The following is a 141,475-nucleotide window of genomic DNA, read 5'->3' as shown; positions in this document are numbered from 1 at the left end:
TACTGTACTGAGTATCCTTAATTTCTTGTGAGGAAGTAAGGAATCACTGTACTAAGAGAGTTTAGAAGCCAGTTAATACATATTCAAATAGAAAACACGGGCAATGCTGGAAATTTGAGTAATGCTTGATATAGTTATAGAAAGGATGTTTTAGCTCTCATCTGCCTTTACTTAAAGATTTTGCACAAGAATAGGACAGGAAGTGCCGAGTTTTAAGGATACTAACATGTGCTTATTTGCTCCTATTTCTGTTTTCACAGCATGAAGAGAACACTTTCAAGATACAACAAGTGTCTCGAATCCTCAGAGCCTTCCAAAGAAGAATCCAAGGCAGAGGTAGCTCTTTGATCTATGTTTAGTCTAGCAAAGTCCTTTCTTTTGTGAGCTTGTGTATGCAAATGTCCTGCATTCTCTTTTACTTAATTTAAAAGTTTCCTTTTAACTCTCTTTATTATTTCTTGATGTTATCTACGTTAAGGATTTCTTCATAGAGAATTTGGAATAATATTTGTCCTTTAACATCAATAGTAGCTCTGTTTTAACTTTGCTTTTGATACATTGTTCCCCTTCTCCCTTCCTAAGTTTCTTCAATGCAGTTTGATGTTATCCACTAAATTGTTAAGGATTTCTGCAAAAAGAAATTTGGTAGATCAAAATTTCCCTAGAAACATCAATTGTAGTTCTTCATCCTGTTACTTGTGCCGATTTTGCTCTCTGCATAGCCCCTTTGGTTTTTAGCTAAGTTTGTAAAACACCATAAGAAAAAAGAAAGGTAAACCTTCATAACAAAAACATTTTGTTTGCCCACTTATGCATTTTGGGATGTCCTCAAGTATTTTTCTCACTTCAATGAAATTTGGAATTCTGGGGGGCCCCATGTGTGGAGAGATGGGGGAGTTAGGGGTTTGATTATTTAGAATAAGTAACATCATCACTCGGATGTGCTGACATTTGGGTGTCAGGACAACAGAGAAAGGAAAGCCAGAGCATCTTCCATAAGGACCTTTGGTGTTCTTGATCATTTGTACTCCTTGACTTTGTGGACAGTGATGAGGAAAGTAATAAAACAATTCCAAATTTTGGATGATGTGAGGATTTCTTTCCTTCCAAATAAAAAGATGTTGATATGGAGAATTAGAGGGAGCTCTTTTCAAATTGCAAAGCACTAAATTCATATAGTTCAGTCTAATGTCCTAATGAGGAGACTCAAAAGGAGAAAATTTATAAAATTATGATTTGCTTGCTTAGTCCTTTTCAACCCCTAGCACTTTTGAGAACTATCCATCATTTTTATTGCATGGTTTGTTGACAACTACTCTCAAAATTCAAAATTTTCAAACTGTATGTTTCCTCTTCAGAAACAAGAGCTGAAGGAGGTGGATGTTCTTAAAGAGGAAATTGCTAAGCTACAAGCAAAAGAGCTGTATGTGTTCTCTGCACTATGCTGTTGCACATTTAACAAAAAAATTTTGATAATGCTAGACCTTATTTTTATGTGCAACCATGATTCTGTTTTCTACAGGCAGCTTTTGGGCCAGGACCTGACTGGATTGAGTTTGAAAGAGTTGCAACATCTAGAGCAGAAATTAAATGAAGGGTTATTGTGCGTGAAACAGAAAAAGGTTTCGCCATTGTTTTTGTTAATTTATGTTATTCTTGTCCAAGTTTCATCATTAGAAGCAAAAGCAGCATATTAAATCATTATGCGGTTAAGTAATTTTGCATATGAAGAACCTCAATGGAAGTCCTATTCTTTCAGGAGCATTTACTGATGGAACAACTAGAGCAATCCAGACTGCAGGTAATTCAGAACCTAACTCTTATGTGTATTCTATTGGAAACTAGTCTCTTTAGCAATCAACATCACAATAAACCTTATTTGAAATAATGGAACATTGTAGTGAAACGAACGAGAACAGTTGAACTGTGTTAAATTTGGGTCAGGCCTACCTCACCCCTAAAAGCCAGTTCAAGGGGAGGAGTGCCTATGCCCCATGCCCCATATAAGGGGCACATTACCCCTTTTCACAAGCGATATGGGATTATGAAAGGGCCAACATCGGATCGGAGGCTCTGATACCCTGTTAAATTTGGATCAGGCCTAACTCACCTAAAAGCTAGCTCAAGCTTATATGGGCACGTTATCCCTTTTCACATCCGATGCGGGATTCAACAAACTGTGTTAATTTTGGTCGTGAAAGTGAAATTATGTTGTAGTTGAGACAGACACCTTTCCCACAAGGAAGAGGTTTCAATTCTAAATATCCAAATAATAGTAACAGAAATTGTTATATTTGTGCAGCAAATATTGAAAGTTATTTATTAGCTGAGATTATGATCCTTTTATATGATTATGTTGATAAAATTTATCAGTTTACAGGAAATTAGAACAATTCTTTGACTGGTTATTAACTTATTGTTATCAGGAACAAAAGGCGATGCTGGAGAATGAAACTTTGCGCAGACAGGTCAGCAACACTTGTCCGATGCAGATATTGACTCTTGCATTTTCTTTAAGCAATGTGTCATTCTTTCTCTTCTTGTATGTTAAAGGTCGAGGAGCTTCGAGGCTTCTTCCCATCAACGGATCACCCAGTCCCAACTTATCTGGAATACTATTCTATAGACAGGAAGCATTCTTTCACAAACAATGGTTCTGCTAGTCTGGACACAGCATGCAATTGCTCAATGGAGAAAGGAGACTCGGATACAACCTTGCATTTAGGGTATGCCATTGTTCTTATCTTACCCACAGCCTATTGTTTATTGTACTTTTGGGAGATTTTGAATTTTGCAAATACTTCATTGAAGTATTTATATCAATAATGCTTAACTAGGCTTTCCAAGTAAAAGTTTGTGTTCATGTGTTGCATAATTTCCCCCCAGATTGTCAGTGTTAAAAAGTTGTTATATATATCATGAGAATCTTCTAACTTGGCGTACAGCTTCAGTCTGTACCATTGCTAATTCTTCAATGTCGACTCAATCTTGAAGTTTCTAATGCGAGTATGAGAATGTCAACATTTTTCAACAATAAATTGTGCATCAAATTCTTGAAAACGAGTTGTTTCTAAGTTCCACATCAGTTTCATTTCAAGCTCCTATGAAATCTTTTTCTACTCCTTGTTATGCTAGAATGTCAAATGATTTGAAACTCATTACTCTAATCAAAGTCAACTTCTCTCATGACACAGCATTACTTTGTCTCTCTCTCTCTCTCACATATAGCCTCTGTATCCCAGGTTGCCAACTGATGCATACCGCAAGCGGAAGGCACCAGAAGGAGAAAGCCATTCAAATGATTCAGGAAGCCAACTAGTGTTGCTTTGACCCTTCAATAGAACCGGTAGAGTTGTTTGTAGCAGTTTTCAAAGGGTTGGTTCAGACAAACAAAAGACAATCCTTCAAAGTAGCAGTTAGTGTTCCTTCAGTTTCAGATGTTTCTATTTGTAGGAGATAAACTGAAAGTTCAGGAGACAGATGGAAACTAGCAGTAGCAGCAGTAGTTAGTGTGTTACCCATTATGAGTAATGGGTTTACAGATCTTTTTGTGTATTTTTCATTTCTCAACTGTATCAGAATAGAATGCACCTGAGACAAAAATCTGGTTCTTTTGAAGCATCTTTAACTTGTTTTCTGTGAATGAAACATTACGCAGGCAAATTTTCACAAATATTTATATTCTTAAGGTGAGCTTTTCAGCTCTTACAAATGATCCTATCTTGAAAAAACTATACAATTTAAGTATATAAATCTATACAGAGAGTCTAAAAGCAAATAAAAAGTAGAAATCTAGAATCTTGATCTTATGTTTTCTGAAATCTAATACCATCAAGCAATTCATTTCTCCCAGCCAGCAACTCAGAAAAGAGACAATCCACTTCCTTGCCTAAGTTATCCAGCAGCTTCTCAAACTCTTCCAATTTTTTTTGCATCTCTTCTGCTGCATCGCTGCTTTTTTCGCCTGCTATGGCTTCTGCAACACAATCAGCTGAATCTTTCAGCTCTCTATTCTCCTTCAGCACACATCCTTTCTCCATTATAACCCTACTGATAATTGAATCCAAATTTATCAAAGCAGGGTTAGAAAATGCCCCAGCAGATTTTTTCATCTCCAAGTACGCCCTATCATCTCCAGATAAACCAACCGACACAATACTACAGACCCAGAATCCTATGCTCCTTAATTCCATCAAAGCTTGAAGAACAACCCATTCTTTGTCTGAGCAAGATCTTTCTTTCGGCTCATCTTCCTTGTTTTCTTGATCTTTGATATCTTTTATAATACTTTTGAACTCAATCGTCTTCAGCCGCTCCACCGCCTTAGACGGTGAACTCTCAACGAGACTGAGAGCATGAGATAAAGAAAGACGAGCTTGACCCAGATGAGAAAGAGCAGAGCTAAACGAGATGAGAAGATCCAGCAAGTGTAAACTATAGTTAAGATACACTTCCATGGTTTTTACCTTCCATTTGCTGACATGGTAGTCGATCTCCACAACTAGCTTTGCAAAAGCTTTGTTGATCATGGGTAGGATCTGAAAACACTTGTGAATCCATTCCAGGGAGAGGGTTTCAAATCCAGAGTTCGAATTCAATAACAACTGGGTTATAGAACTCGAAACATCAGATCGAAAAGCCTGTAAAGCAGCTGATAAGGCTTCAGGCTGATGGTGGTTGTGGTGATTCTCCAGCTTAGAGTATAATTTGCTAAGCCTTTGAACTAAGAGTACCATTGAGAACTCAATACAAAAACAGAGATTTGAAAGTTAGGTTGTCGATGAAGATTTCTTGATGGGTTTGATGCAAGATTGGATTTTTATACACAAGTCAGAGAATCCAAAACCAAAACCGAAACAAAAACCATGTTTTGCAGGTGGCAAATGGCGGCACATACGGTCAAATGTGCTTATCCTCTTAACTTTTATTTATTTAAACACGTTATGTCAGTCAAGTGGTTCAAATGAAAAGGTCCGCAGGATGGATGAAGCCACACGTTTTAGGACAACCTTGTTTACTTGGGTACTTTGCAAGCAAGATAGGAAGGGGAAGGAAGACACAAGGAAGGAGAATCTTTCATATAAATCTAATAAATAATTCTACGTAATCAATAAATTTTAACTCATTAGTATCGAAATTATTTACAAGATTAGAATATATATAATTTTATTTAATAGGGAGATTTATAATTTAGTTTCTGAGTATTATTATTATTAACAAGTTAAATTCAGTATTTCGTTGACGGGGAGAAAAAATAAGAACCTTTTAATAGATTTCTAAAAATATAGGGATTGATTTGTTAATAATGGCAATAAATCTCCTTATTTAATAATATTTATCAATTATAATTTTAAAAAATGAACACATGTGGGAATGTATTAAAATTAAATATAATATTTTAATGATTTTTTTAAATTAGATAAAATAAAAAGTTTTTTTTGAATTTATTTGAGGAGTCCATTTCTTGGATTTTTATTTATTTTCAAAAGTCAAATAGTATAAAATAGGGAAAAATCAATTATTTGAGGGTTTAGGAAACTTCAAGAAGCTTCAAATTGGGGACTCAGAACACAATCTATAATTGCCCATAACCGACTTTTTAAGCTTTTTTTTGGTTCTGGTCCTTTCTGCCCACTGATTTCTGGTCCACAGTTTGCATTGGAATGGAAGCAATTAATTTACATAATATAATTAGGGATTTTTTTGAAAATGAACTTTCTAGATAACCATTTTCTAAATAGGTTTTTAGAAATTCAGTCAACAAGTACTTTCCAAAATTTAATTAATTATGTGGACTTTGAAGTTAAAAATTCAAATTTATTATTATTATATATTATTTGTAAAATTAATATTCTACATAAAATAGGGTGATGTTAATTTGTTGAAAGTTATTCTGAGGTGATTAGAATTTAGTTTAAATTGAAAAATCAATTGAATTGAATTAATTTAAAATTTTAATTTAATTTTTTTTTATTTTGATTTGATATAATTTTTAATTTTAAAATTTATGATTATTTCAGTTTAATTTAATTTTAATTAAAAAAATTAAAAATTCAAATCGAATCGATTAGTAATAATAATATATTATTTTTAATAATATTAAGAGTATAGATCATATTAAAGTTAAAATATTTTAATTAAATTTTAAAATATTAAAAATAAAGTATAAAAATTAAAAAATTTAAATCGAATTAAATTAAATCAAATCAGATCGATTCAATTCGATTTAATTTTTAACTAAAATTGATTCCTTTTGATTTTTAACTAAAATTGATTCCTTTCGATTTTCATAAATATCAAAATTTAATTTTCAGTTTATTTAATTTGGTTTGATTTTGATAATATGAGATATGCTTCTCCTTTTTTTTTTTTTTTGTCTGTCAATGACGTGTAACGGCCTCACTGTCATGGCCACCTATATCTGCCATACGGATACGGACGTATGAGAATATCAGATATCTGTTTCATATGTAACGGCCATTTAATTCTCCCTAGCACGCATGCGGATGGACCCACTAGGAGGTTGGCTACCTCTTTTCCTCTGGACTGGGCTGGAAGGTGAGATTAGGACTGAAACCCAAGGGAGGTCTGATCTTAGGACCGAATGGACTGGGCCGACCTAATTGAAAGGCTTAGAGGGAGTCCGATCTTAAGGCTGAGCGGGCTGGACCTGTTTCATTCGGAGGCTTAAAGGCTTTCAGGTAAGGTAAAGGACTGTCGTCATGGGCCAGATCTCAAATCTGGATGGTGAAATCCAACGGTTATCAAATTTTAAATTGAACCGATCAAATGCTTACTTTTTTTGTCCTTTCACGAATCGGGTGAATTCAATAATAGAAATTTGTTGGCATTCCAGCCTTCCACTATATATATACATAAACGCAATGTATTATTTATATGTAAGCTATTTTCGATTTTGATTAACTTTAATTCATTTTTTTAATAAATCAAGTAGCTTATTGAAGTTTTTATTTTAAAAAGCAAAAGTTTATTTGGATGAAAATTAAATTAAATTGAACTTAGTTTAGTAATAATCTAAAATATTTTATAAATTAAAATTTAATCAATTTTAAAATTTACTTTTGATCGGCCCGATTCTGATTCAAAATAATTTGTAGGTAAATATTGTTCTGCTTTTTTAGAGACGACTAATACAGTGATCATTTTCTAGAATTCTCCTTGCCAATTACCAGATTTACTCTCGTTTTTCTACAATAAATAATTAATTCAAAAATTAAATTTAAATTGAACTATTTTTTGAACTTATATTTTTAAAACATTATGGTTGTAAAAGGAAAGAATCATATGGACATTGTTTCAATGTTAATCTTTCATCATCAACCATTTTTATTTATGAAATAACTGTAACATGTAGCATATGAATATAAGACATTTTCTTTCATTACAATTCAATCAAAGGCTGCTTTAGATAAGCCAACTAAACATTGGAATAAAATCAGACAGATGTCTCAAGAGCCTTCCAATTACTTGAGTTTTGAGAATGGTGCAACACATTTATCAACATAAAAAGCTTATAATAGGCTAAATGAGACTTTTTGATAGAAACACTTGCTCAGACTCAATTTTTAAAAAATTGAATTTCTGTTATTGAAATATTTCTCAGGCCATGTTATATGCGAGATTGTTGAGATAATCAAATGTCAGAACAATTCTCTCCTATCTGTGGGGTTCGTTAAGGGATCCTTATCACCTTATTTATTTGTTTTAGCTATGGAGTTGTTGAGCCACTTGATTAATAGAGTTATTGATTCCGGCAAATGGTGTCCGATCAAAATAAGCCAACATGGTCCCGCTCTCTTTTTTAATTCTTTGCTAACAATCTTTTATTGTTTGAAGAGGTCTCTGTTCAACAAATGGTGATAATTAAGGACTATTTGAAAGTTTTTGGACTTGCTTCAAGACAAAGTAAATCTTCAAAAATCAAAAAAAAATTTTAAGCTAATGTGGATGATGTTAAAAAACAAGCTATTTGCTCTGTTGGTGAATATCAGAAGCTGAATTTGTTGGCAAATATCTAGGAGTTTGCAAATATTTAGGAGTTTCAATAGTACAGGGATGGGAAAATAGGCATCATTTTGATGATCTATATATTAGCAAAAATGGACAATCATTGAGCAGGCTAGAAAATAAGAATGTTTTCTTTTGTTAGTCAGGTAACATTAGCCAAATCTATCCTTTTGGTGCTTCCTAACCATTTGATACAATCAATTTATATTCTAAAAGCTGTGTGTGATGAATTAAAACGATTAGGAGTTTTATTTCGGGAGATATACATGATGGCCAAAAAGTGCATCTTGTGAATTGGAGTCAGCTTTGCTTACCAATAAACCGGGATGGTTTAGGGTTAAAATCATATCGATTAATGAATTCGGCATTTCTAGCTAAATTGGGATGGAGGATTTCGAAAAAAGATTGTGCATTATGCGTACAAGTGCTAAAAGGTAAGTATTTTCACTCACGTCAAATTTGGAGGTGTTTGTCTCTAAGCCTACTAGCTCTTTTGTTTGGAAGGGTATTGTTAATAGCTCTCCATTATTGCAAAAAGGTCTATGTACGGCTGTAGGTAATGGCACGAGTACATCCTTCTGGAGCGATACCTATATTGGGAATGGGCCTCTTCGGGACTTTTTTAATTAAGTCATTTCCAAGTTCTTATGAACAAGCTGTTATCTATCTGATGAGGGATGTAAATTGGTGATGTCTGTGCTATGGATCAAACTATATAGAAGCTCACGCGTAATGGTCAATTTACCGTATAGCATATGACTTGTTGTTTGATGCTTCCTCCTCCAATTTCAATTCGGTGTCGAAAATGATTTGGAGAGTCGGCTTCTCAAGGTATTTGGTGTTTCGTTTGGATTTTAATTTATGGGAAACTTATGACCAATATAGAAAGATGGAAGCAGGATTTTTTACAAGATGGGAGTTATACCTTCTATGGGCTAATAGTAGAAGATATTTTCCACATTTATCGAGATTGTTCGAGGGCTTAACAACTTTGGTCTCGCATTTGGAGGCTTGACTCTCTTTGTCTTTTCTTATCTATGGATATTATTATTTGGTTCTCTCGATTACATGATTTTGAATGTGGAGTATATTCTGACTCATCTTCTGTGCAAGTTCTATTTTTAGGTTTGTGGTGGATATGAAAATGGAGGAATGAAGCTGTATTTTGTGGCATTCACCATTTATTAAGCCAACAAATCGATTGTTTGAAGTTGCAATTAGCATAGATCTCTGAGCTTGGTGTTCACATAGTAATAGGGCTCTAAACCCTACTCAATGGTGGTAAACATTGCTTGGCAACCTCTCTTACTTGATTGGGTTAAACTAAATATAGATGGGGCGGCTAAAGAGAACCTACGAAGGGGAGGTAAGGGGTCCTGCGCAACTGTTGTGGAGTATGGTTGAAGGGTATTACATTCGTATGGGTGTTTATTCTTCAATGAATGCGGAGCTGCATGCTATTTTATTCGGTCACCAGATAGCATGGAATATGAGGATCAAATGGTTAATAGTAGAAATAGATTCTAAAACTAGTATTGATCTAATGGAAGCTAATATAGATAAAAACTTGCGCCATACTAATATTTTGTATTAATATCGTCGGCTGTTATGCCTCAATTGAGAGGTGAAGTTTAGTCATGTTTATAGACAAGTAAATTGCGTTGCGGATGGGCTAGGTAATCTAACGGTGACGTAAACCTTTGGTGGATTGAGATAATTTTTGAGTCCACTTAAGACTGTTGCAAAATTAATACAGACTGATTTGCAGGATCTTTCTTATTCTCGTTAAATTACGTCTATGGTTAAGGGGTCATCCCTCCCCTCTCTCTCTATATATATAAACTTATGTTTTTAAAAGGTAAACTAATACCATAATCTTAAATGGGCTCACTTTGCCTATCTTTAGGCGGTTGCAGCAACTCAACAGTTGTGTTTCTCCAACATCTTGCAACCTAACCCGTTGTTGTGGATCGAAGTGTGGATGTTATTTTTATGGCTGTTTGTGTTTATATATTAAGATTTTTTTACTTTCTTATGTGTTGATGTTACTTCTCTGTTGATTTCATCGTTAGCTACTTATATAGTTCTTTGTTATCTGATGGAGGGAGCTGTATTGGAAATGGATCTATAAGCTCACGATGTGTTTGGTAGTATTTATTTGTATTTTGATTTTTTTTTTAAAGTTTTTTCATTTCGTTGGATTTAATTTTAATCTGATTTGATTTAATTTAATTTAATTTAATTTAATTTAATTTTTTAAAATAATTTTTATACCTTTCTATATAATCAAATGGATATTATTAAATGTAATACATCCTATATTAATAAAAAAAAAATTTTTAAATAATTTTTTTAAAAAATAAAATGTGAAATTAGAATATTGAATCTAAAATTTTTTAACTGTATATATTTACTATCGAATTAAAGCCGTGAATGCTCTAAAATGATTATTGAATGCAATAATCTGATTGTGATACACATATTGCAGGGCAAATATCCCCATCCTCAACCCCCTGCTTTTGCTCGAATCTGATCGGCAGCTTCTTTTAGATCCGGAGGAATACATGATCAAGCACACATAAACTCACTCTGTAAGAGCATGATTTGTCTAGAATTTCAAATCCCTCAATTCGGAGATATTTGATATTTTTCTTAAGATTAAGAATTTATCCCTCTTATTCTCATAAATAAATAAATAAAAATAAAAATAATAATAATGATTAAGCCAGCTTACATGCATAAAGTCCTATGAGGTTTGATGTTGAAGTTTGTGTGTTATAATGAATAATGATTATTAATAAGGAAATATTATGTTAGGGTCACTTTTATTTAAAATTAAGAAAAGAAAATTCTGAAGAATTCATTGAATTTGAAGTGCTGGTCGGCCATGGACAGCAGCTTTGTCTAACAAATGAAAAAAGAAGTTACATCATTCTGACAACTGACAGCATAAAGTAATTAACATTATTATCTTAAGCAAAGGAAAATGATTTAAATAATAATTTGACAGCTTAGTATTTTAATGAAAAAAATTATTAATATAAAATACATCATAACTTTACTGTTAAAAGATATTCTTAAAAACAGGAATACATAATTTTCTATTTTGTGACATTTTGAAGGTGAAAAAAAATAAATTAAATTAGTTTTTAATTAATTAAAATATATAAATTTCTAAAATGAACATCATATTAAATATAAATGATATGAAATTATTTATGAATTACATGATATAATTACGAGGAAAATGTGATGCTTCAAATGAATGAAGATAATTTCATTTCTTTTTTTCCCTCTTGAATAGAACACTTGAGAAAATTATTCAGTTAACTGCAAATTAGAAAATTTTATAAATTTAATCAGTTTAATTAAAAAAGAAAAAGAGAAATAGTTAAAACTCTAGACTGGAAGATTTGATACGTAAAGGAACTTTCATCTGAATTCTCCATTTAGGAAGAAGGAAGGTACGAAGATCCCTCGAATCATTCATTTTTGAAGTTAGAATTTGAAGCTGAAGCCCATGGACTGGAGAGATTTTGAATGTTGACAAGTTCTAACGACTTCGTGCTTGATTTCTCCTGGGCCTAAAGCTTTGCTCTCCCCTCATGAGTAAAAATATCCCCTTTTCTTTTTATTTATATGAAAGTCCAGTTTGATGAGTGAATTTATTTCCAAAACCATATTGAGCATCAACATGTGTTTTTCTATAAAATAAATAAATTTGGATACAAATTAATAACATATGTGACATAAAATATTAGGAAGAATCCTACTATTTTTATATCAACATTAAACTTGAGGGAAATTTTATTTTTAGTTACGTGCAAAAAAAGATAGGTGTCAAGTAATTCGATAATTTGGTTCCCAAGGTCACGAACAGCTTGTTTAGTAAGAAATTTACACTTTGATTAAGATAATTTTCTAGAAGGGAAGGAAAATAGAAGAGGGAAAATAAAGATTATTTTCCTTTCGTTATTTTCCATCCTCAGATTAGTGAAAAATAAAATGGAAGGAAAGGAAAATATATTTATTTTTTTTGTTTGGGAGGTGATAAGACAAAAGGAAAATAATGTTATGAGTATAAATTTACCATTACACCCTTTTTTTATTCTTTTTATTATTTATATATATAGGAATATAAATGTAAATTTAAAACAAAAAGCACACTCATTTATTTTGTCCTCTCCTCTCCTCTCTTTCCAAATAAAGAAAAGGGAAAATATTCATTGTTTTCCATAGTTATTTTCCATCCCTCCTATTTTCTACATATCCAAACATAGATTTAGTGTCATTGTGCCAGCGGGGTCCAGTGACATTGCGTCTTGATATATTTAAAAAAAAAAAAAAAAAAAAAAAACACTACTCTTAGGTAATGAACCCTTTGCTAATTATTTTTTTCACCAACACCCCTTAAAAGAGCAATCATGATGGCCAGTACTTCAAACATACACAGATGAGCTAGTAAAACATTCTCATGCGATGGATTGTGTGTCGTGCCCTGGTTAGTTCTTTTGAATTCTTGGACCACCTGGCCAAGCTAGCAAGATATGTAGCTAAACAATGAAGGTCCAGGTGGTTCGGACCTTCATTTGTGATGCCAGTCCATCCTAGGTATCACTGTCCACAAGCATAATAACAGCAGATTTAACAACTAACAAGATTACTCCATTACCAGATACTGAAGCCAAGTTTGATCTACTATTCTCCTTCATTCACTCATCTTACAGGTTTGGAATCACAGTAAACACATTCATCTACTCGGTGTTTTTCCACACCTGAACCGCAACATTTATGCCACAAACCAAATGTTTCAGGACAAGCTCCAAGTCCAAAACAATAGTAGTAGTGAATTTTCTGACCTGACAGAGATTAATGACATAAATGGAGACAGTTTGAGGTTTCTCATCAATCATCAGATCCACTGGAATGCAGAAAAAGAAATTACTGTAGATAACATATTTTCTTCAAAAGAACTTGAAGTATGAGGTGGAGCTTTTGAGAATAGTCCATCACATGGATTTGCCTGTCAGATATAAGACAATATGTCAATTCATGGCTCTTTCAGATAGAGACTTGAGCAATGAAAAATAAGAAGGTTTATTACACTTGCAATAATATAGTAGTCTTTTAACAATGGCTCGACCTGTGGTAAAAAAAATTTCATTCACCCACTTGCACATGGAGACTGTTCTATTTGACCAAATTGTCTTTTCTCACACAAGCCCAACCCCAACTCTAGCCATACAAAGCAAGGAAAAGACTTCTGCTGGGACCACAGTGTAGTGGGATACAAGATTGATGGCTCCTCTATATTTGTGCATAACAGTGACACTGTCCAGCTGTCACTTTAACAAATACCGTATAAAACAAATGTTGTTTGCAAGCCATGCTCCACTTTCCACCCTGGTGTTAGGTGCTTCCCATTTTCTCCACAAATCCTATCAGAAGTGGAAAAATTAAAAAAGAGAGCAATAAGGATTGGTATACAGATAGAAGACAAATTTAAATCGAGAATACTGTTGATGGCATTAAACAATCAGATGAAACACCCTACTTATGTGACATTCATATCGTGGTTTTACATCGCGGTCGCGGCCACGTTCACAGTCGTGGTTGCGGGTTGCGGTAACGGCCTGGCGCTACGCAAATTTTTTAAAAAAATTTGCAAAGTTCATAAATAAAATGATATTAATTAGATTTAATTTAGAACAATATATACAAATGCATAATAAACATAAATATATAAAATATAGATTATTTAACTTAAGTTAAACATCATATAGTTTAAAATAAGAAAAATCAACATAATTTTTATAGATCGAGTAAACTAATAGCTCAAAGTACAATTTTAACTTAAAACTAACACTTTAATCCGCAAAAACTTATAAAAAAAAAAAAATCAAAAACAACAATTAAAAACTAAAATAGATAAAATTTAACTAACTTTTTAGAAGAAATAAGTTTGGAAATAGAATAGTTTATAATATATCTAAGTTTATATGAGAAATATGTAGGGAAAATTGAAATTTGAAAGAGAAAGGAAGAGAAAACTTAAAAAATAGTCTTTGAAGCTGCTGAAAAGTGTAGTGAAAATGAGAATAGGGAGCAAAAGATAAAGGATATAAAAAAATTTTAATTATTGGTAACGGCCGCTACCATTATGTAACGGTCGGTAACGTAATGGCCGTAACGGCCGTTACGCCTGCAAATCAGGAGGGACCGTTATATAACGGGATAACGGGTAACGGTCCCCCAAAACCCGTTACATAACGGCCGTTACGTTATATAACGGCCGTTATTTAAAACCATGATTCATATGCTAAACGAAGGAATAAACCATATAAAAACCCCCAAACATTCAGAAAAAATGGAGCCTGTTAAGCCTTAATACTTCTATATTGCCCTATTAAGTCCCCTGACTTTTTTACTTTCAATCCAATTCAATTCTGTTTTAACATGTCAGCATGCGTGCATGACATGTACACTAACTAATGCATAATAAAAAAAATTAGCTGGAATAAACTGCAGATGAGGCATTATTTCTTTCTCTCCAAGCTAAAGGGTAAAATAGTCTTCTTGTAAGCTGACTACAGGTCAACCCAGCTGACTACAAGTCTTCTTGCAATCCTTTTATAACATTTTCTCTTCAATCCATTTCAAATTAACATGTTATCAATGAAAAAAATCATCATTCTCATTTAAACCAATGAACCAAACACCTAAAACTAATTCAAATCGCACTCTCAGAGGATCTGATTGCCTTGTGCATCTATAGATTTCCATCTGCTTGTTGGCCCCCTTCCCTCTCTGTCTCCTCTCTTGCCCTCAGCAACAAGAAAAGAAGATATCAGAAAAATAATCAGGAAAAAAAAGGATCTGGAGTATTATTGTAATTGTGATTGCGTTGCAGGAGGCCAGCATCCTCCTTTGGTGTGTTTTCCCCTGCTAACTGTAAGGTAAGATGCCATGTTACTTCATTGTTCAGTACAACAGCTAACTAATATGGCAGTTAAATTTACAATTTTGGGGCTAACATTATCGCCAGCAAACATCAAATCTTTTTTTGGCTTGAATAACAAAAAGTAGCAGCCATATTACCATATAAATTACAAGCAATAGGAGGCAGCAGCAGCAGCTGTTTTCTTTTCTACCCCCAGCTTCCTATTCACCCACAGCTGAATCCTTCCTCCCCTTTATCGGTTTATTTCTTCTCCAATAACTGTCATGCAGACGAAAACTTTCACTTTTCTGGTTTCTACTTCTCAAAGACCCATATACTTAGATCGCCTTTGAAACGAAGAACCAAAATCGTCGTTTAGTTCCTCTGTCCTTGCAGTGCTTCATCCTCTGTCATGGCACCATGACCCAAGTCGTGGAGAGAAAGACAACTTCTCCTTGTCTAATTCTCATGCTCCATTGTTATGGGCTAGTCTGTTTGTTGTTTTGGGTCCATGATTCTCTATTAAGGCATCAACAATATCAGTAACTTCTCCTCTAAGGCTTGGCGTTGTGTTGTTTTGGGTCTCCGATTCTTACTTCTTACATCTTCTGGAAAAGCCAAACCATCTTGCCTCACTGACTTCTTGTATATTGATAGTGTTGATGAAATTAAGACCTTTAATATATAGGTATATGAATTTGTTGATTTTTCTAATATTTGTTGTTGTAGTACACTGATATTGTTAATGATCAAGGACTGGACATTGAACTAGTCTTGGCTAATCTGAGTGTTTGAACTCTATAATTGTGGCTTCGTAAAAATGACAAACTGAACTAAAGATTTTCATTTCAGTTTTTCAGTTATTTTGGTTAGACTTGGACCCAAACTAACCAATTGCATACCCCTAATCAACATCAATGACGGTAGATCAATGGGAAAACAGTAAGGGAGAGAGATTGACTGAGAAACAAACCTACAGAAAACTACTCCCACCGATTGCCAAAATCCCTAGAAGGCTAGAACCAGCCACACATAGCCTTCCACCTTTGGGCACGCCTACCAGCTTCAACAACTAGCTGATTGGTGCTGATTGAGGGTGCCAAAATTTGACCCATGAACCCAACCTACCTTCTCTTTATTTTTTTATTCATTTTATTTCAAGATGGAACCATATTTATTATTAAAAGTTATTTTTAATTAAAGCAACCAATTTTACTTACTCTTTTCATCATTACATCCTCCATTCATATTGTTCCATTAAAAAAAAAATTCATGTTGGAACTAATGAATTTACTTTTTCGATATACATTAAATAGAGGCCATGTTACTTGGACTTAGATATGGGTGAACACCTATGTGTGACTTGTCAACTTTCTGAATAGAAAATACGGGTATATAGATCTAAGTTTAGACATGAGTGCTTGGATATTTGTGTTGTATAAAATAAACTAGAACAAAAAATATAAAATTATTTAGTAATAATGATAGTCTAAATAGATGATCAACTACGACCAAAAACATCATCCAAAATTCAACTAAATGACTACTTTTATCTAAATACATGTCTTCATCTTGAGGGAAAAGAATGAGCTATTAATTATGCATGAATATGTCACTCAAGTGTCTGAATGCATGAATATGTGTTGGACACATATTCCATACTGTTTCCTATGAAGTGTCTTGTTGACACATGTACGACATGGCAAAATAAAGAGTAGGAGTATCAAAGAATAGAAGTTTCCATTACACAACCATGACCGCTTTTGCAGCCATGACAATAATTCATGCTTTCAACTTAAAAATTTGTTGCCTTTTCACTTTTGAGAGTGTGATGATTAAAATGGTTTGGTAGCATTCATCAACTTGTAAGTCAATAGCGAAAGAAGTGAGAAGTAAAAGGGTGACATCCAAAATGACATGAACAAAGTGCTAAAAGAATTTCAACTTGTAAAATACAATGCTGAATTGTCCAAACAAAGCTAAATAGAAAAAAAAAGGAATCTGTATAACCTCCCCAATTAGTTTGGAATTAATACTTAGTTGCTATTATTGTCATTACTTTTGAAGAGGCATTGAAGAAACAGGTAAAGGATGATATTTTATGGTGAAGGTTTCTGTTTATTAGTATTATGTTTATTTCATTGATGACATCACTTACTTTGCTTCTTTTTTCTTTTTTGTCGAAACTGCCTTTCCTTTAGTTATTTGTCATTTGTTGTTTTTTTTTTTCTTTTTTTGAATAATAATTTTTTTCAATAGTATGATTTTTCATTTAATTTCTTTATAGATAATGAAAACACGAAATGGAAGATGGGGAATATAGTAGGGATTGAGTATATTGATATATAGTTTTTTTTTTTTTTTTCAAACGTGGAGGTTAATTGCTTCAAGTTCATTCTCTTCAATTTGATTCTTTTCTTTTATTTTCCTTTTAACACTGGATGGAGTCAGCAATAATAAGGTAAGGATAGGACGAGTACTCTTTCTACCTTATCATTTTCCTTTTTTTTCTCTTGGCATGTATTTGGACGTGCATTGTTGACATGTCCTAACTGAAATGCTTAATAAAAGTCAAGGGACTCGATAGGTCAATATAAGATAGAGAGGTCAATGGAAAGTTCAAGGGCTTCCATATAGATTATTCCATAAACAGGATATGGAAAGGACACTAGTTCAAAAGTAAAATAGTTCCAATGGACCAGTTAATATTAATCCAAGTATGTATACTGAATAAATAAAATACTCTTGCAAAACTTTCCAGGACAAGCATACTAGAACTATGGTATTGACACCTTGTTCCATTTCCATAAAACGAAAATAAAAAGCAACAGAACATACTCACGTTAGTTTGTTGCACTGACAGCTGCAATAATTCAGATCTTTTCCGTTTCTTGTTTTCTTCAATCCTCTGTTACACCAGGAAATTTAAACAAATGACAAAAATATAAGAAGACAAAGTATTCAGTTATTGAGAATTGTTCTCATCAAGATTAGTCGTACCCAAATGGAAAGACAGATCTCAACTTGCACTTATCCCAAAAATTGCATAAAGTGACCTGCTAAAATCAGCTCATATGTCTTCGCCATCCATCTCCATGCATGGGATGTGTACTATCATGGGCCAGCATATGCCTGACTTTGGTATGCACTTCTGTTTTAGAAGTGGACAGTCCCTAATGCTGAATCTTCCAAGTGTGGAAGGCATGCCTTCCCTTGGTAATGACTGAAGCTTAGGACAATCAACAATCTCTAGCTCTTCTATACATGTGAGACTTTGAAGCTGCGTGGATAAGGATTCCAGATTTGGGAGTCCCCCAATATAAATAGATATTAAAGATGTAGGAAGCAGAAACTTCTCATTTGGAAAGGTAACTATTCTTTTAAAGCATCCAGTAGCAATGCTTAAATCTCTAAGACAGGATAGACTGTGGAAGTTCCACTCTGACATTAACAGTTCAAAACTTCCACAATCCCAAATTTCAAGGGACGTTATGTTTGGAAGCAAATCCCCTTGGGGAAAGGACACAAGACATGGACAGTTGCATACTGCTAGTTCTTGAAGTGATATTAGACTTTGCATCTCACCAGGAAGAGTTTTCAGATTAAAACAGTCATAGATATTCAATGACCTGAGGTTGGGGAGGGACAGGCCCACTTCAGGAAATGACCTAAGACCAGAGCAATTACTTATGTATAATTCAGTAAGAAAGAAGAGGCTGTTAAGGCACTCTGGCAAGTTTTTCAGAATGGTACAAATATTATTGTATTCAATTAATGCATTGTCGTGCAGCATCCTCTTTGGAAGTGGTTCCAATGGTGAGCAGTCCGAAATCTTAATTGTTTTAAGTCGAAAAGGTAACTTTCCTGATGGAGAGCATGTTAAAGATGGACAACCAATGATCTCCAAGTGTTCCAGATGAGACATGTTATCCCCGTGTATTAATCCCTCAGGCAGAGACTGGAGTTTTGCACAGTATCTGATTTTCAACACTTTCAGCGTCATGGGTAACTCACCTATTGGGAAGCGTTCAAGCAAAGGACACTCTTCAATCTCCAATTCTTCAAGAAGACACATATTAGTTCTGCAACTAAACCTCATCATACCATCAGGCAGGGACATCAGAGATTGACAATTCTTTATCACAAGACATCTTAGTGTGGACAAGACTCCTGCTTCTTGAAAAGATGCAAGTTTCGGACAAGATTCCACATACAAATCCTTGAGAGACTGGAGGCGATGCAGCCCACATGGAAGTTGCTCCTGATTGTTGCAGAATGATAATTCCAACTGTGAACAACTATACGACCCATCAAGGGCATTCTCAGTTAATGACAAAAGTTGAGGACAATCCTTAACTATAATGCATTCAAGACCGAACAAATTTTCTAATCCAGTTGTCTGATTCCACAGAAACGTTAGTTTTGTGCAATTAGAAATCACCAGAACTTTAAGTACCCCCATTGACTGCACAAATATGTCCTGCAAACAAGAAATATCTGCCATGCTTCTGATCCTCAGTGTTGTCAAGGAAGCATAGTCAACAATGTGTTTTAGTACCACCTGACTGCACTCTTCTAACTTCAGCTCATTAAGGGATGGAAGGCTAATGAGTGAATTTTCCAATATTGGGCAGTTGCATATTGTGAGCTTTACAAGTGAACAAATGCGTTTAGGTAGTTTCCCAGTTAACTTGGGACAATTCAATAAAGTAAGTTCTAAGAGATGAGGAAATACATTGTCTGCCTCTTCATTATTTCCATTAGAGGACAACCACAATTCCCATTCCCACATATCTTCAAATTTCAATGTCTCTAAAAATGGAAAAGGTTTAGCCAAAGGGGAACCATCTCCATAAAAGTCAAAATCAACAGTTGTTACTGCATCCATGCCTTCTATACACAGATTCCTAAGTAAAGGTAGTTTACCAAGAGATGGTAATGAAGTGCAATGCCTACAACAAGACAGTTTTAGTTGAACTAATTTAGTAAATGAAGGATCCCCTATCCACAAGGGGAATTTTGTACCTCCATAGAACAAAATGCTGAGCTCCCTAAGACTTGTGCAAGGTTTTAGCAAATTAAGAACTTGCATTTCACATTCCTTATTCCGAAGATCATGAAAGTTGCAGCTCCATTCCAACCCTAACTCAAAAAGTTTGTGCTTTTTTCCTAAATTAGCATCAAATGCATGTTGAACATCTGCCACATTATCCAATCCCATAATGTGAAGTTTCCCCTGAAGAAGCTTTAGTTCTTTTAATTCACTAATCCTGTAGCCACACTCTTCCCCCAAAATAAACTTAGACAATGTCTGAAGATTAGTCAAATTACCTATCTGCAAAGGCACCTCAATTAAATTGGGAGTATTGGTAATATCTAGATGACAAAGGTTGATCAAATTTCCAATGCCTTGTGGCAACTTAATAAGTTCTCTGCAGCCATGCAATAAAAGTGTTTCTAGGTACAAGAGAGTGCACAGAGATTCAGGTAACCATTTAATTCCGGTGCAAGACATATTGAGATACCGTAAATGCTTTAAGCTAGAGATCGAATCTGGCAGCTTGCTTATGTGATAACCACTCATTGATAGAACTCTTAAGCATCTTAATTTTGGCAGCAAGTCATCTAAGACTTTCTTGCTCAGGTAGCAACATGCCCAAGGGAATGTATGAATTGGGAAGGCAACGAAAGTTCTTAAATGGTTAACTTCACCTAAGACTTCAAATCTGTTCCACACTTCATATGCACGACGAGTGAATGAGAAGTGGCGAGCATTGTCAACAATTTGATGTAGCTTGTTACCTTCAAACTTATCATTTAAATTTATACATATTTCTCCAGCAACTGTTTGAGCCAGATCATTGACAAGGTCATGCATCATAAACTGCGAGTTCTCAATGCTTGACCTTTGAAAAAGTGACCTTGATACTAGTTCATTAAAATAAGAGTCTAACTCTTCCATCTGCTTCTTTCCTCTTACTTCAGGCAGAAAACCCTCAGCCATCCATAACAAAACCAAGTCATCCTGATAGAACTCATAGTTCTTCGGAAATATTGAGCAAAATGCAAATAACGGCTTCAAATAGGAAGGAAGATAATAGTAGCTCAATCTCAAGGCTGGAAGAATGCCACTCTTGTCTTCTGACAAACACCAAATCTTGCTATTCAATACACTTTCCCATTCATCCTGATCAGGGTTCATGTGCAACAAACTCCCAAGTGTTTTTACAGCCAATGGCAGCCCTCCACACTTCCGAACTATCTTCTCACCGATGTCTTTTAGATTTAAGTGACCGTCAAAGTTTCTTCTTCCTAATGCATGCAATGCAAACAAAGACATACAATTGTCAAATGATAACTCCTCCAAAAATTGACCTTCAACGGTACCCATAATTGCTGCAACACGATGATTACGAGTAGTAACAATAATTTTACTCCCTGGAGATCCCACTTGGAAAGGCTGACGAAGTACAATCCAATCCTCATACTTCTCACTCCAAACATCGTCTAAAACAATCAGATACCTCTTCCCCATCAATTGTTCCCTCAATGCCACTTGAAGCAAATTTAAATCCTTTAGATTGAAATCCTTCATGGTTATTGCCTCCAGAATCGTTTTTGTCACCCTAACAACATCAAAATCCTCAGAAACGCAACACCAAACTTTTAAATCAAACCAATCAACTACTTTGCTATCATTGTAGACAATCTGAGCAAGAGTGGTCTTGCCAACTCCGCCCATGCCAACTATAGGAATCACACATACCCTATCATCACAACCTTCCCCGCTCAGTACCAATTCAATAATCTTCTCCTTTTCCTCTGCCCTACCACACACTACACGTTCATCTACTAAAGAACTAGTGGGTAATCTTTTCAACGGTTCACTACTTGTATAATCGCCACCATTCTCTCTCAGTTGTAAACTATTCTTTTTCTCAATAACTTCTTGAAATTTAGCGTTCATAGTCTCAATCTCAGACTTCATTTTCATATTAAAAACGACACGATGAGGATTCAAATGATCCAAAAATTTGAGCATAACACTCCACACCTTACTTGAGCTCCCCTCCTCCCGTCGCTGCTCAACTTGTTGTTTCCGGTGCAAAACCTCGAAATAAAACTCGTCGAGGATATCTTCCGCATCGTAAGCCAAATCTCGAAGCTCTCTAAGCCAAATCTTAACGAGACGGTTACTAATTTGCTTTTCTTCAGCATCTGCAAGCACCGCCTTTACTTTCGTAAGCGTTTTCTCCATTTTCTCCAGTTCCGGTTGGAGCTTGGCTGCACCGGCGGACTGTACAAGGTCCGAAGAGGTCAATTTGTTGATCACACAGTCGATTGCGGCGGAGACGATCATATCCGCCATCAAGTGGTTTCTTCGCGTCGCTTCTACGATATTGTCCTTTTCGGGAAACCAATCGACAATGTAAAGGAAGCTCATGCTTTTTAATGTTGTGTGGCTATTATATATTAACAAATCAAAATTTATTAAAACGTGTTAATTTTTTTTTTGTCATCGTATTTAAAATTTAATTTTATTCACAAATAAAATTTTTTATTTAATTTTTAAATATTATTATTATTAATAAATCAGTTTTTATATTTTTAAAAATTTATTAAAATATTTTTATTTTTTTAATATTTATTAAAATATTTTTATATTTTCTTATATCTATTAAAATATTTTTTTATTTTTTTCATCAATAAAATAATTTTTCTTTCTCCACCTTAATAAAGAAGAAAAAACAAAAGAAAATGACAATGAAAAAGGAGTAGAAGAAGAAAAAAAAAAGAAAAAAGAGAAGAAAGGATGATGGTGAAGAAAAAGAATTTCTTCCTTTTTCTCTTCAAAAAATAAGAATAACAAGAAAAATTGAAAAGGAATTAAAGAAGAAAAAGAAAAAAAAAGAACTATAGAAGAAAAAAAAGAAAAACCATAGAAGAAGAAGAGAAAGATGAAGAATCAATGAAGAAAAAGAAGAAAAAGGAAGAGGAAGCATCAATGAAGAAAAAGAAGAAAAAGGAAGAGGAAGCATCAATGAAAAAGAAAAAAAAAATAAGAAGAAGAAGAAAAAAAAGAACCATAGAAGAAGAGGAGGAGGGAAAATCAACGAAGAAAAAGAAGAAGGAAAAAAGAAAGAAGAAGGAGGAGAAAGTATTAATTAAGAAGAAGGAGGAGGAAAATAAAGGAATAATTTGATCTTTTATTATATTTTTAACGGTAAAAATAGATGAAAAGACTATTTTATTGGCGGAGATAAAAGATAAGAATGTTTTAATAAATTTTTAAAAAATGTAGAGGTTAACTTATTAATAATGTCAATATCTAAAAACTAAATTGTAAATTCCCCTTATATTATATATTTCATTATTTAAATTAGGTTACATCAATAAAAATAAGAAAAATTTACAATTTAGTCTTTAAATATTATCATTATTAACAAGTCAGTCCCTATATTTTTAGAAACCTATTAAAACGTCCTTATCTTTTCTCTCTGTCAACGATATAGTCCTTTCCGTCTTTTTTTACCGTTAAAAATATAGTAAAAGACTAAATTACCCTCATTATTTTCCTCCTCCTCCTCCTCCTTCCTTTTCTTCTTCATCAATTCCTCCTCCTGCTTCTGCTTCTGCTTCTGCTTCTGCTTCTGCTTCTGCTTCTGCTTCTGCTTCTGCTTCTTCTCCTTCTTCTTCTTCTTCTTATTTTGCTTCTTTTTCTTCTTTCTCTTCTTCTTCTTCTCCTTCTTCTTCTCCTTCTTCTTCTTCTTCTTCTTTTTCTTCTTTTTCTTCTTCTTTATCGGAGGAGGAGGAAAGAAAAGATAGGGACTATTTCGTTGATAAAAAGAAATGATAAGGATGTTTTAATAAATGTGAGAAAAGATATGGAGTATTTTGTTGACAAAAAGAAAAAAGAATGACGTTTTAATAGATTTCTAAAAATATAGGGAGGGACAATTTCGTTGATAGAAAGAAATGATGAGGAGGGACTATTTCGTGGACGAAAAAAAACGATAAGAACGTTTTAATAGATATGAGAAAAGATAGGGATTATTTCATTGATAAAAAAAAAACGATAAGAACATTTTAATATATATGAAAAAAGATAAAAATGTTTTAAACTAACTTGTTAATGATAGCAATATCGAAAGACTAAATAAATGGTTTTATTTAAGGGTAAAATTAAATTTTAAAAATTTTCTCTCTCCTCCTGTATCTAATTTTAACGGAAAATAGAACGGAATGACTATTTCGTTGACGGAAAGAAAACATAAGAACGTTTTAATAGACTTTTAAAAATACAGAAACTGACTTGTTAATAATAGCAATATCCAGAAACTAAATTGTAAATTTCTCTAAAAATAAAGGTAAAAGTCTTATTTTGATTTTTAGGCTATGTTTGGATGGCGTAAAATAAGAGAGAGGAAAAAAGATTTGGCAGGAAAATAATAATATTTTTATTTTATTTTATTTGAATTGAAGGAAAATATGGAAAAAAAATAAATAATAAATAAAATTATTTTTTTCAATTTAAAGAGAAAAGAAATGGAAAATGAATTACAATTATTTATTTTTATTATAAATATGAAGACTAAAATAGCTAGTTTACTATTTAAAAAGTTATTTTTCTCTTTTGTTTTTCTTTTTAATATCTAAATAATGGAAAAGAAAATAACTTTTCCTTCATTTTTATTTTACTTTCTTATTTTTCACCATTTTTTTCCTTCCTTCCTATAAGATTATCCAAACAAAAGGCTTAAAATATTTACAATATTTATATTAATCTTTCCGTTTTTTATTTAAATAAGTATTTAAATTATTAAAATAAACAAATAAACCTTTTTACTTTTTTAAAATAGCTTAAATATGTTCTATTCACATGTGTGTCTTTCACTTTTAAAATGGCATAAACGAGTCCTTCTTGTCCTCAGCATGGTAATTTTTATTTATTTAATATTAAAATAATATTTTCTGAAAAACATTTTTCTTTTTATTTTTTAACTAAAATTACTTTAATTTTAGAAAAAAAAATCCTTATATCTTTTAAGACCCCATCAGATGATGTGATATTACAGTTGCATTAGGTAGGCAGTGTCCGCTTGGAATAAGCGAAGTTGCAAACTCAGTCATTTTTCATGGGCATAAATTAAAAATAAATAAATTAATTAATTAAAAGTTTTTATTTAAATTAAAATCCTTTACAATGTCAAATGGTTCGCTTTTCATTAAAAAAAATAATAATAATCTTATCTCAGTATTATAGAAAATTCATTCATTCCTTATTTTCAAAAAAATTACCTGCAATTACTTTAGAGAAGAGAATATCCTGTTAAATAATGTCTAACGTTTTCTCTCATCAAAAAATAAAAATTTTTTTATTTTTTCAAGTGTCCAACTGGTATAGTTGAGAGAAAAGGGCCACACTCGACTCAATATTGTTATTAAAACAAACAAACTAGAAAATCACCAAGATTCTCTAATTGTTGGAGTGCAGTTGGGCGACTGATAGCTTATAGAATCGGAGGACCTCAATAAAAAATGGTTCATGGGGAACCGAAAACCTGTCTTCAGCTACTCTTTGTAGACTATGATGATATCCTACACAGGAATCTGATCATCTACGTAAACGTTCGAAGATGGAGTGAAGATACAGAAGTTTTCTCGAGAGATGTGATATTGATCATGTAAGTGGTCTACATCCTTCTTAGTTAGTATGAAAGTGATGTCGTTAACTAGAATGCTTTCACGATTTTTATAAGATGACTTTGCCGAGAAGTTTTGAATGTGACTCAAAAAACAAGGTAATAATTATTTATGGGTAAAAGTAGAAAAAGCGACGCAAGTGTGAAAAGCCAATCTAAACAAGCTACGTGACCCAAATTGTGAAGACAGTTGTCATCTTCGAATCTGAAGAATCAAAGACTAGTGGGAGATCTTTGATATAATACAACAGTCGTCCAAAGTAAGCCATGAGCTGGCACTTAAAAACAGCACCATATGACAAGAGTCTGATAAGATGATCCGATGGAAAGAAGATCCAGACATTATAGGTCTCAGCACTCCGTTAAAGACTCGCCCTCTCAACCACAACAGGAGCGAGACTCCACGAGAAGTTACCATTAGAGACCGCAATCTAACAAATCTCTATTACACTTATAATCGCGGGATCCTTTACTTACTAACTGATGCTAGTCGGATTTGCAAGATATTTGATAACCAACTTATTCTCGATACAAAATTTAAATTAAGAGATTATATTTTATTATTATAAAATTTTAAAAATTACATTATAATTAATTATTAATTTTTTCAAATCTAATTTAATCTTTTTAACTATAATTATGACAAATTAAAACAGTATATTTTTATTATTTAAAATTTAAAAATTTGCTAAACTTAACCATATGGTATTGAAAAATACATGATATTAATATGTGCTTTTTTTATAATTTAATTTCTGTTTATTTGACGATAAATATTTTTTAGAACAATATTTTTCTTATTTTTTTACACTGGGAACATTTATGAAAATTAATTAAGGAAAAGTATTTTTTAAATCAAACTAAAAAATAAATTATTTTAAGAAAAATAATATTAGTTTTTAAGAAGAGAAAATCATTTTTAGTATTTTGAAAAGTTTATTAATATCTCTAAATATAAAATTGTTAATATAGTTATTTTTTAAATTAAAATTAAATAACAAAAAATAAATTATATTATCAAAAAATATTTCCATAAAAAAGCATTTTTCATCAAATAATTTCTATAAAAAATATTTTATAAATGCAAATTATTTTCTCCCAACAAACAAACGAAAAGCTTTACATATAGTGAATTGGGGTTACAAAATCATCACTTGGATTGAGACAATTTTTACATTTAGCTTCATGAGGAGTTAACTTTAACAATAAACAAATCAACAATAGTTAAAAAAAACTCTAGACGGATTGGACACTGCCGCTAGTTAGCATCAAGCCATCAACTCTGAGAGCCCAATCCTAATTCTCTTTTGCTGAAGCCGAAAGGTGACGTGTATTGCTCTTCGGGCCTCCCAAATATGACCAAAATCTAAAGAATTTTTTGTCATCATTCAAATCAAAGGTATATGTTATGAAAAAAGGCACACTGATAGAAAATACACTCATTTTTAATCGCAATAATAAAAAAAATACGAGAAATTTAACGTGATTTGACCGTAAAAAAATATATTCCGTATGATTGAAAAACAAATAATATAATTTTTTGAAAATTTCAAAATCCTAATTCAGTGTGTTTACTGAAATCTCTTAATATATATGAAAAATAGAAAAATATAATTATTTATAACCTTATCAGCTTTCGTCCTCTGTTCCTAATATAGATTCTTATTTTTTTCATTCAGTTTTGGAGTAAAATAAATTTTAAATAACAGTATATAAGAATTTAAACCATGAATTTAAATAACATTTATTATAATCGTTACATAAAGACCATGATCGTTATTGGCTGTGACTTAATAGTCATTGATGATCTGAGATCCAGAAAATAGGATTTTACAAGGGTTTAGTAAACTTGGAAAAAATTTAGTCCTAGAGGAGGATGCTCTTCCCCTTTTTATTCTTTTCTTTTGTCTACTAGTGGCGTATAACAAACTCCTCGTAATTGGACCACCTGTCTCTGCTATATTGATTCGAACGTATGAGAATATCAGATATCTACTGCATGCGTAACGGCCATTTAATTCTCCCCTGGCACGCATGCGGACGGACCCATCAGACGGACGGGCTGGCTACCTTCCTTCTTCCGGGCTGGGCAGGAAGAGGAGATCAAGACTGAGCTCAGAGAAAATCTAATCATTAGGCTGAAAAAGGCTAGGTCGATCTGGTTGAGAAATCTAGGTGGAGCCCGGTCTTAAGACTAAGCGGGCCGGACCTGATTCATGCGGGAGGCTTAAAGGCCTCCAAATAATAGGCTGTCGACATGGACCTGGCCCCTAACCGAGATGGAGAAATCCAGCGGTCATCAGTCATAAAGACTATTGTCTTTGTTTGATGAGTAGAAATCTTTAGAATTGCTGCAAGTGACCACCGCAATGTAGTGCATGAAACTTTTTTTTTTTCACATTTGAAACCTTCAACTTTCCTTTCAAGCTAAAATTTATCTTTTTTTTTTTTTTTAATTTCTCTCGCATTTCTCTGAACTTTACTCTTCAAGTGCTGTTAATAAAAAATCATCCAAAATACTAAGTAGTTTTGAAGTGTTATGGAGCAAAAAGTTAATTTTTATTATTTCTCAATTATTTTTAAATATTTTTAATCACTTTTAGTGAATATATAAATAAAAATAATTAAAAATTAAAATATTAGATAACTTATATTAGAAATTCAGAATATAAGTTTTTATTATTTTTTCAATAAGTTTTTAGATATTTTTAAATAATTTTTTAATGAATGCATAATTAAAAATAATTAAAAGTTTGAATGTTATATTAGAAATGTAAAACTTTAAAAGTTTAGAATTATAACTTAATATTAATAATACTAATCATCAAATGAGTTTTATACTCTTATAAGTTATAATAAATGATAACTAAATATTAATTAAATACACTTTTAAGCTTAGTCTAATGGTAAGTGCATTTGACTAAATTTGAGAGATCTCAAATTCTACTCTTTCAATTCTTCATCCCTATTTTTTTTTTAAAATACTAAGTATTAATTAAGTATCAAATATAAATATAAAATTACAAGATTAAAATTTTATGAAAAAATAGATAATGACTTTTTTTTAAAAAAAATGACTTTAAATTAAAATATACTTTTTGTCAAATATTTAAATTATTTTGAAAGCTCGTTCCGATAATAATTGGGATTATTTATTATATATAATATTTAAAAATTATAAATTTTATATTTATTATTAAGTGTATAATTTTTTTTTTTAAATGGGAATCGGGGATTGAAGGAGTAAAATTCGAGATCTCTCAGATTTATCCAAATGCACTTGCCATCAGACTAGGTTTGTGAGTGCAAGTGTGTAACTTTCTGATCAAGCATAATTTAGCCACATTTTTATGATCTTTATTATTGTTTATTTACACATTATTTAGCTTAATTTATGGTTTTTACTTTGTTTTTACAGAAAAGGAAGAAATTGGAAAAATGGAGAAAAAGTACAGAAAATGACAGAAAAGTGATTGGGTCAGTGATTTGCCCAAATCACTGCCCAAATCAGGCTGAAGCAGAAACCTGAAGGCAACAGGCAGAAGTGATTGGGTCAGTGATTTGCCCAAATCACTCGTAGAAACTGGTCAAATCACTCGCAGAGACAGAGACAGAAACTGGACTGAATCCCGGAGAACGATTGGGGCAGATTGGGCAAGTGATTTGCCCAAATCACTCACAGAAATTGCCTAAATCACCTTGACAGCAGAAATTGACAGCAGAGGCGGGAAAACAGCAGGGAACCAAATTTCGAATTTTCAGAAGTCCAAATCCAACTCAATCACTACCAACACAATTCCAAGAGCCACGAAAGAGCTTCTCACCTAAGGAATTCCAGTTGCAATTAAATTCAACATTAAAAGAGGAATTACAAGCCAAATTAAAAAGAGATTTCAAAACCCTAGAATGATGGAATTCTTCAGCTATAAAAGACCAACCTCCAAACCAGCAAGGGGCATCTTCTGATCAGCTACTCAGCATCTTCTCCCCTCGCTAGAAACTCTGCAACTTCTTTCTTTCCTTTCTTTTCATCTTTTGTGTATTTAGTCCACCATGAGTGGCTAATTTCCTTCTTTTCTAGTTGAAGTTGGTGAATTTCAGATTTTGTGATGAATTGGGAGATTTAAATCTCCATTGTTAAACTTCTATTTATTTTCAATATTTATGCAATTTGATCTTTCCATAATTGTTGCTTTGCTTTTAGAATCAATAAGGGCCCATTGCTTTTAAATTGCTTAAGTAACAAATTGTTTGAATGATTTAAGTCCATAATTGCTTATATTATTTGAACACAAATTTAATCAAGTTGCATGATCTAAACTTGGCCACGCGGTTGGCAAGGTTATAATTAGGTTTCTCTAAGTCTTAATGCAGTTAACAGTTGTTCGATGCCAAAGGCCCCAAGGACGTTCCTTGGCAACTTGTTAACTAGTGTTTGATTAGCGAACGTTTCCTAATCAAACTAGAACTAAGGAGGAATTTGGATTGTGAGAAACGTATTCCACATCCTAAACTAATTTATTGAGATAAATAGGAGTATTAAAGAATCAATGATCAATTCTAAACAATCTGAAATAGATCCATACTTCAACTAGAAACTTTTCTCTTATTGATTTACTCAAACTTTAAATTATTGCTTTCTTTTACTATTTAATTTTAATCATCAAATCAAAACCCCCTCTTTTATTTATTTGCTATTCACCTAGTCATTATTAGGAAAATCTTTGGTGTCAATTCCCTGTGGTTCGACCATATTGCCACTATCTACAAATTAATTGTTGATTGTTTAATAGGTTTATTTTTGACGGCTTCGACAACCGCTATCAAAATTGGCGCCGTTGCCGAGGATTTGATTTAAACTAACGTATTTTCCCTTTATGACCAGGTATGGCCGTAAAGACACTCTTCTTTACGACCCTGAAATTGAAAAAACTGCCAAGAGCTTAAGGAAGCAAGCTAACTTGAGGAACCAAGCCTCAAAAGCATCTTCATCAGCAACGCAATCTCACAGATCACCTACTGCCCCTACTGCAGAAATTTCTGCACCAGCAGAAACTTCCACCACCGCACCAGCTACTGCTGTATTTACACCAGAAACTGAATTTCTGGCTATGGCAGAAAATCCAGCAATGGCACAACAACCTGCTGTCCGTGAAGAAGCTGAGATTCAAGCTAGGAACCTGCTTGTCCCTGTCCACGCACCACAGCCACAGCCACGGGAAAGAACTCTCGGAGAGCTAGCTGAACCAGCAGGAGACCTAGCACCCTTATGCATTGATTATCCCCCATTGACAGCACCTTTTGAGCTTAAGACGGGTCTGATCCATCTCCTTCCTAAGTTCAGAGGCCTAGAAAATGAGGATCCTCACAAGCACTTGAAGGAATTCCACATTGTGTGCTCCTCCATGAGACCTCAAGGTATTACTGAAGAGCATGTCAAGCTTAGAGCCTTCCCTTTTTCCCTTGATGACTATGCCAAGGAATGGCTATTCTACTTACCACCCGGATCCATCACATCATGGGCTGGTATGGTGAGAGCATTCTTGAGAAAATTCTTCCCTACCTCAAAAGCCATAGGCATCCGTCGAGAGATAAGTGGGATAAAGCAAAAGCACTCTGAAGGCTTGTATGAGTACTGGGAGAGGTTCAAAAAGTTGTGTACAAGCTGCCCTCAGCATGATATTTCTGACCAATCTCTCATTGAGTATTTCTATGGAGGTCTGATACCCGCAGAGAGAAAATTTATTGATGCAGCCTGTGGAGGATCCATTGAAAAAAAGTCACCTAGGGAGATGAGGGAATTAATTTCCACCATGGCTGCAGCTTCTCAACAATTTGGAGACCAAGAGCCACCATCAAGGAGTGTAAATGAGGTGAGTACATCCATTCTAGCATCCCAAATTTCTGATCTCACCAATGCTGTCCGTAGCCTTGTTGTGGGTCAAACCCAACAAGTCCAGCAGATTCAGCAGCCCAAGTCATGTGGAATATGCGCCAACAACCACCCAACTGATCTATGTCCATCCCTTCAAGAGGAAGACCAGCAAGTCAATGCTGTTGGAGGTTTCAATGGGCAAAGAAGGTATGATCCCTATGCAAATACTTATAATCCAGGTTGGAGGGACCATCCAAATTTCAGTTATGCAAGGGGAAATCAATATCCAAGCTACCAGCAAAGGAATCAAGCTCAAGCTGCACCTCAGAACTCCAAAGCTCCTCTTAAAGAGATTGTGCAGAATTTAGCAAATACTGTGCAAAGTCTTGAGAAACAAGTGAGTCAAATGGCCTCCTCAATGAGCAAATATGAGTCTCAAGGGAAGCTACCCTCCCAAACTGAGATAAATCCAAGACAAAATGTTAGTGCCATCACATTGAGGAGTGGAAAAGAGCTGCAAGACAGTAGGGCTGAAAAATTGCAAAAACAGGCCATTGAAAAAAAATCTGCCAGAAAGTGATCAGAGCAGTCGATTTGCCCAAATCACTGACCCAATCGCTAGGCAGACTGAGCTGCCTAGCAGTGATCTGCCCAAATCACCAGAGAAGGCAGAGATCGATTTGCCCAAATCAACAGATCAGGCAGAGTCCAGCCAAAAGCAGAAAATACAGCAACCAGCAGAAAAATTCAAGGTACCTTACCCTTTTCCCAAAAGATTTGCAAGATCTCAAAAAGAAAAAGAGGAGAAAGAGATACTTGAGACACTCCGCAAGGTGGAAATCAATGTACCTCTACTTGATGCTATCAAACAAATACCAAGGTATGCTAAATTTCTCAAAGAGCTATGCACCAATAGGATGAAACTTGCTGAACATGAAAAGGTAAGTGTGGGGGAGTGTGTCTCAGCTGTCATTCAAAGGAAACTTCCCACCAAATGCAAGGATAGAGGAATGTTCGCGGTTTCATGCAAAATAGGCAATGTGGGAATAAAGAAGGCCATGTGTGACCTTGGGGCTTCAATCAATGTCATGCCCCTTTCCATTTTTAACTTGTTGAATGCAGGTACACTCAAGGGCACTAGCATTATGATCCAATTGGCTGACCGATCCGTCGTCCATCCCAAGGGAGTACTAGAAGATGTGTTGGTACAAGTTGACCAACTAGTCTTCCCAGCAGATTTTTATGTGATTGACATGGAGGAGGATAAGGGCAAAATCACCTTTGACATCCTACTTGGGAGACCATTCTTGAGCACAGCCAGAACAAAAATTGATGTGCATGATGGCACACTAACCATGGAGTTTGAAGGGAAAATTATCAAATTTAATATTTATGATGCCATGAAATTTTCCAATGATGTTTCTCATGTTTATGGCCTTGATGTTATCGATGATTTAAGTCAAGAAATTTTTGATTATGATTAAGAAAACTTACTTTATGAAGGTCTTTGCAGGAGGGAAGAAGTGGACAGCAACACTGATACAGACCAGATGGAGTACTGTTCACAGCTGGTGACGGGTGATTTGCCCAAATCACCAAACGATCTGCCCAAATCACTGGGGCAGACAGACTTGACAGAGAGTGATTTGACCAGTGATTTGCCCAAATCACTGGCCAAATTAGACAGCAAACAGCAGAAATCAGAACAGACAGTAGATACACCAGATCTGAAACCCTTGCCCAGCCATCTCAAATATGCCTTTTTAGGGGCTGAAAATACACCTCCAGTAATTATTTCTAACCAGCTTAGCCAAGAAGAAGAGGAAAAGCTCCTTGATGTGTCGAGAAAGCACAAGAAAGCAATTGGGTGGACCTTGGAGGACATAAAAGGCACCTCAAGACCATTCGGTGGAGGCTCAAGACAGGATGCAGCACATGGAAAGCATGTTGCAGCTGCTGGTTCAACACTTTCTGCCCACAGACTATGACAGCCAGTGATTTGGCCGGGTGATTTGCCCAAATCACCTGCTCAAATCACCCACATCCCAGGCAGTCCCTTTCCTTCTCCTTATTAATTTTTTCATATTTATGTTTAAACATTGAGGACAATGTTTGGGATAGGTGTGGGGGTATTTACTGTTAGGTTTAAGTTATATTTTTTCCGTTTACATTATCTTTTTGCTTTCTTTTTGTTTCTTTTTGCATCTTTTTGCCCCATAAACACACACTAAAATTTTTTCACACATTTTTTCACTTTTTGCACACACACACACACAGAATTTTGACTTAGCTTTTACTCTACTCAGCATAGATAACAAGGTTAAAAGAGCTTCCTATCTCATGACCCCATTGATTTTCCACCCCTTTAAGCCTAAATTGAATCAATTATAGTGTGCTACCTTCACTTTGGAAGTTCTTTTCTTGAATTGAATCTCTAAATTTGCATTGGTCAAGGGAAATAAAAATATAAATACATGCAAATAAAAAGTTAGTGTAACTCCCTATGAGGTGATTTGCCCAAACTGTCATGAAAAGAAAAGAAAAAGAAAAACCAGCACAAAGCACAAATCATAAAACCTGTTCCTATGGCCAAATAAGCTATGAACAGAGCTAGTAGCCACTTGAACAAGTGACTAACTGAGTAACCGGGGGTGGGTATCACCAATATGCACCTTCGTGTAAAAAGGTTAGTGACTTTTTCAGGCAAGAATAAAAAAAGTGCTGCTGAATAAAATAAAATAAAATGCTCAAAGAAGGGCAAGTCACTCTTAGAGGTTGCATTGAGCTTATACAAAGAGAATAAGCATGAATGAATCAAAAACCTTTCCTTTGACCATGATAGGTAAGGGGAAACAAGGAAAAGAGAAGAACAACCTTGGTGCATGTATTCTATACTGTGATACTTCAATTTAGGAGTCTAGGGGGGGCTGATTAAGTGGTACTTAGGCTCAAAAGAAAAAGAAGCTTGATTGACTAAGTTATTTGTTGCTTGAGGGCAAGCGAAAAGCTAGGTGTGGGGGTATTTGATCAAGCATAATTTAGCCACATTTTTATGATCTTTATTATTGTTTATTTACACATTATTTAGCTTAATTTATGGTTTTTACCTTATTTTTACAGAAAAGGAAGAAATTGGAAAAATGGAGAAAAAGTGCAGAAAATGACAGAAAAGTGATTGGGTCAGTGATTTGCCCAAATCATTGCCCAAATCAAGCTGAAGCAGAAACCTGGAGGCAACAGGCAGAAGTGATTGGGTCAGTGATTTGCCCAAATCACTCGTAGAAACTAGTCAAATCACTCGCAGAGACAGAGACAGAAACTGGACTGAATCCCGGAGAACGATTGGGGCAGACTGGGCAAGTGATTTGCCCAAATCACTCGCAGAAACTGCCCAAATCACCTTGACAGCAGAGGCGGGAAAACAGCAGGGAACCAAATTTCGAATTTTCAGAAGTCCAAATCCAACTCAATCACTACCATCACAATTCCAAGAGCCACGAAAGAGCTTCTCACCTAAGGAATTCCAGTTGCAATTAAATTCAACATCAAAAGAGGAATCACAAGCCAAATTAAAAAGGGATTTCAAAACCCTAAAAGGATGGAATTCTTCAGCTATAAAAGAGCAACCTCCAAACCAGCAAGAGGCATCTTCTGATCAGCTACTCAGCATATTCTCCCCTCGCCAGAAACTCTGCAGCTTCTTTCTTTCCTTTCTTTTCATCTTTTGTGTATTTAGTTCACCATGAGAGGCTAATTTCCTTCTTTTCTAGTTGAAGTTGGTGAATTTCAGATTTTGTGATGAATTGGGAGATTTAAATCTCCATTGTTAAACTTCTATTTATTTTCAATATTTATGCAATTTGATCTTTCCATAATTGTTGCTTTGCTTTTAGAATCAATAAGGGCCCATTGCTTTTAAATTGCTTAAGTAACAAATTGTTTGAATGATTTAAGTCCGTAATTGCTTATATTATTTGAACACAAATTTAATCAAGTTGCATGATCTAAACTTGGCCACGCGGTTGGCAAGGTTAGAATTAGGTTTCTCTAAGTCTTAATGCAGTTAACAGTTGTTCGATGCCAAAGGCCCCAAGGACGTTCCTTGGTAACTTGTTAACTAGTGTTTGATTAGCGAACGTTTCCTAATCAAACTAGAACTAAGGAGGAATTTGGATTGTGAGAAGCGTCTTCCACATCCTAAACTAATTTATTGAGATAAATAGGAGTATTAAAGAATCAATGATCAATTCTAAACAATCTGAAATAGATTCATACTTCAACTAGAAGCTTTTCTCTTATTGATTTACTCAAACTTTAAATTATTACTTTCTTTTACTATTTAATTTTAATCATCAAATCAAAACCCCCTCTTTTATTTATTTGCTATTCACCTAGTCATTATTAGAAAAATTTTTGGTGTCAATTCCCTGTGGTTCGACCCTATTGCCACTATTTACAAATTAATTGTTGATTATTTAATAGGTTTATTTTTGACGGTTTCGACAACCGCTATCACTTTCTTTAATTATTTGTTAACTTTATGAACTGCATAAATTATTAAAAAATTACGTAATTACCGATTGTTATTGTTATTTTATGATCGTTACAAATTTATTTTCATTGTCCATAACTGCAATTGCGAACGCTGCTGCAACCGTTATTTGAAGCCACGGTTTAAACAGAAACATACTGATGATGAAGAACATAAATTATCACGATTAAACACCTGTGTATCAAGTTATTCTAAGATTCTTGGCAAACACCAACTGTCCAGATGAATAAAATATAATTATTATATTGTTCCAATAGTTTCTTGCTAAGTAATATAGAGCATGATAATAGTTGAAAGATTCTTGGCAACAGGGAAATTTTCACTATAGGGATAGTGAATTAACAGTTTAGCACCAGATGAATATAGTATAATGGATAGTCAACAACCAACTGTCAGCAACGGGTGAAATTGAAGAATGAAGATACATTCAAAACATTCTAAAAACTAGTACTTTGATCGTCAATCAGTATCAGAAATAAAAGCCAAAGATAGACTACAGCCAAGACTTAGAGGCTAGGAGAAATTCAAGCTTGACAGCAACATAACCAAGCAAAAACCTTTCAAAATAAGGACTTGGCATAAGAATTGGTTAACACAGTTCAATCAAAAGGGACCTTGAAGAATGGACACTCACATTACAGCTCTCATATTCATGACAAAGCAGTGCCCAGAAAATCACTGCTACTTCAACAAGTTTGGAATGCTCCTGCAAAAAATTACATTTCAAGTTTTCAGCATTATTTCATTGAAATTTCTGTATGTATTTGAAACATCATAAAACTCAATATAAGTGATTAACTAATTTCTTGTTAAGGACAAAACAGTGCTTCATATCAGATACAATAGATGCTGGAAGTCGTAGAAAGAAAAATAACTCGTTTGTGTAGTGCATTCATCTTACCAACATTGCTTCTTGAGCACATAATTCGATTTGATTAATAGATTTAAAGATAAGGAATATTAGCAATGAAGGGCCAACCTTTTCCTTTCTTTTCTATGCACCATTTTCTCAGAAGGGGGCACACTTCAACATGCAATGTTCCAAGTGTAGTGAGAAGGCTCTCTTTTGGCAAGGATCGAATTTTAGGATGACTGGTTCTAACTTTATCCTCCCTTGTTTATAGATTCTTCTTTTTCAGCACCTTTTTATCTGGAGAATCTACGACCTTCTTTCTGTAATCTCCTCCAACAGAATTGGATCCTCCAGACATATTCCCTGCAGCTTAGAATTTCCAGAAATTGTTGAACTCCCTTCTTGGGGTTACAAAGACATCTCCCAGGACAATATCTATATTTAGCTTAATAAGAAGCTTACCTACAAATGAAAATACATAAACTATTTCATTGTCAATGATCAGCTATGTGAGTTGGAGGATGAGTTATCCATATTTCTTAGAGCTATGGCTATTAGATATTTGTAACTGAATTCCAGGTAATTGTAACAAAAAGAAAATAATAATTTTATTATTTTCGAAGAACCATAAGACAGAATGCAAAAAATTATTAATTCCTTTTATAGGCTAAAAAATTGCTCTATATCATCAGATGCAATATAAGCTGGAAGTTAGTGAGTGTAAAGAGAAATACCTCATTTATGGAGTGCTTTCGTCCTTCGTCCTACCGTCACTGTTTCTTGTGCGCAGAATTCCATCTGGATCTTTATTTAATGGATTTCAAGCTGGGGAATGTTAGCAATGAAGGGCCAATATTTTCCTTTCTTTTTTGTGCATCGTTTTTGCAGAAGCGGGCAACCTATGATATACACTGTTCCAAGCTTGGCAAGAAGGCCCTCTTTTGGCAAGGATCGGAGTTTAGGGCAGTACAATATCTGTAACTTCTTAAGCGAAGTGAGTTTGTGAAGCCCCCTGGATATGGATTTCAAATTCTTAAGAGCATCAACAGAAAGAAAGGTGAGGGAAGAGGGAAGCAATTGGCCCTCCTCATCTGGAAAGGAAACCATATCTGTACTTGGACTTGTACCACTGATTGTTAAATTGGTAAGAGAGGTGAGTCTTTTGAGTCTCCACTCAAACATTGGTTGTGCCAGATTCTCGCAATACGAAATTTCAAGACGAATTAGGTTTGGGGGTAAACCTCCTTCTGGAAACGAAACTACACTTCCACAATTTCTGATCCCTAGATATGTAAGAGATTTCAGATTTTGGAATCGATTAGGTAGCGACTTCAAATTCCCACATTTTGCTATTTTGAAAAACCTAAGATTGGGGATGGCCAATCCACTTTCTGGGAAATTCTCTAACTTGGGGGAATCTCGTATTTCTAATTCAATGAGATGCGAGAACCGATCATCAAGCGACTCCAATGATTTTGTCGTCCAATGGCAAAATTTAATACTCTTAACTGAATGGGGAAATTCCCCACATGGAAGAGATGCAAGAAATGGACATTCCATTACGCTCAAATCCTCAAGATGAGTTGTCTGATTCCTAGCATCACTGGCTTGCATAATGCTCTCCGGCATGGACTCCAAAGAATTACAGCAAAAGATATAGAGACGTTTAAGGGCGTAAGGCAAACCTCTAGCTGGAAAGGACGCAAGTTTTGGGCAGTAACTGATCCTCAAATCACCGAGAGACGAGAGGCTGCACAGCCCATTAGGCAGATTCTCTAATTCATGACAACCGAATATGGACAAAACTTCAAGGTTACAAGGCAAAAGCCCTTCTTCTCCCTCTACCAATGACACAAGCTTCCTACATCCGTTGATCATTAAATGGTTCAGACAAGCAAGTTCGTCTAAGTTAGTCGAATCTTGCCATAGGCACATCAATTGATCGCAATAATCAATCACCAGGTATTTAAGTGCCACCAAGGCCTGTGTAACCACTTTATCTAAATTTGCTAGCCTAGAAATTCTCCTAATCTTTAAGTTTGTGAGTGAGGCTAGATCAGGCACGCTCAGGAGAAGCATCTCTTGGCATTCTTCAATATTCAGTTCCTTTAGGGAAGGAAGACAGCTAGGCAGTTTCCCTTCCAACTTAGGACAATTAATTATTCTCAGTTCACAAAGTTTGGGAAAATTTCCAGCTTCATTGAGACCATCAGAACAAGCCCATTGCTTCAACTCCAACATATTCTCAATTTGTAGAGTCTCTAGAGACGGAAATGGCTGTAAAGAAGAAGAATTGTCCCCATAAAACTCAACACCCACTTGTTTCACTCCACCCATGCCTTCTATTATCAGCTTACTAAGTTTGGGTAGTCCCCCAAGTGGTGGCAGTGTGGTTATATTTGGGCAACTGCAAAGCTCTACGTCCACCATGTTTGTGAATGAGGGATCTCCTATCCATGACGGGAATTTCTTACCACCATAAAATTTAATTAAAAGCTTTCCCAGCTTTTGATGAGGTTGTAGAAAGCTGAGTACCCATAATTCATCCTCAGCACTTCGTGTCTCATGCAAATTATCAGTCCATAACAATGCCAATTCATCAAGACCCTCCTTCTTCTTTAGATCTGCAAGCTCTGCTTCTTGAATGTCTACCACATTGTGTAGCCCCTCAATCTGAAGCTGCCCTTTTAGATTGGGAAATTTCATCAACTCTTTTATCCCAGGTCCATCTCCTTTTCCAACGATAAACTTGGATAATGTTTGGAGATTTGTCAAACTTGCAATCTCCCGTGGCATCTCTAGCAAATGATATGTGCCACTAAGATCAAGGTGCATCAAGTTGATCAAATTTCCAATGCCTGCATGCAACTCAATGAGATCCCTACACTCACATAACTTCAGCGTCTGTAAGTTCCAAAGGTTACTTAATGATTTAGGTAATCTTTCAATATTAGTGTAAGACAAGTTCAGATAGCGTAAATGTTTCAAGTCACCAACTGAATTTGGCAGCCCTTCAAACAAATAACCAGACAGTGATAGCACCCTTAAACGTTTCAATCTCGGCACCAAATCATGCACCACGTTACTAGCTAACCGGTAAACATACCCTTTTGGAAATTTTGGCAGCGCTGAGAAAGTTCGCAAATTGTTAGTTTCATTGAAGACTTCAAACCTTTGAAAGATATCTTGGAAATTTCGAGTGAATGCAGAATGGCGAACCTTTGAATATGACTTTATCCCCTTGGACTTATCATCCAAATTAAGGCAAAAGCATACTTCTCTGCTAATCGATAGAGCTAGATCATTGATTAGGTCATGCATTACATACAGTGATTTATTGCTAGTAGACTGTTGAAAAAAGGATCTTAACAATAAATCCTGGAAATATTCATGACCCAACTCTTCCATTTGCTTCATTTCCTTCTGTTGCTGGAGAAATCCCTCTGCCATCCATTGGAGAACCAGCTCATTCTCATCGAATTCATAATCTTTTGGAAAAATAGCACAGTAAGCAAAGCATCTTTTCAAATTAGAAGGAAGGTGGTGATAGCTCAACCTCAGTGCAGGAAGAACGTCAGTTTTGTCTTCCCAAATATCACTGCTTAACAGTTTCTCCCACACAGTAAGATTTCGTTCACCTCGTAGAACCCCCCCAATGGCCTGCGCTGCCAAAGGCAATCCTTGACATCTTTCCACGATTTTTTCACCTATCGCTTTCAGATCCAAGTGTTCATCAAAATTTGTTGCTCCCAAAGCATGTTGAACAAAAACAGAAAGACAATCATCATATGACAACTGCTTAAGAGGATACGACTGAACACTACCCATCATCTGGGAAACACGTTCGCTGCGAGTTGTAACTATAATTCTGCTTCCTCTTGCCCCATATTCAAAAGGACCACGAAAGAGATTCCAATCCTCATACTTCTCATTCCAAACGTCATCCAGGACAATAAAAAATTTCTTATCGGACAGCTTTTCCTTCAATCTTACTTGAAGCAAATTCAAATCTTTGCCATCAAAATCTCCACCAAACCACTGGAAAATCGTTTGGGAGATTCTGAAAACGTCAAAATCATCACCAACTAAAACCCAAGCCGTTAAATCAAAGTTCAGTTTGGCTTCATTAAAGAGAAGCTGAGCTAGAGTTGTCTTGCCAAGGCCTCCCATCCCAGTTATTGAAATCACAGAGACTCTTGCATCACTAGACTCATTATTCAAAAATTCAAGCATAGCCTTCTTATCTTCCTGCCTCCCATAGATCTCTTCTTTATTCACCACAGAGGTTGTTGGTCTTCTTTCCCTCACTTTACTGCTCCTCTCACCAGCAATCACCCTCAAATCCAGGCGATTTTTCTGTGACCTGATCTCTTCTAATCGGGCAGTAATTTCCTTTATCTTGGAAACCATCTCAGCCCTGAACGTCATGCCAACATAAGAAGGAATGAGTTTTCGTACCTTACTCTCACCAGCTTTCATCTTGCGTCTTCGAGCCTCGATGTCAAACTCATCAAGAATGTCCTCCACATCGTAAGCCAAGTCCCTGAGCTTGTCTGCCCATATCTTCACCAGCTTGTTGGTCATCTGCTGCTCCTCTGCATCATCAAGCACCACATAAATTTCCTCCAACATCTCCTTCCATTTGTTGAGTTCAGTCAGAACTTTTCCTTCGCGGGCATAATTGAGCAAGTTCTGTGAACCCAACTGATCAATCAACGCCGTAAACACAGGAGCAAGAATAGCACCTCCAATGGTAGTTGCAATTTCCATAGCACAGATCAGAAAATTATTTTCTTGTAGAAACTATGAGTTAAAGAAGTACATAAAAGGAAAGAAGGAACAATAGAAGCAAAGTGAGTCGGCTAGGGGTGAGCATTCGGTCGGTTCGGTTCAAAACCGAACCGAACCGAATAAATCGAAAACCGAAATTTTAGTGTTTATAAAAATCGAATCAAACCGATTTTAGTCAGAAACCGAATCGAACCGGTCTGGTTCGGTTCGGTTTGATCAGTTTCGATTTTTAATAATTTTTTTATTTTTTACCCATAATTTTAGTATTTTAAAATTTAATTAAAATATTTTAATTTTAATATGATTTAATTTCTTTATATTATTAAAAAAAATTATTATCACTAATCGGTTCGGTTTAATTTTTTCGATTTTTTTCTGATTAAAACCGAATCGAATTAAAATAATCAAAATCTTTAAAATTAAAAACTGAACCAAACTGAACCGAAATGTATAAAAAGCCAAATTAAATTTTTAAATCAATTCGATTCAATTAATTTTCTCAATTTGAACAAAATACTGCGCACCCTAACAGAAAAGGCATGAATAGAATGAACAATATCTTACCCTGTTCCACAGGAAATTGTTGAATGGTACTGGATTACCACCTTAGCATATCAAACTAACAATAATTTAAGGAATATTTAAATAATGAGAGAATTATTATTAGATACCTAAATTTTTAAAAAGTTCACTAATTTATTTTTAAGCTAAAATATTTCTATATTATGTAAAATTACTCTTTAATCATTCTATCAAATAAACTGTTAATCAATTTATTTTAATAATAACCAGATAACTAAATAGTAGTAGAGGCTAAATAATTTTTTTTTTTTTTTTTTTTGGAAATTGAATCTTCATCACATGTTAATAAATGGGCTAAAGTTCAATTTCATCTCTGAATTTCTAAGACATTTAAATAAGCTCTTTTTTTTTTACCTTTTAAACTTAAATTAAACCTTTTTGTTTAAGTCTATAAATTTTTTGTTAAAATCAAACTAATAATTGTCTATATTAATAAAATATTACATTTTATATTTTTTTTAACAATTATTTATTATATTATCAAACAATGATGTTCAGGATTGTATTCCCAGCTCCATTGGCAGGCTTTCTAACTTAAAATTTATTGACTCGTCCCATAAGAATCTGACAGTTGATTTACTCACTTGGGTTTGGTTTTGATTCCACAACTGATGACTATAAGTTGGTGAGAGTAGCGTATACAGGAGACGATCATTTTAATTTCGTTGATATTCCTCCTTTGGTTGAGATTTTCAGTTTGAGAGGGAGGTATTGGAAAATGGTTTGTAACAATCTGAATTATGTAATTTGTGGGTGTTCAACTTCTGCTTTTCTCAATGGAGCTTGTCATTGGGTCGGCTCTGCGCCAAGGAGTGGGGTTGGTGTAGGCGATGTGATTGTGTCGTTTTCTTTGGGAGATGAATTGTTCAGGGTAATGAAGATACCAAATTGTTTGGTTAACGAATCTCTTCCTGGATGTTGCAGCATTTGATGGATCAATTTTGCTGGTTCCTTCTGGGAAAAAAAAGGGGGAAGAGGATTGGTTTTCAGTTTGGATAATGAGAGAATATGGTGTTGCAAGATCTTGGACCAAACTTTTCAGTATTTCAAAGGAGGAAGGGGTAGAAAGGTTAGCTGCATTTAGGCAAAATGGTGAGATTCTGTTGGCAAAAGAAGATGGAAATCTAGATTCCTATGATCCAAACACAGAAAAAATCACTGCTACAGGAATTGTGGGAGATGCAGAGTCCTTTTATTTGGATACTTTAGTGGATAGTCTTGTTTTAATAGGTGAATCAAATGAATTTACAGAAATCGTGGAGGAGCATGCATCTAGTTGTGGTTCAGTTTCTAGTTCACTGATGGTAATTGATAAAGCAAGTAGAGAACCATTGAAGAAATATAGGGAGAGTCCATTTCTACACAATCAAGATTCTTCTGAAAAATTAAATGAGTTGATCATCTATGTAATTGAGAAGAAAAATGGAAGACCAACCCGTATGAAAATATGAAATTAGTGTACTTAATCAAGAGTCAAAAGCACAAACCTAAGAGCAAAAAACATTCTTCTAAAACAATGAATCTTAACAACACAACAAAAACATTCTTCTAGTTAAATGCTTCTCTAAACTCACTTACGCTGCTGCTGCTGCTGCTCCTGCTGGTCCATACTAGCAGAAGCATGCCATTGATTTTGCATCAGACACCATTTGCTACATTCTGTAGAAATTTCACTCTCCCCACTCTTCTTCAGTTGATTCTCCACTTGCTCTATCAATTGCCATCAGTGAACTAGAAACTGAACCACAACTAGATGCATACTCCATTTCTGTAAATTCATTTGATTCACCTATTAAAACAAGACTATCCACTAAAGTATCCAAATAAAAGGACTGTGCACTGCCCACAATTCCTGTAGCAGTGATTTTTTCTGTGTTTGGATCATAGGAAACTAGCCTTCCATCTTCGTTTGCCAACAGAACCTCGCCATTTTGCCTAAATGCAACTAACCTTTCTACCCCTTCCTCCTTTGAAATACTGAAAAGTTTGGTCCAAGATCTTGCAACACCATATTCTCTCATTATCCAAACTGAAAACCAATCTTCTTCCCCATTCTTTTTCATAAAAGGAACCAGCAAAAGTGATCCATCAAACGCTGCAACATCCAGGAAGAGATATTCGTTAACCAAACAATTTGGTATCTTCATTACCCTGAACAATTCATCTCCCAAAGAAAACGACACGATCACATCGCCTACACCAACCGCACTCCTTGGCGCAGAGCCGACCCAATGACAAGCTCCATTGAGAAAAGCAGAAGTTGAACACCCACAAATTACATAATTCAGATTATTATAAACCATTTTCCAATACATCCCTCTCAAACTGAAAATCTCAACCAAAGGAGGAATATCAACGAAATTAAAATGATCGTCCCCTGTATACGCTACTCTCACCAACTTATAGTCATCAGTTGTGGAATCAAAACCAAACCCAAGTGAGTAAAAAAAGGGTCCACGAGAATCAAACGTAACATTAGGACAAGGAATAGAAACAATCTTTCTGACACTAGGGTTCCATAAAGCAGCTCTCTCAGTGTACATGCGATTCAAATAATCAAATAGACAGATAACTCCATTACAAGAACCCACTATATTAACAAAAGTAGATAAGCCCCTTAATGGGCTATCGAGTTCTTCTACTGGGTTTTCAGGGAAACTCTCGTCTTTGTATAGCAAATAATGTTCATTTCCTTCGAACGGTGCTATGTTGATATAATACCTGAAGATAAGTAGTTCACTTTTTCTTGCAGCCGTTTTCTTGAGGTGCTCATCTATGAAAGAAGGATCGGTGATTAAAAAGTCCCAAGCTTTACAAACGCACCTGCATTTCACGAGTAATTTCACCGGAAAGCTTGAAAACATTCTTGCGAGCATCTGTATAGAAAGTTGATCAGGCATTTTTCTTTCTTGGTTCTTGGAAAAAATTATTTGCGTTCTTGGTTCTTGCTGGTCTGCTCTATTTTCTTGAGAAGAGGATATATTTACTCTGGAGGAAATACTGGGCCTAGGATATTTATACGTGTTATCATTAGAGGCGGCACTGGCAAATTTATTTTGGTTTAATAACCGACCGCTGGAAACCGAAAATATATTCCCAGAGCTCCCTTGTCAGTGGCTCTCTGGAAAGCTATGTATCTTATCTCATCCAGGAAATCCCCGAGGCCCACATGATTGATGAGTCCATCTTTGACAGTATTCAGGCGCTGGATGGCTTTATCAATGCACCTAAACTGAGCAACCTTTCCGGATGATATGGTCTTTATGCATTGGCAGAAATTGTTGGTGATGGCTTTGTGAATGTTAATATTCCAGGAAGGATTGAGATTGTGGATCTTGCTTGGACATTCTTTCAAACAGTATCTCTTCAAGTTATGTCCAGAAACAGATATAGACCACTTTTGAAAAGGAATTGGAGTAATTAAAGTCGTATGTTCGTCTCGTCTGGTTCACAAACAAGCATCTTTGATCTCGTTAGACAGAGAAAGTTGGCAAAGAGACTCAAAATTCAATTAGATGATCTTTCTCCTTCAGGCCTGGTGAATTTTTTACTGTCCAGTTAGAGAAAATGGCCATGAGGAAGCTGAAGGTGCTATCCTTGAAGTTGAAGATGCGAGAATCAATCAGTCCCTTGAAGATTTTGAATAACTTGTAAGCCTCTTGCACCACATGTTGATCGTCTAACTTTCTTGTAAGCCAGTAGCCTTTTCAGGTTCTGATGATCTATTTGCTGGGAGTTCCTCTGGTTTTCCTGAAGAAAATATCTCCACTATCTTGGCATAATTAACACTAGGATCTGGTTTTCCGAGAATGGAGTCTCTTAATTCATCCTTGTTTAAAATGGGACTTGGATGCTTTTCCAGTATCCTGACAAGTAATCTTTTTCTGAAAAATAATCCAAATCCTCTGCAACTAGTCCATTGAGATGTTTCCCTTTCCTTGGATTGCTCTTCTTCTCAACTGTTTGATAACAGGAGAATTCTTTTGTGGCGGACACGCTCATCTTGTCGACTGCAACACTTCTGACGGATAAGCTGTAACTCATTCACAAAACTCAAGTCCTTGACATATCTAGATTTGAGTTCTAACTCATTTACTGGCTCAATTCCCGATTTATTACCCTTCCTGGAGAATTTGCAATATCTGAATCTATCACATGCTGGGTTTAGTGGTGCATTTCCTCCAAATCTTGGAAACATCTCTAACTTGAAGTCTCTTGATGTCTCTTCTTCTAGTTCAAATGTTGATAATATTGAATGGGTGAGTGGTATTTTCTCATTAAAATAATTGGCAATGGATGGTGTAGACCTTTCAAAGATAGGAGTAGGATGGGTTGATACATTATACAAGCTTCCTTTCTTAACTGAGATCCATTTATCTTCTTGCCATTTTTCCTGTCTGAATCATTCTCTTCCTTTGGCCAATTTTAGTTCACTTGCTGTCCTGGATCTTATTAAGAATTGCATCAAATAAAAGTTTCCAGATTGGCTTGTGAATATATACATTTGAATCTACATCTTTTTCTTTAAAAAATTAAATGAGTTGATCATCTGTTTAATTAAGAAGAAAAATGGAAGACCTACCCCTATGAAAATATGAAATTAGTCAAAACCACAAACTTGAGAGCTAAAAACATTCTTCTTTAACATCAGAACAAAATGATAGATGTGCAGAAGCCTTCATCACAAAAATGAATCTTAACATCACAGCAAAAACTTTCTTCTATAACAATGAATCTTAACATCACAGCAATATCATAAATGTGCAGAAGCATTCATCACAACAATGAATCTTAACATCACAACAAAAACATTATTCTAGTTAAATGTTTCTCTAAACTCACGTACGCTGCTGCTGCTCTGCTACTTACTGGTCCATACTAGCAGAAGCATGCCATTGATTTTGCATCAGACACCATTTGCTTCATTCTGTAGAAATTTCACTCTCCCTATTCTTCTTCAGTTGATTCTCCACTTGCTTCATCAATTTCCATCAGTGAACTACAAGAACCACAACTAGATGCATCCTCCTCTGTAAATTCATTTGATTCACCTATTAAAACAAGACTATCCACTAAAGTATCCAAATAAAAGGACCGTGCATCGCCCACAATTCCTGTAGCAGTGGTTTTTTTTGTGTTTGGATCATAGGAAACTAGCTTCCCACCTCTTTTTGCCAACAGAATCTCACCATTTTGCCTAAATGCAACTAACCTTTCTACCCTTTCCTCCTTTGAAAAGCTGAAAAGTTTGGTCCAAGATCTTGCAACACCATATTCTCTCATTATCCAAACTGAAAACCAATCTTCTTTCCCATTCTTTTTCATAAAAGGAACCAGCAAAAGTGATCCATCAAACGCTGCAACATCCATGATGATATATTCTTCAACCAAACACTTTGGTAACTCCATTTCCCTAAACAATTCATCTCCCAAAGAAAACGACACAATCACTCGGCCTACACTAACTCCATTCTTTGTTACAGAGGCAACCCAATGACAAGCTCCATCGACAAAAGCAGAAGTTGAACACTCACAGATTACATAATTCAGATTATTATGAACCCTTTTCCAATACCTCTCTCTCAAACTGAAAATCTCAACCAAAGGAGGAATATCAACGAAGTCAAAATATTCGTCTCCTATATACGCTACTCTCACCAACTTATAGTCATCAGCTTTGGAATCAAAACCAAACCCAAGAGAGTGAAAAAAGGGTCCATGAGAATGAAACGTAACATTAGCACAAGGAATAGAAACAATCTTTCTGACACTAGGGTTCCATAAAGCAGCTCTATCAGTGTAAGTGCCACTAAAATCATCAGATAGACAGATAACTCCATTACAAGAACCCACTATATTAATAAAACGAGATAAGCACTTTAATGGGCAATCGAGTTCTTTAACTGGTTTTTCAGGAAAAGTCTCGTCTGTGTATAGCAAATAATGCTCCTTTCCTTTGAATAGCTCTACGTTGATATAATATCTAAAGAGAAGTAGTTCACTTTTTCTTGCAGCCGTTTTCTTGAGGTGCTCATCTATGAAAGAAGGATTGGTGATTAAAGAGTCCCAAGCTTTACAAACGCACCTGCATTTCAGGAGTAATTTCACCGGAAAGCTTGAAAACATTCTTGTGAGCATCTGTTCAGAAAGTTGATCAGGCATTTTTCTTTCTTGGTTCTTGAAAAAAATCATTTGCGTTCTTGGTTCTTGGCTGCGTCTGCTCTGTTTTCTTGAGAAGGAGATATATTTGGCCTGGAGGAAATACTGGGCTGGATATTTTCTTGACGTTGAGGTGGCAATGGCAAATTGACCATATGATACTTTCAATTTTTTTTTTTTTTTTTAATAAGCCAACAGCCAACTGACCATATTTTTGGTTAGCTGAATTAATTTATTAAATGCAATAATAAAATTTAATGTGCTAATTTTTATATAAACTTAAAATAAGGTCAAATATAAACAAGCATAATAGAGACAATAAAACTAAAATTAAAAAAAAAAATCAGATTTCAGTTTTGATATTATCATTATTATTTGTAAATGAAGGAGAAGAAGGCTGCAAATGATTTACCTGGCCGTTTCTGAATCATCTACCAACACAGATTTCATTTGCAGCTCAACGAAAATATATTCCCAGAGCTCCCTTGTCAGTGGCTCTCCAAAATCCCTGAGGCTCACACGATTGATGAGTCCATCTTTGACAGTATTCAGACTCTATTAATGCACCAAAACTGAGCGACCTTTCCGGATGATATGGTCTTTATGCATTGGCAGAAATTGTTGGTAATGGTTATGTGAATGTTAATATTTCAGGAAGGATTGAGATTGTGGATCTTGCTTGGACATTCTTTCAAACAGTATCTCTTCAAGTTATGCCCAGAAACAGATTCGGACCACTTTCGAAAAGGGATTGGAGTGTGAAGAAAGTTGGCAAAGAAAATACCTCCACTATCTTGGCATAATTAATACTAGGATCTGGTTTTCTGAGCATAGATTCTCTGAATTTATTCCTGCAAGAAATGCGTTCCAAATATTTGATTATCCCTGCAAGAAATGAAAGCAAAGTTGGGATCATAACCTTGTTTCCGGGAAAGAAAGTTGGCAAAGAAAATACCTCCACTATCTTGGCATAATTAATGTTTAAAGTAGTAATGGTATTAAAAAGTAACAAGAGTAAGAGGATAAAATAAAATCTGTGTACCTTGATGCTACCCATTTATATATGTACGATTTGGAGACTTCAAAAAACTTCTGTTGGATAGTATCGTTAAAACGGGATCGAGTTTGCGAATAGATCGAAATGTTTTATTTTTTTTGGATTTAAATAATAGATTTGAGACTCATTTTCAAAATGGACTTTTTTATAGTGCAAACCAGATTGTATGGATATCAAAAGACTTCTGTCGGATAATATTGTCAAAACGGGCTCGAGTTTATGAATAAACCGGGATATTTTATTTTTTTTTTGAATTTAAATAATAGATTTAAAAATCATTTTTAAAATGGACTTTTTTATAGTGCGTACCCAATTGGACAGGTCCGTAAAATATTCGTTTTAAAAATACGAAATAAAATATTTTATTCATCAATTTTATTTTTTATAAATAAAAATTAAGATGAGGATGATAATAAAAGGACAGATAGAGCAAATTATTGATATTCAAATAAGATCAAATATTGTTGATGCGGAAAAAATTATTGATTGATATTTTCTTATTTCGTATAGTTTTTAGTAAATTTATTTTGTTATTTAGATGATTTTAATAGAATTTATTTAGATTTTAGTTTAATTATATGTTAAATTATTTTTCTTTTAAATTGTGAAAGTTATTAATATTAAATTTTTTATTATTTTTTATATTAATTTTTATTAATATGTTATGTATTATAGATAATTATACTTTTTGGTTGGATTGAAAAAAAAAATAAAAATAAAATTTATTTATAGATTATAATGTTTTTTTCATTTGTTTATTATATTGAAATAACATGAAATTTTTGTAATTTTAGTTAGTAATGTGAATTTAATTAATTTTTCTTGTAATTCCAATTTAATTTTTTTAAAATAAAAAAAATAAATATATCTATTTTTGTCCATGAAATCACTATGAACTAGACCGAATTTAAATATTAAAATCTATTTTTTAATTAATTTTTTACCTCGATTCATTTTAAAATCGAATTTGTGCGGGTCAGACAATCCGTTTTCACAGCGCCATTGTTGAATTACTATCTTCTATTTTAAGTTGGAATTTGAAGATCACCGACCATATTACAATAATCTCAAAACCTTTTTGGATGCATGAGTTTTTGCAACCAATATCAAATCTCAGAAAAACAAACTTCATGCTAGAGCTATCAAATGTCTTTTTCTTGAGTATGCATATTTCAAATTCCCTTATAGGCTTATTGCTTATAAATAATTTTAAAAATTTAGATAGAACTAATGAATAATTATTTTAAAAACAAATTAAATATATTTAAATAAAAATACAAATATCAATGAAAATATTAGCAACGACACTGTTTTCACTTGACATAGCCATCATCCTGCCACACTTGCAAATTCTCTAGGCTTTCCAAAAGATCCAAAACTATCTTCCATGAGCTGGTTTCCATCAATTTCAGAGATGAGGAATTAGCAACAGGCACCTGCTTCCTCACATTATTGAGATCCCATTGAAGCTTCTTGAAGATGATGAATCTCATATCCAATTAGAGAGTTTTTTTTTTTTTTTTTCAAATCATGAAAAAAAAAATTAAAAATCATGGATAACCGAAATTTATTTTTTAATTTATGCAGTTTCAATACCAAACGGAGTCATAAAATGATTTGTAATTACAGATGCTACTGCTTCATACCATTGATTTTGACCACATGAGTTGTTTAATTCTGTAGAAATTGACTCTCCCTATGATTCTTCCCTTGATTCTTCACTTGCTTTATCATTTACCACCAGTGAACTAGAAACAGAACCAGAAGTAAATGCATCCTCCTCCTTGATTTCTGTAAATTCATTTGATTCACCCACTAAAACAAGACTATCCACTAAAATATCCAAATAAAAGGAGTTTTGTTCCCCAAAAATTCCTGTATCCAATATTTCTTCAGTGTTTGGATCATAGAAAACCAGCTTTCCATCTTCTTTTGCCAATAGAAACTTACCATTTGGCCTAACTGCAACTAACCTTTGTATCCCTTCCAAATGTGAAATATTGAAAAGTTTGATCCAGGATTCTACATCACCATATTTTTTCATCATCCAAACTGAAAACCAATCTTCTTCCCCAGTCATTTCGTGGAAAGGAACCAGCAAAAGTGATCCATCAAAAGCTGCAACATCCATGAAGAGATATTTGTCAACCAAACATTTTGGCACTAGCATTTCCCCAAAAGCCTCTTCTCCCAAAGCAAACGACACAATCACATTGCATACACCATTCCCATTCTTTGGCTTATAGGCAGCCCAATGACAAGCTCCATTCACAAAAGCAGACTGTGCGCTCGCAGTATTGAAATATTTCAGATCATGACGAATCAATCTCCAGCACCTCCTTCTCAAACTGTAAATCTCAACCAAAGGCGGAATATCAATGCCAAAGTTATTATCTTCCATATACACAACTCTCACCAACTTATAATCATCTAATTTGGAATCAAAACCAAACCCAAGTGAGTGAAAAAGCTGTCCACCTGAATCAAGAGTAATGTTAGGAGAAGGTATAGTAACAATCTTTCTAACACTAGGGTTCCATAAAGCAGCTCTGTTAGTGTACACGCCATTAACATCATCAGATAGACACAAAATCCCATTACAAGAACCCACTATATTAACAAAATGATTCAAGCTCTTTAATGGGCAATGGAGTTCCTCAACAGGATTTTCAGGGAAAGACTCATTTGTGTGTAGCAAATAACGTTCATTTCCACCGTCGATGTAATACCTAAAGAGAAGGAGTTCACTGTTTCTTGCAGCCGCTTTCTTGAGGTGCTTCGCTGTGAAAAAAGGATTGGTGATTAAACAGTCCCAAGCTTTACAAGCGCACCTGCATTTGAGAAGTAATTTCACTGGAAAGCTTGATAACATTTCTATAAGCAAGTCTTGAGGAATGTTATGGGACATTTTTCGTTCTTGGTTCTTGGAAAAAACAATTGCGTTCTTGGTTCTTGCTAGCTTCGTTTGCTCTGTTTTGTTGAGAAGTTGATATTACCGGCTGTGAAGGAAAGGCGGGCTCGCATATTTATACTTTTTATCGTTGGAGGCGGCAATGGCCAGCCAATTACAATTAGTTTAACGAATTGGTAATTTACGATCAAGTACCTGAATTTTTATAAATAGCATAAATTAGTCACTATTTTAAACTTAAATAACAATTAGATCACTAATTTCCATGGTTATCAAAATCAAACCAGCCCAACCTGTTTAACAAGAAATTAAACCTCAATTCGATTCAATTTTATTAAAAACCCTTATTTATAAAAAGAAAACTGCTAATTCAATCAATTTAAATCAAATTTTTTAAATTGAATGGATCACTTTTAACTAAAAAAATTATTATTATCAATGACGGGAGTATAATCCAAATTCATTACTTCTCTATCCATATTTTGTTGGCATCAACGGAGAGAGTGTTTTGATCTCGAAATCTCCTCTCCATCGAGTTGATGTACAATTTCTTTTATTTTCTCATAGATTAGTATTTATTTAGTGAGTTTTTGAATTTAAATATGTCTTTAATGATTATTTTTTTAATCCTTACTCATAAGAAGGCATATTGTAAGTTAACGATTGCATTTTGAAGACTGTGTCACTACGTTTGATAATTAGTATATTGTGAGTTAATGATTGCATCTAAAAAACTATGTATATATGATAATTATTACTTTCTCTCGTTAAATATTTAGAGATATACGATTAATTAACGATTGTATCTCAAAAACCTGAATTACTATGTCTGAAAGCTATTACTCTCGTTAAATATTGAGAGATGTGAACTATATCATATTCCCTTTCTCTAAATGGTGTTTGACTTACGTTTCAATTTGTGGTAGTTTTGTATGATAGTGTGTTGAGTTTAGCGTGAGTTGTTTTGGTGTCTTTTTTTTTATTTGAGGTAATGCATGTCTATATTTTATTTTATTTTAAAAAATTTTCGTACTTGTTTCGCTTTTTAAGCATGTGAATAGGATTCTTTTTGCTTCATCTTTGGTCTGCGGATGAGGTGGAGGTGGTAGTTTGCCTAGGCAATAGAGACTTCGAGTTGTTGGCCTATGCAGTAGACTGAGCTTTGGGGTTGAATATAGGGTTTTTGTTTATGGGAATTGAGTCTTTTCTGTACTATTAGCCCATACAACTTTTAATGCAATACACTTTACATGTAAATATATATATAACTTTTTATTTTTGTATTTGAATATATAAATATTATAACTTTAATAATATATAAATTATATTCAATTTTTTTGAAAATTGTATTCTAACATATAATTATTCTTTTTAATAAGTAATATTTTTTAAAAATAAATTAAAAATTTAAAAATATGCAAAGAAAGTGATCATGCTATGCCTTTTAGTGAAAAATTAAATCTTTACGATAATAAGTTTTGCTATGAGTGACGGTTATATAATATAAATAATAATTTGTAAATAGTTGTTGAATTTTCAAAGCTGCGATTCGTAGAGAGAGAAAAACAAGAAGTGAAATGTTTAAGTCAGACGTCGCCGTTTAGTAGCCACCAACAGTGCTCCATTGCGGTGGAGCACCGAGCAGGAAGGAAACATAAACGTCTTTTTCTCCCTCTCCCCCCCCCCTCCTCATCTGCCACACAGTTTCTTGCGCGTCACTGGGGCGCCAGAAAACCTCCTCGAAACGAGGCAATAATGGGCCCGACTCCGTCAGGCAACCGGTTGTCGGCGAAGAAGAGGAGCTGGAGAGGTCCTACTGCAATTCATTTATTGGACCATGATATCCTCTGCATCATCTTCTCATTTCTCGGCTTTTTTGATCTCGTCCGTTGTTCTGCCGTTTGCAAATCCTGGTAATTCTATTTGCTTTCTCTCTGTTCCCTGATATTCGTAAAGTAATTCGGTAATTCGATTTTTTTTTAATGACATATCAGTTCTTTTTTTTTTTTTTTTTTTCTCTCTTTAAAGGAATGCGATAATCAAAAGATCAAAGCTACTTCAAGTGCTTTATTTGAAGCAGATGAAGGAGAATTCTGTTGGATTTTCGAATAGTTCTAGTGGTTTAGAGGAATCATTGAGTAGGTATCTGGAGGAGCTAGCTATGGACCATCATAGGCGAGCTTTACTCAAAGCTTCTTCTATCCATATTGATCAATGGACAGCCCATTCCGCTAGGTAATTACTAAACTTCTCTTTTTTCTATTCAGTATCTTGTTTGCTTGCTTGTTAGCTAGCTGTGAGTTGGACAGAATTCATGTCATTAAGTTAATAGGATAGTATTTGCATCAATATTTTATAAACTTCTGACGTTTCTTTATGTGGATAGAACTATTATACCTGTTATGAAAGTATCATGAAAGCTTTTTTTTTTATCTTTTTAAATTATAAATTGTTATTTTATCTGGGTTTTCTTGTTGGGTTTTGGTGCACGCAGTAGTGTGCAGCTTTTATATGTTATTCTCTAACCTTGATTTCTATTAGGGTTGACCAGTGCCGTATGAGGATGGGCTTGATTCTTACTGGTGTAGGGGATAAGGTATTTTCCCTTTTAACAGAGTGTGGTGGTTTCTGATGCTCTGTGTTCCGAATTTGATTTCGCATTTGCTGTTTGTTCTTGAATTGAAATAGATTCTCTACCTGAAAATCTAGTCACCTGCTTCTCTTGGTTTTCTTGCTTTTTCATCTTTGTTGGTTTTTTCTGCTTTATTTTTCACTGAACTTTCTTTTCTTTTAACAGTGGTATTGAGCTACTTTTCTGATTTTTCAGGTTAATTATGAGAATGTCACAAATCCTCAAGTTTCATTTATCATGTTTTAGGTCATGAAAAATTTTCCTAAATACTTGCTGGCTAAATGGCTTGAGAAACTTTTCTTTTTTCATTTGATTTTTTCATGGCATATCTCTTATGTTATCCTCGATAAATTATATGATATCTGATGTATATTACAATCTTTCTAATGTTTGCATAGCAATTATGGTAGGTTATGCGTCTTTGGTCATTAGAAAGCTACAAATGTGTTGAGGAATACTCTCTCCCAGATGCATGCCCCTTAGTTGACTTTGATTTCGATGAGAGCAAGGTAACTACTAGAAGTATGTCATTACTATAAAGAATCCATGTCGAGAGGCCTTGACTTGATGTACTTCTTTTATCTTTTGCTTCTTGTAGATTGTTGGTTTGGTTGGCACACGGCTATGCTTATGGAGGCGCAACGGGCGGATGAGCACATTTCCTTCTCATCAAGGCACATTTATGAAGGGTCTATGCATGCGGTAAACATGCAGATTTTCTTATTATGTTAAACTTTCTTTCATTGTATATTAGTGGATGTGAAGTTCATTTATATCATTATTTTGTTGTGAGACTTCAATTTTGCACGAGGTTGTGTTGTTTTGACTCAAACTAATTTGATCTATATCTTGTATTCCAGTTACCTTGATCCGGAAGCTGTTGTTGGATGTGAGGATGGTACAGTTCGTGTTTTTGACATGTACAGTAGGAAATGTTCTAAAATTATTAGGTGGGTATGGCTAAAATTCTCTTCCTCTCGTTCTCTCTCGCTCTCCCTGTCTATATAATCCTTTCCACTGCCGTATGAAATTATGAATAATAAAGATATTTTCAAGAGTACATAAATGAAAATACAATGGAAAGTGGTTTGTAGTGGCATAGTCAGACTATTAAGTCTTTCTAATGATTGGAAACACATTAGTTTCTGGAGGTGCGCATGAATTGAATAGACACTGGCAAGTTAATAAATTTTTCTTTAAAAAGATTTCCCTGTAAAAGAGAACAGTATATCATTGGTTTTTGTTATGTTTGAACATGATTTCTTGCATTTATGCTGGGTTTTTTTTATGGATTCCATTTGGTTTTTGTTTTCTTCTCCTAATTGCAGGATGCATCCAGAGCCTGTAACTTGCTTATCTTTGGGTGATGATCAGTTAATTCTTAGTGGTTCCTCGCTGGGAAGGATCACAGTATCTGGTTATTCATCTGATCAGTGGAAAACTACACTAAGACCCACTGATTCCACAGGTTGTATTGGTTTCTCTCTACCAATATTTCTTCAAGTATAAAATGCATTCTGGTCATCTGCTTTTACAATTTCTGCAGATGTTTGGATCTTTTCTCTTCTAAGTAATCGCTTTCTTATCTCCGATACACGGATATAAGATATTCTTGAGAAAAAAAATGTGGCATTCTTATGGTTTCTTAGTGAGCCAGTTTGAGACATAATAAATGTCCCTTTCTGTTTAATTGATGAGGCAGCACGTGTTGTAAGTTACTTATTTCTAATTCAATGTCATGTTACAGGAATAAAGACACTGTGTTTCAACCCCCGGTCTCATCTAGTCTTTGCAGGAACAACAGCTGGATATACATCTTGCTGGGACCTCAGGTATACAATTCCTAGTTCATTCTTTGGCATGATCCAAATATTTTCTGTTAGCATCATTAGTTGTATGTTTCATTCCTCCACATATATTAGTTGCGGTAGCATTAGGCTTCAGCTAATATAGCACTTCTCCAGCTATTTGTACTGTGAGAAGGCAACTGATGTGGCAGCAGCAAAATATAGGTTGTACCCATCATTAAATTCCTAGATACCAAGCTTGGCACCTTAAAGGGATGTTTCTGCCAGAGTTGAGATGACGATTTTTGGATGGTTAGAACACCAACCATTCTGAACCTGGCTAGTTTTTTAGCAGTCTTTCTTTATAATGTTCAGTAGGACAAGTTCACTTCTTTTTTCAAATCTTTTTTTTCTTTCTCCGGCTTCATGGTACTGTTAATGCATTGGTTTTGGTGCACTGTTGCATCAATGCATGAACTGAGTAGGCTTCCAGCGATGCTGTGATTTAGGTTCTTGGACTTCTCCAGCATTATAACAAGTTTATAGCAGGACTGCAAGAGTGAATATCAAACTTTTCTTCTTTATGCTTTGATTATAAAAACTCAGGTGCTGTATAATTGATATTATGCTTGCATTATTGAGTTATTAATAAAAAAACTGAAGGATAATTACATGTACTGCAACAACTATGGCATATAGTATGTTCCTTGTATGGGATCCTGCCAGGGATTGCAATTAATAGTTTTCTTATTCTTTCCTTCCTTGCAGGATGATGAGACGATTATGGGAGACGCGAGTGAGTCCAAACGTTGTATATTCTTTACAGCATCTGAGCAATGACAAATCGACATTGGTAGTCGGAGGAATAGATGGCGTGCTACGAATACTGGATCAGGACTCTGGTGAGGTTCTCTCAAGCTATGTTATGGACCATGATGCCTCATCAAGCTCCTCTAATTATGCACATGGAGAAATCAAAAGAAGAAGAGGGAAAAAGCTCTCTGTTGATGCCAACATCGACCAAATTCCTCGAAGCGTTAGACCTTCCATCACATGCTTGGCTGTTGGGATGAAGAAGGTGGTCACTACACATAATAGCAAGGAAATCAGATTGTGGAAGTTCAAGAAATGAGAGAAATAGCATTTGATTAATAGACTAATGAGTAGAACAGTGTAATTTTCCTTTTCTTTTGCAATTATCTTTGATTAGCAATATTAAAATGCTATTAATTTATTTAGCATAACTTTAAATAATTGTGTAGTATAAATTTTAAACTTAAAACATGTGGTTTAAATAATAAAAATAATTAAACTAAATCTCCATGACTTTAATATTCTCAAAATCTATTGGCAAAATGGTGAAATTTTCTATTCCAATTTCAGTTTTATTTAGATTTAATTATAATTTAATGATAAAATTTTCTGTAAGTTTTTATTTTATTTCTTAAATAATAAATTTTAATTTAAAATCAAATTAATAATTCTAATAAATTATATATAAAAGTATTCTAAGTTCACGGTGGACCAAGCTCCTGTCTAACTACCATCACATACGCCCGCACCACACTGAATCATCCCTCGTTTTCTCGCAAAAAACCAGACTCCTCCAGTCCTCAAAGCGTAAAAACCTAACCCTAAGCCCGGAAAAGAGCTTGAGAAAACCAGTAATCCAAGCATGGTGTGCATAAGGAAGGCAACAATAGATGATCTGCTGGCTATGCAAGCCTGTAATCTGCTATGTTTACCGGAAAACTACCAGATGAAGTATTATTTCTACCACATCCTCTCCTGGCCGCAGCTTCTCTATGTCGCCGAAGACTACAACGGCCGCATCGTCGGCTACGTCTTAGCCAAGATGGAGGAAGAATCTAACGAGTGTCACGGTCATATCACCTCTCTCGCCGTCCTCCGCACCCATCGGAAGTTGGGCCTCGCCACTAAGCTTATGAGCGCTGCCCAGACCGCCATGGAACAGGTTGAGTATTATGCTTAGTTATTGTGAAAATATTGAATTAGGGATTTGATTTCACCCTTAATGCTCGAGAAATGCATGAAATTCTCTGCTTTTTTAAGCTTTTTAAGAAAATTACTGATTTTTTTTTATGGATGCTACAGTTTATGAGCCAGTTTGGAAGGATAACAGTCGTTAAAATCAACTTTTATGTTTCACAAATTTTGTGGAATTCAATTGGATTCGTTGTTTGATGTGTTTGGTTTAAATTATATTTGGGATTGAATAGATAGCTATATATTTTGATTGAGGAATTGATTTTGATTTGCTTCATTTACACATCTGCAGTTGAATTTTACTCGGTAATTATTCCTGAAGGAAAGAGCATCATTATGCAAAATATGTATCAGGCTACCTTTAGGTCCATAATGCACTATTAGGAGATTTGGATGTGACAAAAGTAGATGATATTAAGCTCTCATATGACTGGTTTTACTGAACTATCTTGTTTCTAAAAATAAGTTCTGAACCAATTCTTCACTTCAACAGGCAGAATGAGTAATTCCATATTGCCAATGTGCACTTAAGTAGTTGATTTTGTGTGGCACATAATCAGAATTTTGTTTGAAAAATGTCTGACAAGAGCAACTGTAAGAGAAAAAGGAATAAAGGATTAGTGTGAAAATGAGTTTTGGGTTTGTATCTCATCACCAATGTATTTGGAACAGGTGTTTGGTGCAGAGTATGTTTCACTGCATGTTAGGAAGAGCAATCGGGCAGCATTCAATCTTTACACAGAAACATTGGGCTATAAGATTCATGATGTGGAGGCAAAGTATTATGCAGATGGAGAGGATGCTTATGATATGCGGAAACAGCTTAAGGGGAAACAGATTCATCATCACGGACATCATCATCATCATCATGGTGGTGGGTGTTGTGGAGGTGACACCAAGTCTCTGGAAGCAAGACCAGACCCAAAATCAGAGGCAAAAGCTAGTGCAAAATCAGAATCAAAAGCAGGGTGATGCTGAAAAAACAGTGTATGAAGAACAAGCCAATGCCCTTTTGTTATGCGACTCAGATTGTAGCCAGTATTGTGGTTTGTTTATGCTGGTAATGCACTGAAAAACCTGGATTTGCATAGCTATTTCTGTCATCTCTTCTCCATATATTGTGATGAACATCGTTGTATAATGGTTGTTGCATCTTCTTCTTAGCTAGTACATTTTTTGTGCCAATATTTTCTTTGATTTTTTTTTTATTGATAGTTTTATTCAATGTCTATTGTTAGGCCATGCTACGTTTGATTTATTCTTATTCCCATCCTCCTGCGTTTTTGCCTTGATTTTGATTGACATGTCTCCTGCTTTTAATCCAAATCAAAATATTTTTTTTTAACTCTTTATTTATTTTTAAGTAAATCAAATAGTTTGGATTTGTGAGAGATCGACATGTTTGTGTCGGATTTTCTTGCTGTTTGATGCATCAATTTCAGCTAATTTGGGACTTGCATTCACAGGAAGTTTTTTGTCTCCTCCCTTTTCTTGTTGCTTATGTCATTTTTTTCTCTCCCCATTTAATCGAAGCCATATTGAAGTTTCCTTTCAAGAAACAAAAGGGCAATCAAATCTTTTGGTTTGCAAATAAGAGAACTTGAATTACTTAAAGAAATAGCTATATAGTAAAGTACATGCAAAATCGTTTGTTAAAAAAAATTTTGATAAGTGAAGTACAACTGTGAATAAATTATGAGATGTAAATTTTGTGAATGGAAATATAACATGGAAAATAAAATATATAAAATAAATATATATTTAAAAAATTTATAAAAAAATTAATAAAATATTATAATTAAATTATAATTTTTTATTAATTAAAATAATATTAATAATTTAGTTTTAATGTTTATTCATATACTTTTAATATAAGTCCATAATCAATTTCAATATAAGTCAATAATCAACTGGCTCCTATTCTGCCGCAGTTCGTTTTAGTTATTCACGACTTCTCCCTTTAATGGTATTGATAGGGGATCACCTTCCTCGAACTATCCATAGCTGGAGCTTACTAGAGAGCCGTCAAGAAGCATCCAACCAATAAGTCTACTAAGTACTCGTGTGCTTATGCGTTCGTTGCCTTTCCTTTCCCTTATCTCCGCTTTTCTTTTATGGCTTGCTGGATTAGCTATCGCGCTTGCGAGCAGCTTATTTTTTAATTTTATCATGAAATCGATTTTTAATAATATTTATTATAAAAGAATTATTTCCACTAATATATAAATTTATAAAAAAATAATATAACATAAAAATGTAATATAATATATACTATAAAAAAATTTTAAATTAAATTATTTAATCCATTGGCAGAAACAATATTTTTTCTTTTTTATTTTTCTTAAATTTAAATAATCTAATATATTATCTATAAAAATAATACTTATTTATATTTAAGTATTTTTAAATTTAAATTATCTAATCTATTATCCATTAAATTTATATTTTTTAAATTTAAACCATCCATAAAATTCATTAATTAATAAAATATTACTCATAAATATTTGTATTTATAAAAATTTAAAATTTATTTCTCTAAATTTAAATAGTTTAATAAATAATTTCAATTATATAAATACTTTAAAAACTAATTAAGTGAAATAATTACTTTTTAATAATAAAAATAGCTTATGAAATTAAATTATGCAATGACTGAATAATTTTAAAAAAATTTATGTAGTGGAGTTGAAATTTTAAAGATGAAAAATAATTTTTTTAGATTAAAAAAATAAAAAATAAGGAAACAAAATAAAATGAACAACTAAAATTAAATGAACTAAATAATATTAAAAGCGAACAAAAATTTACTTAATAAAAAAATTAAAAAATTTAATTTTATAAAATATTTTAATTAAATAATTTTGAAATAATAATTAATTAATAAATTTTTTAATATATAAAAATCTAATAATAATTTTTTCTGCTATAAATAAAACTACTTAAATATCTATACATAATTTGAAATTTTTAGGGGCCATGACCCATGCCCAAGGTAGATCCATAAATCAGGTGTTGAATTTCATGGTAAATAGATGAAGAAGCTCAACTTGATATTTTATAATTTTAATAAAATAAAGGAAGATAAATTAAATTATTTTAATTAACACAAAACAATGACTTTGGCAAAAAAAGTTGTCAAATAAAATGTTAAAAGAACCTTAACAAAAATTATTCCATCCCTTCAATTCTCCAATCTACACTAGTAAGACCAAAAGATAGCTAAAAAAAGAGAGAGAAGAGGAAAGGGGAAAAAGGAAAAGGAAAAGGTGCCTACCCCTTTTGGCCTTCTTCTTGGGAGAGACGTTCATGGGATGTACTTAGCTTTCCAGGGTTGGTGAGATGAGGTAACGGGTTGGTTTTGGTTCAGTTGCGGACTGAAATTGTTGGTTCGTAGACATTTACCATTTCATATTAAACCACAAGTGGGCACTGGCTTATTCCCATTTCCCACATTGCTATCAAAGCCCATCTCTTTATTTGTATTATTTTATTTCAATCCGTGCAAACCTAACACCAAGCCTCTCTTAAAATATTATTGTAGTAAACCCAAAACCCATATTCTAATTTCTTAACAAAGATAAAAGGAAGAAAGTGTCTATTACAATACACAACTCATGGAGATGCAAGCTTCAAAGATTGCAAAACAGATACTAAAACTGAACTAAGGAGCTTTTAACTAAGAAAAATCCTAAAGTATATGCAAAATGACACAGAAGGGTAGAATAGAAACATGTAGCTTTCTTGGTTTGAATCCCAGTCTGCTCTCCATAAAAGTCCTACCCAGATCAAGATCATCCAATAAAAGTTGAGTTTTACATTGAAGGTCCACCTTCCATTAAAGGATAAATTTACCTGTAGCTTGATTGGCTTGAATCCAGGATCCTTGGACCCCTCATTGAAAGGTGACCATAGCCATGGTTCATTTTTTACAGTATGTTCAAGCTGTGGCCTCATATAGCTTGTGTTTTTCCTGGAAAAATCTTGCCTCAGGATTTCGTCAAGTTCTGGTGATCTTTGATGGTTTTATCAAACAATCTGTTCTCAGGATTTTCTGCATAGCAAACATAGTAGCAGCTCACACAAGCATGTGGCAGTGCCATGGCAATTCTAGTCTGCAAATTGTTAATGAATCAAAGATCTGACTGATAAAGATTCTTCACAAAAGATTATAAAATACCCAATTGGCCACATGATCTAAACAGAGACTATTAATAAAATAAAGTTTTTTTTTAATTTTTTTTTATTTTTAGGCATAAGGGCTACCAACCATGAGGTATCCAATGAAGAATGCCAGAAGGGAGATGGTAGCTGTGAAGGGCTCATGCACTTTAGCAGTCCAAGCGGCTACAACAATGACACAAGTGCAGGCACTGCAAATTCCAGCAAGGAAAAAAATTGAGCTGGTAATGTCAGAGTCAACAATTGTTACCATGTCTTGTCTTTGAAACAGTGCCCAAGTGTCTTGTGATGCCTGAACAAAACATTTTCCATATGCAGCTATCTGCAACAAATAGTTTGAAGGATACATTAGCCATTTGCCTGACCAAAAACTGTCAAAGCAATGAAAAATTTAGAACAAGCCACAAATCCTCTAGTGCAATCCCTAGTAAAAAGGAGTGAATATCCTGAAAAAGAAGTGGCAACAAGTTTGAATCTTCCAAGGAAGAAATTCATGTAAACTTTTCAACTTGCTGAAAAGGACTAGTAACTGGAAAGTCATATTAAGATTACATCTTTTGCTCTACTTGGGAAACTCAGTGATGTTCATATACCAGCTGAGAGTTGGAGTAGAGAATATATTATCTGAATACTGAAAATAAATATTTAGAATCGAAAACAAATATCTAAAACTAGTAACAGAATTGAGAAAAAACAGAGCAATCTCAGTAGAATTTCTCTAACTCTCTCCTCCTACGTGAGAGATGATGATTCATTCAATATATAGCCAAAGTGAGGTTGATTACATAAATTACAAAGAGAGTTTAGCAACTCTCACGAGTAAGAAAATATGGTTGAGGTACGGTGAAATGTATCATGATCAGCTAACTAACCATTGTATCATTACGTCAACAGCAAAAAAATATATTCTAAACAAAATATCAACTAAGATTTAAGCAACTAAGTATCTTGGAAAAGTCTCACCAGTCAACAAAAGGAAAGAAAGTTTAGGCATTACCTGTACAAAGGCCCAGCCATTGCCATGTCTGAAGATGGACTCTATAGTTCCAAGACAGCAATGAGCACAAGAAAACATGAATTCATCCTCTCCCTCGAGCAAATTCAGAGCGCGAGCAACGATTCTCAGTGCTTCAATTGCTGGCACAAATAGAGAACCTAGACAAGCACTTCCCAGATTCCGAGTTACAGCTCTTTGGAAACAAAATTTAGTATTAGCTTGCATTCCTCTGAGGTAATACAGAGAGATTACCCTACTAACTGTCAAATTAACCACATTCCTCATAACCTCAGCAGTCCAAGCCAAGCTCAATACTAATGCAATAATTGTCAATGGTGGAAAGTAGAAATTCAAAGCTCCAATCAGTGCTAAAATCCACATAGACATCCATAGGAATCCAACCCCAAGAACCCAATAAGTTGGGTGATTCAAATCACCAAATTTTCGAACTGATTCAAGCGATTTAATCAAGACTTTAGTACTAAACTTGATTTTTTGATAAACCCAACAAGCATATAAGCCATTACCAATTGCAAAGACAATAAGACAAATTCCAACACCATCAGTGGGAGCCTTTTGGAAGCAAATTAAGAGAATTCCAGCTGATAGTGACAAGAAAAAAGAGCACCATAATATGAAATGAACCATGAATCTAGGCCATACTCTAATTGCCTTTTGCCATGCCAAAGCAAGAGCAATGCTCAATAGAGATGCCACTTCAACTTGAGGGAGGAAATACTTCAATATTCTCTTCTCTTTTCTTTTAACAGAATCTGATGCTGCCAGAAGTCCTTGAATTCCCTTGAATACAAGAAAACATACAAGCCCAAAAACTAGAACCATGTGCAGCACAAACAGAAACAAAGATATTTTGTTGGTATACCTTCTTGAATTGAGTGTTGCTATTGATGGCTGGTCACCCAAGATGAAAGAAAAAAAAAAACTTTTGATTAGTAACTAGAAAATTAAGGCCAAGTTTGTTTCACACAAAATATTTTTCACATTTTTTTCATCACATCTAGAAAATTTAGTCAATTGAAACTATTTTCCTGATCAAGGAATGGAAAAGAAAAACTCATTTTCCACATTGTGATGATATTATTACAACTTGTATTTAAATTTGTTAATATATTTTATTTTTTTAAATTAAAATTAAGTAATAAAAAATAAGTTATATGGTGAAAACAATTGATAAAACACTTGTCAACCCCAAAAATTTTTAAAAATGCAAAATAAGAAAACATAATCCTTTTCGAGAAAAGAAATAAAAATGAAATAAAATAAAATGGGGAGCTGAAACTATCTTTGTTTGATCCCAGAAGCAAGAAACTCAAATTACTTGTGGGGTTGGTGCAGAGAGAGGCAGAGAAGTCTGGGAAGGAGAAGCAGTAGCAACTCTAGTAGAACTATTGATTACGATTCTCAAAGGATTTGATGGGTTCAATCTCTGCAGCATAGATTCTTGATAATTTCTCTGATCTTCATCATTAACGTTATTACTCTCCATCACCTTTTGTTTAAAACTTATCTCTCCTTTCTCCAAATCTCTCTCCCCCTTTGGCTCTTTTTTCCCCTCATTTCCTTCATTTTTCCGTTCTACTTCTTCCTCCTTTTCTGTTAATTCACTCTCCTTCTCCAGCCCCTGAACAAACAAATTCTTTGAACTGTTACTAGCTGACGCATTGAAAGAGAAAGGAAACTAAATAAAGAGCAAAGATAAAGAAATTTTCACTATTTTTGCTTCTCTTACAGGTTGCGTAACAGCCATTTCGTCGTTGGTGGTGTTTCTAGTGGCGGTGGTGGCGGCGGCGGCTTTAGCGGTGGTGATGTATGAAAACCGTTGTTAGATTTTGTACGTTTCGTTCGTGCTCGTCTTGTGTTGTGTGTTGTTCATAGCAGCGGTGACTAACGTCTTTATGTTGTGTTTTTTTTTTAAAAAAAATTTATATTTTTAGAACACACAAGAACAACGCACAAGTACACCGCTTGTAAGTCACGTACCAATGGAATTAGGAGGAAACTGCCGTGCGTGCCTCTGAGTAAAGAACAGAGCACGTGCAAGTTGGAGTTTTGACTCTGTGTTTATAAGGTACACGATAGAATGAGTTATGTGATCATTACCAACGGTAGAGATTTGAGTTTGATGGGATGAGAGATGATGAGGTGATTGATATTGACTTTTCAGAAAGAAAAACGTGATCAAATGTATTAATTTATAAATATATTTGAGAAAAAAAATATTATATATATATATACAGTATTATTTTAATTTTATAAAATCGAGCTTAATTTGAAAAAATTTAAATTTAATTTATTATTTTTTTTTAAGGTAAAATTTCACATATTTCAAATTTAAACCGAATATTAAAAAATTTAAATTTAATTTATTTAATAAATAAATTTAAGTTTAATTTATTTAATAATAAATTAATTTTTTATCGAATTTAATTTTAAATAATTTATATGTAGATTAATTTATTTATGTGTATAATGAATTTTAATTTAAAATTAATAAATTTAAAATTAAATAATTTTAATTAAATAAATATATTTAAATTTTTAATTTTTAAATTGTTTTTAACTATTAAATCTTAGCATAAAGGATAAATCTTTATATATTTATTACTTTAACTATAATAATAATATTCTTTAATTCATATAAAAAAAATTAAATAAACAGTAAGTTAAATTTTAGTATAGTTTTTTCTTTTTTCTTTTTTCTTTAACACTCTAAACGCAAAAGTAAGCATACACAAAAGTTGAAACTTTATATCTCGAGGATCACTTTCCTCCGGCTATAGATCCTCACATCGTCTGCCTACTTCAATCTCCGATCACTGACTACAGAAGCTTCCTAGCCAGCAACACTATCTCCTTTGAAAGTCAACTCAGACGCAAAAATCCTCTTATCTCTCCATCGCTTTCCTAGTTTCTCTGTTCTTGGAAGTAACCATGTCTTTTATAGGACAGGCTGTGTCTTCCATAGGAGAGTCTGCTCTGTCGTCTGTCTTTCAGTCTCTGTTAGAGAAGATTGAGTGCCCTGAGTTTCTCAAGTTTGCTCGTGAGCGGCAAGTTCTTGAAGAAATCAGGAAGTGGGAGAAGTTTTTTAGCGCAATTCAAGTTGTTCTTGACGATGCAGAGGAAAAGCAAATGGAAGACGGGTTGGTGGAGAGCTGGCTAAGTGACCTCAAGAATCTGGCTTATGATGTGGAGGACATTTTGGATGAATTTGCCACCGAGTTATTGCAACGTCGGTTGAAGGGAGAACGTCAAGCAAGTACAAGTAAGCTTCGGAAACTCTTTCATTCTGTTACTGCTACTATCAGTCCAGGAACTGTCATCTTTAATTCAACAATGATGTCCATGATGAAGGAGATCACTACCAGATTTCAAGAGATAGCAAAAACGCAGCAAGACTTGGGTTTGATGAAGAAAAATGTTGGAGCTATGCCCTCTATTAAGGTATGTGTACGACCGCCCAGTACATGTTTGAATCATGAACCTGAAGTCTATGGCAGAGATGAAGATAAGAGGAAGTTACTTGATTTGGTTTTGAGGAATGAAACAAGTGATTTGAAAGTTGGAGTGATACCCATTGTTGGGATTGGTGGTGTGGGCAAAACAACACTTGCTCGGCTTGTCTACAATGATGAGGCATCACAACAACAGTTTCAGGTAAAAGCCTGGGTCTGTGTGTCTGATGAGTTTGACATTGTGAGAATAACAAAGAGCATTCTTGAGTCAATCACTTTGAAGTCTTGTGATCTAAAGGAGCTTAATCAAGTTCAACTAAAACTGCATGATAAATTAGCTGAAAAGAAGTTTTTGATTGTTTTAGATGATGTATGGAACAAGAATTATGATGACTGGAATGCCCTATGTTCTCCATTGATGTATGGAGCACCAGGAAGTAGAGTGATCATAACAACAAGGGATGAAGCTGTTGCACGAACAATGGGAAACATGGAGTTTCAAACTTTAAGCTGCATTTCTGATGAAGGTTGCTGGTCCATTTTTATTGACCATGCTTTTGGCAGGAGGAGAGTTGCAGGTCCAAATTTAGAAGTCATTTATGAAAAGGTTATTAAAAAATGTGGTGGCTTGCCTTTGGCGGCAAGGACTTTGGGCGGCCTTCTACGCTCAAAACCAATGGAGGAATGGGAAAATGTATTGAATAGCAAAATCTGGAATTTACAAGGTGGAGTCAACAACATTCTTCCTGTGTTAAGATTGAGTTACTATCATTTGCCTTCACATTTAAAGAGGTGTTTTGCTTATTGTGCAATATTTCCCAAGGACTATGTATTTCAAAAGAAGCAACTAGTCCTTCTATGGATGGCAGAAGGTTTAATCCAGCAACAAGACAATCAGCATATGGAGGATGTAGGTGACGAGTATTTTCGAGATCTATGTTCCAGATCATTTTTTCAGTCTTCAAGCACTGGTGGATTCATAATGCATGACCTTGTGAATGATCTAGCACAATCTGTTGCTGGAGAGACATGTTTCAGATTAGAGGATTCATCAATGGTCGGTCAACAATTTGAAAAAGAAAAGGTTCGCCACTTCTCTTACACTTGCAGGTTTTATGATAGAATTGAAAGATTTGAACCTTTCCTTGGAATCAAATGTTTACGGACCTTCTTGCCCTTTTTACCGGAGGGAAACTATGGAAGTCATCATATTATGCATCTGTATTACTTGGCGAGTTGCATTCCTCCTGTTTTGTTGTCAAAGTTAAGATGTCTAAGGGTACTATCTTTTCGTTATTACAAGATCACCGAGCTACCAGATTCCATAGGTGACTTGAAGCATCTAAGATATCTTGACCTTTCATACACAAATATTGTAACTTTACCTGAGTCAACAACCTCTCTGTGCAACTTACAGAGTATGCTGTTGAAAGGATGTCATAATCTCAAGAAATTGCCTTCAGAAATGCAAAATCTGATCAACCTGCGTCATCTTGATATTAAAGGTGTAAGATTAGATGAAGGAATGCCGTTGGGAATAGAAGAATTGAGAGGTATTCGTACATTGTCTAATTTTGTTGTTGAGAAAAGTAGTGAAGCTGGAATAACAGCTTTGTTGAACTTAAAATTTCTTCGAGGGGCACTCCGTATTTCAATGTTGCAGAATGTGGCTAATGCTTTAGATGTAAGGGAGCCCATCTTAATGGACAAGGAGAGAATAGATTCTTTGGCAATGGGATGGGGATTTCAGAATACACCTGACGAAAGTCGAGATAGAGATGTACTTGACAGGATGAAACCTCATGAAAATTTGAAAAAGCTGACCATAATTCATTATGGTGGTACTGAATTTCCATGGTGGGTTGGGGATCCTGTATTTCGAAATCTGGTGTGCCTAAAATTGGAGGATTGCAAGAAATGCACAACCTTGCCACAACTTGGACTTCTTTCCTCTCTCAAGAACTTGGTTATTAAAAAGTTTCCCAACGTAACATTGATTGATCGTGAGTTCTATGGTGAGAGTAACTTGAATCCTTTTCCATCTCTTGAGACTCTGCAGTTCAAGAGCATGCACAAATGGGATTATTGGAATACTTGTGGGGTTGAATTCCCACGTCTGCGCGAGCTTTCCATTGTTTGGTGTCCAAAACTTTCTGGACAATTACCCAGTCAGCTGCCTTCATTGCAAACTCTAGTGATTGAACAATGTTTGCAATTAATTGTTTCATTACAAAGCCTTCCTGAAATCTCTCACTTGGAAATTGAAGGATGTAGGAAGCTGGAAGTGGGTCGAGGCTTTAGCTCGGCAAACCTCATGAAAGTTTATGGAGAATCAATTTTTTTTCCACCAGAAGAGTTTATGGAAGGTTTAAGAAAGTTAGAAATGTTGACTATTGGTCGTAATGTTCAGGTCCAACCATTTCTTTCTTGTCCATGTAGTCCACATTGGGTGCTTTTTGAGGGCATCATTGAAAATGAAGAGTTGTTGCAGAAAGGCATCATTGATAGTAAAATTAAAATTTTGGAATTTAGAAGATGTAAAAGCCTTGATAAACTGCCCTCATGGATTCACAGCTTTAAGTCTCTTAGACAACTATCAATCGAAGGCTGCACAAGACTTGTTTCTTTGCCAGAAGCAATGATTTATAGCAGTATATGTCTTGAAGTGTTGCAGGTTGAGAGGTGTGATTCTCTTGTTTCCATTGGAAGACACCAGCTACCTCCAACTGTAAAAAGGCTAGAGATAAGTCGCTGCCAGAAATTGCAAAGGCTGCTGCATGAGGAGGTCATCAACTACGAACTTAACTTGTCAAATCTCCAGCATATTAAAATTGATGACTGTGGCTTTCTTACATGTTTAGGCAAGTTGCCTCCTTCCCTTAAGGATCTAGTTATCACCTCTTTCGGATTTGGCTTAGAAATAGGTGCAAAGTTAGAGTCAATAGCTGAAAGCTTCAACAACAACACATCGCTTGAATCTATCAAGATCGGATATCTTCCTAAGCTTAAAACTTTACCCGAGAACCTACACATGCTCGGCAGTCTCCACGACATTTGGATATATAACTGTCCAAGTCTTGTTTCTTTCCCGCGTGGAGGGTTGCCTACCTTGCATCTGAAAAGCCTTACAATTGATGACTGTGAAAAACTCAAGGCTCTTCCTGATAACATGTATAATCTCACATCTCTTCAGGAATTGACCATAAAGAATTGCCCAAGGCTTGTTTGTTTTCCTCGAGGAGTGTTGCCTACCGCCCATCTGAAGAAACTTAGAGTTGAATCATGTGAGAAACTCAAGGCCCTTCCTCATAACATGCACAATCTCACGTCTCTTCAAGAATTGACTCTAAAATACTGCCCAGGCATTGTATCCTTTCCAGAAGAAGGTTTCCCTACCAACCTGAGATCACTTTGTATTCATAAGCTCGAGATCCTTAAGCCTATATTTGGTTGGGGTTTGCACAGGCTCACATCTCTCAAGAAACTCAGTGTTTCAGGCACATGTCTTGGTGTGGTGTCCTTCCCACAGGATGAGATGAATATGAAGTTGCCTAGCTCTCTTACCAGCCTTACCGTTGAAGGATTCCTAGACCTGATATATCTTTCCAACAAAGGTTTCCAAAACCTCACATCACTTGAATATCTGAGGATTGAGAGATGCCCTAAGCTTGCCTACTTTCCAAAGAATGGTCTTCCTCCCTCTCTTCTGCAATTGCATATCCACCACTGCCCTCTACTTCGACAAACATGCCAGAAGGGTAAAGGAGGGAAGTCGGAAAACTCAGAACTAGCCCAGATTCCTCTAGTAAGCATTTATGTCTTTATCTATCTTTATGATGTATGCTTCTTTTCTTGCTTTCTCTCTTTCCTTATTTATGTGTGTCTGTTGTGCTACAGGTTTTCCTGATACCGACATTGAAGAGGAAGAACGATCAAATTAAAGCTTAACCTCTAGAGGTAAAACATGTTGACAAAAAAAATTATTAACCATTATTTGTTTTTCCTTTTTCTTTTTCTTTTTTTTTTTTTTTTCGTTTTCTCAACTTGAAACTTATATTACAATAATGTCATATCTCACAGAATAACATAGCTTTTGCATATGAATTTATCTCCTGCATAGCTTCATATTAATTTGCAGACATTTTACAAGCTTGCTAGGTTGTTTGATTATCTAAGTACCCATGTCTAACTTAGATCCATATCTCTATATTTTTTATTTAGAAAGTTGACAAACTTAGACATAAGAATATGCCCCCATTTTTCACACCCGTGTCCGAGTCCAAGTAACATAGCTTGTAAGTTCTACTTCACCTTAGGCTGTTCATCACTTTAACTTGCAGAATAGAACATAACAGCAAGTTCGCACTTCTTCAATTCTGATGTGCAATTTTGCATCTCTGCCTTTTCCTTTACCTCTTGGAAATCATGTTTTCTTTTTGCGGTTCTAGTGATTTTTGCATGTCAGTAAGTCAGCATCTAATCATTGTTAATATAACTCTTCACATGTTAGTCCTTTCCTAAACAGTGTAAAGATCAAGAAAATGCAAACGTGAAAATCTACCCTTTCCACCGTGTCTTGTTCACATAACACAGGAAATTTCCTCTCTAAGTTTTCTATACACGATTTGTAATTTTTCTGTTTGATGATTCTTCATCTCTGCAGCTTATATCGTCCAGTGCTTCAAATTCCCTGGTTGTCCATATTACTGTATACATCAAGGAATTGAGGAATGGTGGCGACAACATCAAGACTCGTGCTGAATGCATCTCCTGAATTCTTGCACATTAGCCACCTATACCATCGGCTTGTTGTATGGTTTTTTAGATCTATGCCATCTTTCTTCCACAAATCCAAAGCCTCAAATCTCATAAATATTTTGCACAATGTTACATCCTATTCAAGGAAGCAGCTACAAGCATGCTCTGCTGAAACAATGGTTTAAAGAGTGGACAACAGGATTCAAGTCCAAATAATGGCAGCACAAGACTTCTAGGTAATTTCATTATCCCTCCATTTGGCAATGATTTATTTTGCCAAAAATCATGCATGTTTTTATCTTTTTTGAATTGAAGTTTATGAAATTTTTTATTTTAAACAAAAGGTCAGTGAAATTTAGTCACTTCTTAATTCCTAGATCTCTAACTTTCGGAGCATAGAAGGGACACTTATGATCAATGATGGATACCTTTCTTTGTTTTGTATAGATCAATGAAAGTATTGGCGAGCAAAGTTTAATTTCATTTCCTCAGTTGAGAAATGTGTCCTATACCCAGTTAAAGCATTTGATTCCTCCATCTCAAGAGCCAACAAGCTCAAGGCCTCACAAAGACTTGAAATTAGGATCTCATCCCAGCATCATCTTGTCTCATCAAGGTCCCCTTTCATTGATCAAAAACTTTGTATCAGCAAATCCTGGTGAATTGTAGTGTGCATTACTGAATCCATGACGAGGACATGTATATTAAAAAGGAAATGCTGTTACTGTTCTGTTTTTTCCTTGGGTTGCGAAGTTTTCTTCCCTTTTTTTTTTTTGTTTTTTAGTCTAAGGGGTTGTCAAGTTGACCAGCATTTGTAGCATTTTCTCTGCAACTAATGAGGAAAACTGCTGCTTGATTGCAGAAACATTTTATTTTATTTCATTTCTTGCAGCATTGGAGGATGTTTGCTGTATGACAAAACTTCAGTTATATTACCTTGTGCTAAAATTTCATCCTAGAAAATACCTAGTCATGGTTAAAAATGAAGCAATCAGCAAATAATCAACTTTATATTTTTAAAGAGCAAATGCACTTGTGTTTTGTGACTTTCCTATCAATTTGTTCTGCCTTGTTTTCAGTTCTTTTGGAATATATATATATATATATAAAGCATGAATTTTTTATTTTCTCAATAAAATACATAAATTAACTGAAAATTTCATAAAAATTCACAACCACCTTTCACCTTCAAAAATCAAAATCAATGATAAAAAACAAAGACCAATGATTCACCTCTTATTCCAATGAATCCTGTACCACAAGAAACCTAATTTTTCTGTTCACTCCCGACTCTTTTGGATTCCAATCCAACGGGCATAATCCACCCACCTGTTCATCAATTAAACATGAACTTTTAGAGAAAAAAAAATATATCTTATGATATGAGATGTAACAAATATGAGACAGATTAGTATCTTACATCAATGACCCTAAGAAAGTGTTGCCAGTTCGAACAGCAAAGCAAGCTGCACTCAGAATAACCTTGTGTTGGTGCAGCAATGGCTCTAGAATTCTTTGTTCAATAACTCCAGCAAGTATTTGGTACCTATTAAACAGAGAAAGCATCCTTCATTAAATTCTTCGACGTGTATACCTATTCAGATTTTGATGACAAATCGATAAAGGGAAAAGTTCTTCAAAGCAAAATTTATATTCCCAAAACTTCAAATTTCTATTTTGACATGGGAAAAAGAAAACCCATATAATGGAATAAGGAATTGGACAAATATTACCTTAGGTTGCTAGACACTGCCATATAGACACCATAGGCAGCACTGGTAGATAATATAGGCACATCCTCTGCTTCTGCAGCAAACGATTTATCCAAAGCCTTTCTTGCATTAATTAATACGTTTGTTACACCTACACCAACCTGAAAAAACGGATGCTTTCAGTTAAATGCCACCAAGACAAAATTGATAATATGATACATGAAAGAAAAAAAAATAATGTGCATCCTCTACATAAGAGACAAGAATAATTATTCAAATATATTTTTATATTTGATAGCTAACAAAATCCTTGCACAAGATTTAACATAATTGACATAAACTAAACTTCAATTGAACATTCCCAGAAACATTTGGATTTAAATTTACATTGTTCGAACTCAGACAAAAGAAGACTTCAAGTAAACATTGTTGCTTGGAAGTTGCAAAAAACTGCAAATAGACATTGAATGCAACAAATAACTGAAAAAAGAGGAGGGGCGCAGACCGAAGAGGGAGGAGTAGGAAACTGGATTGGATATCATTTGGAAGGTAAAGAACCCACATACAAATTTATACCAAAGTAAATTAAATGGTGTTTCCAGAGAGTATACAAAAAGTGTAACATTCTTTCTTCATCACGATATGCATATTAAGGTATAGTAAGTAGTATATCAACATCCTAAACTGAAGCAACTTAAATCTCCAAAGGGTGAAAATCCAGGCAGCAGAAATTGCGCAAGGGTTTTAACCTACCAGAGATGCACTTGTTCCAACGGCAAATAGCTTTCCTCCATTACGCTGAAAAAGTATTAAGAAAACATGGGTCATAAAATTGCCATAAGAAAAAAAAGACTACTTGAGTTTGATCAGTTGATTTTGCACATACCACTATTGCACCTACTCTCTGCAAAAATGAATACGATGTTCCAGCCAAAGCCAACTGCATGCAGGATGTTAGAAATTAAAATTATTATATGCTCTAGATAATGTCAATAGTCAGAACTTGCACACCACAACGATCAATAACCTGAAATGCATTATCAGGACAGCTGTAGAAGAACTTAGCAATAGGGCCAGCACTGACTGCAATAGGTGGTCGAAGGGCAACAGTAGGAGCAGGAAGCCACACAAGCATAAAGTCTGCTATTATGGCCATCACCTAAAACAGAAACAAGCTTTAGAAGAAAACAAGCAAGTATTATGACCAACCATTCACCTAACCTTGATGGGAAGGATTATCAAGAGAATATCTTGATGAGAACCATACCACATCAGCAAAAACAAAATCCAGCTCCTTGGTAAATTTCTCTCTCCGTTTTTCCAATTCAGCTGCTGTCTGAAATGCAAGAGAAATTCAGAAAGATTACCAACGGCTTACATATGCCTTACTGAGTGAAATAAAGTCAAGAAAAAGAGGAAGGGAGGAGGGTTTCTATATGTTCTAACGATAATTCCATAGAAGCAGGGCCCATTTTGAAAAATGAAGTGCTGGATTCAAAATTTTTAAACCTATTTTGGACTGATGGAAAACACAAAAATGTAAGAATTTCCAACCAATCACTGTATTGTGAAGCTGAAGCTGTTAGCCTCCACATCACCAAATGTATCATGGTTTCATGAATCCTAAAAGTGCATTCATCTAGACAAATTGCGTGCTTTATAAATACACGATTGCATTTTTTTTAAAAAAGAAAGAGCTTATTTTTCAGATATAACATGAGAATCCACCACCATTTTTTTAACTTAAAAAGTTCAGTCATTCCACATCATAAGCAGATACTAAACGTCAATAGGAAGGAACAAGCTTGATAAGAAGACCCAAGATCTTGTAGTAATTCGTGACGACTTAACCCACCACTCCACGCACACACACACGCGCACACACACCCAACAAAAAAAAAAGGAAAAAACTAGAATTTTCAATGATGAAGTAGCTTTAGCTCACATTACCAGTAGATTCCTTCCGTACCATAACAAGCCATTTAATAACAATCACTCAAATTACTTGAGCAAATAGAAACTAATCCTCTACCAATCACACAATTGCATTGCATATGCATACAAACACAGAGCGGCACAAACCTTGGTGAAGATCCCAACACCACATTCGATTCCAACCTTAGTTAAGAACAGATCATCAGCAAGCAACCGTTCCTTAAATCCACCAAATTGAAGCAACCATCTGAACAATGGAGACTTCTCAAGCTCAAAGTACCTACGAACAATCGATCCCGGAACTCTTCCGGTCTCAATCGCTCCAGCCAAGTCCTTCGGCAAGCTCTCCAATGACCTCCCTACCTAACCCCACCAAATTCACACCTATAATTAACCAAGCTATAAACAGAAACACCAAAAATGTATATGCATGTGTATATACCTCTGCCAATGCCAAAATGGCTTCGGTCCGGTTGCGGGAACCAGCATCGCCGTCTTCATCATTATTTCTCCCATCCCCTCCTCCTCCTCCCCCTCCACCACCACCAACCGAACCGCTGTTTCCTCCACCGTGGCCGGAAGAAAAAACGAGAATGGTGTGGAATCGGTTACCAGAAGTGGACCAAGTGAGAGAGCGAGTAGAGAATTTAGAAGTGGAGATACGGGGATTAATGACAGTGAAGCTCTTATGGTAGTGATGGTGGTGGTTCGGCGAGCGAAAATGCAGGGAGCGCGGAGAGAGGCTGCAGAAGGTAGCGACTGCCATGAGAGAGAGAGAGAGAGAGAGAGAGAGAGAGAGAGACTGAGATACTGAGGCGGAGCTTCGGTGGTTTGTTGTTTGGTGGAGAAAGTAGATCGCGACACGACTCAATAAAGCACTACTCGCACCTTTCCACGATCTTTCTACGCTCTCTAGCAAAATTGAGATTTTTTGACAAAATTTACCAAATAAATAACACTTATTTAAGCTATTTATTTTTTATTTCAAAATAAAAATTAAAATACTTTTGCATTATAATTTTAAGTTTTCAATTTTTTCATATTTTTAATAAAAATAAGACTTTTATGTTAAAATTAGTAGAGTTAAACACAAATTTTTATTTTATAAAATAAAATAATTTATATTTACAATTTAGAATACTATTATAAAGAAAGAAGCATTTTTATTATTAAAATTAAAAATAATGTGCTTTATTTCAGTATATAAAGGCCAAGTAAGAACCAATCACCTAAGAAAAATAAATTATAGCTCCACTTAAAAATGGATTTATTAATTTTTATTTAAAATGAAATAATAAATTTTTTAATTTATAACTTTTTAAAAAATAAATAATAAATAATTTTATAAGAATTTATTTAATAATTTTTGTAATATGAATTTATGATAAATGTAGAGGTCTTTGGCTGGCTAAAGAGGGGAGCGTGGAAGAGAAAAGAGCGTAAGGATGATTTTGGGAAAATCAGTGATGGGAATGTAACAGTGAATCTCACGTACCAGGAGAGAGAAAATAATGGATTCCGTTGACCGCGGATCCCATCTCTTCAAGCGCTTGATAACTGATGTATGATTTTTTTTAATAAAAAAATATTTAAAAGAAATAAGGATACATTAATTAAAAATATAAATTATAAAATTTTATCATAATTAATAAATTACTCTTATTATTTTTAAAATTATATACTTAAATTTTATATTTTTAATTTATTTAAATTAGATGTATTTAATCCTATAAAATTTATTAATTAATTATTAAATATGATAAAATAAATATATATATATATATTAAATTTTATGAATTTATCATTAAAATATTTGCTCTCACAATCACTTATTTTATTATTAAATCTAAATTTGATGAACTTGTGGAGTCATGTACATTTGAGTTGTATGAATTTATGATAAATTTTAGTTATACTATATTGAGTTTGATTTAAACACTTGAAATTTTTGAATTTTCATTTGAATTTGTAAATAAAAATAAAATTTATCTCGAGTTTATATTTTTAAAAGTTTCCTACCACTTTACCCACCATCCACTACAAAATTAAAAATAAATTTAAATAAAATCAGAAAATTTTATTTAGTATTTTAATTTTATTTAATTAATTTAAGTATCAACATCAAAATTATCATACAATATTATTAACCCATTATTCGATATAAAGAAAATTAGATATTAATCATAATAAAGTAAATTTAAAATGCTACCATTTGGAATATAAATATAACCAGTGAAATTTAAATCTCTAAATATTGACTCTTTTATTCGTCCATACAAATTGATCTCGATATAATTTAGCACGCACGATTAAAATTTTTCGTCTTTAGATTATTCTTAAATTATCAAAACAAGAAACTTCTCCCAGGTTATATGTGGGATGAATTATAGAATTAATAATTAACTCACAAGAAAATAAAATTATTTCTCTCTTAGTCAAAGAATAAAAAAAAACAAAAACAAAAGAGAGATTAGAGTTCTCAAAATTTTGTGGGAAGACAAAATGAGCTTATCATCTTTCCATCCCCTCAACTCTCTATATAGAGTTGGGTGGTTCAAACATATTTATATACCTGTATTAATTCTTTAATTTAATTAATTTTTTTAATTTAATTAATCAATTAATTACTTAATTATAACTAATTAAATTAATTTAATTAATCAATTTTATAATTATAATTAATAAATTAATTTACATTAATTTAATTAATCAAATTTATTAATCACTATTAATAATTATTAGACTTGACAAATATTTTTTCTTGGGCCCAATATGCAATTTAACTTTTAAACAACTCAAGCCCTTGTGGAAGAGTTTGACTCATATATTAATTTTATAGTTTTAACAAATAATTTTTACATGTGTCATACACATATTTATTATTAAATTTAAATTAATTAAACTAATCATATTGATTTAATTAATTATTCTCTTATTAAATAATCATATTAATCGAATATAGATTAGATCAATATTTAGTTTTAAACCCATTAAAAGAATAAGATGTAATATTTAATTCTATTAAAATATATTTAAGACACATATCAAATCAAATACATATTACATTAAATCATGCCTATATCAAATATGACCCAATAAAATGTTTTTATCTTTTTTCAAACTCATATCCTATAAAATTTTAATTTATCAAATGAATTAATCTTCTTCTTTAATATCCATGTTTCATATGGATAAAATTCATCATATTATTTTTTTTTATTTAAGATTTATGTCCTACAATAGATATAATTCATCACATGAATTATGTAATAACCCAAATTTTTTTACTTATTTTATTTTATTATCGGTAAAAATTTTAAAATTTTAAAATTATTTTAATGTTTTAAAAAAAATTTTGAGACTTCAATGAATTTTTACGATATTAAAGTAGAGTTAAAAGATCAAAAATAAAATTTTAAATTAAAAAAATGAACTGATTAAATTGAATTGATTGAATTAGACTGATCAAATCGAATCGATCGAATTAGACTGATCAAATCGAATCGATCGAATTAGACTGATCAAATTGAACCAACCCACCCATTTTTTCTCTGCGCGAGACGTCCTCCTCCATTTTTTTTCTTCTTTTCTTTTTCTTCTTCTTTGTATCGTTTCTCCTTCTTCGATTTCTCTCTCACCCAACCACCATTATAAGCAAGATTGGTCTCTTTAGAATCATCTCCTCACGAGCTTCGCATAAAACTAAGATTGTCTGTTATCGTCGCTTGATTTGCAGAAATCAAGTATTTAAAGTTTATGAACCTTTTACCTTCTCTCTAAAATTCCTTCCACATAAGACATTCTATCAAAAATCTAAAACCACCAGCGTGTTATATTCGTCGAGAGTTTCGTGTAGATACTAATCTCATAATTTTTTTTTTGGGACCCATAAACTTGACGTTGAGTTTTTAGAACTTTAGAGTCGCATTTTTCATAAAATAAAATTATATTCTTACTCGTGGTGTTACGGATTTCTTGTAGATACCTTAGTTTTAGAGAAATTCTACTGGCGGGCGGGACTGCAATTTTAGCCCAAACGTGACTTCCAAAAAAGGTCAATATTATAGTTTTTTCTACCATTTTTAGATGTCTCAGATGCGTTTTAGGTGTCTGAATTGGCTTTGGTAAGCCCGAACTCAAAATTGTCATCTTATTATAATGTCAATGTTTAAGTTGATACATTATTAAATATCTTAGGCAGGATATAATCGAGTAAAATCAATTGTTATAATAAGGTATCATTATTAAAAACTCTAGAAAATATTGGTAGAATTTTCAAAGGTCTTTTAGTATGTTATCGGACTGTGGAGATATTAAGGTACGTAAGTTTATAAGGTGCAGTAATTGGGTAGTTTTGATAAGCGCCGGATAAATAATATAATATCGTGTTGTGAGCCTAAAGCCATTGTGCTTGTAGAGGTAGACGAATTGTGTTTATTTTGTAGGGAGGTTAGGTCCTAAATATAAGGGAAACTCTGCGGAAATTTGTTATAAGCTTAGGAAGGTTAGGTTATTGTGCTTGAGGAGGTAAAGAGGTACTTGATACAAAAAGGGGCCACGTCTTAACAAGTTGACTAAGGTCCATCTGACATAGAGTTAAACTAGTTATGGATCGAGGGCTGTGAGTGACCCGAGTCTGAGTAGCACGAGTCTGAGTAGATGTCAAGAAAAACCAGGCTTAGGTCCAATCCTTCTACGTATTTTTGAATCAACTAAAATCATTCTAGAACCGATCATCCATAAATATGATGAGCTATATTATGGCCGTCAGAAATACGTACCTAAATATAGTGGATGGAATCAACTTAAAGAAAAGACCAATTAGTGACAACCATTTCTTTTCAAAATGCATGCCGATTTACCCTCTAAGTAACCTTTAATATGCAGTACAAAAGAGATTAGCTATCTGGCTGAGAAAATAGACAAAATAAAAATAATAACAACAAGATATTCCTTAATATGAATAAAGAAGGAAAGAAATGAGAAGGATATAAAAAAACATCAATGAATAAAAAAAGGCTTTTTGATTATTAATATATATATATATATAAAGATTTAAAAGAGAAATTAAATAAATTTGAATTGTATAAAAAAATCTAAACAATAAATTAAACGAATTCATATTAATAAAAACTATTTAAATAATTTAAAAATAATAAAAAAATAAAGGCAAATTAATTTTTATTAAAAATTTAAAAAATAAATTATGCAAAAAATCTAAAATACAAATTAAAAGGAAAAACTATTAAAATAATTAGAAAATCAAGAAAAAAGAAAATTTATTTTTTTTCACAAATTTAGATTAAGAAAACTATTAAAATAATTCAATTTTTTTTCATTTAAAAAATTATTAAAATAATTAAAAAATTAAAAAAAGAAAAATGATTTTTTTGTTCTCTCATCCATCTCTCAAAGCCTACTTTATATATATATATATATATATAATAAATATATTAATATTTTTCATACGTGGTTAATTAATTTACACATTTATTTTATTTTCTTACGAAAAGAACATTTTATGCATAATATATATATAAAAGTATCGAATTTTTATTAAGAAAATAAAATATAGGTGTTTTAATTCAATTTTAAATAAATAAGAATTTAATAATGATTTTAATTTAACTTTCAAGAGAAATTGAAATTGTGATTTCACCCTAATTTTTTCTTAAATTTTTTTTGCCAAAATTCATTCTATAAATACTTTTGTGTTTATACACCACAGAAATTGTCTACTATCCAGAAACTACTGCACACCTTAACAGCCTCTTATCACCATATCAATTCCCCAATAGATAAAGATAGATCCTTTAAGCTTTGTTTCTGCAGAAAAAGCTTAAACCAGACCAACAATGGCGACCTGTACTACGCCCTCTTCCCTAATGCTAACGTACGCCGCTTCCAACGTACACCCACAAGACCTCACTGCCTCTATCCTCTCATTCAAGCCCAAAACTTTTTCTCTCTCTCGATTGGCTCTGGGTTCTTATGGTGAGAGAAAATCAAGCAAGGGCATCAGTTTGTATACCCAAAAAGAGGCAAAATTTGGAACTTGCAGTGTAGTTGTAGCTGCTTCTTTGGCTGCTGAGGCAGAGGTGGCTGAGGAAGTGGAGGAGAAAGAAGAAGGTGATGTGCCCACTGCTACAGCTGCTCCACCGAAGCCTAAGAAAGGGAAGGCTGCATTGCCCTTGAAGAGAGACAGGGTAAGATTAAGATTTTCGATTCTTGTTTTTGTAGAATTTCGATTTATGGTGATTTTTGTTATCAGGTTACTGTATTTGATTTTTTCCCTTTTGGAGTAATGGTTTGATTAGTGAATTATGATTTTGTTATCAAATAGGAGGCTATACACTTGATTATCAGTGTATTGTTTGGTTTCATGTGCTTAGTTGATTTACCTGGTTTATCTACTTCCCTCATTCTGTTAATACACTTGATTTACCTAAATGATTTTATTTTCATTTTCCAAATATTTTTTGTTGGGGCTTGTTTGTTTTGGTGATTTGGTGGATTAGAGGGAGAGGATGGTGATTTTGTTCGTCAGTTTTAGCTATTGGTTGTTAAAACTATCTTCTTAGTGTTGCCCTTTTCAATTGTTGAAGATTATTAAACACTTTCACTATTCATCTTCTTACCCTTTTGTTGGAAATGCCAGACGAGATCTAAGAGATTCTTGGAAATTCAAAAATTGAGGGAAAACAAACAAGAATATGACATAAAGACTGCAATCGCATTGCTGAAGCAAATGGCAAACTCCAAGTTCGTTGAAACAGCTGAAGCTCATTTCCGTCTTAACATTGATCCCAAGTATAATGACCAACAGCTGAGAGCAACTGTGAGTTTTTGCTTGGATATGTCATATGAAACTAAAGTCACGAACTAATTATTTGTCATAGCCACGTTTAATATCCTTGTGTGTTTTGTTTCTCTATGCGTAGGTAAATCTGCCCAAGGGAACTGGACAAACTGTTAAAGTGGCTGTGCTTACACAAGGTGCTTATTCTACTTAGTTTGGTGGCTTGTACCAACTGGAAAAATCTTAATATTGGAATATAACCGATTTAATTGAAGAGTCGTAGACCTGATTCGTGTCTCAAAATTCAGGAAAATGTATTATCCTTGAGCAGGTTTGATCCTTTGGGTTATTAGTAATTGTTAGTGAAAACTTAAGGATGCTCTGGGTGTTATAAAGCAGCAAAGTAGTTGAATTGCTAATATTAAATTTGGGTCGGGCCTAGCTCACTCCAAAAGTTAGGTCAAGGGGGAGGAGTGCCTATGCCTCATATAAGGGTACGTTACCCTTTCCACAGCCGATGTGGGATTCAACACACCTTCCTGACGCCCATAATTTTTTTTTAGTACGTGACATATTTATGGGAGGTCCAACATCAGATGGGAGGCTCTAATCGGATGGGAGGCTTTAATCGGATGTTAAATTTGGGCCAAGCCTAACTCACCTTAAAAGCTAGCTCAAAGCTAACTTAAGAGGGAGGAGTGTCTATGAGGCCATATAAGGGGCACATTGCCCCTTTCCACAACCAATGTAGGATTCAACAGCTAATATTATCCTATTTTTTATATAATTTCTTTTTTAAATGTTTGTGGTTTCTGATGTTCTGTTGTGAAGGATGGTTGCAGGAGATAGTAATTAGGAACCTGCCTTTTTTGCAATTGCTTATAATGCACCACATATTTGTTACTCTATTTGTGTTACACAATTGTTTGGCGAATTTAAGATTGACGTCTAGTTTAGTTGACTGGAGGTTTTGAGTCCAATACTGGAGTCAATTGTTTCTTTGGAAGTTTGATGATGTATCATCTTCCAAAAGGAGTTATAATACATCAAATTTCAGGCCATTTGCTGAAATGGGCATGTCCATAGTTGTTAAATCGAGATTCGAATTGAGAATTGAAATCTCCATTTTGTGAATGGGGAATCAATAATTGGGAGAAGAAAGTAAGAAACAATTATAATTAGAGAAGTAAATAATTTTTCTTTTTAAAAAAAGAAGAAAGAAAATAAGAGGGAGAAGGTAAAGAGTAGGCGTTGGAAAAAAAAAAGCCAAGGAAAAGATTTATGAAAACTCTGTTGTTATATACTGATTCATATGATTCACTATTGATTCTTTGGACTTGGTTGCAATTCAAGTACATTTACAATTTGCACCATAGATGTGAATCGTTAGGATGTAAGATTTGAATCGAGAATCGTGAGATTTGAATCGAGAATTGTAAGATTTGAATCTAGAATAATAAGATTTAAGTATATTTAAGATTCGCCCTATAGATTTGAACAAATATGGTAGGAAATAGATTTGAAATGTAAGATTCTAACTACAGTGGGTATATCCTAGTTGTGATTTTTTTTTTTTAAAAAGATCACAGTTATGCTTTTATTGTTCTTGTTTCATTAGAAATCTGGAGCATTCCTTGCCTTTTTAATTTTTTTTTTTCCAATCCATAGTTTTTCCTCATGGCTATCAACTAAAAGTTCTACTGAAATGTTAGAACTCAGTTAAATTCCTTCAACATGGTGCCACATATTCTTTGTTCCTTTGATCTTTGTAGTCATCATAATGTAAATTTAAAGAAGAAAAAATTTCTGCAGGTGAAAGGTTCGACGAAGCCAAAAATGCTGGAGCAGATTTGGTTGGCGGAGAGGACCTGATCCAACAGATAAAAGGAGGATTCATGGACTTTGACAAATTAATTGCATCCCCAGACATGATGCCTAAGGTGCTGCTATGCTTATTTATTTGTAGTCTAATCACGAGTACACACTATCAGTAAGATTCAATTATATAATTTCAACTAGTGTCTGTGGATAAAGCTTGTATCCTTTTCTCTTAGATATAGATAAACTGTATGTTCATCGGCTATGGTGTTGTATGCCTGTTTATGGGATGGGAATTCTTCTTTTTGGAGAATATCTGATATACTGCGTTTTAGTAAATAAAAGAATAAGAAGCGACGGTGAAATGATGCACAGCGACAGTTGATGAAACGGTGCGGAGTGGCTGCTTCTTCACCACAAGTATTTACCAGCTGAGTAGTAATCTTAACAGATTGAGTACAGCTCATTGGGCATGGGATATTCGGAAGCGGGATCTCTGTTATGAACGTTAGGTGGTATAAGATATAAATAATGATGTTAAATGTAATTCTGATAATCTGAAATATACTCAACACAAATTGTGAGAGATATTTTTCTCCCTGTTTGGCGATTGCTTACTTCTTTTCTTTTCTTTTCTGTTTCTGTGTGTATCAGTATCTTAGCTTTGGGAGCTATTAATGTGTCTTTACCTCTTGTGTTAGGTTGCCAGCTTGGGTAAGATTTTGGGACCTCGGGGACTCATGCCAAATCCAAAAGCCGGCACTGTTTCGACTAATATACCTCAGGTATAGTTTGCTTTTGCTTTTACTCTTTGTTTTGGCCCTTGCATTGAATGCATTGTTTTGATTCTCAACTGGACATGTTATTTAACAACCACATCCTGTATTTCGAGAAGCACAAGAGAATATCTGTTTTCATTTGCAACAGCAACTCATTGAAGTTCTAATGGAATTAGATGGAAACAACAATGATAAGTTTATTTTATTTTTCCCACATTCAGCTTGCGATCGCAAATAGCTAAGATTACCGAATGCTGAAAAATATGAAGAGTTGATTCAGTTACGAATTGTAACTGAATTGTTTTCACCTAAACGATGTGATTTTCTCTAATATTTTGTCAGGCGATAGCGGAGTTCAAGAAGGGAAAAGTTGAATATAGGGCAGATAAAACTGGAATCGTTCACATACCTTTTGGAAAGGCCGACTTCTCAGAAGAAGACCTCTTAGAGAACTTGCTTGCTGCAATCGTATGCTCTAAAACTTCCCTTCCTTTCCTTTTACGTGTTTTCGCTTGTCTTTTTCTCGTTCTTATTCGTGCCTAGAACATATGCAGAATCGACAGGAACTAATTTCTCTTCTCTTATATTGTTCTCGCAGAGATCAGTAGAATCAAACAAGCCATCAGGCGCAAAAGGAGTGTATTGGAAAAGTGCCCATATATGCTCATCAATGGGGCCTTCGATTCGGTTAAATATAAAGGAGATGCTTGATTACAAGCTTCCATTGAATGTTTGAATATAGTTAACACCTGTAAATGATGTCTTAGAGCGACTCAAACTCGGCCGTTATTCAGTTAAAATGGTAGGATGAATTGAGGGGACCACAGTTGTTTATTTTGGATGAAAGTTGACATGCCTTCATCATCCTCTACAGGGACTCAGAAACATGTTGGGTGAATAATTTTGTCAATTCTAGCTGCTCATTTACTAAGAATTCCGAATTGGATTGGCAAATTCTTCTTGTTCTTTGTTTGTACTGCTCAAATTTAGTAATTTACTACAATCAGGTTTCCGAACAGCAATTTGATTTCCCCATTGCTTGGGGAGACAACCATCCTTATTTAATGTTTCACATGTGTTTTGCTCCGTTCCTCTCTTGGATGATTTTCTTTTAATTGAAATTTACTGTCTAGTCTTGTGTAAAAAAAAAATTCATTCATTAATTTTTCAATTTTAAAATATATATTAAAAACGTATTTGACGGTTAAAAAAGTCTAATGATGATTAATTCTTTAATTAGAAATCTTTAAAATATTAGAGAATTTTTTAAAATTAAAAAATTAACTAATTAATTTCTCCATAAAATATAAGTTAAATAGTAATTTTTTTTTTTGTAAGTACATAATGGGATAAATAAGCAATTATAAAAGAAGAATGGAGAGCTTGATTGAAATTTTTTCTGTAAGGGCAATAATACAAAGAATTAAAATACAGTGATCCATTCCAGGGAAGTGTTGCCTCCATATAGTTTACAAGACTACGTTCTGTTGAAAATTCATAATTTTTTTAAGATCAAAATAATTAAACAACAAATCATGTATATAATTTACGGTGTAAGAGTTATTTGAAATTATATTTACGTTCTAAGAGTTACTTGGAATTGCAGTGTATTCTACAAAAATCAAAATATCTTGATATTTTCAGGTTTCACAAATATTGGAGATCACCCAAAATCAACGCCCTTTTGTTCTACACAAATACTGGAGATCACCCAACACACATTTAGAAAGTAGCTTGACATTTACAAGGAAAATAGTCCATTCAGACAAAAAACTAATAACAAACTTATTATAATTAGTAGTTGATGATCTAAGATCCAATAGAGTAGGGTTTTACCAGGGTTTTGTGTTACAGAATAAGGCTTAAAACTTTCTGAGGAGGGGACTCCTCTTTTATACATTGTCTTGCTTGCTGGTGACGTGTAAAGGTCTCTCCAGGATTGGGCCACGCGTCTCTGCCATACAGATTCGGGTGTACTAGGGTATCAGCTGCCTGCTACACGCGTAACGGCCTCTGATTCTCCTCATGCGTACGTTCGAGCGGATCTGCCAGGCTGTCTGGTGAGTACTGTTCTGGACCCCGGGCTGGGCCGAGAGTTGGGCTGGATGCTGGGCCTGAGAGGGGTCTGCTGGTCAGGGATCAGGCTGGACTGAGTGAGGAAGCTTGGTCGAGCCCGGCCCGGAAGCTGGAATGAGCCAGGCTTGTTGGGGGTATCAAGTACGTGGGCCTCTGTGTCATGGGCCTTTGGCTGTGGTCAAGCCCCTGTTCATAAATGAAGAAATCCAGCGGTCATCAATTGCCCCTTCACCTTCTCGGGAGTTATTGCTCCAACTGCCGAGGGGGTGAATATCAAGAACCATCATGGCCGCGCCTGTTCGTGTCCAGGTGTCTTTATAATACTCTTTCATTTTTTTATCTTTGCGCAGTTTCTGAATCCTATCTGCTCTTTCCTCTTTCGGACTTTTCTTTATTCTTCGCGTTCCCGGTTATTTTTGCTTTCCTGTCATTGTTATCTGGACATGTCTTTTCTTTCCTTTCTCATGAACATCTTTTAAGGATTCTGACAGCATTAATTGAGAATTCGGCTCTACCTTGTCCTGCAAAACATAAACTTTTGGATATATATATTAACCTCACCTCTTTACCATTCCCAGGCACTTTGTTGGAACAGAGAGATTTTCTTGTTTTATCTGTGAAGGATCCATTTGGTGCCTTCTTCAAGCGGGCGAAGGCGAGCTTGATATTACATTGCTGTGTTGCCCCAGGAATTTGTTTTAATCTTACTTTTATCATCTCGACGGAAAATTGTGCTAACTTATCTCTGTTTTGGGACTCTTTCGTAGTACCTGAGACGAAAATGAGTCAATTCAAAATTTCAGAGGAGTGGATATTACCTCTAAGGAGTTGGAATGTTGCTTTGGAGATCCATCTGGTAGGGCGGTCGATGGGTGGGACCATTCGGCAAGTTGCTGAAATTATTTTGCCCAGATCTTCTGGCCGACCTCCCCCGTTGCTGCCTTCTTTGGATATAAATGGAAGGGGCTCAAGTGCTCGGCTTGTTGTTTTCTTTGATGTGAAGCACCAGTATTATTAGTCTCTTTGATGTGAAGTACCAGTATTATGCGAGACGGAGATCTGCTACACTCAGTCAAGCTTCTGCTGGTACCTTCACACGTTAGCCCGGCGATCCTCCTGAGGTCGTAATCTGAAGCCCGTGTTTTTTTATGCGTGATATACACACAGCATATGACATGTGAGTTTGTCACGCGTATCACACTTGGGCAACCGAATGCCGACCTACAGAGGATCCATGGGAAACGCTTATGAGGATTAACTTCTTGGCTTTCTGCAGCCCTTTCTGCCAAACTCACATACCGAGCTGCGAGAGTTTCTCCGAACCGAAGACCGAAGTAGTAGGATAGGTGATAACGATGTAATTGTTGATGATGATGTATGTGGTTATGTAAATCCTTTAAGGATAGTCTTTCGTCCCGTAGTGTAGGCCTTTGTAACGTGCTGTAATGTGCTTTTCTTTTAATGAAGTTCTCGTTTTCGTTCATACTTGAGTTGTTCTTTCTCTACCATGGATGGAGTACTGAAACTGCTTTTCTTCGTAGCTTTAACTGAAATTTGTTTTTTTCGAGCTGAACTAACTGTACTCGTGAGCCGGACTTCGGATCCATTTAGCCAACTGGGCTTTCATATTTCCAAACTGGGTTGTCTGACCGATCTATGAGCTCGGTCTCTACTTAGATGAATTGAGCTTTGAGTCTCCTTCATCCGGGCTCTCAGGTGCGTTGTCCGAGCTAGACTAGCCGACCTGAGAGCTCTGTCTTTCGCTTAGTGAAATGAGCTCTGGGTTTCCTTTAGCTGGCCGGGCTCTCAGGTCATGTTGTCCGAGCTGGACTATTCCGACCTATGAGCTCGGTTTCTGATGAGTTGAGCTCTAAGCTCTCAGCTCAGTATAGATCCGAGGTACCCTTGTTTTAACAAGTCAAATCTTATATATTCTATGTGATGAGTAGGTCTAACCTTTATCATGCTTTCATCTGCTTGCATCTTTGAGTTTTTCTTTCCATTTCCTTGATACTTGCCATGGATGTGGTGAAGTGATGAATCTTGTGGGTTAAGTTGTCTTGGCTGGAGATCAGGTCTGAACAAGTTGGGCTTGGGTTAAATTGTCTTGGCTGGAGATCAGGTCTGAACAAGTTGGGCTTGCCTGGGCCTTTAAGTGATGGGCTATCATTGTGGACCTGGCCCTTGATAGATGTAGACAAGCCCAGCGATCATCCTTTTGCCCCTTTACCTTCTCTCCGGTTATTACTTAACCGTTGAGAAGGTAAACTTCGAGAGCAATTAATGATCGCGCCGCTCCAAGACAAAACTGTTCAGATCAACGTTCCGTCTCATCATTGCCTTTCATTTCGAATTCCTTCTGTCTTCCGAAGAAATTAGCTCTCTTCTGCTCTCTGTCTTCCTGCGACTCCTTTTGCGTTTTTCACCTTATTGTGTTCTCAGGTACGCTCCCTTGTTCTTCAATGGCAAGTTCAAAGCTTCCTGATGTTATTAACCTTGAGTCGCGTATTACGTCTTCCAATATAACTGATCACATTTCCCGGAGGCTCTTAGATACTCCGTTGTATTTTATTCGAGCACCTCGTCCAAATGAGAGGATAGTTCTTCCCTACCCTCCCCCTCCTGGTTTAGTGGATCCCCAAGAGGGTCGTAGCATAGTGTTTTTCCTAAAGCAGAGAGAATTTGGTCTACCGTTTCCTTTTTCCCCTTTCTTTGTTGAGGTCTTTGAATACTTTGGGGTAACTCCTCGAATGTTATCCCCAAATTCCATTTTATTCATGTCCTGTTTCGAGTCTATCTGTCTGTGTTGGGGTTTCACACCTACGGCCTGTCTGTTTGTTACTTTTTTCCGCCTGGTTAGGGCGAAGCAGAACTTCTATTATTTTTCCCCCCGCAATGGGCTATCTCTTCTTACGGGCTACAAGGATTCTATAAAGGGGTGGATAGAGAATTTCCTTGTGGCGGAGCTGAGACTAGGGTCCTGCCGATCATGGGATGTGGACCTAAGTTGGGGGAGATCTTTCCGGGCTGTAACGATCTGCCCGAATTGAGTCTTATTGAGCAGGTTGGGCTGCTTCGACTGACTTCCGTTGAGAGGAAGTATGATGTCGAGAAGTGTATGTTTGCGTCCAACCTTAGGGATATCCAGGACACGGGTATAGTGCTTTGTCCGGCTATTCTGTTTCTTCGTTGCGAAGAATATCAAATAATATGCTGATTCTGTATAACTTCTTGTTTTTTGCAGCTTCTGAGGTTAAAATGGACGGCATCAAATTCCCCAAGAACTTTGCCCTGTCTCGGGAGAATATGCATGCAATTTTTGACGCCTTTGGGGATGGGCGTTCGGTAACTGAGATTGCTGCAGAGCTGGCTCAGGCCGCTTCCTCCAAGAAGGTCAGCCGACCTCCTGTCAAAGCTTCTTCTCGATCTTCCAAGCCGAGCTCCCGCAGCTCCAAGTCAGCTCGGCCATCTAACCGTGATGGGTCGAGCTCAACTTCGATGCCTGCGGAAGGATCTAGGTCTGCTCCAGTCTCCTTAGGGGTCATGAGGGAGACTTCCCTAGCTATTGTGGAGCAGATCCAAGCTACTGAACAAGTGGGGCAGGGTGCTGCCCATTCTACTGAGGAGGTGTTAAGGGGAAAGTCTAAGTCCCCTGTTGAAGACAAGGAGACCTCTAGGACAGGGATGGAGATCGTCCTCCTAGAGGATCAAAGCCCAGAGGTTTCTGTTGAAGGTGCCCCTGCTCCTGTGAGGACTGAGCCTGAGGGCATTCCATCAAAAACTGGGGAGAAACGCCCAGCCCCTTCTGGAACATCTTCCCCATCTCCAGCTCGGAAGAAATCACGGGCTGCCACAGGATCTTCTCCTGCCCTTCCTCCTATTGGGAAGGGAAAAAATGTTCCTGTAGCACCTTTACTTTCTTCTACTGATACTCTGGACGCGGAAGACATTACTTCTCAGTCTCCTGCCAATGTCGTCGTCGAGTTCCTTAGGGAGCGGATGTTTGGTGGGGCTACAGAGGCCTCAGATCCACGCCTACTCGCCCTTACTGGCTTTTTAGCCAGTTCTACCAAGGAACAAGTGTCCTTCCGATCCCGTTCTCGTGAAGAACTCGGAAATACAATCAGGGAGATGCTTTTGATGGTAAGCTATTTGTTTATTTTTTGTAGTTTTCTTTATTTCTTTCTTTTGATGGTTGGTCTTTCATGTTAGGTGACGGGCCTCTTTATGGAGCTGGATGTCCGTGATCACTCCCTCCGGGAGTCCGTAGATCGCCGAATTGAAGAGGCACGTCTGGAAGAGAATATATCTGCCACCAGTGATGCGAGGGGCAATTTGGTAGCTGCTCGGGAGCAAATCCAGTCCCTCCAGGTGGAATTGCATTCTGCGCTGGAGGCCCTCAAAAGGGCTGAAGAGAAAACAGCCGAGACAGCAAAGCATACCTCGTCCTTAGAAGATGAGCTGTCTCGGACTCGCGATGTTCTCCAGGAGTCTGATGAGAGGGCGGCTACCTTGGAGGTTCGTTGTAGAGGAGTTCTAGAGCAGCTGTCCTCTATGACAGAGGCTCTCAAGGAGAGAGATGAGGCCGTTAGCCAGAAAGCTGAAGTCCAGCGTCAATTTGATGCCGTAAAGACTGATCTCGAAGGACTTCAGACTCATCTGGAGGAAGTAAAGGCTCAGAGAGAGATGGCCTTAGCTCGGGTGCAGGTCCTTGAGCAGGAGTTGAGCACAAGCTCTGACCGTATCAGAGACTTGACTTCCTCGGCTGAAGAGTTTGATCTTCGCCATCAACAGCTGGAAAATGAAGTCAGAGTTTTAGAACGTAAATGTTTAGCCCTGCTTGAGGTGGTAAAGTATGCCGAGGGGAAGGCTCAGCTGAAGCGCGATCAGTATATAGCGGAGTATCAGGAGTCTGATGAGCTAAAGGTTAAAATTGATCAGGCCTGTGAAGCTCATCTTCAGGACTACAAAGATTCTTCTGAGTTTGAGGAACTTGTAGCCGAGGCTTGTGAAAAACATCTTGATGAGTATAAAGCTTCTAGTGAAATGAAACAGGCTATCTTTGATAAGGCCTACCGCATGTATGTAACTGGCTACAATCGCGGTTTAAGAGAAGCTAGACAGGCTCCTGATATTCCTTTGGCCAAGCTTCGTAGGCGCGAAGTGGACTCAGATGGCGAATCAGTGCTATACGGGGAGGATGATTTCCCTTTGCCCCGAGGAGATTGCCGGAGGAACCGAGATCGGCCAGCTGAGTCTTCTTCAGAGGGATCCGAGCTAGGGTCGGAGGAAGACGACCCTGATTCTGTGAAAGAAAGCCTTCACCCTGGGTCAGATGTTGCCCCTGCCATTAATGTTGAGAGCTCTGGCCCAAGGGACACCGAGCTTCCTTCGGAGGGGGCTGTAAATAGAGATAATGTAGGCGAGGGTGTTCTTACTGGTGTAAGTCCTTTAAGGACTATTTATCCTCCCACCTCGCCGGAGGGATAATTTGTAATTATCATCTTAATGAAATATCAGTTTCCTCTTTTCCCCTACTATTCTTGCTCTTCATGTGTCTTCTTTATGTATCTTTGAATTTATCTTAAGTTGCGAACTCAGCTCTTTAGCTGATAGTCAGAGAGAGCAAATCTCATACCTTTTTATTGGCGACTTTGCATGTTTGCTTTTTAGCCCTGCCTTCTTGGCTGTAACTTTGTATACTTGTTCCAGATAAACTGATTTAGGCTTTGATTACAGCCTTAGTATCCTCTTAAGGATTTCTTCATTTATGAGTCCTTCTATGGAGGGAGCTCGGCCTTTCTTCTTGGCCTTTATGTCTTGATCTTTTGAGGATATGAATCTATCCGAGCTGGGAGCTCGGTTTTGGGCTTTTAAGAATATCGATCCGAGTTTGGGAGCTCGACCTTTTCTTTTGTACCTTGAGTTTTTGAGATAAGTTTATCCGAGCTGGGAGCTCGTCCTTGGCACTTCTTTAGCTTTTACGTCTCTTTAGTAAGTCGGAACCTTGAATTTTCTTAGCAGCTCCGGGCCTCTCTGTTTTTGTGAGGTCGGAAATATATTGTTGTAAATTGTCCCTGTATGGGAAATTTTTATTTTTGGGAGGCTCTTAAGTCCTTCGCCAACTATTCTTGTTTTCAGGAGATCTTGCGAAATCCTGGTTGTGCTGGGGTGACCTCGGGGCCCTACCGGCTGTTCTTTATTTTGTTTTCCTGGGAGTCCTAAGGGATCCCGATCCTCTTCTTTACTGAGGTATCTGTGTGCTAGTGAGGTCTTCTTTCGCCAGGAGATCTTGGGGATCCTGGTCTTCTGCCTCGCCGAGGTCTCTGTGTCTCGGTAAGGTTTTCTAGTGCCAGGAGATCTTGGGGATCCTAGTCTTCTGCCTCACCGAGGTCTCTATGTCTCAGTAAGGTTTTCTTTCACCAGGAGATCTTGGGGATCCTGGTCTTGTATCCGGGAGATCTTGGGGATCCCGGTCTTCTACCTCCAGGAGGTCTCTATGTCTCAAGGAGGTCTTCTTTCGCCAGGAGATCTTGGGGATCCTGGTCTTGTATCCGGGAGATCTTGGGGATCCCGGTCTTCTACCTCCAGGAGGTCTCTATGTCTCAAGGAGGTCTTCTTTCGCCAGGAGATCTTGGGGATCCTGGTCTTGTATCCGGGAGATCTTGGGGATCCCGGTCTTCTACCTCCAGGAGGTCTCTATGTCTCAAGGAGGTCTTCTAGTGCCAAGAGATCTTGGGGATCCTGGTCTTGCATCCGGGAGATCTTGGGGATCCCGGTCTTCTAGTTTTGTTCTTTCTTTTTCGAAGAGAAGTAACATTCTTAATGGAGATAACATCATTGCGTAAAGGATGGCGTTATTTTATTTATTTGTGCCTTTCAGAGTACAATATTTTTCTTTACATATATTTCAAGGGAAGTACCTTTTTAAGTGCTGGATGTTCCAAGCGTGGGGCTCGGGGTTTCCTTGCATATCTTCAATTCGGTATACCCCGGGCTTAACCACTTTTGTCACCTTGAATGGACCTTCCCAGGTCGGTGCTAGCTTGCCTGCGGCTGCTCTTTTTCTTGTAGCTTCCAAGTTTCTTAAAGTTAGGTCTCCCACCTTTAAGCTTCTTTCTCTGACCTTTTGATTATAATATCTTGCCGCTCGTTGTTGATAAGCAGCAGTTCGGACTTGTGCTTCTTCCCTAACTTCTTCAAGAGCATCCAGGTTGCTTCTTAACTTGTCCCCATTAGTGTCCTCGCTGAGAAATTGAACTCGATGAGTGGGGATCTGTAATTCAACTGGAACTACGGCCTCTGTACCGTAAGCGAGTGCGAACGGTGTTTCCTTAGTGGGTGCTCTGGGAGTAGTTCGGAGTGCCCATAGGATACTATTGAGTTCTTCTGCCCAGTTTTCCTTTGCACCGTCCAGCCGCTTTTTTAATCCTTGGAGGATTGCTCTGTTAGTGACTTCCGTTTGACCATTGGTCTGAGGATGGGCCACGGAGGAGAACTTATGCCATATGCCCATGTTCGTCGTGAAGGTTTTGAAGGTGCTGCAGTCAAATTGTCTGCCGTTGTCTGAGATAAGCACTCTAGGTATGCCAAATCTGCAGATGATATGCCCCCATACGAAATCTATCATTTTTCTGGCTGTGATTGTTGCTATTGCTTCTGCCTCTGGCCATTTCGAGAAGTATTCCACAGCCACCACTACGAATTTCCTTTGCCCCGTAGTCTTGGGGAAAGGTCCCAGGATGTCAATTCCCCATTGTGAGAAAGGCCATGGACTGGATATGCTTGCTTGAGGAGTGGCAGGGGTCCTGATGGCATTAGCAAATCTCTGACATACGTCGCACCTTCGGACAAACTCTTCTGCTTCTTTCTTAACAGTAGGCCAGTAGTATCCTTGCCTGAATATTTTGTTAGCTAATGTCCCTGCTCCCTCGTGAGCCCCACATAGGCCTCTATGTATTTCCTCCATTATCTTTGCAGCTTCTTCCGGACTCACACATCGGAGCCATGGGCTGGACTTCCCCTTTCTGTACAAAGTTCCCCTTATTACTTGGTAGTTGGCAGCTCGAGCTGCTATCTTTCTGGCTTCGTCTTTGTCTTCAGGGAGTTCGCCCTTCTCCAAATATTTTAGATAGGGGCTCATCCACGTTGGGTTCTGATCTACTTGCAGTACTGTGTTTGTCTTCTTGAAAGCAGGTGTGCGGACATGCTGTATGTATACTTCGTCAGGGAGCTGTTCTAACTCTTCTTTGGTCAATCGACTAAGCAGGTCTGCCTCCTCGTTTTCATCCCGAGGTATTCTTTGAAATCTGACAATAACTCCCCGCTCTGTGAGCTCGGCTTCTATGGCTTTTACTTTATCAAGATAGTTCTGCATGATGGGGTCTCTGGCTTGATATACCCCCGTTACCTGGTTGATCACTAGTTGAGAGTCACTATTTACTTCGAGGTCGGTTACCCCTACTTCCGAGGCTACCAACATCCCATTCACCAAGGCCTCGTACTCGGCCATATTGTTAGAAGCCTTGAATTCTAACCGTAAAGCATAACACACTTTGAAGCCCTCCGGCCCCTTAAGCATTATCCCCGCGCCGCTGCCCTCAGAGCCTGATGCTCCGTCTACATATAGCTTCCAGCTAAATTCTTGGGAAAGCTCTCGCTCTCCTTCCTTTCTAGGCATCTCCGAGGATGATTCTTCCTTCTCCTCGTTGAATGAGCATTCTGCTATGAAGTCAGCCAGCGCTTGAGATTTTATTGCTGTCCGAGGTCGGTATTCCAGACAGTAGGGGCTGATTTCCACGGACCATGCTAACATCCATCCTGAAGTTTCCGGCCTACGTAGGATCTTCTTTAAGGGTTGGTCCGTCATCACAACTCCTTGGTGGCCTTCCAGATAAACTTTGAATTTCCGGACTGCTAACAACAAGGCATAAGCCAATTTTTCAATGTTCGAGTACCTGACCTCAGTGTCTCTAAGTACCTTGCTGATGTAGAAAACAGGTTTCTGCTCTCCTCCTTCTACCCTTACTAGTACCGCGCTGATTGCCTGTTCTGATGCTGCCAAATATATCAGAAGCTCTTCCCCTTTTATGGGACTGCTGAGCACGTGAGGCGAGCTAAGATATTTCTTAAGTTCCGCGAAAGCTTTTTGGCAGTCTTCCGTCCATTCGAAGTTTGGTACCTTTCTCAACTTTTTCAAGAATGGTAAACACTTTTCTGCCGACTTCGACATAAATCGGTTAAGCGACACCACTCTCCCGGTTAATCTCTGGACGTCCCTTACGCAGGTCGGCTCTGGCATATTCAATATGGCTTCTACTTTCTCCGGATTGGGCTCAATGCCTCTTCCACTCACCATGTATCCCAAGAACTTTCCTCCCCTGATGAAAAAAGCACATTTTGCTGGGTTTAACTTCATTCTGTATTGATCTAACACCCCAAATATCTCCCTTAGATCTGCTATGTGTTGTTGAAAAGTTGAACTTTTAACCACCATGTCATCCACATACACTTCTACATTCCTGCCGATCTGGTTCTTAAAGATTTTATTCATTAATCGTTGGTAAGTTGCCCCGGCATTTCTTAATCCGAAAGGCATAGCTTTGTAGCAGTAAGTCCCGTCTTCAGTTATAAATGAGGTTTTCTCCTCATCCGACTTCTCCATTGGGATTTGGTGATAACCAGACATAGCATCCAAAGAAGACATATAATCAAATCCGGCCGTTGAATCGACCATTTTATTAATATCGGGGAGGGGGTAAGAATCTTTGGGGCAGGCTTTATTTAGGTCGGTAAAATCTATGCACATCCTGTATTTGCCATTGGCTTTTTTGACTAACACAGGATTTGCCAACCATTGTGGGTACATTACTTCCCTAATAAAGCCTGCTTCTTCTAACTTCTGCACTTCCTCCCGGGTGGCTTGCTGTTTTTCTCTTCCTACTACTCTCTTCTTTTGCTTCACTGGTCTGGCCTCGGGGAGGACATTCAATCGGTGTGTCATCACTTTGGGGTCAATTCCTGGCATGTCTGAGGGCTTCCATGCGAAGGTCGACGCGTGACCTCGGATCAGAGTCATGACTTCACCTTTTTGTTCTTTGGTGAGGTTGGCATTAAGACTGAAGACCTTGCTTGCATCTGCTTCTGATAAGGGGAAGGTCTCCAATTCTCCGACTGGCTCTGTCCGGGCTTCTTTTGTTTCATCTCTGACCTCCAGAACTTCCGAGTCGAGTGCTTCTCCAGTTGAGCTCGGTTCTGTTACTGTGGCCAAGTATACCGCCCTTGCTTCTTCCTGGCTGCCCCGAACCATTCCCACTCCTTCTTCCGTTGGAAACTTGAGTGCCAAATACCTGATGCTGGTGACAGCTTCAAAGCTAAACAACGCCGGCCTCCCTAAAATCGCATTGTAACTCAGTGGGAGTTTAACCACCAAAAACACCTCATGATGGGTGCGAGCTCTGGGTGCTTCTCCCAAGGTAAGGGCCAGCTTCACCTTCCCTTCTACAAATACCGGTGCTCCTCCGATCCCTTTGATGGGTGACTGGTCCCGAACCAGCTGTTCCTCCGGGATTCCCATCTGCTGGAAAACCCGATATGGCAATAAATTGACCTTACTCCCATCATCCACCAGAACCTTCTTCACCCGAAAATTATGAATGACTGCTTCAATAACAAGCGCGTCATCATGGGGCATCTGAATGCCCTGTGCATCTTCTGAAGAGAAAACGATGGCCATGGGAGAGTGTTCAACGATCTGCATGACCTCGCCATTGCTGATCTCTCCTTCCCGGTTTCTCTTCTTTCCTCGACGGCTCATCCGTCCTCCAGTTCCTCTAACAATCATATTAATAGTCCCACTAGACCCATCATTCACTGGTCCAGCTCCGGTTCTCCTGGGCATCTGGGCTGCCGGATTGGGCGGAGGCCTCTGCCCCTCCGGTTTCTTCACAAAATTTTTGAGATGCCCCCTTTTTATCAATCTTTCAATCTCCGCGATTAACTGAAAACAGTTATTTGTATCGTGGCCATGTGTCCGGTGGTACTGACAATACTTGTCAGGATTCCTCTGATCTGCTTCCGACCTCATGGGTTTAGGCCACTGGAGGAACTCCTTATCCTGGACTGCCATGAGCACTTCGGCTCTGGAAGCGTTGAGGGGAGTAGGCTTCTCAGGAACCCAAGGGGGGAGCACTCGTGGTTCATGAGCTCTGGGAGGAGGGGGGGGCCTTTGATCCCTTCTTTCCCAGGCCTGCTTGTACGGCTCAGGCCTCTTCCCACGCTTCTTCTCGTGTTTCTCCAGCCTTCCTTCCTCCGGGGCTTTCTCTTTTCCTGCCACCCCTTTGGCAAATCTACTCGTTACTAAGGCGTCATCCTGCCTTATGTACTTTTCCGCCCTCTTCATCAACTCGGCCAGTGAGGTCGGAGGTTTCCTGCTCAAAGAACCAAAGAACTCGGCAGAGGTTGTTCCCTTTTGCATGGCCTCTACCGCCCTTCCTTCGTCGAGCTCGGGAATCTGCAGGGCCTCCGTATTGAAACGGGCGACATACTCTCTGAGAGATTCACCAGCTTTTTGCCTAACTGTTTCCAGATAGCTTGTCTTCCTATCTGCTGGTACCCCGGCTACGAACCGGCTGATGAAGCGGAGGGCAAGGTCTCCAAAACTTTTAATGCTTCCGGCCTCCAGGCTGTTGAACCATGCCCTCGCTGGTCCCGAGAGCGTTGTTGGGAACACCTTGCACATCAGAGCATCTGACAGAGTTTGCAACTCCATGAAGGTCTTATAGTTCATGACATGTTCTCTCGGGTTTCCAGCCCCATTATAGGCCGCCATCGGCGGCATCATAAACTTTTTGGGAACGGTCTCCTGCTGCATTAACTTTGAGAAGGGAGAAGAAGTAGGCAAGGAGGTTTGACTCTGATCTTTCTTACCTAGCTCAGTTAGGAGCTGCTCCTTCAACCTTTTTAGCTTTTGGTTCATCTTCTCGTCTTCTGGGCTGGATCTTTTGCCCAAACTACATTCTTCCTCCTTTGTTTCAGTTCCCGTTTCCCTGGTTGTTTCAGCAGAATAGTCGTCCACTTCTTCATTTTCTATCAACTCTCTTGCCCTTCTCCCATGAATTCGGGCCTCCGGTTCTTCCTCTTCTCCGGTATCGTGGTTGTTAGTTCGGAGACGAGCAGAGGTAGGTTGAGGTTCATCGGTTCTGGGTTCCTCCACTACTGGGAGTGCGTTTGCTGGGGTGCTAAGTCCCCTTTGTTGCATTATCTGGCCCAACCAGTGAGCAGTGGTTTGTAGCTGGAGAGCCATGGTTTGAATGTCTTGGTTAGACAGGGTCATGGTGGGAGTATTCCCTGCCAGGTTTGGCGAGGGATTAAGAGAAATAGGTGTTTGGTTATTCACCATTGCAGGACTAGAAAAGGAGAACTGCTGCCCATCTTGGGCAGAGCTCAGGTCATTTGGAATATTAAGGTTACTGTCTTGGTGGTTTGCCATCGTGGATCTCAGTGGGTTTTGAAAGTGAAAACTCCGGTGATGAAAAGATCTCCTTCGTTTCCCACAGACGGCGCCAATTGATGATCTAAGATCCAATAGAGTAGGGTTTTACCAGGGTTTTGTGTTACAGAATAAGGCTTAAAACTTTCTGAGGAGGGGACTCCTCTTTTATACATTGTCTTGCTTGCTGGTGACGTGTAAAGGTCTCTCCAGGATTGGGCCACGCGTCTCTGCCATACAGATTCGGGTGTACTAGGGTATCAGCTGCCTGCTACATGCGTAACGGCCTCTGATTCTCCTCATGCGTACGTTCGAGCGGATCTGCCAGGCTGTCTGGTGAGTACTGTTCTGGACCCCGGGCTGGGCCGAGAGTTGGGCTGGACGCTGGGCCTGAGAGGGGTCTGCTGGTCAGGGATCAGGCTGGACTGAGTGAGGAAGCTTGGTCGAGCCCGGCCCGGAAGCTGGAATGAGCCAGGCTTGTTGGGGGTATCAAGTACGTGGGCCTCTGTGTCATGGGCCTTTGGCTGTGGTCAAGCCCCTGTTCATAAATGAAGAAATCCAGCGGTCATTAGTAGTCATTGAGAAAAAAAAAATAAAATTTTTTTTGGAGAGAGTATTTTTCTATAGAGGTCCTAGGAAGGAAGAATTGAGAGACAGATTTTCTTTTAGCTAACTCTCGATTAGAGAATGGGACTGCCCACTACTCTCTCAGAGTAATTATATAGTCTTTTGCTATGTAATTGCCAATAAAAAATTTTAAAATTTATTTTTTATTTAATTTATATATAATAAATTAAAACTGTGCTATCATAAATAAAATACATAATTTTATTTTAAATTTTTTATTTTTTACTCTATCTTGAGTGTATAATTTCTTTATTTAACAATCATTTGTGCACACAATATGAAGAATTATTTCAGGAAAGGCACAGACAAAAACTAAAGGCTTTGTGCAAACACAGCTTGGTTTGCACATCATGATGGCACTTGGAAGCCACCCTGGATCCTTTCACTGGCAATTGTTGGTTATCTACTTTCTCCCACCAGGCCAGAGACAGCTCTCCAATTTTCACCGCTGCTCCACACTGAACTAAACAAAAATATAACTCACCCAGTTAGATTTGGTTTACAAGATCATGCATAAAGGGGAGTTATTCCAGGTAACCGCTGGCATCAACCTTTAGCAGGCTGTTCAATCCAAGGGCCATTCATTGTGTTCAGAATGCTACATGACTAGTTGTATTCCAAAAATATGGTAGCAAATGGAAATATTCCAGAGGCAAATTTTGAAAACAAACTAAAACAAACAATTTGATCGACTAATATTTCAAAAACAAACAAAAAATAATTTAGTTGACAAAATAAGTTGTAATTAAAATCAATTCAAAAGACAACAATTGCCTTTGGATTGGGATAATGGTTTTCAGCGCACTAAGGCATTGAATTCTTGAACTAAAATCTAATAAGATAATGGTTGCAAGAGAAGTGGCGGTGAATGAGCAAGCTTTTAGGAATTGAGAGAAGGAAGAGGTTGAGATGTCTTCAAATGATTCTATTGCAAGAAGACAATAAAAAGATGTAATTTTGGAATTGCATGCTTCCTATGATGGAGGAAGTGATTCTGAACTTGGTTCTCCTAATGCAAAAACCAAGTTGAAATTTATGAAAAATGTAATATGGTGAATATAGAGCCATCTAATTATGAAGAGGCAAGTAAATTTCCTGGATGGCAACAAGATATTGAAGATGAAATGGTTATGATTGAGAAGAACACAACGTGGGAGCTCATTGTCAAACCAAAACATAAGCATGTCATTGGAAAAGTGGGTACTTAGAACAAAACTGAATCCACCAGAGGGCAGCGTGTTTAACTTATTGTAAAGGGCTATGCTCAGCTGCCATGAATTGATTTTGGGGATACTTTTGCCCAAGACATGATACCATCACGCTATTACTTGCATTTGCAGCTAAAAAAGGATAAAGGGTATTCCATCTTGATGCCAAATCGAATTTTTTAAATGGATTGCTTCAAGAGGGGATTTATGTTCACTAACCTAAAGGATTTATTATTGCTAGATATAAAGACAAAATCTATAAGCTAACCTAAAGAATTTATTATTGCTGAATACGAAGACAAAATCTATAAGTTAAAAAAGATTTTATACGTATTAAAACAGGTTATAAAGGCCTGATATTCTAGAATTAATGATTATTTGATCCTCATCCATGGTTTTTGAAAAGTCATGCGATGAAGATAGGATTCTAATTTACTCTTTAAGGTAGAATGCTATTATCTCTAATTATATATATATATATATACATATATATATATACATATATATATATATATATATATATATATGTATATATATATATATATATATATGAGAATCCCATTATCCTTCAATTTAATTTACTCTTAAGTTAATTTAATAATTAAAATCCTTTAAATAAAATTCTCAATTTAAACTACATGGAATTAAGCTAAATAAACTAGATAGAATTAATAATGAGAAAGTTATTATTTAATTATTGTAATATATAAAATTTATTATTTAATTTTTTAATTTTAAAAAATATATTAAAATATTTTTAAAATTTTAAAAAATTTATAAATTAATAATTCTATTAATTTTATCATTAAATATTTATTCTTTAATCTTCATAATATTGAAAAATTTGTTAGCAAGTCAATTTTTCAATTTAAAAAAATATATTACAATATTATCAAGATTTAAAAAAAAAATTTACTAATAAAATTTTCAATAGAATTTTTTAAAAAACGTAATTGATGAAATTTAAAGAGAGACTAATTAATTTTTTTTTTTTTAAATATTAAGGACATTTTGGTATATTATTTGAAATCAAATAACGATTAAAACAAAATAATAATTTTCTTTTATGTTTTTACTTATAAAACAATTTTCTCAACAAATGCGTTTGTAGTCCAACGGTTAGGATAATTGCCTTCCAAGCAATAGACCCGGGTTCGACTCCCGGCAAACGCAGAACTTTCAATTTTAATATTTTTAAAAATATATCCTTGAGCACACATTATCCAGAAAGACCCATATAATAGATTTTTTTAACCCAAAATATCTATCATTCATTTCCATGAAACTGCAAAAATATAGTGTACATTTTTCCAAGATCAAAACTAATACTAACAATAAATTAATAAATACAATATATGCAAGTTTCTATAAATCTGAATTCTGACATCTACCCTTAATCTGACTTGTGCAGATTATGAAGGATGTATAAAGAAGCAGATGACAAGAAAATACAAACAGAATAGCTTAGTAAATCAATTCCTGTAGCTATTGTCACCATTTTGCTCCTCTCAAACATCTTCACCAGAAGAATCATAACAATAACATGTCCTACTTTTGTCTTCAGTTCATCAAGTGAGCTAATCTTCATCCACTTTGGTCTCTCCTGCAAACCCCAAAAAAATTCTTTCAATTGCATCAGAAAAATTCCTGGAAAGTGAGCAATTTTCTCAGGGAGTGGGATTTACCTTCAAAGCAAACATTCCAAATAGGGAAGAGCCTTTTAGGGCTCGGTCGACCTGGGAAGGAACATCAGGAGGTACATTGCTGATAAATAATCCGTATAAGCCCATGCCGAAGATTAGCATCACAGTTCCAGCAAGATAAACATCTGCATTCAGCATAAATATATCAGCATACATGTTCATCTTCAATAGAAACTTCATATTTCGGATTCCAAATAAGAAAGAGCATAAATTGGACTTCTGAGAATGAACTTCAGTGACAAAATTCAATACATGAAAATTGATTGAGAGCACCCTACATATGTGTATTCTCAAAATTAGTTCCCCTATAAAATATTTTGTGAAATTAACATGAATGCTCTTAAGACTAGAAAAATCAAACAAAGCATTGAACTGATTCTTAGAGAAGCTTACCAATAGCTTCGACTAAGCGCAGAACCATCTGTCCAGTGTGAATTCCTTTAACACAGCTACTCCAATAAACTCTGTATGCATCAAAAATGTAAACACAACCCTGCAATAGATCAAAAGGGGTGACAGAATTAATCTCATTCTGCACATAATTTTCTATTAATGTTGATTTAACTGCAATTCATACACTTAAGCTAGAGCTATTAGTTCACATTTCAAAGCACAACCCTCTCAAAAGACCAAAACAACACAAGTTTTGTATCAAAAGCAGCTACCAACTTATGCAGAGAAAGGCAGGTGTACTCAGCCTCTCACTGTGGGAGAGAAAGCCAATAAACTCCTTTGGATAAGATACTAAAGCTCTACCATCATAATTAATTAATGTAAATTCCAATTCTATGTGACTGAATGAAAGAAGTTGATAAATGCTGGGTAGAAGATAGTACATTTAAGAAGCACAAGAGTGAACCAGCTAATGAGCCTCCAATAGCCAGAAGTGCCAAAAAACGGAAATCAAAGATCACCTGCCACCAGTGAATATAAAAAGTGCTCCATTGTCAGACTTGATATACATAAAGAAACTTTAAAATAAGTGCACAAAATATACCGCTCTAAAAGTATGTATAAGGGTGTAAATGAATCAAACTAAACCAAGTTTTGAAGGGTTCAAGTTTGTTTCATCAAATTTTTTCAAATTCGAACTTTACTCATTTCGAACTCGAGGCGAATATTAATAAACTCAGGCTTAGTTAGTTTAATAAACGAGTTAAGACGAGTTGAGTTTTTATCAAATCCACTATCAAGCTTCTTTTTTATATATAATTCACGAATGATTCAATTTATTTATAACTATACCAAATTTTATTTTAAAATTAATAATTTTAAAATTAAAAAATTTTATTTAAATAAGTTGCATATAAGGGGGTTCATAAATATATAAAAAAAGGAGCTCTTAAATCTTAGCAATGAGCTGGTTCGCGAGTCTACTCAATGAGCTAGTTCGCGAGCCTACTTAAAAACAAACTGAACTCGCAAGTCAAATACTATGAAACTCAAGTTTAGCTGGTTTACTAAACTGAGTATAAAAATTTAACTCAAACTTGGCTAATTTAGAAGGAGAGTTGAGCCTGACTGTGCTTTTATCTATCCGAGACTTCAATTGGGCACGAATAGTTTAGTTCACTTAAGCTCTTTAACTATGTATTAAACTAACAACCCGAATCCGTGTCATTGCGTTCCAACTAAAAGCTATAGCATATGCAACAACGGACCTTAAGGAGGTTAGGCGGGGGCCACCATCCTAAAATTTTAATTCTTCCAAAGTCAGTTCTTTTATTAGCCTAATTAAATAAATCTTTTATGAGTTGAGATTTAACAATTTAGGATTATACTTCTTTATAAAATCCAATTCTAGTTAAAACAGAATATTTTTAACCAAATCAATTAGCTGCTGCTTCTTTCCTCTTTTGCCCTTTCTGTATTTGGAAAACTCAAAGCAGAAACTTCCCATCTCCAACAATATGAAAGGATCAAACGAAGAGATCAACAAATTATTTTGGCAGATCAAATCCACTAAAAAGAAGAACAAAAGAAACATAAACAATCAATTTACCCAAAAACATTTCAATAACAGTAAGCAAGAAAATTGAAGGAATTAATACCCTCTCAATATTAGATTCAGTGGAGCGAACAAACCGCACAAATGGGTTGCCACCTGTTGGATTAGCAATTGCATAGTTGAAGCTGGAATCATGGGGTCTAGAGGACTCAACAAAGGGCGTAGATGGATTCTTGGAGGAATCATGGATTCTAGCTGAAGCTGGAGCAGGTGCTGATTCAGGGGAAGATGATGAACTTAGAGTGGCAAAGGGACACAGCAACCGGCGGGGATTGGTTATCGGCCGGTGAATTGGTATTGGGATAGAGAGAGGAGAAGTGGAGATCGAAGTGAAGAGAGCCATAATAAAAAACAGAGAGCTGAAGCTATTGAGCTTGGTTTGATTTCTTACACATGAAACATGAGCAAGAAATGGAGTGGTATTGAGCAGAGATGGACCATTAGAACAAGATTGGATTTTTTTTCTCCCTTTTCCACTAGTGGCTAAAATGTTTTGAGTTCCATTACACCGTGTTTGGATATATATGGATGCACAATGAGGAAGGAAGGAAAATACTTGGTGGGAAATAGTTGTTTTATATATATATATTTTTGAAATAGAAATAAAATAATGAAGGGAAATTTTTATCAATCAGGGAGAAAAAATTAAAAAAAAATTATTTAGTTTTTTGATATGAAAAATTGGTTAGTTTATTTTTTAATTTTAAAAAATTTATTAATTAACTTTTATTAATTTTAGTAATTAAATATTTTATTTTTATATTAAAAAATTTATTAATTAATTTTTTAGATTTTAAAAAAATATATTAATTAATTCATTTATATTATAAGCATTTTAAAAAATTTTAATAATAATTAAAATTAAAATTAATAGAGCAACTGATTAAAATTTTTAAAATATTAAAGATATTTTAATATATTTTTTTTAAAAAATGAATTAATAAAATTTTTTATAATATAAAAATTAAATAATAAATTTTCAAAAAAATCTTCTTAAATTACTATTTATTAATTACTCTTAATTTTATAAATTATTTTGAAAGTTAAAACCAAAAAAATAAGGCGTAGATGTAATTTTATTAATTAAAGTAATTTTTTCTTAATTACTTTATTTTCTCTCTAAATTGAAAAATAAATTTTCTTTCCTTTTCTCTTATTATTTTCTTTCCAATTCCCAAGCATTGAAAAGTGGCAATCTCAATTTATTTTAAAAAATAAGTTTTAAGTACATTCTTATTTTTTTATTAAAGAATAAACAAATTCATTTTTATTTTTTTAATTAAATAATTTTATAACTTTATATTAAAAAGTTAAATAGGTTCTATTATATTAAAATATTAATATTAACATTTTAATAATAAAATATTATTTTTATTATTAAACCAAAATAAATTTGCCAGTGCCGCCTCTAATGATAACACGTATAAATATCCTAGGCCCAGTATTTCCTCCAGAGCAAATGTATCGCCTTCTCAAGAAAACAGAGCAGACCAGCAAGAACCAAGAACGCAAATAATTTTTTCAACAACCAAGAAAGAAAAATGCCTTATCAACTTTCGGAAGAGATGCTCACAAGAATGTTTTCAAGCTTTCCGGTGAAATTACTCCTGAAATGCAGGTGCGTTTGTAAAGCTTGGGACTCTTTAATCACAGATCCTTCTTTCATAGATAAGCACCTCAAGAAAACTGCTGCAAGAAAAAGTGAACTACTTCTCTTTAGATATTACATCGACGTAGAAGCATTCAAAGGAAATGAGCATTATTTCCTATACAAGACTTTCCCTGAAAACCCAGTTGAAGAACTCCATTGCCCATTAAAGGGCTTTGCTCGTTTTATTAATATAGTGGGTTCTTGTAATGGAGTTATCTGTCTATCTGATGATTTTAATGGCACGTACACTGATAGAGCTGCTTTATGGAACCCTAGTGTCAGAAAGATTGTTTCTATTCCTTGTCCTAATGTTAGTTTTAAGTCTCATGGACCCTTCTTTCACTCACTTGGGTTTGGTTTTGATTCCACAACTGAGGACTATAAGTTGGTGAGAGTAGCGTATATAGGAGACGATGATTTTGACTTCATTGATATTCCTCCTTTGGTTGAGATTTACAGTTTGAGAGAGAGGCATTGGAAAAGAGTTGATAATAATCTGAATTATGTGATCTGTGAGTGTTCAACTTCTGCTTTTGTCAATGGAGCTTGTCATTGGGTTGGCTCTACGCCAGAGACTGGGGGTGGTGTAGGCCAAGTGATTGTGACGTTTTCTTTGGAAGATGAATTGTTTAGGGAAATGGAGATACCAGAGTGTTTGGTTAAAGAATATAGCTTCATGGATATTGCAGCGTTTGATGGATCAATTTTGCTGGTTCCTTTTATGAAAAAGAATGGGAAAGAAGATTGGTTTTCAGTTTGGATAATGAGAGAATATGGTGTTGCAAGATCTTGGACCAAACTTTTCAGCTTTTCAAAGGCGGAAAGGGTAGAAAGGTTAGTTGCATTTAGGCAAAATGGTGAGGTTCTGTTGGCAAAAACAGGTGGAAAGCTAGTTTCCTATGATCCAAACACAAAAAAAATCACTGCCACAGGAATTGTGGGCTATGCAAAGTCCTTTTATTTGGATACTTTAGTGGATAGTCTTGTTTTAATAGGTGAATCAAATGAATTTACAGAAATCATGGAGGAGGATGCATCTAGTTGTGGTTCAGTTTCTAGTTGTGGTTCAGTTTCTAGTTGTGGTTCAGTTTCTGGTTCAGTTTCTAGTTCATTGATGGTAATTGATAAATCAAGTGAAGAATCAACTGAAGAAGAATAGGGAGAGTGAAATTTCTACAGAATGAAGCAAATGGTGAGAAGAAGAGCAAAATCAATGGCATGCTTCTGCTAGTATGGACCAGTAAGTAGCAGAGCAGCAGCAGCGTACGTGAGTTTAGAGAAACATTTAACTAGAAGAATGTTTTTGTTGTGATGTTAAGATTCATTGTTGTGATGAATGCTTCTGCACATTTATCATGTTGCTGTGATGTTAAGATTCATTGTTATAGAAGAATGTTTTTGCTGTGATGTTAAGATTTATTTTTGTGATGAAGGCTTCTGCACATCTATCATTTTGTTGTGATGTTAAAGAAGAATGTTTTTAGCTTTCAAGTTTGTGGTTTTGACTAATTTCATATTTTCATAGGGGTAGGTCTTCCATTTTTCTTCTTAATTAAACAGATGATCAACTCATTATGTAGATTTAAGTGTATATATAGTTAAACCAAACATAGATATGTATATATTTATCAAATGTATATATTCACAAGCCAATCTGGAAACTTTTATTTGATGCAATTCTTAATAAGATCCAGGACAGCAAGTGAACTAAAATTGACCAAAGGAAGAGAATGATTCAGACAGGATGAATGGCAAGAAGACAATGGATCTCAGTTAAGAACGGAAGCTTGTATAATGTATCAACCCATCCTACTCCTATCTTTGAAAGATCTACACCATCCATTGCCAATTATTTTAATGAGAAAATACCACTCACCCATTCAATATTATCAACATTTGAACTAGAGGAGACATCAAGAGACTTCAAGTTAGAGATGTTTCCAAGATTTGGAGGAAATGCACCACTAAACCCAGCATGTGATAGATTCAGATATTGCAAATTCTCCAGGAAGGGTAATAAATCGGGAATTGCGCCTGTAAATGAGTTAGAACTCAAATCTAGATATGTCAAGGACTTGAGTTTTGTGAATGAGTTACAGCTTATCCGTCAGAAGTGTTGCAGTCGACAGGATGAGCTTGTCCACCACAAAAGAATTCTCCTGTTATCAAACAGTTAAGAAGAAGAGCAATCCAAAGAAAGGGAAACATCTCCATGGACTAGTTGCAGAGGATTTGGATTATTTTTCAGACAAAGATTACTTGTCAGGATACTGGAAAAGCATCCAAGTCTCATTTAAAATGTAGAAAGGAATGTTTTGTCTCTAAATAGGTATGCTCGATGTAAATTCAAATTAATTTAAAGCTGAGTGAAGAGGCAGTGATGTGTATGATGTTATTGTACGTGCTCTGAGTTTAGGTCCCATGTGGGATGTGCCCAGGTTATTGCTACTGGGTTATGATCCCAACTTTGCCCTCGTTTCTTGCAGGGATAATCAAATATTTAGAACGCACTACTTCTCTGTATTTTTTAAACAAGGATGAATTCAGAGACTCCATTCTCAGAAAACCAGATCCTAGTGTTAATTATGCCAAGATAGTGGAGATATTTTTCAGAAAAACCAGAGGAATTCCCAGCAAATGGATCATCACAACCTGAAAAGGCTACTGGCTTACAAGAAAGTTAGATGATCAACATGTGGTGCAAGAGGCTTACAAGTTATTCAAAATCTTCAAGGGACTGATTGATTCTCGCATCTTCAACTTCAAGGATAGCACCTTCAGCTTCCTCATGGTCATTTTCTCTAACTGGACAGTAAAAAATTCACCAGGCCTGAAGGAGAAAGATCATCTAATCGAATTTTGAGTCTCTTCGCCAACTTTCTCTGTCTAAAGAGATCAAAGATCCTTGTTTGTGAACCAGACGAGACGAACATACGACTTTCAAAAGTGGTCTATATCTGTTTCTGGACATAACTTGAAGAGATACTGTTTGAAAGAATGTCCAAGCAAGACCCACAATCTCAATCCTCCCTGGAATATTAACATTCACAAAGCCATCACCAACAATTTCTGCCAATACATAAAGACCATATCATCCAGAAAGGTTGCTCAGTTTTGGTGCATTGATAAAGCCATCCAGCGCCTGAATACTGTCAAAGATGGACTCATCAACCGTGTGGGCCTCAGGGCTTTCCTGGATGAGGTAAGATACATAGATTATAAATCTTTCAAAGCAAAATTAGACTAAAATTTAAATATTTTAGAAAAAGAGAACTACTTTTTTGAAATTTGATAACAGTATGAGATTCTAAAAAGAATAACTTATTTCCACTATTTGATTATAATTTTGAAAATTGGAAATTAATTTAATAATTGTACTTAGTGATCTAATTGGTTAACAATTGAAAATTCAGGGACTTGATTGTAAATTTCCAATTCGTTAAACTCAATTGGCTTGCCTGCCACCTGGAACGATAACAGATAGTATAAATATGCTAGGCTCAATATTTCTTTGAGAGCCAGTATATCCACTTCTTCAAGAAAACAGAGCAGACGCAGGTAGCAAGAACCAAGAAGGAAAAATGTCCCTTTATATTCCTCCAGGCTTGGAGATTGAAATTCTTTCAAGCTTTCCAGTGAAATTGCTTCTTAAATGCAGGTGCGTTTGTAAAGCTCGGCACTCTTTAACACTTTTTTTTTTCTTTTTTCAGGAAAAGTAAGCATGTCTAAAATGGCTGGAGTTGGGCTTCAAAAGGATGCCCCATGGAGGGCATCATCTTCAAAACCCCTTCCAAATTCATCACTCCCCTATTCTTCGCCTCTCTCAAACCTGTTGATCCTTTAGTCTCTCCGTCATAAAGCATCCCAATCCAATAGGAAGTGGTTTGGCAACATGATCCATGATGGAAGCTGCCGATCTTGGTCATGGATCATGTTGATGCATTCATGTATGGTATGGTTTTTTTCATTTTTATTTTTTTTATTAATGTACATTAATATTAAAATATATTAAATTTGAGTGTCAAACTCCTTATTAGATAGTAAATTTTAATCACCATAGGCTAACAGTCTTATCTAAATTGACCCAAATAATTTTTAAACCCACATTCTACTTAGTGCAAAATAGTGGTATTTATAAAACTATCAATTTTCCTATAAACGATCAATGTGGAACACTACACATCTCATGCGAGTTAAATTTTTATAATATTATATTATAATTCTTTATATGTACTAAGGAATTTTACAAAAATATTTTCTACAAAAATTAGTTTTATATATGAGTTTCAAAAGGTTACATCACTTATGAGTTTCAAAAGGTTGCGTCACTTGTAAAAGAGAAACAATTCTAAAGTAATGATACATTCCATAAATCAAAAGTTTTATGCTCAATTTTAGCGACTTTCCACCCATTCTATTGGATTTCAAAATGAAAGCAACTTATTACTAAAATTACTGCAAGGGAACAAGTTCATTAAGGGAAGAAAAAGAATCCCATAAGACAATAAATTCATCAGGGAAGAAGAATCCCACAAAACCACAAGTTTATCTAGGGAAGAAGAATCTTATGAAGTGATAAGTTCGTTAAGGAAAAAAGAATTTCACAAGGCGACAAGTTCATCAAGAGAACAGAATCCCACAAAGAGATAAAGTTTACTAATGGAAACATAATCCCAAAAGATGACAAAATTCGTTAAGTAAAAAAGAATTCTACAAGGCGACAAGTTCATCAAGAAAAAAGTTCTACAAGGCAATAAGTTTATTAAGGAAAGAAAAATTCCACAAGGCAACAAGTTCATCTAAGGAAAGAAGAATCCCATGAGATGATAAGTTCATCAAGGGAAGAAGAATCCCACAAGCTACAAAATCGTTAAGAGAACAAAATCCAACGAGGCGTCAAAGTTTGTCAAAGGGAAACATAATTTTATTGCGCGATAAAATTCGTCAAGGATAAAAGAATATCACAATGTGACAAGTTTGTCAATGTAAAATAGAGGTACATCATCGTCAGAATCCCACAAGACGATAAGTCCGTCAAAGGGAACTATAAAAAAAATCTGACAAATAAAATTCATCAATGATAAAAGAATATCACAAGGTGACAAGTTTGTCAATGTAAAATAAAGGTACATCATCGCTAGAATCCCGACAAATCCGTCAAAGAGAACAAGGCGATAGGTTCGTCAAAGGAACCATCAAAGTGATTCATCACCAAAATTTCATAATACCATAAGTTTGTCAAGGAAACTATTATCATATTATCCATATCAGAATATTATGTATATTATTTTCTTAATAATCAATTCGATTATTTATTAAGTTTTCATATTAATCAAATTAGAAAATTTCAATCGTTAATAATTTATTTAATGGGGATAAGTTATTATGGTTGACGAAAATAAGATAAGGAATAAAGAGAAACCATTAGGAAAAGGTTTTATAAATTATTCAAAATTCAAAACAACGGTGGGCGAACAGGAAAAGGAATCAATGCTATATGTGAGGAGAAGAAAACTTTTAATTAGCATGGAATTTCTCAATGCTTTTAGTCGTCATTAGCTTAATAAAATGAACGGAAAGGAACATTTTTTTTCTTTCAAAAAAAAAAAAAAGATAGAAAAGTGGAGACCACATGTATGGCAACGATCGACTCATTTAGCTGCTTTAAGGTCGAGAGGTTCTATAGAGCGATTTCCATTTCAGTCGGTTTTATTCAATTCAACGAATTTGTAGCAGAAAACACTCAAAGACTGGGTGATGATGGAAGCTCTGAAATCTGAGCAACTGCCAATGAGAATAGGGCCGTGGACTCCCGAAGAAGATGGAAAATTGATCAATTATATAGCAACACATGGCGAGGGCAGGTGGAATAGCTTGGCAAGATTTGCTGGTATTGAAACTGCATATTTTTTGTAATGGCAGCTTTAATATAGCTTAAACTAATTTCTTTCTTGTCTAGGTTGTCTAAAATTGCACAGCATTTGCCTGGAAGAACAGACAAGGAGATAGAGAACACCCACTTGAAAAAAAATCAATACACTAAGTTACGATGGAACAAAACCTTTATATTTGATAGCGACCACATGAATATGTCTGAAACTGAAGCTTCATTTTCCACTAATATACCACAAGAATCATTTTCAACCTGGTGTGGTGGGATCTCAGATTCATCATCTTCAAGAAGCTTCAATGGGATCTCAACAATGTCATGGAAGCAGCTACCTATTGCTAATTCCTCATCAAGCTCTAATAATATCATCTCTGAAATTGATGAAAACCAGCTCATGGAAGATAGCTTTGGATCTTTTGGAAAGCCTAGAGAATTTGCAAGAGTGGCAAGAGGATGGCAAGTTCAACTGAAAACTCTGTCCTTATTAATATTTTCATTCATAATTGTATTTTTATTTAAATATATTTAATTTTTTAAAAATAATTAATTCTTCATAAATTACAAAAAGATGATAATATAATTTAAAATATAGTAAATTAAAAAAAATTTATAAATTCTATTTTAATTAAATAAAAAATTGCAATGTATTGATATCTAAGGAAGTATAGCTTGATTTGCTGATAAAATTGAAAAAGAATCAAGAGTTCCTAAAAATTCAACTTCCTCTGCCCTAAGAAGCTCAATTTTGCCCTGTATATCTCTCAGAGAGAGGAAATGCGAAGAAGGAAAAGTAAAATGTCTGATCATATTCCTCAAGAGTTGCTTACAGATATATTTTCAAGATTGCCAGCGAAATCGCTCCTCAGATTCAGGTGCGTTTCTAAAACTTGGCACTGTTTAATCAGCGATCCTTCATTCATAGCTCTCCACCTCGAGACTGCAAGAAACGGTGAATTACTTTTCCTCAGGTATAAGCTCGAAGGACCGCGCATAACAGATGAGCGTTTTTTTCTATATCCAGACGATTGCTTACCTGAAAACCCAGTTGGGGTACTGGATTGCCCATTCAAGGCCGATGATTATGTTAATATAGTGGGTTCTTGTAATGGGGTTTTTTGTCTAGCTGATAATGTTAATGGCTTATACACTGATAGAGCTGCTTTATGGAATCCTAGTGTTAGAAAGATCGTTCCAATTCCTGTTTCCCTATATACACTCACACTCACTTGGGTTTGGTTTTGATTCCAAAACTGATGATTATAAGTTGGTGAAATTAGTGTATTTGGCCGATGATGATTTTGACTTTACTCGACCGCCTCTGGTTGAGATTTTCAGTTTGAGAAGTAGGGGTTGGAGAATGGTTCATCATGATCTGGAATTTTTCACTACAGCATTTTCAAAAGCTGTTCTTCTGAATAGAGCTTGTCATTGGCTTGCCCATAAGCCACAGAATGGGGGTGAGGTGATTATTTTGTTTGATTTGGGAGAAGAGGTTTTGGGGGAAATAGAGGTACCAGATTGTTTAGTTAACCAATATAGCTTTATGGATGTTGCAGTTTTTGATGGATCACTTTTGCTGGTTCCTTCTCATAAAAGGAATGGGGGAGAACATAGGTTGTCAGTCTGGATAATGAAAGAATATGGTGTTGCAGGATCTTGGACCAAACTTTTCAATTTTCCATATTTGGTTTGGTTTTCAAGGTTAGTTGCATTTAGGCAAAATGGGAAGGTTCTATTGGCAATGGGCGGAAAGCTATTCTTCTATGATCCCAACACAGAAGAACTCTCGGATACTAGAATTTTGGCCAAAACATACTCCGTTTATTTGGATACTTTTGTGGATAGTCTGGTTTTAATGGATGAATAAGTCTACAGAAATCTTTGAGGAGGATGCATCTAGTTCTAGTTCTAGTTCGCAGACGGTAATTAATAAAGCAGGTGGAGAATCAAAGGAAGAAGCATGGGCAAATGGTTGCTTGTACAAATTCTAGCAACTCAGTGATCAAGAACAATGATCTTCTTGTGCTAGTATGGACCAGCAGCATCAGCGTACGTAAGTTTATTGGAGCATTTAACTAGTTTTTGTTTTTGCAGTTTTATTCTTTGAAGTATTTAAAGTCTGATTAGCATTTTAATAAATATCTTTGTGTCTTGACTCTTGATCTATTAGGCTCCAATTCAACTCAAGAATTGCCCCTAATTGCAAAGTAAATAACTTGTCAATGAAAACTTAATTTTTCTGCAATTTTTTCAACTTCTTTCATTATGAAGGATGAAATTTAAACATTGATAACACATAACTCAAAAGGGTAATAATGCTTGTTCAAGATTGATTCTTCAAGCTTACATTCCCACAAGGGAAACACCAATCACAAGCAAATTGATTACAATTCGGTGTTGTTGAATATATTTAATTTCAGGATACCAAAGTCGCACAGACTGATGTGATAAAACAAAATCTTTCAAGTTGCCAACCTTCCTTGAATTCTCTGAATTTACCTGGGTGATTTTATTGATATAATTCCTCTCCAAATTACACAGCACAGTTACCTAGAACTCAGAAACTAGTAACTGGAGCAGACACTTGAAAGATATCAAATACAAACCATGTTTCGGATTAATGACAGAATCAATTAAGAATTATAGTCATATTCCATGGTGACTGTAACCTCATATAAAATCTAATTCTATTTAGAACGTATGACCTAACTCCTAACTCAGGCACGACTTATAAATCTTTATAAACTGGTATTTTCTAAGACCAAAATGGATTCAAGGAATCCTAGTTTAAGAAAAATACTATATTTGTTGCCTATGAATAGGCTGCCTCAAGGTATATATTATAAGGTAATAATCACTTACCATATCCTCATAATATAAACTTCATTTGAAAAGAATCATTTTGCAAAAAAAAAAAAAATTCAAATGAATTCTTAGGATTGATTGGGCTGGGCTGTTACCATTGATCAAAATCAAATATCATACTTGGGATGTTTGGAATTAGTTTCTTCGTTGGTGGAACACTCTCTTCTTTGCTATAGGTCTCTTTGGATGTTCGGAAATGATTGTGTGTTCAATGCCAAAGTCCCTTCAGTCTTTGAAGTTTGCAGCCTAATTCTTTTTAGAGTCTCTTTATGGATAAAAGCTATTGATCCCTCCTTTCCTTTATTGCTTCAGACCTTATGGCGTCTTCTGTCACTATTCGTGATTGGTCCAACCAGAAGAAACATGCCCTGCTGTTTTCTGGAAGTCTCCCCATTTTCGCTCCATTAAATGCAATGTGGATGACTCATCATTAGGCAAACCTGGACCTAGTGGCATTGGTGGTGTTCTAAGTAATTCGCAAGGTATTTTCTATTTTCTTGTGTCTTTTGTCTTCCAATGCTGGTTGCAATGCTTCAAACCTTGCAGAGCTGAAAGCTATAGCTAAAGCTTTGAAAATTTACAAAGACCTCCCCATTGCCTCTTCTTGCAAAAGTATTTCATTGAATCAGATTCAAAGATTGCTTTGTCATGGATTACTGATCTCAACTTTGCTCCTTGGAGAACTCCTTCAATTATAAACTCCATTGTGAACTGCCTGTGTACCTGGCCTCACATTGAGTTCATTCACAAAGCAAATTCAGCTGCTAATTCTCTAGCTAACAAAGATGGAAAGGATCAATTTGTAAAGTGGAGTATTTCCTTTCTCTTTTCTTTTTTATTCGTGACCACAAAGTGAATTGCAAGGAAACTTTAAAGAAAAAAAAAATAATTATGAAATTATAGGATCATTTTTTATTTAGAAAATTAGATTTATTGGCTCAGTTCCATAAATGAAAGTTCATATTAATTGAATCGAATTAAAGAATTTATTTTTTTGAATTAATTATTAATCAACCTCTAAGTACAGTTATCGAAAATAAAAGTAAAATTAATTTTCATACGATCGTTTGAATGGAAGCAGAAGTTATTTTGAGAAAAATTTATAATTTAGTCACTGAATATTATCATTATTAACTAATCAGTTTCTATATTTTCAAAAATTTATTAAAACATTCTTATTATTTCTCTCTGTCAACGAAATAGTCATTCCGTCAATTTTTACTATTAAAAATATAGTAAAAAATCAAATTAACCCTTCCTCTCTTTCTCTTTTTCCTCCTCCTTCTTCTCTTTCTTCATTTTCTTCTTCGATTCTTCTTTGATTTTTCTCTTTAAAGGGAGGAGAAAAATGCGATTCTTCTTCAATTTTTCTTTTTTTTTTTTCAAGAGGAGGAAAATAAAATGATTTTTTTTTTCCGTCTTTAAAGAGGAGGCGACAATCTTTTCTTATAAGCGTGGAAATTATTTAAAAAAATATATTTATTTATAATAAATTACATTAAAATGAATTAAATTCATAAATAATGTTAGTTTTTGTTGAGTATCAACCGTTGATATGCATAAATTTTAATTAAAATTTTTTAATTATAATTTTACACTAATTAACAACACTAATATATATAATATTATATATTATCTTGATTTCTAAATACATTACCCTGGTAATCTCCAGAAAAAGTAAGGGGAAGTGGCATTTGGCTTGGTCAAAGTCAAGCTTATTTTAAAGAACAATTCAATATAAAAATGGAATTTAATTATTTCAATGGTATGGACGAAATAAAGGAAAAATTGTGCAAGGATGGTAAAAGCATTGATCAGTTGAGCACTCATTTCAAAAGCATATATAATTCAAATGCTTTACCTCTTGTTTAGAATAAAAAAATATTAGCATTTAATTCAATTCAATTTTTTTATAAATTTATTATTTTAAAAAAATTATTTTATTTAACTTACAAATTTTTATTTCTTTCGAAAAAAATTATCTTATAAAAATTTATTTAAATTTTTTATTTCAAAATTAATTACACAAAACAAAGAGGCAGAGAAACATGAGAATGAGAAAGAAATGAAGCCCAAGAGTCACAAGATAAAATTTCTCTCCATAGTATTATTTTGTTCATAAGTGATGCTCTGAAATTTAAAAAATAGAGTTTTTTAGTATGTAAGTTAGGTAAAGGAAGATTACGTCCTTTCCCTTTATATTTTTTTTCTTCTAGTGACGCATAACCGTTATTCTGCTACAGTATTATTTGTTTTTGTCACGCAGATCCGTACGTACGGACATATCAGTGTATCTCTCTCTGTCAGATGATCATTTAATTTTCTTTAGCGCACATGCTAATTGGGCTGCGAGGTGACTGAGCCTGTTCTCCTACCTCTTACTATATCATTGGACTAGACTATTTTTTGGTGGACCTATGTGTAAAAATGATCTGGCCTGCTTTGCTTGGTCAGACTGAGACACGCCACATTGAACCGATCTGCTTGAGAATGATTATATAGATTTTAAATTTGAATTCTTGTCTAAAATCCAGCCTCACTCAAAATAGGAGAAATCTGACGATCATCAATAAACATAAGAATAGGTACTACAATTTTATTTCCCATTTCACTTTATTAAAATTTTTTTTTTCCTACAATAAATTTTTTCACTTAACCATTTAAATTTTAAATTAAATGAAAAATGCGACCAATGTGAATTATTTATTTATTTATTTTTCTAATTATTTAAAAATAAAACAAATTATTATTGATTATTGACTGATAAAAAAAGTCAATTTATAAATTTTGTTGACGCGCTTCAGTTGTTTTGACTAGTTTTGTCCTTTCTGTTGGTGGAGTTTTGCAGTACTGGAGAAGTCTTTGTCAAAACATGAACATTGCTGGTCAATGGTCATTTTCGCTTTTTCTATCCATTAATGGTGGACGAATAATCAATTATATATCACAAATATATTCTTCTTTTTTTTTTTTTTTACTATTGCACTATTTTTTAATATTTTATTTCGGTCGCCTTAAATTTTACGCACAAAAATGTTAATGTAGTCTAAATAAAAATTTTTAATATTAAAACCAAATTAATATGCAAAAAATTCATTCAAAAGCATAACCTTAACTATATAGAGTTCATGAGATGGCTAACGTATAGTGAAGTGCATGCATGATTGTCATCTCGTCGTCTTATGATGTTTCCTAGGAAATTTTGCTAAAATAAAATAAAAATAAAAGGAATTCGCATGAGGTTGTCCAACTTTTCTGCTTTAAAAGAAAAAAAAAATTCTTTTGAATGACTATAAAGATTGGACTTCAATATAAGCTGTGATTGTGGAATATAGTATTCCTGCTGTATATGTTTGATTTCAACTTCAACAAACTTTTAAATAATCATTTTTGTCAGGTAGGAATTGAATAACATGTTGAGATTGGTCCATTGAATTGAGCTCATTGTTTTGATTGAAAAAAAAAAAAAGAAAGAAAAGCAGAAGCATCAGCATTTCGAGATTGGTCATTGAATTAAACCCAATTTTCCAAGCCTTCTGAAGGCCTATAAACAAACCCCAAAGCTCCGCCATCACAATTGAGCAACTGCCATGTTTATTGCTAACCTACACATTTCCGAGCTCTAAATTCCACCAGGAAAATATAAAAAATATTCAGAATAAAACAATTAATAATCATTTCTTTGTTCTGAATTCAGAACAAAATAGAACAAAATATAGAAAAATAAGTTTTTCTGTAATGAGTTTTATAAATAGTGACGTTATGCATATTCTTTGGATCAAAGTCTTAAGTGCAGTCTACATCTGTAATTTCTCCATCACAACCATCTTGGTGCCAATTTAACACGTAACAATTAGTTTTGAATTTTACGGGAATTTGACACAGATCAATTTGAATCTTCTATTCAGCTTACGATGGTGGCCACTGTGTGGCAGGAACTTGTAAAATAAACTGAAGAAAGGTGAACACAGAGTTCAAGCAAATCTTCTATTCAGCTTACGATGGTGGCCACTGTGTGGCAGGAACTTGTAAAATAAACTGAAGAAAGGTGAACAGAGTTCAAGCAAACAGAAGTGAAAGGGGATGGAAGCACTGCTAAGGAATTTGTAATCCTTAGAAACAGCAAATCAGACCAGGGGAGGATCTTCTATTATTCCTTGCAGGTTGCTGGCGGCTTAAAAGTTTCCAGTGATATCTATATTATTTCTTGGAGGATTGTTAGTGGCCATCACCTTGACAAAAAAATAATTTTAAAAATGTTAATAAAATAAATAATAAAGGAAAAATAGTAAAAAATAAAAGATTTAAATTTTAAAAATAGCTTTGTAAATATTTGTGAAAACTCTCTTCTTAATGCTATTTTATATTATTTATAAATGCTTTTTCTAATATTATATTTGTTAATTAATTTTCTCTTACATGATTCACGGTTGGCGAAGTTGATTTTGGTTTGGATGCTTGGTGGGTCACAGCAAATTTACAATGAGATTTTGGTTGGAAAAGAGTTTGAGCTTGAATTTCAGAAATATTAAATTAATATTTATAAATTTATTATATAAAATAATTAAAGAGACGTTGCTGACCATTTTGCAAATTAACAAATTAGTTGTTGTTTTGGCGTTCTTTGATGTAGTTTTCCTCTGCTGGAGAATTCTTTAGTCAATACATCGAACATTACTGGTCAATGGCCATTTTCGATTTTTCTCTCCATCCATGATGTACGGACAAGCAACTTTGCGGATCTATGGATCCCCAACTGAAATCGGATCTTGAAAAAAAAAAATGCTCAAAATTCGATAGAATCCATTAAATAGGTCGACTTATTACAACCTGTAATTAAAGCGGGCCAGACTGACCCAAGACTTATCTGTCAGAGAAGAGATGTGACAGGGAGTAGAAAAGCAGGCCCGACTATGCCACGACTCTATCAGCATACGTGTTGAAGGAAAATTAAATAGCTGTTTGACGAGAATAAGCAAGCAAATATGTCCGTACGTACACTGCGTGACAAAAACATGTAACACTATAGCAGTATGAAGGGTATATGTCATTAAAGGACAATGAAAAAAAAAGAAATAAAGGGAAATACATGACCCCTTAGATTAGGCTTACACAGACCTCCAAACTCTATTTTCTCTGATTTCAGATGATCAACCATTATTTATTATTGCACAATCTTATAATAATATTTTTTAAAACATTAAAATATTTGAAATTTTTTTATCAGCTCAAACATTTTTGTCATCTTCGTTTGAAAATTAATTGATAAATAAATGATCACTCCTTGAAGTCATGGGTTCAAAATGTCACAAAAGCAAATCTCATCACAACAATATAATCAGAAACAAGTTGGTGACCACCAGAGTAAAACAACCATGAAAGCAGCGCAAACCACAAAAGGAAAAGGCTATAGAACAACCAAAAATGCAGTACTCGCAGGAAGGAGATGATACAGAACTCATCGCCTCTCAATAGCTTTTGGAGGCGTAGATCATTGGTCGCCATGGTGCAATCCTGAGATGTCGATATCACTTAATCATGAACCTTCTAGTAAGCAAGTAATAACACAACCCTAGAAAACAATTCTTTTAATGTATAAAACAATTCTTTCATATACTTAGATCGTTGGAGAAGTGTGATCTATCAAATTGAGATGGTTGTTGAAGGGGTAAGACTATGAGTGAAGTTGACAAGTATTAAATTTAAATATTTTATATTTAAATTTATAAATTTGTTATATACACAAATGAAATAGCCATGCCTTTCGGAAAAAAAAAAAAAAGCCATTCCCTGCTGGCTTAAAACAAGGGGAAATTACGAGTCAGTGGTCAATACATGAACATTATGGATCAATGGTGATTTTGGACTTTTCTCTTCTTCCATGGTGAACGAATAAGCAAACTTCAGAAGAAAAAAAAAAAAAAAAAAAAAAACAACTGCATATCACAATTTATATATATATGGAATCAGATTCACAATTTTCACAATTTTGACTTTGAATACAATTTTCACTTGGATCACAATTCATGGAATCAGATTCTCAAAAATGCACTCTTGGATTCAAGATACGTATATTTCAGAAAAAAAAATATATTTTTTTAAAATGAACAAAAAAATAATAAAATTAAAATATCGTATATTGAGAATATTCTAAATGTAAAAATTTCACAAATGTATATATAAGAAAAATGATTGATCAAAACAAGTTTATATGGTTACTCTATTGTTTGAACTATATATGAACATAATTAAAATAATTGAAGTTACATTTTCATATAACTTTTAATGGTGAAATTATATAATAATTTGAGTATTATAGATATATGTTAAAGAGCAACTAATCTTGAATTTTACGGTAAATTTAGACCGGATTTAATTTTTATTGTCGACGTCTGATTGAGACCCACGATAGCTTTTCAGAAATGAAATTTCGAGACGTATGACTTTCAATAGTGCGATGAGGGCCACATATCTGTCACAAAATTCGATATGAAAATTTTATCGTTTAAGAATTAATTTTATCTGTTATTTATTTATTTTGGATATTTTTCTTGAAATTATAGGAAGAAAACTGTTTTTATTTTCTTACCTCTTGTATAGTAAGTTACAGAGTTTATATATTACATGATATGAACAATTAGACCTTTGATTGAATCCTCAATTATGTCCTAGAATCGTGCTATGCTAAATATGGTAAGATTTGATCACTGACTGATTTACAATCATGACAGAGGATCACTGATTGATTTACAATCATGGCAGAGGATTCTTTCCAACAACTGATTGATTTACAATCATGACAGAGGATTCTTTCCAACACTCCCCCTCAAGTTGGTTCATGTGGATCTAGCATACCCAACTTGCCCAAAACCTCATGGAATATTCGTCCAGCCACTGCTTTGGTTAGGATGTCTGCCCATTGATCCTCTGATCGAACAAACGGTAAAGATATCAGACCACTGTCTAACTTTTCTTTGATGAAATGTCGGTCTATTTCAACATGTTTTGTTCGATCATGCTGAACTGGATTTTCAAAAATGCTTATTGCCGCCTTGTTGTCACAACGGAGTTCAGCTGCATCCTTTGATGGGAATCCAAGCTCAAACATCAACTTTCTGATCCATAGGAGTTCTGCCATTCCTTTTGCTATTCCCCTGAATTCTGCTTCAGCACTTGACAGTGCCACCACCTTCTGTTTCTTACTTTTCCACGTTACCAAATTTCCTCCGACAAAGGTAAAGTATCCTGAAGTAGATCGTCTGTCAGAGAGATCTCCTGCCCAACTTGCGTCCGTATATCCACTGATACTGAAATGACCATTCTTTTTGAACAACATGCCCATCCCAGCTGTTCCTTTCAGATATCGAACGATTCTTAATGCTGCCTCCATATGGTCTTGTTTTGGATCATGCATGAACTGACTTACCAAACTCACAGCATATGCCACGTCTGGTCTGGTGTGTGATAAATAAATCAGTTTTCCTACCAGTCTCTGGTACCTCCACCTGTCTGTGGGTCCTTCTTTTGAGTCCTTGCTCAACTCGTGATTGATCATTACCGGAGTATCGATTGGTTTGCAATCTATCATTCCTGTTTCAGTTAACAGATCAAGAATGTACTTTCTCTGTGATATTAGAATTCCCTGGTTTGATCTGAGAACTTCGATTCCAAGAAAATATTTTAGCATCCCCAGGTCTTTCATCTCAAATTCTTGGAATAAGTTGTCCCTCAGTTGTTTGATTTCGTCCACATCGTCTCCAGTTATAATCATGTCATCCACGTATATAATCAAACACGTGATCTTTCTTCCTTGCCTCTTCAAGAATAGAGTGTGATCGGAGTTACTCTGTCGATATCCATTTTTCTTCATTACTTGAGTAAATCTCCCAAACCATGCTCTGGGTGACTGTTTCAACCCATACAAGGCTCGCCTCAATCGACACACTTCTCCCCTTCTATATCCACTCATGAACCCTGGTGGAGCATCCATGTATACTTCCTCCTCCAGATCACCATGTAAGAAAGCATTTTTCACATCAAATTGGTGAAGTGGCCAGTCTAGGTTTGCAGCTAGAGAGAATAGGACCCGTATTGTATCAATTTTTGCTACTGGAGAGAATGTTTCAGAATAGTCAACTCCATAAGTCTGAGTATATCCTTTTGCTACAAGTCTAGCTTTATATCTGTCCACCGTTCCGTCTGACTTATACTTTATGGTAAACACCCATTTGCATCCCACTGGTCGTTTTCCCTTGGGTAGCCAGCATTTTTCCCAGGTCTTGTTTTTCTCCAGGGCATCCATCTCGGTCTCCATCGCCTCAACCCATCTTTTGTCCTTCTAGGCCTCTGTGGCATCCTTTGGTATCCATTCTGAGCAAATGTTTTTCTGTAGGTTGACCAACTGAGGTGATAGTCTTTCTCCTCTGGTAACATTTGCCACAGGGTATCTGGACCTGGCTGCCTCGAATTCTGGATCATATCTCCTGGGTGGAATTCCTCTATTATTCCGAGGGGGTAGGACATATTGGCCTATTTCAGGAACCTCAAGGGAAATGGGTTCAGTAGTAAGGTTATTAGAACCAGGGGAAAGTTCAGATTCACATACCTCAGTTGTGTGTTCCTCAGGATATTCTACGGTGTCAGGTTCTAGTTGTGACGTTGAGACCGAGGACTGTACTAGATGGTCAGTGTCTCCCAGTTCTGGTGTAGACTCAGGAAGAGAAGAATGATTAAGTTCTGGCCCCTCCTGACTAAGCCAATTTGGCAGTGGTGGTGATTGTGCCGTTGTCTCCCCCTCACTGCTAGTTGGCGAGGGAAAAAAATATTCCTCTTCCAGAAAAGTGCAGTCCATGGTAGTGAAGAGTTGTTTAGAGATTGGGTCAAAACACCGATAGCCCTTTTTATGGACACCATAACCAAAGAAAACACACTTAAGAGCACATGGATCAAGTTTAGTGCGGTGTGTTTTAGGAATGTGAACATAAACTGTACAGCCAAAGATTTTAGGTGGAAGGTTGAGAAGGGAAGGGATGGTGTGATGAGAGGACAAGGTATGCAAGGGAGATTGGAAATTAAGGACGCGAGACGGAAGTCGATTGATGAGGTAAATGGATGTGGCAACTGCTTCAGACCAAAACTTAGGAGGAACTTGGGCTTCAAACAATAGGGCTCGGGCAGTCTCAAGGATATGTCGATTTTTCCTTTCAGCAACCCCATTTTGCTGTGGTGTATAAGGACAAGTAGTTTGGTGAAGGATCCCATTATCCCGGAAAAAGGTTTGGAGATGGTTATTGACAAATTCCCCCCCATTGTCAGATCGGAGGACTTGAATGGTCTTGTGAAATTGGGTTTTAATCATGCGGAAAAAATCACAGAATTTCTCAGCCACTTCACTTTTTTGTCTTAACAGGTAAACCCAAGTAACACGAGTGCAATCATCAATAAAAGTCACAAAGTATCTATAATCAGGGGAGACAGTTTCCGGGACAGGCCCCCATACATCAGAGTGTATTATTGAGAAGGGAGTATCAGATTTATTTGTGGATATATGATAAGTACTCTTATGACTCTTAGCAAGCACGCATGAAGAACAAACTGGAATGTCAATGGATTTAAACTCAGGAAACAAAGTACGAAGATAATCACTTGAGGGATGGCCGTAGCGCCGGTGCCAGAGCCATAACTGTCGGGTTGAGGACCCTTGAGCTAAATGAGCTAACCCAGTACTTGAGATCTCCTCCACATAGTACAGTCCATCTTTCTCAGTACCACGGCCCAGTACCGTGCCCGTATGAATATCCTGCAAAACACAAAAATGAGGATACATGAGTACTCTGCAATTTAACTGTTTGGTGATTTGACTGACAGAGAGTAATTTGCAAGATAAGGAAGGTACATAGAGGCTGTTGGAGACATTTAAAGTGGGGGTTATAGAAACGGTACCACCACCGATGACCGGGAAAGAGCCACCGGTAGCGTTTAGAATATTGGATTTTGAGGGTGGGGCTGACACAACAAAATCTGAAGAATCATTAGTCATAGTGTCTGTGGCTCCTGAATCAAATATCCACCCACTAGTATTTTGTACCTTGTTAGAATTAAAACAAGCAGAGGCACATTTAGATTTATTTAAAGAGACAGGGGTAGAAAGGTCATTTGCCCTCCTTTCTAACCCTAAAATACCTCCTTTCCGATCATAAGGGACACCCGTGCCTCCTCCTTTCGCGGCTCCTTGTAGTGCCGTGATAAACATCTCCATCATCTTTGCCCATACAACATAATTGGAATCATTCAATTTTATGTCGGACGGTGGCTGTGCTGAATTAAGAGTGAATTGGTTCACTGATTTCTGATTTCCATCTTGGCTATTCTGAATTAACTGGAGTAGTTTTTGTGACAGGTCTGCTATTGGATCAATTATTGTCTGGGATTGGTCAACCGGGCTGGGGAGGTCGGCCATTGTTGTTTCGGTGAGAGAAAGAAGTTGGAAAGGGTATCTGGTAAAGGATTATTGCAGGATGGCTATATTTTTAGACCGAAACCTGCTTTGATACCATCTTGAGATTATAGGAAGAAAACTGTTTTTATTTTCTTACCTCTTGTGTAGTAAGTTACAGAGTTTATATATTACATGATATGAACAATTAGACCTTTGATTGAACCCTCAATTATGTCCTAGAATCGTGCTATGTTAAATATGGTAAGATTTGATCACTGACTGATTTACAATCATGACAGAGGATCACTGATTGATTTACAATCATGGCAGAGGATTCTTTCCAACAACTGATTGATTTACAATCATGACAGAGGATTCTTTCCAACAATTTTAAATATTTTTATAATTTTGCATATTAAGGTTTTGTTTTTATTATAAATAATCTCTCTTAACTATTAGAAACTCACTTTTCAATTTTTTATAAATTTCAATAAGACTTTTCATTTTTTAACCTATCTTTTTTTTAATTTCATTTTAGTCAAACGATATTATTAAAACTCCTTATAGAATTTAAATAATTTTTTATCAGTAACATTTTGTTTAACTATATATATAAGTTCAAAGCACACAAACATATAAAGATACCAGGACACTAAATTTTTTACCTGATATATTTGGGGCCCTTCAATATGAATACAAGAAAGAAATACTCAGAATTAATCTACTCATTCATTAGTTGTTTATCTACCTTAATCATTTTAGTTGGACAGTATATATGAACATGAGTTTGAGACTTATCTTATGAGTTTCCTAGGAGATTCTAGGAAAATTTTTTTAAAAGGAATTCCCACGAGGCTGCCACCTTTTCTATTAAAAAGAAGAAAATGGAAAAAAAAATAAAATTCTTTTGAATGACTATAAAGCTTTGACTTGTAGAGTGGAGCTGTATTTGTAGAACATAGTACTTCGAATGTTTGATTTGAACTTCAACAAACTTTTTTTAATTTAAAATTAGCTTGTTGATTAATTTAAAAATATTTTTCCTACCATTTTTGTCCTCTACGTACAACCAATATCGTAACATGATTTGAGGGAGAAAAAAATAAATAAATAAAAAAGAAAAAAGGACATTAGGTACCATTTCGGGATCGTTCTCATTGAATTGAATTGATATTCTTATATAAAAATATTTTAAATAAAATAATTAATAATTATTTAATCCTATTATTTACTAAAATGTTAGTCAATTTATGTGCGATTTGAATATTTATATTATTAATTTATTTAATTAATATTAAAACAAATTTAAAATATTTTAGTTGATAGAAAATTAAAATATTTAATTTTAGAAAATACGTTGTGATTAATAAATAAATATTAAATAATTAATTTAAACAAATATAACAACCTAGTAATTTAATTATTTGCTTTTATAATAAAAGTCTAGGTCCAACGGAAGAGCACGTGCCTCAGGAAATGTCTCCTCCATCCAAATGAATTGGATCCCGACATTTTCCATCAAAAACAGCTAATGGATAGTTTGATTTTTATCTAATACGTCTTGACTGAGATGGTCGTTCAAGTAATAAAATATTTTTATAAAGTAAATTTGGAAATTTTGTTTTGAAATTTTTATAATTAAAATATTTTTTTTAATATGGGTCAAATAATTCAAACTCTAAAAGATAAGAGATAAGTCTGGAAAGTTTGAATTGAGAAATCTAACGTTAGATTATGGCCAACTAATCCTTGACGTCTACATAATCTATATGCAAAGACTCCCACAGTATTCTTATAATTATAAAATTTTATTTTACTATTTTAATTTTTTTCTCCAACTGAAAAATAGTAAAAATATTTATAATATTGAAAAAATATTTTATCAAAAAAGATTTATTTGAAATTAAAAGATAAAGTTGATGTTTTGATATCTAGAGAATTTACGGTATGTGTAAATTTAGTATGTGTAAACTTAGATGAAATTTAGTATATGTAAACTTAGATGAAGGGAAATGTACTTCTCCCTTTTATTTCTTTTTTTTTTTTATCTATTAGTAATGTCTAACGATTTTTCTACTACAATGTCACATGTATCTATTATATAAGTTCGTACGTATGGAAATATCATAATCCTTTTTCACATTAGGCGGTTATTTAATTTCGCATAAACAGTGCCACCCATTTCTATTACGCAGATCCATACGTATAGAAGTGTCAGAACACCTTCCTACGTCAGACGACCATTTAATTTTCTTTGCGAGCATTCAAACAGGATGACGAAATGACTAGATCTGTTGTTTTTCATCGTGTCACATCACCAGACTAGTCGGTGAGTAGAAAAAAATTTTAATTTTTTTCTAGACTTTGATGAAAAGTCCATGAGTGACTTTTGCCTATTTGAAATCATGTGCTTATTTAGCAACCAACCCTTTAAGGAAAAATTAATGTCATGTATGCTTACTCCATGATCTCATCCATCCTTTTTTTTTTTAAAAGGTAAATTGAAAGAATTTATATAAATTATTTAAAATTCATTTATAAAGCACATTCAAATCGTTTTTGCTTGATATAATATTAAAACACATGAAAAATATTTTTTAAAAAATAAACGACGCGTGTAATTAATTTATAAAAAAAAATTATAGATAAATGGCAATGATACCTACCCGTGTTATTTCATTACTAAGCATTTCTCTAATCTTTAATTTTCCAGGGTGACCAACTCCTATTTTCAAAACTGGGGCTTATGCTTATCCCAAAAAAAAATAAATAATAAAAAACAATGGCGTTAATACCGTTGAAAGTGTCAATGAAATATAGTTAATATAATTAAAAATTTTATCTAATTTTTTCTAAAATAATTTTCAGTCCTTAATTGAAAGACCACGTTCTAAATAATTCCGGTTTGACTCCTTATTTCCTTTCTCTTAATCTAGTGGTGTGCAATCGATGAAATTTGATAAAATTCTTATTATAATTAATTAATAAACTTGATAAGGTTTGATCAAATTTTTTTAATCAGAAATTTTTTTTATTTTATTAATTTTCTAAAGCAGCTCAAACAACACAAATAGAAGAAAATTTTGATAAGGTTTGATCATATTAGGATTGTGTATATAATAAGTCTCCTAACATAATCCAATGTATCTACTAAGTCTCTTACCCTAATCCGATGTATCATAGTAGTAAATTATTTTTTAAGAAAATAATTCTTTTTTATTATTTAATTACAATATAAAAAGTTAAAGTTTGAACAAAAACATATATATTGATATTCGAAAATTTAAAAAATAAAATTTACGGTAGTTGTTTAAATTTAAATGGAGAAAAAATTTTTTTTTTATTTTTTTTAATTTATTACTGACATTTAACGGTCTCCCTATTACAGTGTTACCTATCTCTATCACTTAGATCCGATGATCATCATATATAAAAAAAAATATTTATTTTATAAATGCTCAAACGGTATAAAAATAATTTTTTTAATTAATAAATATTTTTTTGAAATCGATTAATTTAAGAAAAATATTTGTATTTTATCATTCTTCATAATGCTTATAAATTTTTTTTAGAAAATATTTTTACAAAAAAAATAGGATGTAATTTATGGACGTGAAAGAAAATCACTGATAAATAGGAAAAAATAATCAACTACCCACTTTCAAATTAATAAAAGTTGGCTGGAGTTGAAATCAAATACATGCAGGAGCATATTCCACAATTACAGCTTGTGCAAAAGTCAAAGCCCTGGTCGCACGGGAATTATCTGAAAAGTCAAAATAATATTAGACGTACTATAAAATAAAATCGGCGATTATTTTAACTTCAAATTTATATTCCTTTAACGTTTAAAGGAATTTATTTTCTAAAATATTATATAATATTATTTTCTAAAAAATAATAACATCATTAAACCTTCAGTGGAATTTCTTTTATTTTCTAAAAAAATATATAATATTATTAAACCTTGTAATTAATTTTTTTTAATAGAAAAATTACCAAAAAAAAAAAAAAAATTCAACTATAAGAATGCTTCTTTCAAAAGATTTTATTTTTCTTTTTTTAATAGAAAAGGTGGGCAATTAATTAATCTCGTGGGAATTCCCGTTTAAGGAAAATTTCCTAGAATCTCCTAGGAAAGTGATGAGACGATGAGAACAGACCAAGATAACTATGCATGCACATAACCACGTCAGCCATCTCTCATCTCCTCTATATAAAGGAGGCATTGCCAAGAATTGAAAATCACACAAGCATTTGAAATCATATTATCATATCGATCATTGTTATGGCTATAGCTTCTAAGCTCTCTCCTCAGCTCATAAGGATGCTCATCTTCTTCCTCATAAGCTTGTTGGCTCTTACAAAACCAGCAATGGCAGATGATGTTGATGACATCCCAAAGAATTTTAATCGTAGTTATTTTCCGGATGACTTCATTTTTGGAACAGCCACTTCTGCCTATCAGGTATAATTTTAAACATGTTCCATTGATTTCTCAACATATGTTTCTAATATAAGTCTCAATCTCATGTTCATGCTTATCCAACTAAAATTATTATGATAGAATTATTCTGAGCTTTGCTTTATGTTATTTAGATCGAAGGGGCAGCAAATATATCAGGCAAAGGACCTAGTGTCTGGGACACATTTACGCATGAGTATCCTGGTATTTTTCGTGTATTTATGTATTTTGAGATTATGTTGATATATAAAATATTAATTATTTATATATAATTTTGCAGAGAGAATAAGGGATAAAAGCAATGGAGATATTGCAGTTGATTTTTATCATCGCTATCAAGTATAATAATCATTCTTTTCCTTTAAAATTTCATATTTATTGTCAACTATAAAATAAAATAAGAAAATAAATTAAAATTGATGTTGCAGGAAGATATACAAAACGTCAAGAATATGGGTTTTAATGCTTTTAGATTTTCCATATCGTGGTCCAGAGTTATACCCAGTAAGTTATTTATCAAAATTTAATCATTTACGAACTTGTGTTAGATATTAGTTAGATTAAATATTTATAATTTTTTTAATTAATTATTTTATTTTTAATTTTAATATTTAGGTGGAAGGAGACGGGAGGGGATAAACGAGGAAGGGATTGAATTCTACAATAGAGTTATTAATGAAACTATAAAACAAGGTGATAATTCTCTTTTTCAAAGGTTTTAATATAGTTCATTTGAAGAAGTTACGAAATTATATCAAACAATATCTAATTTTTTTTTCATCTTAAAAAAATTTCAGGCCTACAACCTTTTGTTACTATTTTTCATTGGGATACTCCTCAAGCTCTAGAGGATAAATATGGAGGGTTTTTAAGTCGTAATATTGTGTAAGTGTATAGTTTTTTACATTACATTTTTTAACTTTTAACTCAATAATTATTTTTTCTTTAAAGCAAAAATACATGTCGTTGAATAATTATAAATTGTATACAGGAGAGATTATCGTGAATATGCTGATCTTCTCTTTGAAAGATTCGGTGATCGAGTGAAGCATTGGATGACTTTTAATGAACCATGGGCTCTTAGTGGATTTGCTTATGATGATGGAGTTTTCGCTCCTGGTCGATGCTCATCTTGGGTGAATAATCAATGTCGTGCTGGAAACTCAGCTACTGAACCTTATATAGTTGCTCATAATTTGCTACTTTCACATTCTGCCGCCGTAAATATATATAGAAAAAATTACCAGGTATACTTCTAGATATATAATGCATGTTATTATTTTTTTTCTTTAACAAACATATATATAGATTTGAGCTTATTATTTTGTTGACTTTTGTAGAAAATTCAAAATGGCAAGATTGGAATAACGCTCTTTTCCTTCTGGTTTGAACCTCTCTCCAATAGAATTTCTGATATAGAAGCTTCAAGAACAGCCATGGACTTTATGTTTGGATTGTGAGTCTTTATTTCAAATTAACCTATCAATTAAGGCTTTATCATATGCATAAGCCTTCATTTAACAGGAGTATTTATTTTTTATTTTTCAGGTGGATGGATCCTTTAACTTACGGTCGATATCCAAGAACTGTGCAAGATTTAGTTGGAGATAAATTAATTAGCTTTTCTGATGAAGAAACTCAATTGCTTAGAGGGTCATACGATTTTATTGGATTACAATACTACACTTCATATTATGTGAAACCAAATGCTTCAATTGATTCGGATCGTATAAGATATAAAACTGATAGTAACCTCACTGAAACTCGTATGTTACCTATCATTTTTTTAGTAAGTTATTAATTTTTTTTTTGTTATAGAATGTTTAGCTAATGAACATATATGTTGTTATTACTATGCAGCTTATGATTATGATGGCAATCTCATTGGTCCACAGGTTAGTATATTAAAAAAAATATATATATAAAATAAATTAATTAAGATATGAATAATCTATTTTTGGATATATCATTAACATAGAAATTGAAATTTGCAGGCTTACTCACCTTGGTTTTATATTTATCCAAATGGTATACGCCATTTATTGAACTACACAAAAGATAGATATAACAATCCAGTAATTTATATTACTGAAAATGGTAAGCAATTAATATATGTCTTTCTTATGTAAGAATATTGATTTCTTAATTATGATTTTTTCATTGATTTTTGTGTTTTTTTCACATTAATTTAGGAGTTGACAATCTTAATGATGAAACTCAATCCATTGAAGAAGCACTTAAAGATGAATTCAGAATAGACTATTACCGAAAACATATTTGGAATACATTGGGATCTCTCAAGTAAGTTTGATATTCAAAATCTTAATCTAAAAGTTTTCAATAATTCTTAATTAATAATTCTAACAATCGTCGCTTTTTGTAGGGATTACAATGTTAACGTCAAGGGATACTTTGCTTGGTCATATTTAGACAATTTCGAATGGAATATTGGTTACACTTCAAGATTTGGTCTGTACTATGTTGATTACAAAAATAATCTTACAAGAATCGCTAAAGACTCAGCTATTTGGTTCACGAAATTCCTCAATCCATCAAACTAGAGTCATTGGAGATTAGAGATACTATACATTTTTTTTTTTGCATTATTCTTTTTATAATTTGGAATTCAATTAATTACATAGCATGTCTTTGTAACAAAATTTTGGTGATGCCTTGAATTCCAGGCATGCCTTCTTGTAATTCTTTGGTTCTATCTTTCAATAAATATTATATATTATCCTTTTGAGCTGTGATCTAATTGAAATTTGTGTTAATGTCAAACTTGGCATCCTTTTGAAGGATGTGAATTTTTTTTTCTTTTTTTATGGAAGAGGGAAATCCAATAATTTTAATTTCTTACAGAATATTAAAAAATATATATATAATTGCGATGTCCAGTCGCTTATCTGTCCACCATGGATGGAAAGAAAAATCCAAAATGAACATTGACCAAATAACTCTCCAGCAGAGGAAAACTACATCAAGGAACGCCAAAACAAGCCAAGAGATACTTTTTTAAATTTGCAAAATGGTCAGCAACACGTCTATTTAATTATTTTTTTTTTTATAATAGATTAATTTACAAATCTAATTGTAAATATTTTAATTTAATATTTGTTAAATCATTCTAATAAGCTCATAATCTTATCATTTTTCATATTTTACTTCCTCATCCTATTCAACAGCCGTCCCAATCCTTATCTTTCCACGATTTGATAGATCACAGCTGCTAAACCTTATATAGTTGCTCACAATATGCTCATTTCTCATTTTGCAATGGTATATATATATATATGAAAAATTACAAGGTATCTTTCAATATATATAATGAATGTTATTATTCATTTCTATATATAGGAAAAATTACAAGGTTTCTTTCAATATATATAATGAATGTTATTATTCATTTCTTTAATGAATATACATATAGATTTTCCGGTTCAACCTTAATGATGAAAATCAACCTATTGAAAAAGCTTAACGAACATACATATAGATTTTCTGGTTCAACCTTAATGATGAAAATCAATCTATTAAAAAAGCACTTAAAGATGAATTCGGAATAGACTATTATCAAAAGCATATGTAGAATACTTTAGAATCTTTCAAATAAGTCTGAATTTCAAAATCTTCATCTAAAAAGTTATGATAATTCTTAATTAGTGTTTCTAATAATGACTGCTTTTTGTAGGGAATATAATGTTAACATCAAAGATATTTTGTTTGGTCATATTTGAATAATTTTGAATGAAATATTGGTTATATTTCAATATTTGGTCTATATTATATTGATTACAAAAATAATTTAACAAGAATCGCTAAACCATGGCTATTTGGTTTATGAATTTCTAAATCTATCAAATTAGATTCTTCGAATCGAGACTAGAGATGTATTATTCTTTTTATGAGTTAAAATTAAATTCATTACGTAGTTTATCTTGTATGAAAATTTTGGTGATGCCTTTGAATTCTCGACATATGCCTTGTTGTAATTCTTTGAATAAATATTAGACATTATTCTCTTGATTAGTTGTATTCCATTGTAAAAACAATAATCAAAGAAGATTTAAGATATGTTTATGCATTGACCAAAATACTTCTCCATGCAGTGGAATGAACGCCAAATGAGAACTGAAAGGACAAAACTAATGGCAGATCTAGCGTCAAAAAAATTTATGAATTTTTTATCGATTAATAGTTTATAGTTATTATTTTTTTTAATTTTCAATAATTAAAAGAAGTTACTAGGAAACCTCTCAAAAAGAATAAAAAATTCTGTATTCTTTTTAACAAATAAATAAAATTTAATAATAAAAATAATTTTTGCCATTTCTGTTCTTACTTGGCGTCCAGTATTCCTCCATGTCTGCTGGAGAATTCTTTTGTCAATAAATTAACATTACAGGTCAACTGTCATTTTCGGTTTTTATCTTCATCTATAGTAGATGAATAAGCAACTATATATCATAATTATATATTTTTTTCACGTTAATTTATATTATAGTTTCTAAAAAAATGCATGCAGTATATAAATTTAATAAAAAAATAAAAATATAAAAGTTTTATTTCTATTTATATATTTGTAATTATGTTGCTATATATTATATTTATTAAGTATTTTCCTTTTATATTCTTTTGCCAAAGATTTTCCTTCTATATAATTGACCGTTGAAATAGATCTATCAAATCGAGAAAAGAAAAGGATTGGGTAAGACTACGAGTGAAGTTGACAAGTCTTAAATTAAAATATTTATATGTAAATTTGTTAAAATAGCCATGCGCTGCTGACTTAAAACTTGGGAGAAATTATGGGTCAATCTTTTTCAGAAATTATGGGTCAATTTTTTATCGATTAATAGTTTATAGTTATTATTTTTTTTTCTTTTGTTTCCAATAATTGGAAGAAGTTAATAGGAAACGTCTCAAAAAGAATAAAAAAGTTTGTATTCTTTTTCAAAAACTATAGAACTCAGTATTTAACAGATTGAGTCATTTTGTCGGTTAAGTTTTTAATTTTAAAATTTTGATTATTTCAATTTAATTTTAATAAAAAATATAGAAAAATTAAATAAAAAAATGATAATAATATATTATTTTCGATAATATAAAGATATTATATTTTAATTAAATTTTAAAATACTGAAAATAAAGTGTAAAAAATAAAAAATCTACTGTAAAGTCCATTCGATCAAATCAAAGCAAATTGAACTAATTCGATTTGATTAAGTTTCTGTCCATAATTGAATTAGTTTAATTTTGAATACTAAAATTTAAATTTTTAATCTATTAAATTTAATTTAATTTTGAACCGAATTGATGAGATGATCACCATAGCATTTAACAAAGTGCTCATGATAATGATAAATAAAAGTTATCAAAATGTAAGTTCTAATTATTTTTTTTCATTTTGTAATATTATTTTGCACAATGCTATTATTTCAAGTTTTATGACAAACAAATTTAAAAGATTTTGGAATACACAAAAAAAAGGAAAAAGAAAAAGTTTTGTTTCTTTGTATGACTCTATATTACTTATTTTAATTAACTTTATATTTCAAAAATTTTAAATAAAAAAATGACTTTATTAATGCTTAAATTCATAACACTACAAGATTTTTCGCATTAACAATGAATTTTTTTATTAATATAATTTAATAAAAATTATAATTTGATGACCGTGAGATTTTTTCGTCTGAATCAGAGACGAGGCCCACGATATCGGCCCACTACTCGGACATCTTCGAGCCCTTAGTATGAGCAAGGTCCGGTTCGTTCAAATGGTAAGGCCGGGCTCCCTCCTGACACGCCTCAACCGGGATGGCCCATTCTCTAGCTCCGCAGGGGAGCCCCTCTTCAGCCCAATCTTGTCCCCTTCACCCGGCCCAGCCGGGCCGGCCCAACCTGGAACCCAGAGTAAGACCCATCTGTTCATCTTACAGACTCGCCTACCCGTGCCCAGAGAGAATCAGAGGCCGTTACGCATGGGGCTGAGATTTGATTCCCACGTACGTCCGTATCAGCGTGGCAGGGACAGGTGGTCTACTAGTACTCGTTCTATTGGCACGTCACTAGCCGACAAAAGGAAACCTATAAAAGGAGAAATACTCTCTTCTAGGTTTAAGTTTTTCTAAGTTTTACAGAGCCCATTGTAAAAACCCTATTTCTCTGGATCTCAGATCATCAATTGGCGCCGTCTGTGGGAAACGAGGTTGATCTTTTCATCACCGGAGTTTCCATTCTTGCAAAACCCACTGAGATCCACAATGGCTAACCCCACTGAAAACAATAGCACCCACAACGACCTGAACTCTGCCCAAGAAGGACAGCAGTTCTCTTTTTCTAGTCCTACGACTACCAATAACCAACCACCCATTCCTTTTAACCCTTCGCCAAGCTTGACAGGGAACGCGCCCGCAGTGGCCTTGTCCAACCAGGACCTCCAAACTATCGCATTCCAGCTACAAAGCACCACCCACTGGTTGGGACAGATAATGCAGCAAAGGAGCCTTGGCACCCCAGTGAAAGCACATCCGGTGGTAGAAGAACCCCGTTCAAATGAGCCCCGACCTACCCATAACCACCTTCAAACCGACAGCCGTGACATTGGAGAAAGGGAGAGGAGAATCGGGGAAGACGAAGAACCGGAGGCCCGAGTTCATGGGAGAAGGGTGAGGGAGATGATAGAAAATGACGAAGCCGACAGCTATTCTGCCGGAACCACCAGGGAAACAGGAGGTGAAGCAGAGGGGGAGGAATATCGTCTAGAAAAGAGACCCAGGCAAGAGGATGATAGCGTAGACTAAAAGCTGCAAAGGCTGAAAGAGAGCTTCTGGTCGAGCTGAGAACGAAGGACCAGAATCAAACTCTCCTGCCTGCCTCTTTTCCTTTCTCGAAATGGGTGCAGCAGGAGACCGTACCTAAGAAGTTTATGATGCCTCCTATGGCTGCCTACGATGGAACTGGGAACCCCCGAGAACATGTCCTTAACTACAAGACCTTCATGGAGCTACAGACTTTGTCGGATGCTTTAATGTGCAAGGTATTCCCAACGACGTTATCAGGCCCAGCAAGAGCATGGTTTAATAACCTGGAGGCTGGGAGTATCAACAGTTTCGGAGACTTGGCCACTCGTTTCATCAGCCGCTTCATTGCTGGCGTTCCCGCCGATAGGAGAACGAGCTACTTGGAAACAATCAGGAAAAGGAGAGAAGAGTCGCTCAGGGAGTATGTCGCCCGTTTCAATACAGAAGCCCTCCAGATCCCCGAACTCGACGAAGGAAGGGCAGTAGAGGCCATGCAGAAGGGGACAACCTCCGTCGAGTTCTTTGGCTCGTTAAGCAGGAAGCCTCCGACCTCACTGTCTGAGTTGATGAAGCGGGCCGAAAAATACATAAGGCAGGACGATGCCTTGGTAACAAGCAGGTTTGCTAGGGGACTGACAGATAAAGGAAAAGCACCGGAGGAAAAAAGGTTAGAGAAACACGAGAGAAAGCACGGTAGAAGGCCTGAGCCCTATAAACAGCCTTGGGAGCGCAGGGATCAAAGACCCCTCCCTTCTCAGGACCCAGTACAAAGATCACGGCCCTCATGGGTCCCGGAGAAGCCGACCCCACTCAATGCCTCAAGAGCCGAGGTACTTATAGCCGTACAAGATAAGGATTTCTTACAGTGGCCCAGGCCCCTAAGAGCTGAAGCAGACCAACGAAATCCTGACAAATACTGTCAGTACCATCGCACGCATGGCCACGATACCAATAACTACTTTCAGTTGATTGCCGAGATCGAGAGGTTAATAAAGAGTGGTCACCTCAAGAACTTCGTGAAGAAGCCGGAAGGACAGAGACCTCCGCCGACTTCGACAGTCCAAACGCCACGAAGAACGGGAGCTAACCCCGCAAATGATGGGTCCAGCGGAACCATCCATATGATTGTAGGAGGCACGGGGGGTCGGATGAGCCGAAGGGGGAAAAAGAGGAGCAGAGAGGAAGGAAACAGTAGCGCCGAGGTCATGCAAGTCGTTGAACACTCTTCAACAGCCATCTCTTTCTCCTCGGAAGACGCTCAGGGCATTCAGATGCCCCACGATGATGCCCTCGTTATCGAGGCCATCATTCACAACTATAAGGTAAAGAAGGTTCTAGTGGATGATGGGAGCAAAGTAAATCTGCTGCCTTACCGAGTCTACCAGCAGATGGAAATTCCTGAAGAGCAACTAATCCGAGACCAGGCCCCGATTAAAGGGATAGGAGGAACGCCAGTGACGGTGGAAGGAAAGGTAAAGTTAGCCCTTACTTTGGGAGAAGCCCCAAGGACTCGCACCCATTATGCAGTGTTTCTGGTAGCTAAACTCCCCCTGAGCTACAACGCGATCTTGGGAAGACCTGTGCTGTTTGACTTTGAGGCTGTTACCAGTATCAGATACTTGGCAATGAAGTTCCCCACAGAAGCAGGGGTGGGAACAGTTCGGGGAAGTCAAGAGGAAGCAAGGGTAGTGTACCTGGCTACCGTAGCAGAACCGAGCTCAACAGAGGAAAGGATGGATTCAGAAGTCCTGGAGGTCCGATATGAAAAAACAGAGGCCAGGACAGAGCCGGTGGGGGAACTGGAGACTTTCTCCTTATCAGAAACAGAAAACAGACAAAGCCTTCAGTCTCAACGCCGGCCTCACCAAGGAGCAGAAAGCCGAGGTGATGTCCTTGATTCGAGGTCATGCATCAAGCTTCGCCTGGAAGCCTTCGGACATGCCCGAAATTGACCCCGGGGTGATGACCCATAGACTGAATGTCCTCTCTGAAGCCAGACCAGTAAAACAGAAAAAAAGGGTAGTAGGAAGGGAGAAGCAGCAGGCCACCAAGGAGGAAGTACAGAAGCTAGAGGAGGCAGGCTTTATTAGAGAAGTTATGTACCCATAGTGGTTAGCCAATCCTGTATTAGTCAAAAAAGCCAATGGCAAATATTGGATGTGCATAGACTTTACTGATCTGAATAAGGCCTGCCCTAAAGATTGTTATCCCCTCCCTGATATTAATAAAATGGTCGACTCTACGGCCGGTTTTGATTACATGTCGTCTTTGGACGCAATGTCTGGTTATCATCAAATCCCAATGTACAGGTCGGATGAAGAAAAGACCTCATTCATAACCGAAGATGGGACTTACTGTTACAGAGCTATGCCTTTCGGGCTGAAAAACGCTGGGGCAACTTACCAAAGACTGATGAATAAAATCTTTAAGAATCAAATTGGCAGAAACGTCGAAGTGTATGTGGATGATATGGTGGTAAAAAGCCTAACTTTCCAACAGCATATGGCAGATTTGAAGGAGGTATTTGGGGTGTTAGATCAGTACAGAATGAAGCTGAATCCCGCAAAGTGCGCTTTCTTCATCAGAGGAGGAAAATTCCTGGGATACATGGTGAGTGGGAAAGGCATCGAGCCCAACCCGGAGAAAGTAGAAGCCATACTGAATATGTCAGAACCAACCTGTGTAAGGGACGTCCAGAAACTGATCGGGAGAGTAGTGGCACTCAATCGATTCATGTCACGGTCAGCAGAAAAGTGTCTACCGTTCTTCAGAAAGTTAAGGAAAGTGTCAAACTTCAAATGGACAGAAGATTGTCGTGAAGCCTTCAAAGAACTCAAAAATTATCTCAGCTCGCCTCATGTGCTTAGTAGTCCCATAAAAGGTGAAGAACTTCTGATATACCTGGCAGCCTCTGACTAAGCAGTTAGCACCGTACTGGTAAGGGTGGAAGAAGGAGAGCAGAAGCCTGTTTTCTATGTCAGCAAGGTGCTTAAAGATGCCGAGGTCAGATGTAATACCCGGCTAGACTCCGGTATCGGAATTCCTACCGTCCGGTGGAATCTCGGATGTCGGAGACCTCTAGAAGGGTAGAACCATGTTTTATAAAAAATGTTTTAAGGTGTTTTATGATTTTAAGTATGAAATTAAATGAGTTTTTACATGAAAAGTCCTTGGAGGAAAAACCCAGGTTCGGCCGCCGAAGGTCAAGTTCGGCCGCCGAACATGCATGCGTTTTGGAGGCACGTTAGGCCCCCGAAAGCATGAGTGAGGGAAGTAAAGGTTCGGCCGCCGAAAGTGAAGTTCGGCCGCCGAACATGGATGCGGAGGCACATTCGGCCCCCGAACGTGGTCTGGCCAGCCACTATAAAAGGGTCCCTTAGCCGAAAATGGGCGAGCTTTTTCCCCTATTTTCGGCCAAGGTGAGCTTTCCGCCATCTTTCCCCAATCTTGAGTTTTTCCTTCCTTTTTCCATGATCTTTACAAGTTTATAACTTTGGTTTTGAAGATCTTTGAGCTTAGAACGAGTTTTGGAGCTTGGAGACCAAAAGTTGGAACTTCTCCCATCTCCAAGTTTAGATCTCCTCAACCCTCGATCTTCAAGAGGTAAGAGCCGATCTTAAGCTCAATGTATGATTTAAACAAGTTTTATGAAGTTTTTAAGGGGTAGAATGCATGTTAGGTTATATGATGAGTTATGGGTTAATGTTGATGTTTTGAACAATGTAGCTTGTTTGTGTGTGATTGAAGTGTTATAGATGGGGTATATGTATGTTTGAGGCCCCTAGGAACTTGTATGCATGCTTTGGTTGAAAAATATGCATGTTTGGAAAGGTTTGGAGGCGAGATGTGTTAAGGGAGCCAAGTTTCTGCCCTTTGGCAGAAACCAGGTTCGGCAGCCTAAGGTACTTTCGGCCGCCGAACATG

At 35.2% G+C, this 141,475-nt stretch overlaps 16 protein-coding genes, 1 non-coding gene and 1 pseudogene across 22 annotated transcripts in view; 9 read left to right on the top strand and 9 right to left on the bottom strand.

Moving 5' to 3' along the window:
• LOC110618782 (agamous-like MADS-box protein AGL15) overlaps positions 1-3,621 on the top strand; it is a 5,076-nt gene extending 1,455 nt beyond the window's left edge. Inside the window, exons 2-8 of the mRNA XM_021762025.2 lie at positions 261-336; positions 1,359-1,423; positions 1,523-1,622; positions 1,760-1,801; positions 2,427-2,468; positions 2,554-2,726; positions 3,243-3,621. Of these exons, the coding sequence (XP_021617717.1) occupies positions 261-336; positions 1,359-1,423; positions 1,523-1,622; positions 1,760-1,801; positions 2,427-2,468; positions 2,554-2,726; positions 3,243-3,330 (586 nt within the window). The 3' untranslated portion in view covers positions 3,331-3,621. The remainder of the gene's footprint in view (positions 1-260; positions 337-1,358; positions 1,424-1,522; positions 1,623-1,759; positions 1,802-2,426; positions 2,469-2,553; positions 2,727-3,242) is intronic.
• A 29-nt stretch (positions 3,622-3,650) lies between these two features.
• Positions 3,651-4,915, bottom strand: LOC110618781 (UPF0496 protein 4). The gene has a single exon (XM_021762024.2). It carries the CDS (start codon positions 4,734-4,736, stop codon positions 3,807-3,809), a length of 930 nt encoding a protein of 309 aa, XP_021617716.1. The 5' UTR covers positions 4,737-4,915; the 3' UTR covers positions 3,651-3,806.
• Positions 4,916-12,176: 7,261 nt separating this feature from the next.
• On the bottom strand, positions 12,177-22,419 carry LOC110618775 (putative disease resistance RPP13-like protein 1). Of its 4 annotated transcripts, XM_021762013.2 has the most exons (5): positions 17,969-22,419; positions 17,811-17,876; positions 13,172-13,466; positions 12,888-13,051; positions 12,177-12,803 (listed from the first exon to the last, which is right to left on the bottom strand). In XM_021762013.2, exon 1 carries the CDS (start codon positions 22,410-22,412, stop codon positions 18,039-18,041), a length of 4,374 nt encoding a protein of 1,457 aa, XP_021617705.1. In that variant the 5' UTR covers positions 22,413-22,419; the 3' UTR covers positions 12,177-12,803; positions 12,888-13,051; positions 13,172-13,466; positions 17,811-17,876; positions 17,969-18,038. The 4 variants fall into 4 exon arrangements, with proteins under 4 accessions (XP_021617705.1, XP_021617703.1, XP_021617706.1 ...); XM_021762011.2 differs by having other exon boundaries at positions 12,177-13,051; XM_021762014.2 differs by lacking the exon at positions 13,172-13,466 and having other exon boundaries at positions 12,177-13,051.
• A 13,723-nt stretch (positions 22,420-36,142) lies between these two features.
• Positions 36,143-41,767, bottom strand: LOC110618778 (putative disease resistance RPP13-like protein 1). Of its 3 annotated transcripts, XM_021762018.2 has the most exons (4): positions 37,686-41,766; positions 37,078-37,413; positions 36,733-36,804; positions 36,144-36,655 (listed from the first exon to the last, which is right to left on the bottom strand). In XM_021762018.2, exon 1 carries the CDS (start codon positions 41,719-41,721, stop codon positions 37,762-37,764), a length of 3,960 nt encoding a protein of 1,319 aa, XP_021617710.1. In that variant the 5' UTR covers positions 41,722-41,766; the 3' UTR covers positions 36,144-36,655; positions 36,733-36,804; positions 37,078-37,413; positions 37,686-37,761. The 3 variants fall into 3 exon arrangements, with proteins under 3 accessions (XP_021617711.1, XP_021617710.1, XP_021617709.1); XM_021762019.2 differs by having other exon boundaries at positions 36,143-36,804; positions 37,078-37,434; positions 37,686-41,767; XM_021762017.2 differs by having other exon boundaries at positions 36,145-36,804.
• Positions 41,768-43,908: 2,141 nt separating this feature from the next.
• LOC110619810 (F-box protein CPR1) lies at positions 43,909-45,434 on the bottom strand. The gene has a single exon (XM_021763367.2). The coding sequence runs from the start codon at positions 45,222-45,224 to the stop codon at positions 43,995-43,997; it is 1,230 nt and encodes a 409-aa protein (XP_021619059.1). The 5' UTR covers positions 45,225-45,434; the 3' UTR covers positions 43,909-43,994.
• A 1,651-nt stretch (positions 45,435-47,085) lies between these two features.
• LOC110618411 (F-box protein CPR1) lies at positions 47,086-49,291 on the bottom strand. Its single transcript, XM_021761538.2, has one exon. It carries the CDS (start codon positions 48,514-48,516, stop codon positions 47,272-47,274), a length of 1,245 nt encoding a protein of 414 aa, XP_021617230.1. The 5' UTR covers positions 48,517-49,291; the 3' UTR covers positions 47,086-47,271.
• A 1,945-nt stretch (positions 49,292-51,236) lies between these two features.
• Positions 51,237-52,448, bottom strand: LOC110619557 (F-box protein CPR1). Its single transcript, XM_021763068.1, has one exon. The coding sequence runs from the start codon at positions 52,446-52,448 to the stop codon at positions 51,237-51,239; it is 1,212 nt and encodes a 403-aa protein (XP_021618760.1).
• A 1,596-nt stretch (positions 52,449-54,044) lies between these two features.
• Positions 54,045-58,083, top strand: LOC110618498 (F-box/WD-40 repeat-containing protein At3g52030). The gene is made up of 9 exons (XM_021761636.2): positions 54,045-54,364; positions 54,480-54,686; positions 54,993-55,047; positions 55,494-55,592; positions 55,682-55,785; positions 55,944-56,033; positions 56,412-56,551; positions 56,831-56,915; positions 57,639-58,083. Exons 1-9 carry the CDS (start codon positions 54,207-54,209, stop codon positions 58,000-58,002), a joined length of 1,302 nt encoding a protein of 433 aa, XP_021617328.1. The 5' UTR covers positions 54,045-54,206; the 3' UTR covers positions 58,003-58,083.
• Positions 58,084-58,401: 318 nt separating this feature from the next.
• On the top strand, positions 58,402-60,062 carry LOC110619819 (N-terminal acetyltransferase A complex catalytic subunit NAA10). Its single transcript, XM_021763383.2, has 2 exons — positions 58,402-58,845; positions 59,550-60,062. The coding sequence occupies exons 1-2, from the start codon at positions 58,546-58,548 to the stop codon at positions 59,847-59,849; spliced, it is 600 nt and encodes a 199-aa protein (XP_021619075.1). The 5' UTR covers positions 58,402-58,545; the 3' UTR covers positions 59,850-60,062.
• A 2,375-nt stretch (positions 60,063-62,437) lies between these two features.
• On the bottom strand, positions 62,438-66,215 carry LOC110619818 (CTL-like protein DDB_G0274487). The gene is made up of 5 exons (XM_021763382.2): positions 65,804-66,215; positions 65,393-65,695; positions 64,054-64,965; positions 63,145-63,378; positions 62,438-62,989 (listed from the first exon to the last, which is right to left on the bottom strand). The coding sequence occupies exons 1-5, from the start codon at positions 65,819-65,821 to the stop codon at positions 62,864-62,866; spliced, it is 1,593 nt and encodes a 530-aa protein (XP_021619074.1). The 5' UTR covers positions 65,822-66,215; the 3' UTR covers positions 62,438-62,863.
• A 559-nt stretch (positions 66,216-66,774) lies between these two features.
• LOC110619488 (putative disease resistance protein RGA1) lies at positions 66,775-73,186 on the top strand. Its single transcript, XM_021762986.2, has 4 exons — positions 66,775-71,331; positions 71,424-71,483; positions 72,190-72,520; positions 72,732-73,186. Exons 1-2 carry the CDS (start codon positions 67,006-67,008, stop codon positions 71,472-71,474), a joined length of 4,377 nt encoding a protein of 1,458 aa, XP_021618678.1. The 5' UTR covers positions 66,775-67,005; the 3' UTR covers positions 71,475-71,483; positions 72,190-72,520; positions 72,732-73,186.
• A 198-nt stretch (positions 73,187-73,384) lies between these two features.
• Positions 73,385-76,817, bottom strand: LOC110619489 (protein RETICULATA-RELATED 4, chloroplastic). The gene is made up of 9 exons (XM_021762988.2): positions 76,374-76,817; positions 76,079-76,294; positions 75,264-75,332; positions 75,024-75,155; positions 74,883-74,936; positions 74,750-74,794; positions 74,018-74,157; positions 73,705-73,830; positions 73,385-73,613 (listed from the first exon to the last, which is right to left on the bottom strand). Exons 1-9 carry the CDS (start codon positions 76,695-76,697, stop codon positions 73,565-73,567), a joined length of 1,155 nt encoding a protein of 384 aa, XP_021618680.1. The 5' UTR covers positions 76,698-76,817; the 3' UTR covers positions 73,385-73,564.
• A 4,840-nt stretch (positions 76,818-81,657) lies between these two features.
• LOC110619496 (50S ribosomal protein L1, chloroplastic) lies at positions 81,658-86,413 on the top strand. The gene is made up of 7 exons (XM_021762997.2): positions 81,658-82,137; positions 82,590-82,769; positions 82,873-82,927; positions 84,543-84,670; positions 85,250-85,333; positions 85,670-85,795; positions 85,926-86,413. Exons 1-7 carry the CDS (start codon positions 81,787-81,789, stop codon positions 86,061-86,063), a joined length of 1,062 nt encoding a protein of 353 aa, XP_021618689.1. The 5' UTR covers positions 81,658-81,786; the 3' UTR covers positions 86,064-86,413.
• A 16,416-nt stretch (positions 86,414-102,829) lies between these two features.
• Positions 102,830-102,901, top strand: TRNAG-UCC. The gene has a single exon. It is a non-coding gene; the product is annotated as a tRNA-Gly (tRNA).
• A 70-nt stretch (positions 102,902-102,971) lies between these two features.
• LOC110618543 lies at positions 102,972-105,953 on the bottom strand. The gene is made up of 5 exons (XM_021761688.2): positions 105,483-105,953; positions 104,268-104,345; positions 103,825-103,924; positions 103,414-103,556; positions 102,972-103,331 (listed from the first exon to the last, which is right to left on the bottom strand). Exons 1-5 carry the CDS (start codon positions 105,780-105,782, stop codon positions 103,122-103,124), a joined length of 831 nt encoding a protein of 276 aa, XP_021617380.1. The 5' UTR covers positions 105,783-105,953; the 3' UTR covers positions 102,972-103,121.
• A 1,063-nt stretch (positions 105,954-107,016) lies between these two features.
• LOC110619556 (F-box protein CPR1) lies at positions 107,017-108,249 on the top strand. The gene has a single exon (XM_021763067.1). The coding sequence runs from the start codon at positions 107,017-107,019 to the stop codon at positions 108,247-108,249; it is 1,233 nt and encodes a 410-aa protein (XP_021618759.1).
• A 5,404-nt stretch (positions 108,250-113,653) lies between these two features.
• Positions 113,654-115,144, top strand: LOC110619748 (annotated as a pseudogene).
• A 15,401-nt stretch (positions 115,145-130,545) lies between these two features.
• On the top strand, positions 130,546-133,488 carry LOC110608290 (beta-glucosidase 13). The gene is made up of 13 exons (XM_021747508.2): positions 130,546-130,751; positions 130,883-130,952; positions 131,029-131,087; positions 131,177-131,252; positions 131,364-131,441; positions 131,546-131,633; positions 131,740-131,995; positions 132,089-132,204; positions 132,297-132,514; positions 132,609-132,643; positions 132,743-132,845; positions 132,941-133,049; positions 133,132-133,488. Exons 1-13 carry the CDS (start codon positions 130,572-130,574, stop codon positions 133,307-133,309), a joined length of 1,566 nt encoding a protein of 521 aa, XP_021603200.1. The 5' UTR covers positions 130,546-130,571; the 3' UTR covers positions 133,310-133,488.
• Positions 133,489-141,475: the final 7,987 nt, after the last annotated feature.

The sequence above is a fragment of the Manihot esculenta genome, chromosome 7 (assembly GCF_001659605.2).
Source record: "Manihot esculenta cultivar AM560-2 chromosome 7, M.esculenta_v8, whole genome shotgun sequence".
NCBI classification, from domain to species: domain Eukaryota; kingdom Viridiplantae; phylum Streptophyta; class Magnoliopsida; order Malpighiales; family Euphorbiaceae; genus Manihot; species Manihot esculenta.
The sequence above is the reverse complement of the archived record's forward strand: the minus strand, read 5'-3'. Positions and strand labels throughout refer to the sequence as shown.

Bases quoted from the DNA above. Each gene is read 5' to 3' on its own strand.
- LOC110618543 (XM_021761688.2), bottom strand. From the start codon at position 105,782: ATGGCTCTCTTCACTTCGATCTCCACTTCTCCTCTCTCTATCCCAATA. The intron at 104,346-105,482 runs GTATTAATTCCT...CACTGGTGGCAG, and splicing joins CTGAATCTAATATTGAGAGG to GTGATCTTTGATTTCCGTTT. The intron at 103,557-103,824 runs GTAAGCTTCTCT...TGCTGAATGCAG, and splicing joins GCGCTTAGTCGAAGCTATTG to ATGTTTATCTTGCTGGAACT.
- LOC110618781 (XM_021762024.2), bottom strand. From the start codon at position 4,736: ATGGTACTCTTAGTTCAAAGGCTTAGCAAATTATACTCTAAGCTGGAG.
- LOC110619819 (XM_021763383.2), top strand. From the start codon at position 58,546: ATGGTGTGCATAAGGAAGGCAACAATAGATGATCTGCTGGCTATGCAA. The intron at 58,846-59,549 runs GTTGAGTATTAT...TATTTGGAACAG, and splicing joins CCCAGACCGCCATGGAACAG to GTGTTTGGTGCAGAGTATGT.
- LOC110618778 (XM_021762019.2), bottom strand. From the start codon at position 41,721: ATGGAAATTGCAACTACCATTGGAGGTGCTATTCTTGCTCCTGTGTTT.
- LOC110618775 (XM_021762011.2), bottom strand. From the start codon at position 22,412: ATGAGCTTCCTTTACATTGTCGATTGGTTTCCCGAAAAGGACAATATC.
- LOC110619556 (XM_021763067.1), top strand. From the start codon at position 107,017: ATGTTTTCAAGCTTTCCGGTGAAATTACTCCTGAAATGCAGGTGCGTT.
- LOC110619818 (XM_021763382.2), bottom strand. The intron at 64,966-65,392 runs GTAATTTGAGTT...TTGGGTGACCAG, and splicing joins TCTCTGCACCAACCCCACAA to CCATCAATAGCAACACTCAA. The intron at 62,990-63,144 runs GTTGGTAGCCCT...AACAATTTGCAG, and splicing joins TCTTCATTGGATACCTCATG to ACTAGAATTGCCATGGCACT.
- LOC110618498 (XM_021761636.2), top strand. From the start codon at position 54,207: ATGGGCCCGACTCCGTCAGGCAACCGGTTGTCGGCGAAGAAGAGGAGC. The intron at 55,786-55,943 runs GTAAACATGCAG...CTTGTATTCCAG, and splicing joins ATGAAGGGTCTATGCATGCG to TTACCTTGATCCGGAAGCTG. The intron at 56,916-57,638 runs GTATACAATTCC...CCTTCCTTGCAG, and splicing joins ACATCTTGCTGGGACCTCAG to GATGATGAGACGATTATGGG.
- LOC110619489 (XM_021762988.2), bottom strand. From the start codon at position 76,697: ATGGCAGTCGCTACCTTCTGCAGCCTCTCTCCGCGCTCCCTGCATTTT. The intron at 74,937-75,023 runs GTTATTGATCGT...TCCTGCATGCAG, and splicing joins GTCCTGATAATGCATTTCAG to TTGGCTTTGGCTGGAACATC. The intron at 74,158-74,749 runs GTAGGTTAAAAC...CCGTTTTTTCAG, and splicing joins TTGGAACAAGTGCATCTCTG to GTTGGTGTAGGTGTAACAAA.
- LOC110619557 (XM_021763068.1), bottom strand. From the start codon at position 52,448: ATGTCCCATAACATTCCTCAAGACTTGCTTATAGAAATGTTATCAAGC.
- LOC110619496 (XM_021762997.2), top strand. From the start codon at position 81,787: ATGGCGACCTGTACTACGCCCTCTTCCCTAATGCTAACGTACGCCGCT. The intron at 82,138-82,589 runs GTAAGATTAAGA...TGGAAATGCCAG, and splicing joins TGCCCTTGAAGAGAGACAGG to ACGAGATCTAAGAGATTCTT. The intron at 85,796-85,925 runs GTATGCTCTAAA...TTGTTCTCGCAG, and splicing joins AGAACTTGCTTGCTGCAATC to AGATCAGTAGAATCAAACAA.
- LOC110618411 (XM_021761538.2), bottom strand. From the start codon at position 48,516: ATGATTTTTTTCAAGAACCAAGAAAGAAAAATGCCTGATCAACTTTCT.
- LOC110619810 (XM_021763367.2), bottom strand. From the start codon at position 45,224: ATGCCTGATCAACTTTCTATACAGATGCTCGCAAGAATGTTTTCAAGC.
- LOC110619488 (XM_021762986.2), top strand. From the start codon at position 67,006: ATGTCTTTTATAGGACAGGCTGTGTCTTCCATAGGAGAGTCTGCTCTG. The intron at 71,332-71,423 runs GTAAGCATTTAT...GTTGTGCTACAG, and splicing joins AACTAGCCCAGATTCCTCTA to GTTTTCCTGATACCGACATT.
- LOC110608290 (XM_021747508.2), top strand. From the start codon at position 130,572: ATGGCTATAGCTTCTAAGCTCTCTCCTCAGCTCATAAGGATGCTCATC. The intron at 131,442-131,545 runs GTGATAATTCTC...AAAAAATTTCAG, and splicing joins TAATGAAACTATAAAACAAG to GCCTACAACCTTTTGTTACT. The intron at 132,205-132,296 runs GTGAGTCTTTAT...TTTATTTTTCAG, and splicing joins ATGGACTTTATGTTTGGATT to GTGGATGGATCCTTTAACTT.